The sequence below is a fragment of the Oryctolagus cuniculus genome, chromosome 3 (genome assembly GCF_964237555.1).
Source record: "Oryctolagus cuniculus chromosome 3, mOryCun1.1, whole genome shotgun sequence".
Classification (NCBI taxonomy): Eukaryota; Metazoa; Chordata; class Mammalia; order Lagomorpha; family Leporidae; genus Oryctolagus; species Oryctolagus cuniculus.
In genome coordinates, this window is record NC_091434.1 from 147,710,306 (window position 1) to 147,854,484 (window position 144,179).

The window sequence follows — 144,179 nt, forward strand, 5'->3', positions numbered from 1 at the left end:
ACACTCCTGGAGTGTTGTTGCTTTTACACACATTGGCAAGTGATTTCTAGCCTGTTACTGTGGATGTTTTAAAAGTATTCCTGTGGGCTGGCGCCGCGGCTCACTAGGCTAATCCTCCGCCTTGCAGCGCCAGCACACCGGGTTTTAGTCCCGGTCGGGGCACCAGATTCTGTCCCGGTTGCCCCTCTTCCAGGCCAGCTCTCTGCTGTGGCCTGGGAGTGCAGTGGAGGATGGCCCAAGTACTTGGGCCCTGCACCCCATGGGAGACCAGGATAAGTACCTGGCTCCTGCCATCGGATCAGCGCGGTGCGCCGGCTGCAGCGCACGGGCCGTGGCAGCCATTGGAGGGTGAAACAACGGCATAGGAAGACCTTTCTTTCTGTCTCTCTCTCTCTCTCACTGTCCACTCTGCCTGTCAAAAAAAAAAAAAAGGAAAAAAAAGAAAAAAAAAGTATTCCTGTGGAATGTGGTAGGTGAACCGACAAGTCTGTTTCATAGCCCTTTCATCAGATGCTCAAATCACAACACTTTTACAGCATAGTACTCCAAGGAGTTCACAATTACAAATGGTGCAGTGGAAATAGGATCTGCCTTAGAGATCATTATTCCAAGATTGTGTTCACTGACATCTAAGATGTGACTTCATCCAGGTCATCCTGCTTTGTTGAGTCTTTAAAATGAGGGTGAATGGCTACATTCTAATATCCTGAGATATTCTTTTTTCTAATTATTGATTCTAATCAATGCTGGAAGAATTTACAAAGTAAATGGATGGATTGTCTCCCTGTCTTAGTCTGTTTGGACTATCACACAGTATCACAACCTGGGTAGCTTATAAACAACAGAAATGTATGTCACAGTTCCAGAGGCTCAAGAGTCCAATACCAAGGCACCAGCAGGTTCCAGGTCTAGGGAGGGCCTGTTTCTCCTGTTTCAGAGATGGTGCCTTCTTGTTGTGCCCTTACATAGTGGAAGGGATGATCAGGCTCCCTTGGGCCTTTTTTATAAGAGCTCCAATCCCACTCATGAGTGCTCCATTCTTACAACCCTCCAAAGACCTTGCTTCTTAATATAATTACATTGGAGATTAAGTTTTGAAGGATCAAATCTGTGCAACACATTACTTTTTAGGCAGATAACACATTTTTAATTTTAGGCAGATATAAACATTCAGTTCATAGCTTTCCATAAAATGAGGAAGAAGTGGGAGGTGAGGTAGCAATTAAGCCACTACTTAGGATGCCTGGTTTCCAGTTCTGCCTCTGCTTGTAATACATTCTCTTTTTTTTTTAATATATATTTTTTTGACAGGCAGAGTGGATAGTGAGAGAGAGAGACAGAGAGAAAGGTCTTCCTTTGCCGTTGGTTCACCCTCCAATGGCCGCCACGGCCAGAGCACTGCAGCCGGCGCACCGCGCTGATCTGATGGCAGGAGCCAGGTGCTTATCCTGGTCTCCCATGGGGTGCAGGGCCCAAGTACTTGGGCCATCCTCCACTGCACTCCCTGGCCACAGCAGAGAGCTGGCCTGGAAGAGGGGCAACCGGGACAGAATCTGGCGCCCCAACTGGGACTAGAACCCAGTGTGCCGGCGCCGCAAGGCGGAGGATTAGCCTAGTGAGCTGTGGCGCCAGCCATACATTCTCTTGTAAATGTACATCTTGGAGGGCAGCAACTGATGGCTCAAATAGTTCATTCCTGCCACCCACATGGGAGATCAGGATTGAGTTCCAGGCTCCTGACTTTGATCTGGCCCAGCTTTGGCTGCTCTGATCATTTGGAGAATGAACTAGCAGAGGTAAGATTCGCCCCATCTCTCTCGCTTCCTCCCTCTCTCCTCCCTCCCTCCCCCAACTATGGCTGCCTTTCAAATAAAATGAAAATGAGTTTTTTTTAAAGATTTATTTTATTTATTTGAAAGACAGAGTTACAGAGAGAGGTAGAGATACAGAGAGAGGTCTTCCATCCACTGGTTCATTCCCCAGATGGCAGCAACAGCCAGAGCTGCGCCAGTCTGAAGCCAGGAGCCAGGAACTTCTTTGGGGGTCTCCCTCATGGGTTCAGGGGCCCAAGGACTTGGGCTATCTTTTACTGCTATCAAAAATGAGTTTTAAAAAGAGATTAGACTATTGTAAAGGTTTGTCCAAGCTTTATGTACCCCCCAAGAAGAAAAGATTGCTGCCTCAGCCCTCACTCCATAAGAGATATTGGGCTTATTTTTCATTCCCATATGAAATTGGCTCCTAGCTTGTGGTTGGAAAAATGAGGTGATTACCCTAAGGACTCTTGATTTGCTGCATGACTGGTATACATGGGTTATGTTCTGGAGTAGCTCCAATATAAAGCACAGATGGCTACTTCAGGGATGTGTACTGAGTTTGAATTAGTTTGTTTTTAAGGATTAAATTTTTTTTTGTTCATTTGAAGATCATGGGAAGACAGAGAGAAAGAGAGAAAGAAGGTGAGAGCAAGAGTGAGCTAGACAGAGAGATATCAATATTTCATCTGCTGGTTTAGTCCTCTAAATGCCCACAACAGTTGGGGCAGACTCAGGCTGCATCTGAGAGCTGGGAACTCAATCTAGGTCTCCCATATGGGTGACAGGGACCCAACTACTTGAGTCATTTCTGCCTCCCAGGGTTCATATTAGCAGGAAGCTGAATTCAAGAACGAGTTGGGACTCAAATTCAGGCACTCAGGTATGATATGCAGGGATACCAAGTGACATCCTAGCCACTACATCAAGGACCAGTCCTGATTAGAGTTTAGAAACAGCAGAGTGTTGCTGGTGCTGTGGTGTAGCGGGTAAAGCCACCTGCAGTGCCGGCATCTCATGTGGGCACCGTTTCATGTCCCGGCTGCTCCACTTCCAATCCAGCTCTCTGCTATGACCTGGGAAAGCAGTAGAAGATGGCCCAAGTCCTTGGGCCCCTGCACCCACATGGGAGACCCAGAAGAAGCTCATAGCTCCTGGCTTCGGATCAGCACAGCTCTGGCAGTTATGGCCAACTGGGGAGTGAACCAGTGGATGGAAGAACTCTCTCTCTCTCTCTCTCTCTCTCTCTCTCTGCCTCTCCTCCTCTCTCTGTGTAACTCTAACTTTTAAATAAATAAATAAATTTAAAAAAAAGAAACAGCAGTGTCTCTTCTGACATTGAAGACCAGTGATGATCGTGTTGGTGTCCTCATCAATCTTCAGATATGTGTGTGGGATGGTACCCGCCTAACTTAAAAGAGTGATGGGGTCCGGAGCACAGGGGCACATCTTCCATTGTAACAGGAAGAAATAAGGAGAAGCAAGGACTGACACAGGCAGGTTTCCTGTGTAGAGGTAAGAAGTTGAGGCATTTCTCATCTAACGAGATCTCTCTTCTCAGGAAGTACAACTCAAGCTCCTCAAGAGAATGTGGGAGGTTTACGGAGACGATGTTGAGGTATGAAGTAATTGTCTTAGAGATTGGGAATGTGAGTTTACTGGGGCAACAGAGCAGACATTCCCGGAATATTGTGTATTCATTTGAGATTTGTGTTCATGGTTTGAGATAATTTTCCCTAATATCATTCAAGACATAAAAAGAGGGTATTTAAAAGGGTTTTGTAATGATAGCACACTTGAAAGAGAACATCAAGGGAGTGATAGTGGGGGGGGCATAGGTCTAAGGTTGGGAGGGAGTTAGGTGAGGACAGCATACAAGGGTGTCAGCAATACGCAAATGGCCCCAATGGAAAGTTGTTGCAGTGGAGCTGGTTGTTAACTGAATAAGTGAACTCAAAGGAAGAAAGGTGATGGTAGGAACTTGGATGCTTGAAACTCAGATCATGGGCGTGATAAGGACGGTACCCATAACGTGGATATAGGAATGGATGACTGAGATGTAAGAGACAGTCTCTAGAATTGAGGTAGTTCAGAAATTGAGATACTGTAGCATGCAATGGGTCATCCATGTTGGACGCTGTTCTCACTAAAAATGAGGATTGGACTGGGGAGAATGAGGAGGACTTGGTTGTAGGAGCTGATACTGTTAAAGAAAGAAGGGGCGTAATGGGAGAATAAAAAGATAATAACATTGAGGAGATGGCAGTGGTATAGCTGCCACAAGCTTCAGTGCTATAAAAGGAAGGGGAAGTGGTTTGAAGTTGCAATGGAAAGGATGAAGATAACCTGCTTTCTAACACCAGCTTATGGAGGATGTGAGGGGGAAAAAAGGACTGCAGGGGAAGTGATGTCTGTGGGACTCAGTCTGTTTTCATGAGAAGCAAACACTCAGGGAAAACATCAGAGTGAGGAGTTTGAGAGAATTCAAGAGGAACTGTGGGAAGAGAAGGTGGGTTGCAGTGCATGGGTTGTACTGAGCAGAGGGGGAAATCTGGCAACCCTGGGAGAGCTCTGGACTTGTCATGTGGGAAGGACAGAACCGCAGGTAGGAGGCGTCTACTCAAGAGAGCCAACAGGGGCTCAAGATGCTTTTCCCAATCTAAAAGCATTTGGGGAGCCTCATTTAACTAAGCATTAGAATTGTGGAGACTTCCAGGTAAGAAGAGAGATAAAGCATCCTCTAGGGTGGGAACTTGTATTCCAGTTACAATCATGAACTTGTGATTCAGGTAAGACTTGGGTAATAAATCTACTGGTGGAAACATTTAGAGCTCCAAAATAGAAGGCTTTGGCAATTGGAGAGTATCTACTAACACACAACAGTGGGTTGACAAGTGAAAAAAAATCACTCTTTTATTCCTCCAGAAGTTTGTTACTTGGTAAGGGTTTTCTAGAGCAAGAATCAATAACTTTCATTAAATTCCAAAAGTGGCCTTTGACTCCCCAAAGAGTGCCAATCTATGGTTTCCATGATCAATTAAACATTGTTAGAAAGTAGGTTATCTTCTTTTCTGAGTTAATTGAAATGTAGACAATTTCCTGAGCTTTTTGTCATCATTTGGACACAAACCTTAATCTTTGGTTTACATAATAGAGTTTTCTGTGAGCTCTTGTTACAGTGTAATGAGAAACACTATACAGAAGAAACTTTGTAATTTTCCATAATTACTAAGAGAGCGTTTGCAACATTTTGCACTTCATAAGTCAGTGAGTACATAAACAGAGACATGGCAAACAGACAAGGGCATGCTGTCCCTGTGAATACTCTTGACTGCATAATAAAAAAGTTGTTATGAACTACAAGGGTTGTACATTAATGGCTTGGCTAGTACTCTGTGGGGCAAGCAAACATCTCATTAACAGGCTTCATTGGAATTGCCAACAATTCTGACTTGCAAGATGAGTTCACCTTTGCGTTAAGAAAAATGTGTTTGACCTGAATATTAGCCACATAAATAAGGGAAGTAGACAACTTATCTGAATGAAGTCCCTTAGCACAGTAAGCTATTTCTAAGTATCTGGAAACTGTATTTATAGTCTTTGAATAATACCCATGGCTTATGTTAATGACGGCGATTATTTACTTATTAAAGAATCCATGAACATTTTCCTTTATTTCTATTTGTTTACCCTTGAGCCACAGCCCCACCTCCCTCCCATGCCAGTCAGAGATATGACCATTCACCTGCATGTTCTCAGGCCCAAGCTTGCTTGCCCTTCCTCCAGTCAACCTAAATTGATCACATTTCATGCAATACTATATGTTTTTCCCTCTCAAATCTATAAATATCAAGAGATAGGAATTCTATCATAGGATGATTTTGACACAGCTACACAGGGTTGTGACTAGTAGTTTCTCTTTGCTTCTGATAATTTCTGATGACTTGAAAAATCTTTAAGAAGGGCTTTCCGAGTTGGCATTGTGGTGCAGTGAGTAATACTGTTGCTGTGATACTGGTATTCTTTATCAGAGTGCTGGTTTGACTCCTGGCTGTTCTGCTTCTGATCTGGCTTCCTACTAATGAGTCTGGGAAGGCAGCAGAATCAGCCCAATTGCTTGGGCCCCTGACACATGTAGTAGACCAGAATGGAGTTCCTGGCCCCTGGCTTAGACCTGGGCCATCCCTGGCTGTTGTGGCCATCTGGGGAGTGAACTAGCAGATGGAATGTTATTCTCTCTCTCTCTCCCTCTGTATCCCTCTTCCTCTCCCTCTCCCCACCATTGCTCTGCCTTCCAAATAAATCTTAAAGGAGATTATCTTTCATTTTCTATTCTCAGAGTAACAGAAAGTACATAAATGATATAGTATTATGAGTTAAAATAGCAAATTAATATTAAAATTTTAATACAAATATGAAACCACTTCTGTAACATAAGCTAGATTGTAAATTCCATGACAGTAGGAGCCATATCTGTCTTACATCTCCTGGTTCATCATGGACACTCAATAAATATTTTCTGCAATAGGTGAATAAAAAATAAGAAATAGGGGTCAGTGTTGTGGTACAGTGGGTTAAACTACAACTTGCAATGCTGGCATCCCATATTGGGGTGCCGATTTGAGTCCTGGCTGCTCTACTTCTGATCCAACTCCTTGCTAATGTATGTGGAAAGGCAGTAGAAGATGACTCAAGAACTTGGGCCTCTGCAATCTATGGGGGAGATCTGGGGGGAATTCCAGGCTCCATGCTTCAGCCTGGCACAGCCCCAGCTGTTGTGGCCATTTTGGGTGTGAATCAGTGGATGAGCCATCTCTCTCTCTTCTTCTCTCTCTCTCCCTCCCTCTCTCCCTCCCTCCCTCCCTCCCTCCCCTTCTCCTTTCCTTTCAGATAAATAAAATAAATCTAAAGAATGAATAACAGATAATTGACATTTTTGAGGAAATGAATAGATTGGCAGTTTGGAAAAATATAGTTATAAGTCATTTTCTTGTGGCTCAAATTACATAGTTCAAGATGCATTTTTAAAAGATTTATTTATTTGAAAGTCAGAGTTACACAGAGAGGGAAGGAGGGAGGAAGGGAGGGAGAGAGAGAAGTCTTGCATCCACTGGTTCACTCCCCAATTGGCTGCAATGGCTGGAGCTAGGCTGATCCGAAGCCAGGAGCCAGGAGCTTCTTCCTGGTCTCCCATGTGGGTGCAGGGGATCAAGGACTTGGACCATCTTCTATTGCTTTCCCAGGCCATAGCAGGGGGCTGGATCAGAAGCGGAGCAGCCGGGACTCGAACCAGTGCCCATATGGAATGCTGGCACTGCAGGCGGTGCCTTTAGCCGCTACACCACAGTGCTGGCCCCCTCAAGATGCATTTTTAAACTGACTCATTCTATGGAGTTAAAGGGCTTCCTGACTAGTGTTCATTTTCAGACCCAACTGTACGTGATCAGTCAATACCATAAGAGCTGTTTAATTTTTTTCAGGAACTTGTACTTAGTATCAAATTCTTATTCTACATCAAAAAGATGCCACAACTATGAAAATTGTGAACATTGCAATCTCAGTGCAAGCAGTCAGATGGAACCCTGGTCATCAAAAAAGTAATTCAAATTACCCCAAAAAGCAACTGAATTTTTTAAACATCTTTATATATCCAGCCAATGAATTAAAATGGTTAATAAGAAAAAATACAAATTCAGATGTTTGAAAAAGACAAGTGCTTAGGCATTTCTATTGATTTGATCATCAGTCTCTTGGCCACTCAGCTTCATGCCATTCATCATCTGGTAGGCTTACTCCACCACCTCTGGTGACTCAAGCTTAACCACACAGCTCCCCTTGGAGTCCCATTCTCTGTCTTGATGCAGGTACATAGCATGTGGCCACATTCATTGAACTGATCCTCTTCCATGTAAAATCAAATGGGAGATTTCTCACAATGATCTGCATGCTTTCTTGGCCACCCCAGGAATATGGCCTCTACCTCCACCAAAGGAACCTGCGGAGCTTCCTCCAAAGTTGCCACATTCTATCTCAATGGCATGGTCAAAACTGGCACCTCCACCACCACCCATTACCAGGACCATGTACTTGATGCCAGCACCCAGGGGTTGGCCCATGGCAGGGCCCATGCACTCCAGACTGTTGGTGCCCATGTGTTCCAGGCCCATGTGGCCAATGTTGTTGGTGCCCAGGTTATCCAGGCCAGTGACATGCAATTCATCAGGGAGCTCCTTTGCGCCAGGCTGGCCCCCATGCCTGCCGGCACCATACACTCCATGCTCAGATCCCTGCGCTCAATGGCACAGCCCATGTCTCCATGGCAGGGCCAGTATGTTCCATGCCAGAGCCCATACACTCAGTGGTCTGGCCCACACTGTGGATGAGTGTGGCCATGGGCTCCAGGTGGAAGCCCATGCTGGCAGCCATGCACTCCACACAGAGCCAATGTACTCCATGGTCATGGCCCAGAGCCCATGCACTCCACTGAGCCCAGGTGGTCCATGACCAGGTCCATACACTTGATCTCAGGGCCCACATGATTCAGGCCATGGCCCAGGCCTGAGACCATGTGCTGCATGCCAGCATCCCCAGTGTGGTCAATGCTGGGGCCCATCCTCTCAATCCCCAGAATCCTGTATCTGCCTCCACCGTTTATCCTGCCCATGTTCATCTCAGATCCAATTCACCTCGTGTTTTCCATAGCACCACCAAAGAGGCCCTCCGTAGCCCCCATTTTATTTATTTAAAATCCTATGCCTTCCTTTCCTGTTCTCGCAGGCCCTATGTTTCCCATGCCAATGCCTTTATTCGGGTGATTGGTATCAGTAGGCTGCCCTTCTGTTCCTAACCCCATGCCTCTAGCACCAAGTCCATGGAGCAGTTGTTGTGGATGCTCAGGAGAGAAAAACATCTCCCTTTGGTAAGGCCCTCTCACCCATTTTGATGTACACTGGTCTATCAAAGAGCGGTTGCCCATTAAACATAGATATAGCTTGCACAGCTTCAATGAACTGTTCACAATTCCTATTCCTCACAGTGCCTATTCCTCAACTTTTCCCATCTTTATCCCCCAGAATGTCTGCTCAGACCACCACACCAGCCATACTAAATATTTCCTTCACTTTCTTCCAGCCAACGTTATAATACAGATTTGCTACAAATACCGTGCTTCCAAGTCTTCCAGCCGGTAATGCATGGGTAATCTCACTTGGGATGTTAGGATTATCTAGGATACTGGGTAGGATATTAATCATTCCTGGGCCACCTGGTCCCATACCCATCCCACCAGCCATGGCCAACTCTTTTGTGTTGCTCTCATGGCCTATTCACCATCAGAATCTTCTTTTACTTTCAGTGGCCTTCTACTTGTTTAGAACTTCAGCAGATTTTTTTCATACTCTCTGCCATCTTGAATTTAACAATGGCACATCCCCTTGACTTTCCTTCAGGGTCCATTAAGAGTTCCACGTATGTTACCTCACCAACTATTTTTTACCCAGAGCTTTAAATGACTGACAGGTCACATCAAAATGTATATTTGTGATGAAGGCTCAGTATCTCTTTGTTGGATTGACGTATGGTTCAAAGCGACTGCCTCCTCTTTTTATGTTTTTCTCCTTCCTCTTCTCTTTCTGAGTAGGTCATTCTCCTTTGCTCTGGTCCAGAGCCCCACTGCCGCTTGGTACACTGCTCTCCTCCATTTTGGGCTCCTTCGCCGCCACCTCAGCCATTGCTTCAACCCCTGCCACTGTTTTCTCAACATCTGGGCTTTGTGTGAACTGTTTATTTACATGCAGATGCAGGAATATCCAATAGTGAAGGAAATCGTGGCATGTAAAATGGATTTGATAGTCAAAGATCTTGTGAAGAAATAATCTCATAAACTTATTTTAAAGACAAATGAAGAGGTGACATTAGATTTTGGTTATTAGGAATGGGGAGCACTCTGTGTTGATGGAACTCTCTATATAAAGGTTGATATAATGGTTATTTAGGCAGAATATGAATGACTTTGGCCCTGGAGACATAAGCTTAATGGCTTCTTTTTTTAGAGATTATTTATTTGCAAGGCCAAGTTAGAAAGAAAGGAGAGAGAGAGAGTTCTTCCATCTGTTGGTTCACTCTCCAAATGACTTCAATGGCCCAAACTGGGCCAGTCTGAAGCCAGGAGCCAGGAGCTTCTTCTAGGTCTCCCACATGGGTGCAGGGGCCCAAGTACTCTGTTGTTTTTCCAGGGGCATTAGGAGGGGGCTGGATTGGAAGTGGAGCAGCCAGTACTTAAAACCAGCACCCTTATGGGATGCCAGCAATACAGGCATGGCTTTACCTGCTATGCCACAGCACCAGTCTGAAGTCTAATGACTTCTAAAGAGTGTTGGGAAGTGTTCCAAAGTGGTGAAATTCTAGCCAGAATTTACGTGTTCCATGACAATAAATTTTCATTTGTCATTACATTGTAAACATTATCTTGGCTGGTACAAACAGGCTTTATGTAAACAGGGTGAATTTTTCACAGGTTGAAGAACATAATTATTAAAAACATCATCTCAGAAAAGAGTCTACTCAAAAGACAGTAATTGATTAATTTTAAGGAGGACATGGTTGGAAATTGATAAAAAATGTATTGATAAAACAAAGGATTGTCCAAGTTTTCTCCAGATGGCTAAGGCTAAACAGAACTTACTGTACATCCAGATCACATTGACCTGGTAGATAGGATTAATAGTTCTGTCTAGACACACCTCAGACAGGTTGCAGGTGTTTTTTCTTGAATTCTTTGCAGGCATTTTAGGGGAAGTTGTTCTTGTAAGAAGTGTTGCCCAATTCTAGAATCAAAAATAAAGGTAATTATACTGTAATAATTTTTGTCCCTTGACACTTTTCCACGTTACTAAAAACCACTCTTGGGCTTGCCTACTCACCTGAAGTTCTTGCCAGGTTGTTAAATATGGCATCCTGATAAAGTGCCCCCAAGTCAACTCTTGCTTAGCCACCCTTATAACCCCACCTCCTGATCAAGCACCAGCTGTGTTTGCTTTGGAAGCCATGCCTAGTGATAATGCACCACCTTGTACCTAATACTGGCTTTGTTCCTCACTTACCTTTCTCCTCTCACTCTTACTTTCTTGGCACCCAGGTCCTCCTTCACTGAGGATTTCGTAGTAAGCTTTGCCTTTGGCTGTGTTTTATGTGGAATCTGGGATTGGCTTGGGATCTTAATGATGTAGTGTGTTCTGCAACGAGGCTGAGTTTTCTTCCTGGTCCTTGGACAAGGCTTTTCCAATAGTAAGTCCCCCTAGTTGAGAGATGAAGAAGGAAAATCCAACATTTATGGAAAGATGTAAAGGATTTGAAAGGGTAATGCAAATGCTAAATAGATGGATATTTAATATGGTCCCAGGACAGATGTTTTGAACAGTGGTTAAGACGCTGTTTGAGAAGTCCTCATCCTATATTGGAGTGCCTATCTTTGAGTCCTGGTTCTGTTTCTGACTCCAGCTTCCTGCTAATGTTCACCAAGGAAGGTAGCAGGTGCTGAGTGAAGTAACTGGGTCCCTGGCACCTGTGATGGAGACCCAGACTGAATTCTGGGTTCCTGGTTTTGACCTAGGCAAGCCCCATTGAGAAAAACATGAGGATGGTGCTGAGCAGAGGCGTCCCCTGGCAGCAGAGAGGAGTGAGGGAGGCTTCCTTGGTTCACAATCTGTAGGTTACTCCTGCTTTGCTCATTGTCCTTAGTGCTGCAAACTGCCAGAAGTAGGAGTGAGAAGGGGAGAAGAACCCAGATTCAGGATTTTAAAGACTTCAGAGTTTAGAATGTCTGCATTGCAGGAAATGAGGAGAGGAATGCTCAAGTACAAACTGGTGGTCACCACATGAGGTGAAATCAAACTTGAAAATCACAAGCCTTCTTATACATACAACTTTTATCCGAGACCCTTTCTGGGAATAGTTTTGCAATCAGTAAGAGAAGAGGGGCCATGCAATGCTAGGATAGAGACAAAAGCTCACCATCAGGAAAGTTGCTGGAACGAAACTCATAAATGTACTTTTCTTATTTGGGTTAATTAGGTCTGTGACTTGGAGACACAGGCAATTGCTTAGAGATCAAATGTTCCTACAGAATTAATAGATACTGGAAAATTTTATAATTTGCCCTATTTCCCTGTATTGATGGAGTCCTTATTCCCATCACTTTATTTCCTTGTTTGTATGGATTTTGTTTAAAAAACGTATTTGGAAAATGCACACAATAGGCATTTGCTACATGTTAATTGTACAATGAAAACACGATAAAGAAAATGATTTTGTGACCCCTTTTGATACCTGAGTGTTCCAGTTCATTCATTAGCAATTATTGACTAAGCACATAATCCATGCTCGATACTGTCCTAGGACTGTGTTTACAGACAAATACAGTAGAGATCAAGTTCCTACGTTTGTGGTCCTCATATCCTGGAGTATCAGAGTAGCCCTTATTGGGAGTTTAACCGGCGCCAGGCATATCACACACATGAGCTTGTTTAAAGCTTCATAAGAGCTTTGTAAGGGAGGCACTCTTCTTATCCATCTTAATTTTACAGATGAGGGAGCTGAGACTCAGAGAGATGAAGGCACCTGCCCCTAGTCACACAGTTACCATGAACTGATGAAATTCAAAATCAGAGAATTACAGCTCCAGAGCAGTGTCTGTGATGTGTTGTTTGTGACTAGGAAAAAGTAAAACAGGGATAAGGTCTGGAATTCAAAAGAGGCAACTCTTTAACCAGTGGGTGAGTTTTGTATTTGTTTAGTGTCCATTGCCAACCAAAGATCTTTTCACATGTATTCCTTGGGTATGGAGTGGCTTGTGGGGAGCAACTCGGACTATACTGTTACTGGAATTAAGACTTATTCTATGCATCTGCTCTCCCACAATGTGGCGCTGGGAGAGGATCGTACAGCTTCTACCCAGCTGCCTCTCACCAACTTGACAAGCTGCAGGAGCCGCTCCTGATTGGAGGAGAGCGGCGCGCTCGGCGTGTGGGTAGCAGAGCACGGATTGGTGGAGAGGACTATATAGGAGGAGAGAGACGGCATGGTGGTGTGGGTTGGTTGGAGAGTGCGTTGGAGAGTTCGCGGGGAAGTTCGTTACTTCGTTCTTTCTCATTTCTCTCTACTCATTCTTGCTTTGGGAGTTTGCTGTTTACTTATTCTTACTTTACTATAGAAAGGACTTGTAAAAAAGGGAACAACAAGCGTCCGGTCCAGTGCGGCTCCTCCGTGTGCGGAGGAGGAGCAGTGGCTCTTGCTAAATTTTGGATAACAGTTTTTGCACTAGTAAATATGTTACTCAGAGAAGTTACTTTTTAGAGATTACTATGGCAATTCTCACTGTTGTGATTATATTGTTTTTAAAACAAAGAGTATTATAAGATAGTCTGTGTACAGCCTTCTCTTTCACATTCAGTGATAAGGATTTAAAAGAGAGAAGGCCCCAGAAAGAGGAAGCTGAAGGACATAAAGCCATGATAGAGATCCCTGAGCAACCATTGTGAGAAAAGCATCTTTCAGATATGTTTCCAAAGTAGTTACATTAAATTCATTTGTTGGAGCAGGTGTTTGATGCAACATTTAAGACACCACTTGAGAAGCCTGCATCCCATATGGAGTGCCTGGTTTGAGTCCTGACTCCTCTGTTTCTGATCCAACTTCCTGTTACTGTGTACCCTGAGAGGCAGCAGATGATGTCCCAAATAATTGAATCCATGCCACCAACGTGAGAGTCTCAAATTGGGTTCCAGATTCCTTCCTGGCTTCAGCCCAATTCAGCCATAGGTATTGTGGGCATTTGGATAGTGAACCAGCAGATGAAAGAAACCTTTTCTTTCTCCCTCTCCTTCTCTTTCTGCCTTTCAAATAAAAATGAAAATAAATTTGAAAAATTCATTTGTGTACTGTGATGCAAAGAAATCTGATTATTTGTTTATTTTTCACATTGACCTGAATCTGAGATTGCTTATTCATATAATCTATAAATATCTACTCTTTCAGAGATAAAATGAGGCACTAGAGTATGACTAGCGAAATGAGGAAGAATGGAGTTGGACTCCTTTGTTAATGTCTATGTAGCCAATCTGAGCAGGTTAGGAGAGAAGAGAGGATGGAGAATATTTTGAAAAAGTAGACAGAAGCCTTAAAGGACTTCAGTAAAGGTGTGTGAAAGAGAATAAGGTGCTGAAGAACTGAGGCTACCTTAGCAGGCTTTCACAGCTAACGTCACTGGAGTGAGAGGAAGGGACATATCCGTAGATAGGTTTTTTTCCAGTTCTAAACTTTCAGATCACTCCCTAGTGAACAAAACAGTACTGAAGCAAGAAGACGGATGCCATATTTATACCCTCACTCACCAGCAGAACTGAAACACTGTCCGACCTCTTTCCCATCCTAGAAACATTGGGACAGCTGGCAAATGGGTGGGAGGGCTTGCCTGAACCCGGTCCAAACTGTATTTTCCTGTGAGTGTCTGGGATAGGATTCAAAGCCCTTAAGATTGGACATTATTTAGCTTTCAATAGATTATCAGTTGGATGATCTTTAAAGTGTCAGCCCTTCCTCTTGCTTTTCCATGATTGGGCATATTTATGAGGACAACTGAAACTTTAAATCTCCCACTTTCATTGCCAGTAAAAGCAGCAGAAATGACAGCAATAAAAAGTCTTGGCTTCTCTTTCTGAATCAGTGACCAATCCTTTCATATCCAAGTAAGCTCATGTGACAATAAGCAATGGTCTGTAGCACCATTATCACTAAAGGCCAGCCAGCAATTTTGTTATAATATCTTCCAAGGCAGCTTGTAATTTGGCTGTTTTAATTAAACCTCACCAGCTCAGATTGCAGAAGGAAAGTTCTGGGAATTTTCCATTGAGCTGTCATTCTAAAACAATGTTCTATTATGAATTTGATGTCAGAAATCATAACAATATTTAAAACCAGATAATTAGCATAACAGTGGACTTGAGTGACAGTTTGAGCTTTTGGGAAGTTAAATTAAAATTGATATGCTTCTTTCTCTCTTGAACTGTCCAATCAACACATACACTTTTTTTTTCAGTATGGTCTTATCTAGGGGGCAGTTGGCTACAGTAGTTAATTCTGTACATAAGCAGGGGGATTAGGTTTGATTTCATTTCTTCCTTTTTAAAATTCTAGGTGTGAATAGTGAGAATAATGGTAGTGGTAAATTTACCAATACAGACTGAAGTCATAAAAAATCAAATGTCTAAAAGAATATTTGTGTTTGGGAAGCTCAGGATGCAGCTAGTAACGGGAAAGCTTGTAATTTACTGATTGTTTACTCTTTGCTGGTTACTGGGCTAAAACTCTACCATTTCCTCAGCTAAATCTTAAAGCCACACTACAGAGGAAGATAATAGTAGCATTGCATAGATGAGGAGATTTGCCAACGTCCCCCAGCCAGACTGCAGCTCAGGTCCCCTTGACTTTGGAGCCCACGCTTTAAACTATGATTATTGTCATGATGCTTTCTGCCACAAACTGCTCCCTTCTTCAACAACAAAAAGGGCTTTTCCCCAAGAGTCTACTGTTGTGCATGAATGAGTTCAAACAGAGGAGCACCACACGTTGATACAATTTGATGGTCCTTTATTGCCGGTGATGGAGAGTGGGCTCCTGTCCTAAGAACTCTCAACCCCGAAGTTTAGAGCAACAAGGTTTGTAAAAACAAAAGCCACAAAAACGGGAGGGAGAATACAAGGTTACTAGGGTCAAGCTGACCTAAGGCATGAAATTAATATCAATTACAATCTTGACAGTAGAGAAATTACAATCTTAACATTAATCCAGGTGCAGCTATCTGTCCTAAGCTTGAGTGTTCATGCTAGGGAGTTTCTATGCTCTGCCAAGTGGGGTGCAGTGCACTGTTATTGTCTGAGTTTTACATCATAGTTTCAGACCAGAATCTCATGGTGGGGAGGTTTTTTCTCAAGATGGAGTTTCTGGTGCTCTGAAGTGGAGTCACCACTGTCAAGGTGTTACTTCATTCTCCCCTTTATGGATTAACAATAATCAAATTCTTGATTTTGCCACATCATTACATTGATCAGAAAGGTTATTTAGAGTAACAGAAGCTATACTTTGTCTCATGAAATTTAGCAACCAGTTAAGAATGCAAGGGTGTACAGTCAGTCTGAGGAGAAGGCTATTGTGTAGGACAATCTCTGTGAGAGGCACAGGATGTCACAGTGGGGAGAGGTGGGAGCGGGTCTCAGAGCAAACCTTTCTGTCACAGCTTACAGCCTGTGTACACAAGACATTTTGCTAAAGCCTAAGGGGCTCGCAGACACTTAGCCCAACTGGATGGCCTCAGCAACCCTCTTCCTATTCCCCCTTTTAATCCACACCCTACTACTGTAGGGACCCAGGGTGTCGATTTCATCTTGGATGCTTCCTGTTGATGGGGGTCATTGTCCTGGGGCCCCCTTAGGGTGTGGAGTGAGAAACGGCAGTCAAAACAGGGTTCCGACAGGACATGGCTTCTAAAGGGGGGGGCAATATCAGCTTGCAGACACTGCTTCCATCCAAGGTTTCATGTGCATTGCCATCTAGAATTTCATTGCTTTAAGTCTGGAAAAAATGAATCTAACAAGCAGATTAAATACACAGGACAGAGTCATTATTAGAGGATATATGAAAGGTGGGAGGGAGTTTTTTCATTTAGAGGCAAACAGAAACTGACAGGAGGGGCTTGATAATAATTATTTGGTATGAAGGCCTACCCACATATATGAGGCCCAGCCCTATCTATCTCTTTACACGGGGGACTGGAAGAGACATCCTAAGGGGGGTGTGAACCTCCTTAGGGAAGGTGCCTTGTTGACTCCCATTTCCTAGCTGGCTTGGGAGCAGAGCTGGCCTGAACAGGAGGTCCGTATAGAATAGGCAGGCTCTCTAAAAGCAAATCTACAGCTGTGCCTGCAATGTTACTGACCCTAAGTAACCCCCTGATGGCCGTGGTTACTTTGGAAGCTGGGCAGAGTGAAGGGCTTTTCAGCTTAGAGCCAACAAGGTCTGCGGCTCTGACCTGGGAGTCCTTTGACTCCAGGGCAGTTCCATTGTCAGTGACCCAGCTCTGGACTGACAGAGCTGGTAGAGGGTGGCTTCTGTTATGACTGCTGTCTGTCTGAAGCCCTGGCTTTCCACATTGAAAACCAACGCCATTTGGGGTGGACTGGCCTTGTTGGGTCTTTTTGATGGCAGACCACTGTCTAAAGCTGTTATTAATTGTCCTGTCACCTATCCTCACATTACTCCTGTTGTCTAGCTCGCTCTTTTTTTTCTCAGTCTTTGTTAAAGTAGACCACAGAAGAGGTCTTTAGGTTATCATGCCAGGGGGTGCTCAATCTCATCCCTATTTTTTGGCAGCTTGAGCTAGAAGTCTGTAGTCACAGGCATATTTTGATACTATTCTTTCTGTGACGTAAGATGATGCCCATGAGGAAAGTTGTATCTCTCCAGGTAAGATCGAACATGAAGATCACCTTATCCAAAGTGCCTATAAATTTTGAAGTAATTAGACTTTGTATCTCTCCTTTGGTTTTTTTTGTTTGTTTGTTTGTTTGCTTTTTTTTTTTTTTTTTTTGACAGGCAGAGTGGACAGAGAGAGAGAGAGAGACAGAGAGAAAGGTCTTCCTTTGCCGTTGGTTCACCCTCCAATGGCCGCCGCGGCCGGCGCACCATGCTGATCCGATGGCAGGAGCCAGGTACTTATCCTGGTCTCCCATGGGGTGCAGGGCCCAAGCACTTGGGCCATCCTCCACTGCACTCCCTGGCCACAGCAGGTTTTTCCTGTTTACTGTGCCAATGGCGAAATAAATCTTGCTGTAAAATCATATCATGATGTCAGCTTTTATTTAGGCTATGTTATTTGTTTTTCTGTATGTGGCCAGGCTATTTGACCTTTTATATGTGTCCAGGCACTAGTAAAGAAAAATGTTAGCCGTCCCCTTTATAAGGTCTGAAGATCAAGCTGTAGATACTGATGGAGAGTTTAAAATAGAATCAGTTTTGGCTGTCGTCATGGCTCACTAGGCTAATCCTCTGCCTGCGGCGCCAGTACTCAGGGTTCTAGTCCTGGTTGGGGTGCCAGGTTCTGTCCCATTTGCTCCTCTTCCCATCCAGCTCTCTGCTGTGGCCTGGGAGTGCAGTGGAGGATGGCCCAAGTGCTTGGGCCCTGCACCTGCATGGGAGACCAGGAGGAAGCACCTGGCTCCTGGCTTTGGATTGGCACAGTGTGCCAGCTGTAGAGGCCATTTGGGGGGTGAACCAATGGAAAAGGAAGACCTTTCTCTCTCTGTCTCTCTCTCTCACTGTCTAGCTCTGCCTGTCCAAAAAAAAAAATAAAATAAAATAAAATAAAATAAAATCAGTTTGTCATCTTGAAGAGAATAGATGCTTCTCAGATTGCTTGCTATCAATAACTTAATATCAAATGAAAATTAGGCAAACAATTTTAACTGTCAAATAACAACTTTCGAAACTATCTACCAAAAGGTCTAATGTCTTTTTGGCTGCTATGGCCGGCACGCTGTGTTGATCCGAAGCCAGGAGCCAGGTGCTTCTCCTGGTCTCCCATGTGGGTGCAGGGCCCAAGAACTTGGGCCATCCTCCACTGCACTCCCGGGCCACAGCAGAGAGCTGGACTGGAAGAGGAGCAACCGGGACAGAATCTGGCAACCCGATCGGGACTAGAACCTGGGGTACCGGCACCGCAGGCAGAGGATTAGCCTATTGAACCGCGGTGCTGGCTTATTCATTTTTTTAACAACAAAGTGTAACTTGTTTAACCAGCAAACCCAAGCATAAAAGTATCAATGACTTAAAATAATTTTGATTTCTTTGTATCAACAATTCTAAAATATCTGATACGGAGATTTATTTAGGTCACGTGAACCAAAAATGTATTTAGTGTTAACTTAGCAGTTTAAATTTATGAGCAATCTTTTATCTATAAGCCAATTAAGACAGAGCTCTTAATAAATGTTTCAGTGTAGACACACAATATGTACACAAGTATAACACATAACGTACATTATAAGATAGAACAATAAAATAGTTTTAGTAATAGCTTTTTAAAATCTGTAACTGTTTTTTTTTAAGTTATCATGAATTAATTAGAATTACTTCCTGATCTTAGTAACCTTAATTAATCTAACTTTTTCTCATTTGGAACCTGTTAAACTTTGGCTTTATCTATTTGCAGAGCCATCCAAAAGTACTGAATACAATAAATGTCAGGAAAAAGAAGTCCTTTAGAACCTAAAAGAGGACACATTTAAACACAGAACCAACAATGCTCTAATTTTCATGAACAGTAAATCTGATTTTTATTGTTTAGAGGAAAATACAAAACTATGAATGACAAAAGACTTTCAATAGCCATGGTTAAAATTATAAAACTCATTAACCAACAAGAAGAGGCACTTCCTTACTCTACACAGTATTTTAGAAAGCACCTGTAAGATTTTATAAAACATTTATCATTTTTAGTTCTCTGGGCCTTTTCTCATTAAGATAACCATCATGAATGATAACACAACAAAATCGTTAGACTTTTTTAGCTTTTGGACATTTGCATCGGTAGCATTTTACATTATCATTACTTAAAATTTAGCACCACTTCACATCTTGACAGTATATTTTTATATAAATAGCCTAATTAGCTGGTGTTTGGAACTTAGAATTTTCGAATGCCTGTCAAAGATGTCAAGAAGGCTTAAAATATAATATGGACCAGATTTGATCATTGTTACAAAGTGATCAATCAAATGTTTTGTCTGAGTATATATTTAAACAAACCATAACTTTTAGTTAATAAAAATACAGCTGTTTTTAAACAATTGGAGCTTAAGAGTTTTTATAACCTGGAACAATTTTAAGAGTCAGAAATAGGGAAGAGAAGAGAGCTTACTGAAACAGGCTAAAAAACTGACAGAGCCACCAGTCACAAGAAACCCATTACACCTAGATGACTTGACATGCTGATATTATACCAACTGTTTATCTGAATTAAGGTCAAAATTACATTTATATGGAATTCTAGTCCTTTTTATAAAACTCTAGCTGGAAATCAGGGACATAACCCAGAGATTGCAAAATCCACCTTAGGGGGCTATAACAAGCACTGATTATGCATTGTTATTTTTTATCCAGAGCAGTAAAAAACTGAGTCACAAAACAAGTTTGGCAAGTTAAAGGCAATTTTTTTAAGGCAATGATCTTTCTAGACTCAAAATAGAGAAATTCTTGAGCATAACTGAAAAGGAGTCAGCTTAGACTGAGCAGAGCCCATGTTCAATGGAAGGGACAGAGAGACTCCAGAGACAAGGCAATTAAAGAGACACAGGGGCAGGACAAGGAGAAGAACATACCTCCCAGGATTAGGGATGCAGACAGTACATCAGGAAGTGGTCATGAAACAGGAACAGAAACCAGTTATACTGAAAATTAATCTTGAAGTGAATGGAAGGGGAGAGGGAGTGGGAGAGGGCAGTGTTGTGGGTGGGAGGGAAGTTATGGGGGGGGAAGCTATTGTAATCCATAAGCTGTACTTTGGAAATTTATGTTCATTAAATAAAATAAAATATAAATATAAAAAAAAGAAACCAGTTATATCCAGGAAAGGTTAATAAGGCTTTCTTTAACAGACCAGAGTCTCCTGTCCTAATGTTTCAAGCAGGAGACAGAGACAAGAATAACAAAACAACAGATGACAGAAACAAATTATATCCAGGAAAGGCTTTTCGTTAACCAGACCAGAGTCCCACCTCCTAACACCGTCGTGCTCAATCAGAGGGGACTTCCGTTGGTGTCTAGTCAGACATCCAAACACCCAGAAGGCGCCACTGGAAAATAAGAGTGGACTTACCAGAGGACCTAAGGCCAGTTGGTTGGTGAAGAGGTCAAGCTGAGCCCCTAGGTTGGTGAATCAGGACACAGGGCCCTGGAACATCATCAGGGGCCTCCCCTAAGGCCGGAGCACCAGTCTGGAAGGATCAGTATGAGCTTTTCCCCCAGGGATGGTCTCTGAATCTCACTGGGGCCTCCAAAATGTTGTACCTGCGTGAGCTCAGACAGAGGAGCAGCATACATCGATACAATTTGACTGTCCTCTATTGCCAGCCTGGAGAGCAGGCTCATGCCCTAGAGAACTCTCCACCCAAAGCTGAAAGCAACAGGGCTTCTAAAGGCAAAAACCACAGAAACGGGAGGGAGAATGCATGGTTGTTAGGGTAAGGCCTATTGGAAACTAATATCAATTACAATCTTGACCATAGGCGAATTACAATCTTAGCATTAATCCAGGTGCAACCTATCTGTCCTAAGCTTGAGCAATCATGCTAGGGAGTTTGTGCTCTGCGAGTGGGGTGCAGTGTACTGTTATTGTCTGAGTACTGTTGTCTGAGTTTTAGGTAATAGTTTCAGACCAGACTCTCATGGGGAGGGGTTCTTTCTCAGGATGGAATCTCCGGTGCTCTAAGGTAGAGTCCCTACTAACAAGATGTTACTTCACTACCTTGGAGCAGGTGTTTTGTTTTGTTTTGTTAATATTGTCTTTCACCCAAAGGAAGTTTATCTATTCTAGGGCAACATTAAACAAACAAACAAAGCTAGAGGGTCTGGCTTACGTAGTGAGTTAAGCTGCTGCTTCCAACACCAGAATCCCTTATGGGTACTGGTTCCAGTCTCAGTTGCTCCACTTCTGATCCAGCTCCCTGCTAATGGTCTGGGAAAGTAATGAAAGATGGCCTAAGTACCTGGGCCCTCACCACCCAGGTGGTGAATCAGGACACGGGGCCCTGGAACATCATCAGGGGGCCTCCCCTGTGGCTCTTAGCTTCAACCTGACCCAGCTCTGGCCATTGTGGGCATTTGGGTAGTTAATCAATGGATGGATGAGCAGTCTGTCTCTCCCTCTCTCTGTATGTCTGCCTTTTAAATAAATTAATACATCTTTTTTAAAAAGGTAAAGATAGGCCAGTGCCGTGGCTCACTAGGCTAATCCTCCACCTGTGGCACCAGCACCCTGGGTTCTAGTCCCTGTCGAGGTGCCGGATTCTGTCCCGGTTGCTCCTCTTTCAGTCCAGCTCTCTGCTGTGGCCCTGGAAGGCAGTGGAGGATGGCCCGAGTGCTTGGGCCCTGCACCCCATGGGAGACCAGGAGAGGTACCTGGCTCCTGGCTTCGGATCAGTGCGGTGCTCTGGCCGCAGCCACCATTGAGGGGTGAACCAACGGAAAAGGAAGACCTTTCTCTCTGTCTCTCTCTCTCTCACTGTCCACTCTGCCTGTCAAAAAAAAAAAAAAAAAAAAAGGTAAAGATAAATCTAAAGCATTCAAGTCCCGTGCTTTTAAAGAATAGTCATAAAACATCATATAATTCTATGAAAATTCATACCTATCACTTGTATTTCACTTTGCTGTTGCAAGGTGGGAGGGAGAGAAGTGAACGGCAGGAGAAAGGACAGGGAAGGAGAAATGGAAAGGAAGGGACTGTGAAGTTGAGGGGAAGGGAAGGCTGATGGGGGGAGGCACAGAGCCAATTCCCAGGGTCAGTGGGGAGAGGTCCTTGGGAGGCTCTTACACCATCTTTGACCACTGCTTCTGGAGCTTTCTCTCATGTCTCTCAATCCTAGTCTTTCTGGTTGTAGCATGATCAATCTCTTCCCTCCATTGGCTTTAATCTTCCCTTCTAACATCCACAGTTGCTCCCTCATGTTGAAAAAGCTTTCCCTTGGTCTTAAGTGCTCTCCGTGATTGGTGGAATTAGCATTTACCTAGACAGACAAGGTCTGACAGCCATTTGCCAGACAGTAGAAGCCTTCCTTAGGTATAACACACAGTGGGGTTCTTTCCTTTCCACAAGCAAACTCTTTGAATCCTTTACCATGATAACTGAGTCAAGTAAGACTAGCAGTCTGCCAAACAGTATTGAGTAAAGCAATTAGCATAGTCAGAGTTTTCTTTAAAAAAATAAGATTATTTATTTATTTTAAAGGAAGAGTTAGAGAAAGAGAAAGATAGTGAGAGAGAGAGAAAGGCAGGGACAGAGAGAGAGGGAGAGAGAGAGAGAGATCCCTGTCCGCTGGTTCACTTCCCAAATGGCCATCATGGACAGAGCTGAGCTCATCTAAAGCCAGGAGCCAGGAGCTTTTTCCAGGTCTCCCATGTGAGTGGCAGGGAGCCAAGGACTTGGGCCATTTTCTGCTGCTTTCACAGGCACCTTAGCAGGGAGCCAGATGGGAAGTGGAGCAGCTGGGACTTGAACCGGTGCCCATATGAGATGCCAGCATTGCATGCAGTGGCTTTAGCAGCTATGCCACAACACTGGCCCCATTTTCCCTCTATTCAGCTCTGTATTTTTTTCTTTTTGTGAACTATGATTACTATGTTCATTTCCACTCATTATGACAGTTTGCTACATACCTACCACCCTACTAAGCCTGTACCCTTGAATGTCACCAATTACTTCTGCATTGACAAATAAAATACTTCTTTGACTCTCACGTTTTCCTTTCTTTCTAGTACATATATTGGATAATGTCCCTCACTTCTTCCACCTCAAATTATTTATTTCTGGAACTATGGTTCAAATCTTGATTCTAGTTCAGAAATGCTTCATCTCCAACTGAAAGAGCTTGGTAAGAAAAGTGTCATCTTTCACTAGATGAGTTTGCTAAATTTGGGGCAATCCACTCAATGGGAAGTCGAGGTTCTATCTGATGCAGTTGTATCTGCAGATTATAGATTTTATTCTTTTACATCTACATTTATTGTGTGTGATTTTGAGGAGAGTAATAATTTTGTGTTTGATACACATAGTAGAAGAAGATATGGATTTGCTCATTTAGTTATTGAGTATCTCATTTTTTGATGTTGAATGATTCAGACCCTCTCTGAATACTCTCTGGATAGAAAGAGACAAAACCTACTTTGTCAAAAGTGAGCTAAGTTAAATTCTGATTTTTCATATGTACCTTCGCTTACCTTAAAGGAAAGACTACCAAACGCTCTAAATTTTACCACTGTAATTGTTCTTCTAGTCGCTTAATGGCAATATCCTTAAATGAAGGCACAAACTGCTCAGATGTTGGGTTTCTGTAACTGTGTAAATGCTTTCACATATCTCTTAACTCTATGTATACTCACCAGAGTTACTTACTTGGGAGAATTTAGTATCCTATAAAATTTATTATCAATTTTATTATACAAATACTTTCTCTTTGACCTTCTCTGTTTAGAATTACCAAGGTCTGAATTATACCAAGTCATCTTGCATATTTCCTTTCTGACAGAATGAAGAGATTTGGGTTGTGCTCATGTAAAGAAGTGATTGAAAAGAGGCAAACAGTTACTCTGTGGTGGATCTGTCTATAAGCCTCTAAACAAATGCTCTGGCAGATTTTTATCTTAATGGATTATAATTGTAGAATGTGCTCTAGATATCTACCTGCTAATGATTAATTTCTGACTCATAGCACTGACTTTCCTAACAGTTTGCTTTTTAGAAATTTACTAAAAGAAATGAAAGCTCTAAAAAATAAATATCGATTAGTTTGAAGAATTTAGAGCCCTTATGAAGCCAATTTATATAATGAGGCTCCAACTTATTCAGCTTTAAGACTATCCTAAATATGGATTCTTCAATTCTTAAGAATGTAACTTAAGGGACAGGCATTTGGCACTATGGTTAAGATGCTGCTTGGGGTGACTGAATTGAATCCCAACTCTGCTTCCAATTCTAGTTTCCTGCTAATCCACACCATGCTAATGCACATCTAGTAGATGATGGCTCAAGTACTTGGGCCCCTTCTACCCTGGTGTGAAGTCTAATGGAGTTCTCACCTCCCAGCTTCAGCGTGGTTCAGCACCAGCTGTTATGGGCATTTAGGGAGTGAACAGTGGTTGGCAGAACTCTCTCTTTGTCTCTCTTGCGTTTCAAATAAAATGAATAAATAAATAAACAATTTAAAATGTGAGGAAAAGGAGTATGATTTACACTTGAATTTGATAGTAAATATCTACATTAAAATAAATTATGTGTAATTATTTTTTCAGTAGAGCAGGTGAAATTTGAGGTTTTCTTATAAACTATAATATTTTTTCTTTTCAGTTTAAAGAGTCAACACTTTTTTAATATTTATTTATTTACCTGAAATGCAGAATTAGAGAGAGAGAGAGAGAGAGAGATCTTCCATACTCTGGTTCACTCCCCAAATGGCCACAATGGCTGAAGGTGGGCCAGTCTGAAGTCAGGAGCTTTTTCCGGGTCTCCCACATGGGTTTAGGGGCCCAAAGACTTGGGTCATCTGCTGCTTTCTCAGGCATATTAGCAGGGAGCTGGAATGGAAGTGGAGCAGCCAGGACTTGTGCCAGTGCCCATGTGGGATGCCAGCATTGCAGGCAGAAGCTTTACCTGCTACACCACAGTGCTAGCCCCTTATTTTAAATTTTTAATTAAAATATTTCAGACAATGATAATCATACAGAACTTTAGGGTACATAATGATGTTAACGATATATGCATAAAGTGTGGAATGATTAAAATATCTATCACCTTAAAGACTCTTAACTTATTCCTCCTAACCACATTTCTGTACCCTCTGATCAACATTTCTTTATTTCCTCACCCTCAGCTGATGATAACCAATATTCTACTTTCTGCTTCTATAAGTTTGTTCTGCGGGAATCTGAGTTTTAATAGTTATGGATAAAGTATGAGAAATGAGATAACATGGGAGCACATTTAGTGAATTATAATCTCCATGTAACTGTTAATGACAATGAGTATTGTTTTAGCTACCTCTCACAGTCAGGATAACTGCCTTTGCTAGTGTAAGAGGCATACAATCTACTGCAGTTGGTATTATTCAGGATTCAGACAAGCAAAAAATGGCTCACTTAGACTGAGAGAGTTCAATGAAAGGCCCATTCACAAGCTTGTAGACTGGATAGACAAGGTCGTAGAGAACCCCCAAGGAATGATACAGCACTACAGGGCTAGCAATGTGAGAAAACCATTACTCTCCTAGTTCTAAGCAGCCAGCAAAGGGAGTAGATGAAAAGGAGGGCGAGAGAACAAGAAAGAGCTGCGGGGTGTGTGGAAGTTGTGATTTGCCTCTTGTAGAACAGAGTCAAACTCTGGTCAAAGGAACAGATACCATAGTCTACCTTGCCTCGTCCTCACTTTGAGCTCCTGTTAATGGCTTAATCCAACTGTAAGGCAGACGACAACACAGCCCATGATGCAGTTCATACAAGTCAATCTCTGGGCCCAGAGCAGGGACTAAAAGGGTAGAGAGTGAGTTTTCTCTGGAGCAGCAAATGAAATAAATTCAGCACACAGGCTTAGTTGTCCCCCTTAATTCACTTGGGTTAACTAACTTACTGGTCCAGATATTGGCATCACTCCTTCTCTTGAATATCACTATTATTCTTTATTGATAAATCAGAGGTTTCACCTTCAAATATTCCTTTCTTTCTGTTGTATGAAGATACTTCAAACATTTAATGGAAAACAAAATTCATAGATTATTTTGTTGCAAAAAATTTGAAATTCACATATATGTTTCACAAGCTTCTTGGAGACCTTTAATATGTATTGGATGTCTCTTCTCCTTCTTCCTATTCTAAATGATTTAATTCTGGAACTATAGTTCAAATCATCAATTCCATCTGGAAAATGCTTGTCTTGAACCGGGTAAGCTGGGCTTGCTAAATGTGGGGCAAGTGACTTACTGGGAGATTGAGGTTCTACCTGATGTTACCTCCCAAAAGAAAATGAAAAACTGAAAATATATTTTGTTGCCCTGGTTGGTAATTGAACCATGACTTACTGTGAATAAATCTTGAATACTGTGAGTTGGAGGTGTGACAATGTTGGCAATACAACAAGGCACATAGATAATAATCTTTATGGATTATATCTATTGTGTGAATCTCTCCTGAAAACTGTTAGGTGAATGAGTTCTTTCATGTTACCTGAGAAAAAGAGAGTAAATCATCTATCTTTCTGAAAACACAGGAATTGCTGTATCAGGAAAGTCTCAGCTATGAGGAGATCTTGATAGCTTTAGAATAGACCTTGTAACACTATCCTGCCTTCTTTGTCTTTGGATAATAGCTCTGGGCAAATTTGCCAATACACTTGCTAAATTGAGGTTCCCTTTAAGGAGGCCTAATTTGACCCCTGCTTCCTTTTCTTTTCCCATCTTTCATTATTCTCCCCAACACCCACTTTGCACATGCTCACACCCAGACATAGACTTGCGGGTAGATACGCTCCTCTCCAACTTTCTTCCTTTATCTTTTTTTCTTCCTTCTTTTTTCTCTCTCTTTCCCTCCCCTCTCCCTCTTTTCCTCTCCCTGTCCCTCTCTTTTTCCCGTTACTTGACAGGCACAGGGACAGAGATCTTCCATCTGCTGATGCTGATCCACTCCCTAAATGCCTGCATCGTTTGAGACTTGGCCAGGTTGAAACCAGGAGCCTAGAATCTAATCCAGATCTCCTACATGGGTGCCGGGGATCCTAATACTTAAGCAATCACTTGCGGGCTCCCAGCATGTGCATTAGCAGGAAGCTTGACTCTGAAGTGCAGTCAGGATTCGAACCCCAGTGCTCTGACATGGGATGTTAAAATACCTAAGCAGTGTTCTAACTGCTGTTCCCAATGCCTGCCCCTGAGCTTCCTTCTTAACTCTAGTTTCTACTTAAACTGTTCTTCCTTCTTGGAAGACTCTTTTTCTTCTTGTATTTTTCCTACTCTGCCACTCTACCATATTGTATAATATTTGCTTATTAATAACACTACTCTACGGACACCCTGAGAGTAAGGGCTGTTTTTTGTCATCAAATCCCTAGGGCCTCGAATAGTGCCTGGCACATAATAGCTTCTTAATATGTGTTGAATTAATAAATGAGTGAAGGAATAGCAATGGCAAAAGTTATAATCACCAGTGTTTATCCTAAAATTAGTTCTGCTAGAATGATCTCATTTGTAACTGGATAAGAAAACTGGAAGATTTCTGAATAATTCAGAAATGTAAGTTCAGCTCCTGAATAAGCAGTGGCACGACAGATGATTTGTTGCATTGTGAGAGCACCTGGCTTGCTAGAGAATTGTGAGAAAGCTACTAATGCTTTTCAGATTAGATGCTCATTAGAATCCCTTCAGTTTACTTATCAACAATGATCAAAGCCAGACCTTCTGTCTCCAGTCTATTGAGTCAGCACCCCTGGAGTTGGGTTCTGAGCACTCCCATATTTTATTGCCTATCCCCTCCTTTCTCAGGGTGTGGCAAGAGAAGCTTGCTTGACTCCTGCAAGGTCTTGCAGCTCCCTAGGGACTTGTGATCTTGCCACGGGTCTGAGTCATCAGCATCCTTAAGTTGTAAATGATATTTGTAAATATGCACAGTTCTGTGTTTTAATTTTTTATGACTTGTAGGCTCTACCCTGGGGAGATGTTTAATTTTCTTTTGCTGTTTTGTATTGCAGGGTCTCACTCACTTGATTAATTTTTAATCAGGGATACATGCTGAGCTATTTCCAGACTGAATGGCAGCAGCTCTGTACTGTTTTCCCTACAGAATTCTCATTAATATACTCCTCTGTGGCCCCCAGTGGGCCACTAATTTCTTCATCCTCTAATTATATTTATTCTCCTCTCATTATACGTAGTCTGTTGAGGAGGCAGAGTGTTGGGGAAAGGCAAGCACAACTGAGCGATGTTGAGATGTGCTAGGTGGCAAGTGTTAATACTTACTTTGCCGGTAGATATGGATTCACTTGTGTGTTTCCATGGAGTCATCCAGTATAGTTCTGTTCCTCTATTTTCACAATCAGTTACTTTTATTGGATAATACTTACTTTGCCGGTAGATATGGATTCACTTGTGTGTTTCCATGGAGTCATCCAGTATAGTTCTGTTCCTCTATTTTCACAATCAGTTACTTTTATTGGATAATTGCTTGCTTGAAAGTTAATATGTGTTAAGCATATGACTTCATCTGAGAACTTTACTAAAACTTTCTACTGTGTAACCCAGTCTAGAAAATATTGCTAGTCATTTTTGTTAAATGGTTCTGATGATTCTCCTAATTAGGCTTTTTATTAAAACCAAGTAATCGTTTTTTATAAAACAGATTATTGTAATCCAAAAATATTGGAATAGTCAACAGACCTTTCCCGCTGGTGACTTGGTGGCCTTGCTGTTTTTGCATGTGGCTCAGATTTTGAATATTTATATAAAGGTCCAAGAAAATACATAAGAAGCGTGACACATAAGTTCCCAGAAGGATAGTATATTATTTTTCTATTGCTGTGTTACAAATGACCACACAGTGACTTAAACAACATTCATTTATTAATCCACAGTCTTGTAGGTCACAGGTCTGTTATGGCTTAGCTGTGTTCTCTGCTTATAGTCTCACAGCGTGGGAATCAAGGTATTGGCCTTGGGACTCCTGTGGCATCTTGTTCAGGTTGGGGGTAGAATTCAGTTCCTTGTGGCTGGGGCCTGTGGTCACCATTTCCTTGCTGGCTGTGGTTGGGAGTCTCTCTTACCTCCCAGAAGTTGCTCTTTGATTTTTTTTTTTTTCAGGAGATCCCCACCATGTTCAAAGCCAGAGATCATGCATCAAATTTTCTTTATGCTTCAAATCTTTCTGGCTTCAACCTCTCAAAATGCTGCTATTAAAGGGTTTATATTTTGAGGCCAGACCCACTCAGACATTCTCAGTATCTTAAGTTAACCTATTTGAGGCTTTAGATTGTCACCATACCTTTACAGTAGCACCAAGAAAATGTTTGAGCAATTGAGGGACAGAAGTCCTGGGAGTCCCTCTTAGATTTCTGCCTAAAACAGGGACATAATTTAAAATCATAACATTTATTTATGATTTGTAAATATATATGGTTTAATGTTAATTAGCTGATAATATGCTTATTATCATTGAGAAAAGTACTAGCTGTGACAACATATATTATCACTTTTGCATTATCTATGGGCCAGAAATTAGAGTTTGTATGTACTTTTACTGAACTAGAAGGCACATTTCCTCTTGAATTTTGAACAAAAGAGCTCCTTTATACAGGGGTCATCCAATCTTTCACCTCAATGCCAAAATCTACTAGGTCAGTTTTTGGTCATTACATAATAGGCCTGATTGCCCATTCTTTCCTAAATCTGTTGTCTAGTGTCAAGAATTCTTTACAGACCATAAAAATGATTTTAAAAACTCCTTTCCTGATTGGTTTATGTTATGTTTAAAACCATAGCATTAGGTGGAAAGTTCCTTTCCTGACCAATTCTAGCAAAGCATGTTGAATCCAAGTATGTAAACTTGCTGAACAAGTACATACATATATATGTGTGTATATATATATATATATTTTCTTCATAGAATTGATTGGTAAGTGAATGGGATCTGTTTTTTAGGATAACATAATAATATACATGAGAGAAAGTGGTGCTTTTTTTTGTTAACAATGAGTAAGATCATAAGAACTGGGTGAAACATCAGCTTTTCTAGTTAAACTTTGGAATTGCATAGTGACATTGGGACCAGGAATAAAAGTGCAAGCAAAGTGTGCAAAGATGGGAAAGAGACAAAGAAAGTGCCCAGGGGTAATGAGATAAGCTCTCCAACCTGGACAGAGAGACATGGTGCTCCTAAACCTGGATGTAGCGTGAAACCTGAATCCGAAGCAAGACGAAGGACTCAGACTAGAGAGAATGCAGGAACCAGGCAAGCACAGATCCCTGAGACCTGTGGTTCTGAAATTCTAATAAAGTCTCTTGTTTTCCTGCCTAAGAAACATGCACATACAAAGTTACACATAGAGTTTTGCATTTAATTCTGGACCATGGAGGGATTGGGACTCCAAGTAGCTATTTTAAATCACAGCTTCTCTACATGAAATTTGGGGGCAGACCCAGAATGAAGGGACCAGCTCTGAAACGGCTGTTGGAACTAGAAAGGGGCAGCCACCAGCAGCAGTGGCCAAGAGCCCTCATTCTGAAGTTCCCCTCTTTTTCCATCAAGCATTTCCTCATACTCTCTGGTCACTCAGAAGCGAGTCTTACAGGGTGAACTTGCACGGTCTAGAAACAATGAGTTTGCAGAGAGTGGACTTGGTACATCATGCAGCGAAGGAGAACTTCTAATATCTATATGTATTCAGGCAGCTTTTTAATGGATACTTAAAATGGAACTACCTTTCCTTTTTCAGTTACAGATCAAGTCTTCTTTAAACGTTTTTTGTTACTTTATTGTACAATTTTTAAACCTGCTCATATAAGAATTGTATTGAAAGGCTTACTTGTTAAGCTGCAAGTTCACAATTTAATATTCATATTTAAATAATTAAGAAGGGGTCATCAAGAGATTGTGAATTATATAGGTACCTAATAATTGATGAGGTACAAATGACTTTAATAGGAAAGATGAAGCCACATCAGCTTTGACCTGCAAGGCAAGATAGTCAAGAGCAAGTATTTTTAAAATATTGTATGGCTTTTCTGAGGAGTATTTGTTAAGAAGTTACTAACAATGGAGTTTGAAGCTATCACTTTCTGTTTTTTCCTTTATCACATCTGAAGGTTGAAAAACTATGCAGGTTGGGGCTGGCATTGTGACAAGTTAGGTAAAGCCGCTGCCTGTGATACCAGCATCCCATATGGGTGCTGGTTTCTGTCCTGGCTGCTCCTCTTCTGATCCTGTTCCCTGCTAATGTTCCTGGGAAAGCAACGGAAGATGGCTCAAGTGCTTGTGTTGTGCCCAGATCGTTAGGTCCCCGCAGAGACCCCCCCAGAGAGTCGATCACACTGAACTGCAATAGCAAGGTTTATTTGGGAGTACAAGCCACGACAGGTACCCCATCCAACCAACCCGTGCAGCGGAGGAAGGAGTGAGGCCTCAGTCTTTGGGAGAGTTTTTAAAGGAAAAAAAAGGGCTACATCAGCAGGAAAAAAGAGTTACATACAGCACGGGAGCTGTGGGCACAGGGAGTTACAGCGGGGGCTTACAGCACGGGAGCTGTGGGCACAGGGAGTTACTTTGCTTAGCAATCTCTGCTGTGCTGTCCTTGGTCTACCGAGCTAGCTGTCCCTGGTAAGCTTTCATATCTCCGGAATGCCTGAATGCCTGCTTTTACAAGGACCCGGGTCTGCTATGGGAAACGGAGGCTGCTTTTTTTATTGTTTTAAAATGGAGTCACTTTGGCTCTTCACTTGGGCCCCTGCCACCCATGTGGGGGATCCAGAAGAAGTTCCTGGCTTCTGACTTTGGCCTGGCCCAGCACTGGCCATTGCGGAAGATTCTCTCTCTCTCTCTCTCTCTCTCTCTGTATATGTGTTTGTCCCTCTCTATCTGTAACTTTGTCTTTCAAATAAATAAATTAATTAAAAAAAAAAAAGAAAAACTATGCAGGTTGAGAAATGTGTTGGTTTTACCTACACTGCCTGCAGAGAGGACTAAAGTTACCCAAACTGACTGCTCTGCCAGGCCTGAAAGTTACCCACGTGGGCAACTCCCCCAGAGAGAACTGAGAGTTACTTCCCAGAGTGCATCAGAGGACTGGCCTCTACCAACATCGACTGTTGCACCAGAGAGAAAGGACAGTTACCCACCTAGATTATTCCACTGCAGCAGACTGAGAGTTACCTCCCAGGGAGAACTGACAGTTATTGACCCAGACTGTTGTGTGCACTAGAAGTGACAGTATCCACCTAGACTGTTCTATCAGTGAGGATTGGCCGTTCCCACCTCACACTGCCCATCAGAGAGTCCTGACAGTTACTGACCTGGAGCGCTGCTCCAGAGAGACCCGACTCTCACTCCCCTACACTGCTGCATCAGAGAGAGCGGACAGTTCTCCACCCAGACTGTTCCCTGAGAGAGGACGGAGTCACCCAGCTGCGTCAGAGAGAGCGGACAGTTGTCCCATGAGACTGCCACATCAGAGAGCTGACAGCTACCCTCCTGGGGTGCTCCTTCCGAGAGGCCTGACAGTAACCCACATTGACGGTTCCACCAGAGAGAATTGACATCTATCCTGTGTCAACAGAGATGACTGAGGGATCCCCAACCAGACTGTCCCATCAGAGCAGATGGGCAGTTACCGACCTGGAAGGCTGCTTCAGACAGACCTGGCTCTTACCCTCCCATGCTGCTGCATCAGAGAGAACCGATTGTTATCCATCTAGACTGTTCCATGAGAGAGGCACGGCAGTTACCCACAGAGGGTGTTCCCTCAGTGAGAACTGTCACTCTCCTAGATGGCTGCTCCGTCACAGAGGCCTCTCAGTCACCCACCTTGAAGGTTCTGTCCAAGAGGCCTGACAGTTGCCTTCCTAGACTTTTCTATCAGACGGTGCTGGCATTTACCCTTCTAGATTGTTGCATCAGAAAGAACTATCCTAGCCTGTCTGCATGTTTTCCCTGCACTCAGGTTCTGAAGTATCAGTTATTTTCCTGGCTCATATCCCACCAGTAGTTGCTGAGAGGAATACTTTGGGGAGTTTGGGGCCACTCTATTTGTACATTTTGCATCAGTGTAATGAAATACCTGAAGCTGGATGACTTTATAATAGGAGAGATTTATATTGGCTCTTTGTTCTGGAGATCCAAGATCAAGGGTTGAATTCTCTGGAAGACCTTGTTGCTGGCAGAATCCCAAGGAGGTGGCAAGAGATGGCTATTCATGGGTGTATGTCTCCTCTGGTCTCTTTTTCTCTCTGTCTTAGTCTAGAACTACCTGGATTTAATGATGGCAGCTCTACCCTGATGCCTTATCTGATTCTAGTTGCCTTTTAGCAGCCACCTATGTTAGGAGGCATGGCACACCTGCCGGAGGGCTTTCCAACATGGAACATTTAGCAGTCATGCTGTTTGAGCCCCAATTGACCTAAGTGGACCAATACAAGCCAACGCAAAGTAATACCTGGCCCAGTGAATTGACTGTTTTTGGTATTATCTGTAAGACTAAGATTCCTATAGAGTATGTTTAGTCAGAAGCATTTTTTTCCATTCATTTGTTAACTCAGCAAATATTTATTAAGCACCATCCTAATCTTGGCCCTACCTTAGGTTCTATGCATTAAAGAATGTGACAAGACCCCTGGAATGGAGAGACAGATATTTACTTATTTAAATTTAAAGAAGACTTTTCATTATTGAATTGGTACCTTAATATTATATATGTTTATGGTGTACAACATGATGTTGTGAAATATGTACACATTGTAGAATGGCTAAATTAGGTGAATTAACAAATGCATTACTTCAGATGTTTTTTTATGGCAAGTTTATTTGTAAATATTCTGGTAGTAATCGTCAAGTATAGAATAGATAGGTATTAACTAAAGTCAATATGTTATATAATTGATCTCTCAATTTTTTTCCTTTTATCTAAATTTTGTATCTTTGATCAGCATCTCCCCAGTCCTCCTTTCTCTCCTCCCTTCAGCTCCTGCCAACCATACATTCTACTTTCTGCATCAATGAAATTAACTCTTTAGACTCTATATATGAGCAAAATCATGCAATACTTGTCTTTTTGTACCTGGCTTATTTCACTTAACATAATGCCCGCCAGCTTTGTTCATATTGTTATAGATGACAGGGTGTCCTTGAAAAAGGCTCAATAGTGTTCCAATGTGTGTGTTTATACAACATTTTCTTTATTTCATATCTTGGCTATTGTGACAAATAATTAATAAATAATAAAATTTCATGTATGATAGATGATTCAAGAAACATCAAAACAATAAGGCTGTGATTGAGTTCGGAGCAGCAGTGTATATATTTCAGCAAATTTTTCTCTGTGACCTACATGATACAATAGTACCTGCTGTGCCAGGATCTAAGGGAAGACCTTTCCAGGAATGGGCTCTCAGAAGGTAAGAAGCTGGACTTGTCGGGACCAGCAAAGCAACTCAAGGCCCAGTGAAAGTCAAGTGTCTGTATGAGCAGGCAGGTAGAACACAGAGGGTGACAAGGCGAGCTGGGGCCTTATACACTGTGGAATGAATTTAGAACTTATATGTTCTGAAGTTTCTGGAGGGTTCAAACAGGGTAATTATAAACTCTGGTTTTTAGTGATTCAAAATCTCATATAAAGAGTGGAATTCAGGGGGTAAAGGGAGAGGCAGGGGCCAGGGAGGAAGTTCCTGCTGGGCCTTGATAAGAGATGGTGGGGGTGGGGGGAGAGAGGAAGTCAGTGGAGGTGGTAGAAGCACTTGGCTTTGGCTTGTGTGCACTTGAGGTAGGACTTGGCTGATATGATTGATAGAATGTAGGAAGCGAAAGAAAAGAATCCAGGGTGATTTGTATGGTTTAGGTGATAGTTGTGTCATTTTCTGTTTCTAAACCTATTTTCTGTAAGTTTTCTTTTTATTTTATTTGAAAAGGAGAGAGAAGGGAAGGGAGGGAGGGGTGGAGGGAGAGAAGAAGAAGGAGAAGGAGAAGATGAGAGAGAGAGAGAGAGAGAGAGAGAGAGAGAGAATATCTTCCCAATCTTTCCCAATCTGCTGGTTCACTCCCCAAATGCTAGCAACAGCCAGGGTTAGACCAGGCTGGAACCAAGGGTCTAGCACTCAATCCACATTTCCCACATGGGTGACAGGAACCCAAGTACTTGAGCATCCCAAGTTACACCTTAGCAGGTACCTGGATCAGATGTGGGGTAGGGACTGGAACCCACGCATTCATATATGAGATGCAGGCATCCCAAACAGCATCTTAACTGCTATGCCAAATGTCCACCCTGGTAGTACTATTTTCTAAGGAACAGGATTTACCTGTACAGGAGTGGGAGTGGGGAATTAGCAGTTGTTGCCCAAGAGTATTTTTGCCACCAAGAAAGATGCTTGTAAAAGGAAAAGATGAGACAGGAGAGTGGCTAGAGCTAGGATGTGAGGAGACTGGGGCTTTCTTTGTTGTCTGCTGCTGTGATGTGTAGGTCTAGCAAAGTCTGTCTATAACTCTTTGTATCTTAAGCAGGGGTAAGATTAAACACCTCAGGACTGTGCTTGCACAATAACCCCCTGCAGAGTCTTGAGCTCCTGGGGTTTCAGGTCGTTCAAGTGTGAATGGCTCCCCAAAAGGTCAGGCAGGTCATCTCCTCCAGTGATTTATGTTAGCAGCATTGGTTGTTTATCTCTTCAGAACACTGCTACTAGGGAGAAAAGGAAATTCTTGAAACATTTTATTCTTCATAGGTAGCAGGGAAAGTGACTTAGAAAGCCCCTGTCCAAGTTATTAATTAGCCACTTAACTCGGATCTATAATAAAACATAAGGAATTGTCTCTCCTCAGCTCACTGAAATATTTCATGCGAGGGCAACAAAATGTCTAAAATAAACAATGTGGATCCTGTAGGCTTCTGAAAACAGCACTTCTCTCTTCCCACAGTTTAGTCTCCATAGAAATAATTCAAGACATTGAGCATTCATTAATATTTGATCATAATTTAACCAACAATTTTCAGTCACTGAGATAAAATAATCTGTCACCAGGAGTTGATAATTGGATGCCTGCCAAATGACTTTATGACTTCATCGGGGTATCTAGATGCTCCTTTGACCAGCACTGATAACAGGAGCCATGAGTGGAGTTAGGCAAGAATGCTCGTCTCCCACACCCCAATGTGAGTTCTTTGTTACTTTTCTCTTTACATGCTTACCACTCAGAGACTGCCAAGCATTTTTGAAGCACTGAGCTTGTGAGACTTTTGACAGCTGAGAATTTGAGGCATTGAAGGGGTAGGGGGCTTATCTAAAATGAAACCAGATTTAGACTCTGAAGAATCTGCAGTCTTACAGGATGAAGAAATTGGAATTTATTTCTGATGACTAATGTCTCTACCTTCCTTATCTTCATCATTCTCCATCCCAACACACAGTGAAAGTTGAGTTGAAAATACTTTTAAAAAAAGTGTTGAACAAGTACAGGCTTTTTTTGGTCATTATTTCCTAAGCAATATATTGTCAGTTAAAATTAGGTCTGTCTGCTTCAGCCAATTCACTGAAAAATAAAGCTGATACAAAGTAACAGGTGTGTTCAAGGGCAGTCTTGGGGAAAGGTGGACCTCTTTGGTCCCAAATATACTCTTCCCAACTTTTCAGCTTATCAGGGAAACTTTTAAAGGAGAAAAGAGAGATGGGGGAAGGGGCACTAGAGAAGATTGTTAGACTGGTTTATAGATTCTGTGCTCGTTCAACTTTGATATGAAATTTGGCAGAGGTGTCTTTGACGTGAAACTTGGCTCATTTTGGCTGGTGGTAGCTGCTCTTCCAGCCAAGTCCTTGTAATCAGCTCCTGGAATTCTTGGGTCTGCATCTGTTGAACAAACATTCTGAACAGCTGCAAGCTTAGCAATTAGCCTTTGTTAATTAGAATGTGAAAAGGAAAGGAAGATGACTTTACAGTGGCAAGTGTGTGGCCAGTCACATGGCTAGAATGTGGAAAAGGAATATGTATTGGGTATGGTTACAAATACAGTGTAACAACTATACAAATATAATATAACCACCACTTATATAGCATTTATGTGGTATTAGACATTTTAAGTAATCCAGAGATGATTTAAAGCATACAGGAGGATGTGCATAAGTTATATGGAAGTATTGTGCTTATTATCCATATTGTTTTTTGTTGAGTTTCTGACCAGCTGGTTTGTCTATTTCTAAAAGTGGAATGTTAAAGTTCCCTACTATCATTGTATTGAAGTATATCTTTCCCTTTAGGTCTTCTAATACTTAATCTATGCATTTCGGTACTCTAATATGGGGTGTATACATATTTATAATTGCTATTTCTGCTTACTGAATTGAAAACTTTATTATTGTATAATGACCTTCATTGTCTCTTTTTAATAGTTTTTACTGGCTGGTGCCACGGCTCACTAGGTTAATCCTCCGCCTTGCAGCGCCAAACACTGGGTTCTAGTCCTGGTCGGGGCGCCGGCTTCTGTCCTGGTTGCCCCCCTTCCAGGCCAGCTCTCTGCTGTGGCCAGGGATTGCAGTGGAGGATGGCCCAAGTGCTTGGGCCCTGCACCCCATGGGAGACCAGGATAAGTACCTGGCTTCTGCCATCGGATCAGCGCGGTGCGCTGGCCGCAGCGCTCCAGCCACGGCGGCCATTGGAGGGTGAACCAATGGCAAAAGGAAGACCTTTCTCTCTGTCTCTCTCTCTCACTGTCCACTCTGCCTGTCAAAAATAAATAAATAAAAAATAAAAAAATAGCTTTTACTTAAAATGTATTATATTTGATAGAAGTATGGCTACTCCTGAATTATTTTATTTGCGTAGAATATCTTATACCACCCTTTGACTTTTATTGTGTGTGTGACCTTAAAAGTGAAGTGATTTTCTTTTAAGCAGCATTTAGTTGTATTTGTATAACCATTCAGCAATTCTGTATTTTATTTTATTATTTTATTTTATTTAAATTTTTGACAGGCAGAGTGGACAGTGAGAGAGAGACAGAGAGAAAGGTCTTCCTTTGCCGTTGGTTCACCCTCCAACGGCCACCGCGGCCCACGCGCTGCGGAACAGCGCACCACACTGATCCGATGATGGCAGGAGCCAGGTGCTTCTCCTGGTCTCCCATGGGGTGCAGGGCCCAAGTACTTGGGCCATCCTCCACTGCACTCCCAGGCCACAGCAGAGAGCTGGCCTGGAAGAGGGGCAACCGGGACAGATTCCGGCGCCCCGACCAGGACTAGAACCCGGTGTGCCGGCGCTGCAAGGCGGAGGATTAGCCTAGTGAGCCGCAGCGCCGGCAATTCTGTATTTTATTTTTAAAGTTTTATTTAATAAATATAAATTTCCAAAGTGCAACTTTTGGATTATAGCAGCTCCTCCCCCCCCCCCGGATTATAGGGGCTTTTCCCCCCCATAACCTCCTTCCCACCCGCAACCATCCCATCTCCTGATCCCTCTCCCATCCCATTCACATCAAGATTCGTTTTCAATTATCTTTATATACAGAAGATAAATTTAATATATACTAATTAAAGAGTTCAACAGTTTGTACTCACACAGAAACACAAAGTATAAAGTACTGTTTGAGTACTAATTATACCATTAATTCACATAGTAGAAGTTCTGTATTTTAACAGAAAAATTTAATCCATTTATTATTCAGGAAACTATTGATATATTAGATCTTAACTGCTGGCATTTTGATAACTGTTTTTTAGTTTTATTATATGTCCTGTATTTCTTCCTCTCTCTCTTACAATATTCCTTCTGGTTAAATGACTTTTCCTATGAATGTGTTTTGATAACTTGCTTATCATTTTTGCTAAGTTTATTGTAGAATTTTTTGCTTTGTGGTAAACATTAGGCTTGCAGAAGACATCTTTTGGTTTTCATAAGCTATTTTGAAATGATAGAAAATAAACACTGATTATAAAGACAGGAAAGAAACCAAAAAGAGAAAGATAAGAATTTTTATAAAGAACTCTACACTCCCATTCCATTCTTCCCCATAGTTTGCATTTTTGATGTTCCATTTTATTTCTTTCTATGTTGTCCATCTCTTAAATGTAGTTATTGCTATTTTTCAAGATTCATTTATTTATTTGAGAAGCAAAACAGAACAAACAGGAACTCCATCCTGGTGTCCCACCTTTATAGAAGATGCCCAAGTACTTGTGCCATCTTCTGCTACCTTCCCTAGGCACATCAGCAAGACTGCTGGATTGGAAATGGAGTACCTAGGATTTAAACTGGCATTCACATAAAGGATGTTAGAGTCGCAAGCTGTAGCCAAACCTGCTGTGCCACAAAGCTAGCTCGTGTTATTGTTATTTTTAATTATTGTTTCTTAATCCTCACATTAAAGATATAAATGGTTTATTCACCATGCTTGCAATATTAGAGCATCCTGAATTAGTCTGTTCAGTTAATCTTTTTTTAGAATTTATTTTATTTATTTGAAAGACAGAGTTACAGAGAGAGGTAGAGACAGAGAGAGAGGTCTTCCATCCGCTGGTTCACTCCCCAGATGGCCGCAACAGCTGGAGTTGCGCTGATCCAAAGCCAGGAGCCAGGGGCAATTCCAGGTCTCCCACGTGGGTGCAGGAGCCCAAGGACTTGGGCCATCTTCCACTGCTATCCCAGGCTATAGCAGAGAGCTGGATCAGAAGAGGAGCAGCTGGGACTAGAACCAGCACCCATATGGGATGCTGGCACTTCAGACCAGTGCTTTAACCTGCTGCACCACAGTGCCGGCCCCTGTTCAGTTAATTTTATCAGTGAATTTCCTACCTTCTGATATTTTATTCTTAGTCATTATTGTCTTTCTTTCAGCTTAAGGATGTCCCTTTAGCATTTTATGCCAGACAGATCTGATGGAGGTAATGTATGCTTTCATTTTTTCTCTATAGCTAAGTGTCTATTTAGTTTTATATCTTCCCTAATATTATTTTGATATTTGATATGTTCCTAACAATTCTTTCCTCTAATGCTTAAAATTTATTCATCTAGAATTGGTTTCTAATTTAGAAATTATCTGCATATTTGACTATGTTTTAGTCTTTCTTTCATGCTCTTTCTCACTCACTCTCACTCTCTCTCACTCTTACTCTGTATCAGAATTGTCAAATGCTTCTGTATTTTAGTTGGCCTTTTAGGTATTTTATATTTAATATGTGTTTACCCTTTTACATTAAAATTATTTTATTTATTTGAAAGTCAGAGTTACAGAGAGAGAGAGAGAGAGAGAGAGAGAGAGAAAGAGAGAATCTTCCATTTGCTGGTTTTCTAAGTGGTTGCGATGTCAGGAGCTGGGCCAACCTGAAGCCAGGAACCTGTAATACTTGGAATACCCTCTGGGTTTCCCATGTGGGTGGCAGAGGCCCAAGTACTTGGGCCATCTTCCACTGCTAGCCCAGGTGCATTAGCAGAATGCTTGATTGGAAGTGGAACAGCTTGGACTCAACCAGCACTTACACACTATGCTGGTATTGCAGGCAGTGGTTTAACCAACTGCACCACAATGCCAACCTTTTTATATTTCTTCTTAATTTTTTGTTTTGTTCTGTTCTTGAATTTGTGAGCTCTTGCTGTTTATTTTATTATTTCTTATAGCTTTTCTTCTTTTTTAGAGTGAGAAAACTCTCCCCGTGGTTCATTCTCTAACTGCCTGCAACAACAAGCAGTGAAACAGAAACTCACTTCTTGTCTTCCACGTGGGAGCAGAGACACAAGTACTTAGGCTGTCATTTGCTGCCTCCCAAGGTAAGAAGCTGAAATAGGACCCGCAGGAGCCAGGGTTCCAAATGGTTTCTGAAGTCCTCTGCTAAATGTCTGCCCCATACTTTTTTAATTTGAGAGGTGCAGAGATACATAGATATTTCCCATCTGCTGATTCACTCCCCAGATGCCCACAACAGCCTAGGCTGGAAAAAGCCAGGACCCCAGAATTCAATCTGGATCTCCCACAAGGATGGCAGGTACCCAATTACTTGGCCATCCCTTGATGCCTTCCAGGGTGCACATTAGCAGGAAGGTGGAATTGGGAGCAGAGCTGAGACTCCAATCCAGGTACTCTGATATGGGCTATGGATGCCCCAAGCAGAGTCATAATCACTGTGCCAAATACCCACTTCTGTGCTCTTTAAGTGCACTTAGAACTGTACATTTCTTCTGAGTGTTGCTTGGAGTACATGCCATAAATGGGTAGTTCAGTATTCTGCATTTATTAGTAACTTTAGATGTGATTTCTCCTTTAACACAAGAATTAGTTTTAAAAATGATCTTAATGGTTTTATAAAGCTTTAATTTTTCCTCCTCACATGTGTTTTTCAATAGGTTAATTCAGTTGGATTCTTTATCACAAATGGGTCTTAAGTACCATTCAGTGTTTCATTGTTTCTGTAGCTGGGCAATTTCCAGATGTTCCTCATCTGAATTATTTCTCTATCACAGACTGATACCATCCAAATCTTTCTGATAATTATCATAGTTCATTGAATTGAGGCAGCTGAATTTAGTGCAAGTTCAAAGTTGTTTCTTTCAAGAATTAACTCCTCTTTCTGGGTTTGAGGCAAAGAGCAAGTAATGGCCTGGCCTTATCCAAACCTTGTAGATAATTTTCAACAAAGCCATTTTGAATCTCAGGAATCCCATTCCCCTAAGTAGCAGGATTGTTGGGTAAGGGGCATATCCAGAGCTCATCCTATAATGGAAAATCAATATTATAGTCTTGAGGATGCTTGTCCATGACTACAGAAAGTCAGAAAAAGTATGAACTACATGTAACAGGTTCTTTTCTACTTCCCCACTATTTGTAAACCCAGGGATTTCTTTTTCTTTCTTTCTCCCTTTCCTTATCCTTATTCCCTCCCTCTCTCCCTTTCTTTCTGATTCAACAGTTTTTAAAACTATTGACCATAATGACCATAATGATAGGATTAAGAGTCAAGACTAGTGTCTGCAAATAATAACTGATAGAATTAAAAAGGAAAGAATGATCCAACAGGGAAGCAGGATAGATAGCAGACTCATAGAATGGCAGATGTCCTAAACAGCACTCTGGCCTCAGAATCAGCCCTTAAGGCATTTGGATCTGGCTGAAGAGCCCATGAGAGTATTTTAGGCATGGAAAGCCAAGACACTCTGGAAAAAAAAAATGGAAAAACAAAAACAAAAGAAACCAAACAAACCTAAATGAAAGATCTCTGCAAGTGAGATCCCAGTGGAAAGAATGGGCCATCAAAGAAGGAGGTACCTTTTTCTGAAGGGAAGAGAGAACTTCCACTTTGAATATGACCTTGTCTAAAAAAAAAAGATCAGAGTCGGTGAACTCAAAAGGCGTCCAAAGCCTCAGCTACTCATGACAAGAGCCTAGGGTGATTACTGATGCCATAAACAAGAGTGTCAATTTGTTAAGTCAACAACAGGAGTCACTTTGCACTTACTCCTCATGTAGGATCTCTGTCCTTAATGTGTTGTACAATGTGAATTAATGCTATAACTAATACTCAAACAGTATTTTTCACTTTATGTTTCTGTGTGGGTGCAAACTGTTGAAATCTTTACTTAGTATATACTAAATCGGTCTGTATATAAAGAGAATTGAAAATGAATCTTGATGCGAATGGAATGGGAGAGGGAGCAGGAGATGGGAGGGTTGTGGGTGGGAGGGAAGTTATAGGGGGGAAAACACCATTGTAATCCATAAACTGTACTTTGGAAATTTATATTTATTAAATAAAAGTTAAAAGAAGAAAAAAGATTAATAACACATAGTAAAAAATGTTTTGCCATGTATATACATATATATACATGTTAATATAAATTAATATATATTACAATACATATATAACATATATAGATATACATATTATTTTTCTTGAAAGTAGGAATATTAATATATAAAGCAGGATTCATGGCAAAGATCACAAAGTGAAGAAAGAAGGATATATTACTACATAGAGGGTATAATTCAGTGAGGACCATTTTTAAAACTATCTGTGTACCAGATATTATGGCATCACATGTTTTTTCCTTTTCTCTATATATTAACTTTCACATATGAGAGAAAACATGTAAAATTTGTCTTTCTGTGTCTGGCTTATTTTACTTAGTGTAATGATATCCATTTCTATTCATTTTGTGCAAATGTCAGGATCTCATTCTTTTTTATGGATGATTAATATTTCAGCATGTAAGTATAACACTTTTTTATGCAAACAATCATCAGTTGATGTACATGTAAGTTGATTCCATATCTTTGGTAATGTGAATTGGGCTACAATAAACATGGGAATGCAGGGACCTCTTTCATAAGCTGGCTTTACTTGCTTTGGATATATTTCCAGAAATGAGATAGCTGGGTCATATGGTAGATTCATTGGTAGTTTTCAGGAATACTTATACTATTTTCCATGATGGTCTTACTGATTTGTATCTCCATTAACAGTGTATTAGGGGCCGACACCATGGCTCAATAGGCTAATCCTACACCTAGCGGAGCCAGCACACCGGGTTCTAGTCCCGGTTGGGGCGCCGGATTCTTTCCCGGTTGCCCCTCTTCCAGGCCAGCTCTCTGCTGTGGCCCAGGAGTGCAGTGGAGGATGGCCCAAGTGCTTGGGTCCTGCACCCCATGGGAGACCAGGAGAAACACCTGGCTCCTGGCTTTGGATCAATGCAGTGCGCAGGCCGCGGTGACCATTGGAGGGTGAGCCAACGGCAAAAGGAAGACCTTTCTCTCTGTCTCTCTCTCTCACTGTCCACTCTGCCTGTAAAAAAAAACAAAAAAAAAACAAAAACAAAACAAAACAAAACAAAAACAAACAAACAAACAAACAAAAAAACAAAAAAAAAAACCAAGCAAACAAAAAAACAGTATATTAGGGCTCGCTTTTTTCATATACTTGCCAGAATTGGATAAAAACCATTCTAACTGGAGTTGAGATGATACTTCATCATGGTTGTCATTTGTATTTCCTGATGGCCAGTGATCCTGAGCATTTTTCATGTCCTCTTGGCAATTTATATTTCTTCTTTGGAAAAATGCCTATTCACATTCTTTGCCCATTTTTTAATTGGATTGTTTTATTGTTATTGAATTTCTTGAGCTCCTTGTATATCCTGGATATTAATTCCTAATTGCAGGCATAGTTTACAAATGTTTTATCCCATTTTGTGAGTGGTCTTCACTCTGTTAATTGCCTCTTTCACTGTACAGAAACTTCTTTTTTTTTTTTTTTTTTTTTTTTGACAGGCAGAGTGGACAGTGAGAGAGAGACAGAGAAAGGTCTTCCTTTTGCCATTGGTTCACCCTCCAATGGCCACCGCAGCCAGCGCGCTGCAGCTGGTGCACCACACTGATCTGATGGCAGGGGCCAGGTGCTTCTCCTGGTCTCCCATGGGGTGCAGGGCCATCCTCCACTGCACTCCCGGGCCACAGCAGAGAATTGGCCTGGAAGAGGGGCAACTGGGACAGAATCTGGTGCCCCGACCGGGACTAGAACCCGGTGTGCCGGCGGCGCAAGTTGGAGGATTAGCCTAGTGAGCCATGGCACCGGCCAGAAACTTCTTAATTTGATGTCATCCAATTTGTCTATTTTTATTGTCTGTGCTTCTGGGGTATCCTCCCTAGAGCTCATTGCCTATGCCAATGTCTTCAAGTGTTTCCCCTAAGTTTTCCCTAGTAGTTTGATAGCTTTAAGTCTAACATTTAGATCCTTGTTCCATTTTGAGTTGAAATTTTTTTAGCACATAAGGTAGAAGTCTTGTTTCATTTTTTAAAGATTTATTTATTTAATTGAAAGGCAGAGTTACACAGAGAGCAGAGAGAGAGAGAGACAGAGAGAGAGAGGTCATCCATCTGATGGTTCACTCCCCAATTGGCCACAATGCCTGGAGCTGCACTGATCTGAAGCCAGCAGCTTCCTCCGGGTCTCCCATGTGAGTTCAGGGGCCCAAGGACTTGGGCTGTCCTCTATTGCTTTTCCAGGCCATAGCAGAGAGCTGGATTGGAAGTGGAGCAGGCGGGTCTCAAACTGGCGCCCACGTGGGATGCTGGTGTTTCAGGCCAGGGCATTACCCCACTGCACCACAGCACCAGCCCCAGAAGTCTTATTTTAAACTTCTGCATGTAGATAACCAATTTTCCCAGGAAAATTTATTGAAGAGATTGTCTTTTCTCCAAGAAATGCTTTTAGTCCATTTGTCAAAGATAAGTAGGTTGTAGATGCATGGATTTATTGCTGGGGTTTCTTTTTTCTAATTGGTGTTTTTTTAAAATAATTAATTTCATTTAAGGAATACAACTTCATGCATTTAATCTATACAGATTTGGAAACATAATGCTTATATCCCCTCTACATCCCTCCCCCCCATATTCTCACCCTTCTTCCTCCTCACTCTTCCCTTCTCACTCTTATTTTTACAGAGATAAATTTTCAGTTAATTTTTATACTCATAAGATTAGTCCTACATCAAATAGAGAGCTAACTGATTACTATGAAGAAAAAAAATTAGTAAAGAACATAAGCAAGCAAACAAACAAGGAAAACATTGTTCCCCTACAGTCAAGGCTAGGGCTGCTCAAAATCATCACATCTCAAAGTGACAGTTTCATTCCTATAGGTTACATTTTGAGTACTCATTAGTTACCACAGATCAGAGAGACCTATGTTATTTGTCCCTTTGTGACTGGCTTATTTCACTAAGTACAATGGTTTCCAATTGCATCCATTTTTTGCAAATGACAAGATTTCATTTTTTACTGCTATATAGTATTCCATAGTGTATGTATACCACAATTTCTTTATCCAGTCTTCAGTTGATGGACATCTGGGTTAATTCCATAACTTATCAATTATAAATTGAGCTGAAATGAACAGGGGGATACAGATTACTCTTTCATATGCTGATTTCATTTCTTTTGGATAAATTCCCAGGACTGGGTTGGCTTGGTCATACAGTAGCTCTATATTCAGCTCTCTGAAGTATCTCCGTACTATCTTTCACATGGTTGTACCAGTTTACATTCCTACCAACCATGGATTAAGGTACTCTTCTCCCCACATCCTTGCCAGCATTTGTTGATTTCTGAATTCCAGTAGTCTCTTAATGGAGTTTTTTGGGTTCCTTATTTATAGAATCATACAATCTGCAAATAGGGATACTTTGAGTTCATCTTTACTGATTTGAATCCCTTTAATTTCTTTTTCTTGCATGATGGCTTTGGCTAGAACTCCCAGGATTATATTGAATAGTAATTGTGAGAGCGGTCATCCTTGTCTGGTTCCAGATCTCAGTGGGAATGACTCCAACTTTTACCCATTCAATATGATGCTTGCTGTGGGTTTGTCATAATTTGCCTTGATTGTGTTGAGCAGTGTTTCTTCTAAACCCAATTTGCTTAGAGTTTTCATCATGAAAGTGTATTGTATTTTGTCAAATGCTTTCTTTGCATATAGCTCTTTGTAGTAATTTCTGATGTTTTTTAATTTCTTTGGTGTCTGTTGTTACATTTCCCTTTTCATCTCTAATTAATTGATTTGGGTTTTCTTTCTCCATTTTTGGTTCTTGGGCCAATAGTGTGTCAATTTTGTTTATTTTTTCAAAAAAACAGGTCTTCATTTTGCGATCCGTTGTGCTTTTTTTTTTCTTTTAATTTTGTTGATTTCTTCCTTAGTTTTAATTATTTATTTTCTTCTCCTGGTTTAGGTTTGGCTTGCTGTTGTTTTTCTAGATCCTTGTTGTACATAGATAGTCCATTTATTTCATGCATTTCCATTTTCTTGATGTAGGCACCAATTGCTATAAACTTTCTTCTTAATGCAGCTTTGCTGTATCCCATAAATTTTAGTATGTTGTATTGTCATTTTCATTTGTTTCCAGAAATTTTTTGATTTATCTTTTGATTTCTTCTATGACCCACTGTTCATGCAGGAACATGTTGTTTGTTCTTGATGTGTTTGCATATGATGTAGATATTCTTGAGTTGTTTTCCAACTTCATTGCATTGTGGTCCAAGAAGATGCATGATATGATTTAGATTTTTTGAATTTGCTGAGATTTGCTTCATTGCCTAGCATGTTGTCAATTTAGAGAAAGTTCCACATATTGAAGAGAAAAATGTGTTCTCTTTGGCTATAGGGTGGAAGGCTCCGTAGGTATATGCTAGGTCCATTTGGTCTATGTTGTCAATTAACTCTGCTGTTTCCTTGTTTATTTTCTGTCTCATTGACCTGTCCATTGCTGAAAGTGGGGTATTGAAGTCCCCCATTACTATTTATTGGGGTCTATATCTCCCTTTAAATACCTTAACATTTCTTTTCAATATCCAGGTGCCCAGTAATTAGGTGCATATACATCTATAATAGTCACACCTTCCTGTTGAATTGATCATTTAATCATTATATAATGTCCCTGTTTGTCTCTTTTAATACTTTTTGAGTTAAAGTCTATTTTGTCTGATATTAGGATGGCCACACAGCTCTTTTTTGGTTTCTGTTATGATGGATTATGTTTTTCAATCCTTTCACTTTCAGTCTACTTGCATCTTTGTTGGTAAGATGTGTTTCTTGCAGGCAGCAAATAGATGGATTTTCTTTTTTTAATCCATTCAGCCAGTCTACATCTTTTAACTGCGGAGTTGAGTGCATTTACATTCAGTGTGACTATTGTTAAGTTTGACTTTGTCCTGCCATGTTTCTGTCAATAGTTTTGCTTATGTATTTTGGATTTCATTTGTACTTTTGCTGCCTAATTTTCTGCATTTATCTACTTTTGTAGTGATGTTCTTGTTTCTGTGTTTTTGTGTTAAGCTCATCCTTAATCATCTTTTGTAGGGCTGGACAAGTAGTTAAAAATCTTTCAATTTCTGTTTGTTGTCAAAGATCTTTATTTCTCTTTCATTCATAAATGAGAGATTTTCAGGGTGTAGAGTATTCTGGGTTGACAGTTTTTTTCCTCTTAGGACTTGGGAGTAGTTTCGCCATTCTCTTCTTGCCTGTAGAATTTGTGATGAGAAGTCTGGAGTGAGTCTAAGTGGGTTTCCTCTGAATGTAATTTGTCATTTCTATTTTGTACATTTTTAGATCTTTTCTTTATGTTTTACTGAGGAGAGCTTTGTTACAATGTGTCGAAGTGAAATTCTTTTCTGGTCCTGTCTATTGGGAGTTGTGTGTACTTCCTGTATTTGGATGTCTCTTTCTTTCTCCAGATTGGAGAAGTTCTCTTATTATTTCATTAAGAAGGTCTTTGGCCAGCGCTGCAGCTCACTTGGCTAATCCTCCACCTGTGGCACTGGCACCCAGGTTCTAGTCCCGGTTGGGGTGTCAGATTCTGTCCTGGTTGTTCCTCTTCCAGTCCAGCTCTCTGCTGTGGCCCGGGAGTGCAGTGGAGTATAGCCCAAGTGCTTGGGCCCTGCACCCTATGGGAGACCAGGAGGAAGCACCTGGCTCCTGGCTTCTGATCAGCACAGTGCGCCGGCTGTAGCAGCCATTTAGGGGGGTGAACCAACAGAAAAGGAAGACCTTTCTCTCTCTCTCTCTCTCTCACTGTCTAGCTCTGCCTGTCAAAAAAAAAAAAAAAAATAGAAGGTCTTCTAATCCTTTCTTTCCACGCCTTCCATAATTCCTAGGATATGGATGTTTGGTCATTTGATAGAATTTTATGTATCTCCAACTACGTTTTTAAATTTTCTAATATCTTTTTTTTTTTTTTGACAGGCAGAGTGGACAGTGAGAGAGACAGAGAGAAAGGTCTTCTTTTGCCGTTGGTTCACCCTCCAATGGCTGCTGCGGCCGGCGTGCTGCGGCCGGCGCACCACGCTGATCCGATGGCAGGAGCCAGGTGCCTATCCTGGTCTCCCATGGGGTGCAGGGCCTAAGGACTTGGGCCATCCTCCACTGCAGCGCCGCTAGGCAGAGGATTAGCCTGTTGAGCCATGGCGCTGGCCCTAATATCTTCTTTTATTTGGTCTGATTGTATTATTTCCAGAAATTTGTCTTCTAGTTCTGATACTCTTTCTTCTGTCTCACTTATTCTATTGTTACAGCTTCCCACTGCATTTTTTATTTTATCTATTGAATTCTTCATTTCTAGTATTTCATTCTGACTTCTCTTTAATATCTCAATTCCTTGGGAGCACTTTTCATTTAGGTTGTGAATTTTTTTCTGATTGCTTCTAAGGAATCTGACAATTTTTTTAATTCCCTTTCTGGCATACCCTCGATCTCTTCTTCAGCTTCTATTATTGAAGAGTTTTAGTGTGTCTTTGGGGGACTCATAGTGTCTTCCTTATTCTTATTAAGGTTTTTTCCTTTGTTTTTCGGCATTTCTGCTTGCTTTTCTCTTTAATATGTTTCTTGGTACTTGTGGTGAGATATCCCTCTGCAATGAGCTGCTATGTGTCTGTGCATTTTAAGTGGAAGCACGCAGTCCCACTTCCGGGAGTCCTGCTTACTTCTCGATCATGATGGGGGCAGGTATGAGAGCTCTGGTGCACTGAGCCCTCCCTGCTGGGGCCAGGGTTACTTATCACTAGTGCATGAAACGAGCTTAAGATTTTGATACTTAGAACTTTTCCTTGTTGTACAGCTTGCGTGGTTGGGGGGAAATTACTCTGAATTGTTGTGATCCTTGTTCCTGGGTGGGGTGTGTTGTGAAGTGGCCCCTGCAATTGATGGGTGTTTGCATGGGAGGCAAATGTGATGGCCCTCTGCTAACATTCAAAGATATAAACAGACAATATGGCTTATCCCAGCCGGCTGCAGGTCCACTTGTGCATGGAAGGAGACATAGATGGACAGAGGCATGCCCGACCTCTCTGTTTGTTCCCCTATTCTTCCCACTTGGAACTTCAAATGCAGTTCACCAGTCTTCCCCACCTGCTGCTATCTGCAGCTCCATGGACTCATGACCTTGCATCTCACCTGGTCCCCTGGGAAGGGGGGGTGGCATCAGTCTCCCCATTCAGCTTCTCCACCATGCCTCCGCCACACCTCCACCACTTCCCTTTCTCTTTTGATACCTCAGCATGGACCTGCCCAGTCTCTGTTGGACTCCTGGGCTTCTCTGTACAAAATTCTCATGGCTCTGTCACTGACTTGTATCCCCTTTCCTTATTAACTATCTATTTTTCCCCATGTGACTCAGGACATCCTATTGTTATACTACCATCTTGGTCATCTCCCACATTCTTTCGTTCTTTTTTTTTAACTTTTATTTAATGAATATAAATTTCCAAAGTACAGCTTATGGATTACAATGGCTTCCCTCCCATAACGTCCCTCCCACTCGCAATCCTCCCCTTTCCCACTCACTCTCCCCTTCCATTCACATCAAGATTCATTTTCAATTCTCTTTATATACAGAAGATCAGTTTAGCATACATTAAGTAAAGATTTCAACAGTTTGCTCCCACACAGAAACATAAAGTGAAAAATACTGTTTGAGTACTAGTTATAGCATTAAATCTCAATGTACAGCACACTAAGGACAGAGATCCTACATGAGGAGTAAGTGCACAGTGACTCCTGTTGTTGACTTAACCAATTGACACTCTTGTTTATGGCATCAGTAATCACCCTAGGCTCTTGTCATGAGCTGCCAAGGCTATGGAAGCCCCCTGAGTTCACCGACTCTGATCATATTTAGACAAGGCCATGGTCAAAGTGGAAGTTCTCTCCTCCCTTCAGAGAAAGGTACCTCCTTCTTTGATTACCCATTCTTTCCACTGGGGTCTCACTCGTGGAGATCTTTCATTTAGGTTTTTTTTTTTTCCCCCAGAGTGTCTTGGCTTTCCATGCCTGAAATACTCTCATGGGCTTTTCAGCCAGATCCGCATGCCTTAAGGGCTGATTCTGAGGCCAGAGTGCTGTTTAGGACATCTGCCATTCTATGGGTCTGCTATGTATCTCACTTCCCATGTTGGATCGTTCTCTCCCTTTTTTATTCTATCAGCTAGTATTTGCAGACACTATTCTTGTTTACGTGATCCCTTTGGTTCTTAGTCCTATCATTGTGATCAATTGTGAACAGAAATTGATCACTGGGACTAGTGAGATGGCATTGGTACATGCCACCTTGATGGGATTGAATTGGAATCCCCTGGTACCACATTCTTTCTTGATGGTGGGTGTTTTCTGTGTTTCTATGTGTAACACATCCTTAAGCATCTATTGTAAGCCTGGGCGTGAGGTGATATATTCTTTCAGTTTCTGTTTGTTATGGAAGGTATTTATTTCACCTTTATTCATAAATAAAAGCTTTGCAAGGTATAGTATTCTGGGTTGTTTATTGGAAAGAGAAAGAGAGAGAGAGAGAGAGAGAAGGAGAGGGAGGGAGGGAGAGAGGGATGGGGAGAGAGAGAGAGAGAGAGAGAGAGAGAGAGAGAGAGAAATCATCTACCCACTGGCTCACTCCCCAAATGGCTGCAATGGCTTAGGCTGGTCCAGGCTGAAGCCGTGTGTCTGAAACTCCATCTGGGTCTAATGTGTGGGTAGCAGTGGCCTAGTACTTGGACCATCTTCTGCTACTTTCCAAGGTGTATTAGTATGGACCTGGATTGGATGTGGTGCAGCTGAGACTCAAACCAGCACTCTAATATGTAATGCCACTGTCGCAGGCAGAATTTTAACCTGCTACACCACAATACCTTCCCTACCTTTCCATTTGTTTTGATATAGGAACTTATTGCTATAAACTTTCCTCTTAACAGTGCTTTTGTAGCATCTCATACAATTTGATATGATGTATTTCCATCTTAATTTGCTTTAAGGAATTTTAAAATTTCCCTTTTGATTATTTTCAATGAACCCATTGTTCATTCCTAGAGTTTCTTTTGTTGTTAATTTGCAGCTTTACTTCCTTGCGGTCAGAAAAGTTACATTATATAGTTTTATTTCTTAAAATTTATTTAAAATGTGTTTTATGGTCTAGTATATGGTCTATCCTAGAGAATGTTCCATTTACCAATAAAAATATGTGTTTTGTAGTTGGGAGATGAAATGTTCTATAAATGTCTATCAGGTCCCTTTTGTCTATACTATATATTAACTCAGTTGTTTCTTTGTTGATTTTTTTGACTTGTTGATCTATCAGATCTATCCATTGATGCAAATGGCGTATTGAAGTCTACAGTACTGTATTAGCGCTTATGCCTCCCTTTATTAACATTTGTTTTATAAAACAGAGTGTTATGGTATTAGGTATGTATTGTTAGTGAAACTAGCACCATCTTATCTGAGGTGCCATCTTAAGTCTCTGGAGCCATCTTAGGCTCTGGCCCAGTTGTCATTTTGTACAGTAAGTTTCAGTTTCCTAAGTCCAGCCTGGTTTACCAGAAATCAGGTGATCAAATTGCCCAACCATATTCATTGCTTTTGCCCCACCCAGTGGAATTTGCTGTTCTTACTTCCTCATCTCTGCTAAGCTGTTTTCCCAGTGCAGGCTACTGTTTCTCTTGTGCATGGAGAGGCAGTTTTGTCAGCCAACAAAATTTTTTCCCTCACTGCGGTGTTTGGTGTGTTTTGTGTGGCCTTGCATATGTTACACTTATAAAAGTCACATCTTCTTGGCCGGTGCTGTGGCTCAATAGGCTAATCCTCCGCCTGCGGCGCTGGCACACCGGGTTCTAGTCCCGGTCGGGGCACTGGATTCTGTCTCAGTTGCTCCTCTTCCTGTCCAGCTCTCTGCTGTGGCCCGGGAGTGCAGTGGAGGATGGCCCAAGTGCTTGGGCCCTGCACCCCATGGGAGAACCAGGAGAAGCACCTGGCTCCTGCCTTCGGATCAGCGTGGTGTGCTGGCCACAGCGGCCATTGGGGGGTGAACCAATGGAAAAAAGGAAGACCTTTCTCTCTGTCTCCCTCTCTCTCACTGTCCACTCTGCCTGTCAAAAAAAAAAAAGTCATATCTTCTTGTTAAATTGATTCCTTGATTATTATTTAGTGACTTTCTTTGTCCTTTTAACAGTTTTCTCTTAAAGTGATAAAAGTATAGCCACTTCTGCTTACTTTTGATATCCTTTTGCATGGTATAACTTTTTCCATCCTTTCACTTTCAATCTCTGTGTGTATATTTCCTGCAGTTAGCATACTGTTGGATACTGTCTTTTTATACTTTCATCCAGTCTTTTAATTAGGGAAATTAGTCTATTTACATTCAAGATAATTATTGATAAGTAATAATAATGTTTTTCCTTTAAAATTTTTCTTGTGTGTTTTGAACATCCTTTGTTCTTTTGCTAGTATGTTTCCTACTTCCACACTTTCATAATGCAGGTTGCCTTTCTCTGTTTCTGTACGTAGTGCATGCTTAATTATTTGCAAGGCTGGTCAGGTGTTAATGAATTATTTCAATTTTCTCTTGTCTTAGAAGGTCTTTATTTCACCTTCATTTATGAAAGAGAGTTCCTCTGGGTTAAGTATTCTGGGTTGGCCATTTTTCCTTTCTGAACTTGAACTATATTTTTCCATTCTTTCCTGGCCTATAATGATTGTGTTGAAAGGTCTACTGTCAATTTAGTAGGAATTCCTTTAAAAATGACCCAATGCCTTTCTCTTGCAAATTTTAGAATACTCTCTTTGAGTTTTACTTTTGAAAATTAAACTATAATTTTTAATGTCATATATAAATATGTAATATATATTACTATATTATGTATATATACAGTATAATATACACATATAATATAATTATAAGTATTATATTTATAATTATATAAATTATATTATATAATTATAATACATTATATAATATATTTATATAAATATATTTATATTTATATATAAATATTATATATTTATAAATATATATAAATATATAATGTTACATATAAATATATAATGTTTGAACCTTTAACTATAATTGTTAATGTTATATATAAATGTATATCTATACATTATATATAAATATAAATATATATTTACATTATAAATATATTTATTATATATCATATAAATGTATAATGCAAATATAAATATATTATATATAGTATATAGATATATTTATATATACATTTTATAATATATACATTTATAATATAAATGATATATAAATGCATATATACATTTATATATAAATATATATAATGTTATATATAAGTGTATCATGTTATTGTAAGTTCTTTTCTGATCATGTCTATCTGGGGTCCTAAGAGCTTCTGTATTTGTTTGGCCATATCTTTCTACAAACACTTGGGGCCATCTTCCATTGCTTTCCCAAGTGCCTTAGCATGGTGTTGGATCAGAATTGGAGCAGCTGGGACTCTTAACTGGTGCCCATATAGGATGTTGGCATGGCAGGCAGTGGCTGAACTCACCACATCACAATGCCAGCCCCTAATTTTTCATTTCTAATATTTTTATGTGATACCTTTTCAATATCTATCTCTGCTGAGTTTCTCATTTATATTATGTGCTGATTTCCTAATTTTTTTTTTTTAAGTAAAGTAGGATTAATTCAAGTTGGAAACCTCCTGCCAGAGTGGCAAAGAGGCAGGTTCCAAGAAAGGAAGTCTCAAATTCTGGTGGTAATGAGGCTTGTTCAATCTTAGGGATGAAACTGTTAATCAATAAGGTGGGGATGAACCCAATAAAAGACCTGAATTACAATTCTTTATCCTGTCTGGCTTGCTGATGTTAAAACAAAACAAAAGAAAACATCCAGAAGGGTGGAGTAGGTAACTTGTTTTCACAATAAGCTGTGAGCTCAGGAGGAATCACCACTCACTTGCTATTCTCATGGTAAAGTTGGAGAGTCCTAAGGAAGGAAGGCAGACATTTTGATCTTGGTTAAGATAAGCTTTTGGGGGTAGGGGGAGCAAGCACTTCCAATTCCAAACTTCTACCAGGAGACTACACTAACTCTTTAACTCCTCACATCTCCCCTGCCCAGAAGAATGGGATCCTAACTTCTGTTAGGGGGAACTGCCAATGACCACTCTGGCTGCTTCATGCTGAAAAGGGGCATCATTGGGGAAACAGAAGTACAGTATTCTTCTGGAGGTCACCAGTAGAATGTAGGTTTTTTCAGAGGCATCATCTGAAGTACTGCTTGGAGTTGATGGCTTCTAATTGTTAAGCCTGGATAACACAAAGCATGCAGGACAGTTTAATATACATGGTCCTAGCAAGAGTGCAAGAGAGATGATACATATTGGCCCTAGGAAGGGCAATAACCAATTTAGCCATTTCCAGTTTTCAAAGAAATTTTTTGTTTATATGTATTTTAGTTACTTCCTCATGCAGCCTGTCAATCTCCCTTTGAACTAGGTTTGCATTATCACTTAGATTAAAACAGCATATTCCTGGCAATTGCTTACATCCAATTTGTTTTTTTTAGTAATAAGTAGTCAATGGCTGCATGACTTCATAAAATACCTTCTTGATTCTGGCTCAGTTCATAACTGAGATATGTTAAGGCAGTAGCAGTGGCATGAGCTGTCTTTGCTAATATACAAGCCAACTCATTGATCTCCTTATGTGCCCGTGCAGCTAGTCCAGGAGTTAGTAAGATGAAAACAGCTGCTATCAGTGCCTCAGTTAAAGCATACAGCATTAGGAAGTCATCACAGTCTGAGGGGAACAATCATCTGGCATGTGTAGAATGTGCAGAGGCTGTCATGGGAGAGATGAGAAGAGGTACTACTCAACCCACAAAGCATAGGCCAGAAGACCAGAATATGACTTAGGAACTGTGAAAAGAGAAATGCATCACAAAGAAGACCCAAGCCCATTGGCATAGTCACATCATTTGAATAGTCTACATGAGTTATAGAAGAGCATTTATGCTTTCGAGTTAGATCACAGGAGACACAAACACAGTCATTATATATAAAATAGTAACGGCATGTAGTTCAGAGGCGAGTCCTTAGCTATGGGCCAAGAAGATATGTTTTGCTTAGTTGTCTAAGGAAAGCATTTGAGGGAGGTGCCTAGACCTAACAAATTCTGTTGTAATATATCCATAGGTGAGGCTCCTTCATGCATACCAAAGGATGTTTGGTTTAACACGTTAGAAGCTAGATGAGCCCATAAGTTTCTAGTAGGTGTGAAAGAACCTGTTTTGGTAAGGACAGTTGCAGGCTTGCCTGTAGTTAACTCACTGCTTGTGAAACCTGGGGCATTTTTGGTGACTTTTCTGTTGTCCTTAACACTCAGGGTTGAGTGTGGGTCCTATCATGACTGTGTCAGAGCTGGTTAGCAGGATAGTCAAGAAAAGGAGTGACTGTAGAAGAACTTCACGAGTGGCATAGTGGAGACAGATTATGGAACAGGAGTGGTAAGCAGGAGCTGAGTTGGATCATAGTAACTAAGAGGTTACTCATCTGAAGGTGGGGTTTTCTTAAACAGCAGCTTGAGTCCTTGAGTGGCTTCACAGGAGTAATTGACTTCTTTGTCAGTTTTTGACCCGACGTCGGTTTCTGGTATCAAGTCTTGCTATCACAAATCCCAGAAAGGACTGTCTAGTTCACTGTTTTAGATTTAAAGGATGCCTTCTTTTGCATTCTCCTTCATTCTGATTCTCAATTTCTGTTTGCCTTTGAGGACCTTGACTTTGTCCTCACAACTGAACTGGAACGTGTTACCTCAAGGGTTCTGTAACAGCCCATACCTTTTGGGACAGGTTTTTTTCTAAAGACCTATTAGAATTTTCTTACCCCCGAGTAACTGTTCTACAACATGTAGATACCATCCTCCTATGTGCTCAAACTGAGGAGGATTCCCAAGAGGACACTAAGGGCCTTCTGAACTTTCTAGCTGAAAGAGGTTACAAAATCTCAAAGTCAACAGCTTAGTTTTGTCTACCCTCTGTAAAATATCAGAGTTTGACTATATCTGAAGGGAAAGGAGTATTGGGAGAAGATAGAATTCAGTCTATAGCCAGCCTCTCTCTCCCTAAGACTCTCAAGCATCTTAGAGGATTCCTGGACCCGACAGGGTTTTGTCTGCTCTGGATCCCTGTGACTGGGGAGATAGCTCGCCCCTTGTACCAATTAATAAGGGACACTCAGGCAGCTGGCACTCATATCTCGCTGTAGAATCCTGAAGCCCAGCAAGCTTTTACTCAGCCTATACAGGCCCTTCATAAGACCCCTGACATAAGCCTCCTCATGGGTAGATTTTTAATCTCTATGTCACTGAAAGGAAAGGGATGGCTTTAGGACTAACAGACTAGAGGACCAGCTCAACAACCTGCAGGGTATCTTAGCAAGGAGCTCGATTCAGTGGTCAAGAGCTGGCCAGCCTGCCTCTGGACAGTGATGACAATCGCTCTTCTGATACCTGAAGCCACCAAGTTTATCTTGGGGCAAGATTTAATAGTGTATGACTGGACTGCTGGCCTCAAAAGGAAGCTTTGATTAACAGATATCCATCTTTTAAAATATCAGACGTTGTTTCTAGAGGGCCTTGCAATCCAGATCAAAACATGCTCATCTCTTAATCCTGCCACTTTCTTCCCAGAGGTCATGAGAGGTCCCAAGCATGATTGAACATGTAGTGTTACAGATTTATGCAGTTAGAGAAGATCTTAAGGAGACGCCCCTGGAGAATCCAGACTGGGTTCCTTTATGGAGCACGGAATATGCCGATCTGGGTATGTGATTGTTACATTGACAGAAACTATTGAGAGCTCCTTTTTGCCCACTGGTGTAAATGCCCAGCTGGCTGAACTGATAGCTTTAACCAGGTCTCTTGAACTGAAAGATAAGAGGTTTGTATATACTGATTCTAGGTATGGCTACTTAGTACTTCATATTATTGCAGCTTTTTGGAAAGAGGCATCTCCTCACTGCCAATGGGACTCCTATTAAATGCCACCAGGAAATATATCATTTATTGTCGTCAGTGTTCCTTCCCCATGAAGTGGCAGTTACACACTGAAGGGACACCAGAAAGGGACGGATGAGACAGTGGAGGGAAATCAACTAGCAGACTTAACTGCCTGGTCAGCAGCAAGAGAAACCCCGCCCCTTGAAAGCTTAGAGACTAGTCTGGGAGGGGCTGCTGCCAGAGATTAAATCCAATTCACCTGAGGAGAACTAGGGGCACATACCAGAGGATATAGCCTTCAGCCCAACAGATGGCTCCAATCAGAGGAGGAAAAATTCATCTCCCTGCCTCATGCCAGTGGAAGGTTTTCACAACCCTCCATCAAGCTTCCATCTAAGGTAAGATAAAACCTTACAGATGGCCCAACAGCTATTCACTAGAAAGGGTTTCAAAAGACAGTCAAGCAGGTTGTAGGAGCTATGAACTATGTCTCAAAAACAACCCCAGGAATTATAAACTCCTGCTTCCAGGAATACAGAGGAAGGGAAGCTATCCAGGAGAGGATTAGCAATTGACTTCACTCATACACCTAAGGCCAGGAATGCCCAATACCTCCTAGTCTGGATAGATACCTTTACTGGTTGGCTGGAGGCATTTCCATGCAGAACTGAGAAGTCCACAGAGGAAATTATAATTCTTTCAGAAATTATCCTGAGATTTGGAGTACCAAAGTGTCAATGGCCCTCATTTAAGCCAACAGTCACACAAGGAGTTTCCAAGTCTCTAGGCATCCAACATCACCTCCAATGTCCATGGCGAACCCAATCCTCAGGAAAGATGGAAAAGACTAATAATGATAATCTTAAATGACACCTAAGGAACTTATCTCAGGAGACTCATCTCCTTTGGGTAAACCTGTTATCTATAGCTTTAATGCAAATTAGAAACACTACTTCAGATTTAGGCTTAAGCCCTTTTGAGAAATTATATGGGAGACCCTTTCTTACTAATGACCTAGTGACAAACCAAGAAACTATTAACCTTACTAAATCAGTAACTGGCTAATTTCCAACAAGCTCTTCAGCAATTACGTGAAAAACTGCCCAGGACTATAGCAAACCCTAAATTCAATCCTGGAGACTCAGAGTTAATAAACTCCCTCCCCACTCATTCCCCCTCATTCTCTGGGTCCTGGGAGGGTCCTTTTACTGTTATTTTGTCCACTCCCTCTGCAGTAAAGGTCTCAGGACATGAGGCTTGGATCCATCACACTAGAGTAAAGGTCTGGACTTCTAAAGCCCAACAATTTTCTAATTTCACTTTTTATCTGTATTCTTTTATATCTCTTTGAGTAACTTTACCATCATTTTTTTGAATGCTTAGGCATTTCATCAACCTCCCATTCTTCATGGCCTGATATGAATACACTATTGTATTCCTTTTACAGCATCATATTACAGTGCTTATTCACATTTCTTGTGTTTCTACATTGATTTTTGCACATCTGGGTGATCAGTTATTTCTCACGTTTGAAGGACAATTTTTGTTGATAGAAGGCTTTTTCCTGAAAATATGCCTTTGGGTGTTGGTTTGGTAGACTACTTTGGCTTTAGTTCCACTTGTACTCTATAGTAAAGCATCCCTTTAGCTTTATTTGCTTTAGTTGATCACAGTGGTAGTGAGGCCTTGGGGTACTCCTGTCACTCAGTGTGGTTGCTGAGATACCCGAGGAGGGACTAGAATCTGGAGCCTCCTAGATATTTGGAACAGGCCCTGCTGGTACTGTGGGTGAACCTGGACAACCAACTCCCAACCAATACCCAAGTCAGGAACTGGATTTTCAGGATCAGCACTGACTTTAGGACCAGGATGACCCCATGGGTTTCAAACCGCTACCCCATTCCAGAGCTCTAAGAGTTGTGCTAATGCTGTATGTAGGAGGTGGATGCCATAGATGCTATCTGAAAGAGTTACTGGATCCAGGAGAGTGGCTTTGGCTATAGGAGAGGAGAAGAGTCTTAGACCACTCCCTGTGGGCTACTTGGTGGTCTGAGTATGGTACATAAAATGAAGCCAGAGCCAGAAGTGAGCAGCACTACCCCAAACCTGGCATCTTCTGTGGGAGATGAGCTCCATGTTGTGCCTTGGAAGAGTACAGAAACTCTGGGACAGAGACACCAGCAAGTTGGGACAATGTACTACATTATGAGATATAGAGAGCTCAGTTTATAGCCTCAATAAGTGAGTTGCTACTGGGCTAAGTGGGGGCACAGAAAGCCCAAGCCTTTGGGAAGCATGCTTGGTGAGTGCAGAAAGCCTAGACAGCTATTTGTAGGAGGGGCAGCAGTTCAAACTGTTATCCAGGATGGCAATGGTGCAGCCCACGTGGATACTACCAGTGGGAGGGGGTGAAGACAGTGGGAGGGGGTGTGGAACTTTGCCGGTATTGGGAGCAGGCTGTTTCACTGTTCAAAGTGACTGCATGTTCCTGAGTATCTTCATTCTCTCAGAAATACACCATCTAGAGAGCTGATACACTCTCTATGGTGTGCTCAGACCACAGCGCAAGAACTGTCCCTAGTGTGCAGGGAGCTCTGTGCCTTGGTATGCACACTGGGTGGGTGCATGGGAACCCTGAATCCCAGTGTGCACAGGTTCAAGCCACAATCAGTGATGTTTCAAGTGGTTGGGGGAGGGAAAGTATTGAGGATCTAGGCTGTACTGCTTTGGCTTTATTCCTTTATCCTTGCTGCTATGCCTGGTCTCTCTGCACTGCTGTGTTACCACTGTTCTATTATAGTGTTCTGGCACTCTTCCTTGGGCACTCACTTTGAGATGTAGCTGCTTTGAGTCTTCCACATGGAAAAGGGCTTCTCTCTATGGCCATCTTGAATCTCCCCTTTATTTCCAATTTTTTCCCCAAAAGCATTGAGTTCTATGCTAATGCAATTTAAATCCCTTTGCAGCCCCTTGTAATATATATTTCTCTACACTATGCACCTGGAGTATAAAAATGAAATTAATGCAGTAATTAAATATAACAAAGTGCTAGCAAAGGGTTTGTTCTCCCATCTTTTAGGATAAGGAAGATTAAGGCCCATGCCTGGCTCTCCTGCAGCTCTGTGGAGGGCTAAACAAGCAGCAGCTCACCGAGGCTCTCCATGGCCCACAATTGCCTGAAGACCTCAGCTCCTGGTTTGCTCTTCCGCCTGGACTTCATCTTCTTGGGTTCATGTCTGTTCTGGATTGCCAGAGCTTCCTCTTGCTCACACACTATAAGCCCAGGAGCCATTTGGCTGGGAGTGGTTGGCAGTTGGGTTGGAAGCGGGGCCCAGTGAACATGAGCACACAGAGACCTGTTCAAACCACCATCTGCCTCTCTCAGACATTTGCACAGTTGCCAGTCTTGTGAGTGCAAAATGGTCTTTCATTGTGCTAATCTGACTCTTTCTAATCACTAGTAAAGTTGGACATTTTTATATATGAACATTCAAACTTTCTCTTTTGAAATTACCTAATTCATATCACTTCCCATTTTTCCATTGCATGGTTTTTCTTAATACTTTGCAATTGTTTTGTGTATGAATATGCATATTCTGGATACCAACCCTCTATTGTCACATGGGTTACAGCTCTCAGTTGCTAACTTATCTGTATTTTGTAGTGACTTTTGTTGTACAAAAGACTTTACTGTTTATCTAAGTAGTTCATATCTTTTTTCATGTTAAAGAAGGAAATAAAATTGACTGAGGATGCCCTATCTTCATGGCCTCCAATTCCAAAGAAAAATGTTGAAAGGAGAAATTGATGACTCACTTCTTTGACCATGATAACAAATAATGGGTGATATTAATAGGAAAAAACCCAGGCTGTCTTAACATTTTTATACCAGAGCTCTAAAAAGCTGCTTAAATGTCAATTTTTGTTAAATGACAGGTTTTTAAAAAGGCCTGCAAAATTAACTGTCAAGGTTATAAATCCTAAGAAAAAGACCCAAACCTTAGGTCACAGGAATATCTGCCAGGACTAGGTAATTTTCACTTTAACCACTTTTTTAGTTGACAGGAGTAATCTGTAAATGTCGAAACCTCATTATTTACAGGACGGGGTGGCTGAGTCATCTTGATATTCAATGGCAAACGTTTAAGTGCATTGTGGATCATCTTTATGCTGCACTGTCAGTGAGGAAGAACGGGAGGAAAAGAGTTGAAAATAGTGGTCAAAAACATGACTACACCACTGCATCCACTTAGACAGGGAGTCCCTGGCCACTGTGGCAACTGTTTTCCCATGTACACTCATTAGTCACATCAGGATACAGGTAGGTGAAAAATACCAAAGATGCCAAATTTGACATTTCAAAACAAAAGAGAATCTACTCACAAAATATATATTTTCATGATTATACACCTCATGGCCCCTCATCCTCACCCTAAGCTGCATATTTAACTTCCGTTGGGAACAGGCATGTGTTTCTGGCTAATTCATTATGAAAACCTGCTGATGACATTTTAAATAATTTAACTTAGTAGCTTTTGGCAATTTTTAGCATTCATTATTTTTATATCAGTGCGTGACATGGGAATGAAAACTCATAAGCAACTTCCCGATGAATAATTTAAGCAACTCATTTTTGTGATATTTTAAAAGCAATCCTCTGCAAATAATTTCCCTCCTTCCTCCCTACCTTCCAGGGCAAGCTGAGGCCTATGTCATGAGACTGACCTACCTCCCCGGGCCTGTCTTTTATGGATCCCGTACATGGGGAGATAGCAGAGTGGATACACCTTGGGTTGGTCAGCTGCCTCCTGTGTTACTTCTGGCTGTTCATCTGGAATTTGAACCTGTTTGAGTTGGATCACAGTTTCATCTAATATTTAGGTGCACCCCAGGCTTTCTTTGGCTCCATGAGATCCTTGACTTGTGACTCAGACCCTGGGCAGTACCGTGGGCTGGGGAGAGGGTGAATGGTGTCTCAGTTCTTCTCCGGGTTGTTCCTGTTTCCTCAATGTGGTCATAACCCCAACCAGTTCTTAAACCTGTTTTAGATAGTGATTGACAGGAACCTTAAATCATTACAAAAATGTTCTTCCCTGGTAATGGCTCTCTTTTAATTAAAAATAAGCCAACATATTGATGGGAATGACAGTGGCCCACAGATGTCTGCCATTTCAGTGTTGCTGTTTCCCTCAGGTAGCTGTTTTCCCCAGACAGACTAACTCTAGGGGTCTCAGCCCTCAAATCCAAGGCTCCTCATTCTCCCCCAGAGAGAAGGAAGGCCCGTGTTCTCCAACATCAAGCCTAAGCTACTCCCTTTGAAGAGAAAAGAAAAATATCAACATCTGAGAAGGGGCAGGACTACAAGGAATGAGAGTGGGGTGCCCTTAGCAGGGTCTCTCAACAGCACAGAATATAGTGAGGCTGTTGTCATTTTTATTACTGCTGGTAGGTTTTTCTGTTTGCCAGCAAAAAAAAAAAATGTACTTTTCCCTTCAGAATTTCCAGTATGCAGAGTTTTCCAGTATCACAACAGTCAATATGTGTTAGGTTTCCAAGGGCTTGAAGGGCAATGCCTCTACTCATCTTCACAACCACTCCATGACACAGGGATCACTGTCATCACCACCTTCATTTTACAGATAAAGATACTGAAGTCCATGGAGGCTGAGGCCTGGCCAAGACTGCCAAGAGATGGTTCCAGTGCAGTTGAGGGTCCTCTCTCAGTAGAGTCCAGAGGCCACGCTCTTACCCATAGGACCCTGTCTTCCAGCTGCATCCCACCATGTGCTTCATCCATTACCCGCCTTCCTCCCAGGCAAGTCTGGCTCTGTGCCAGATTCCTCCTTCTCCAATGGGGGATTCTTCCTTAGGGCTCGCTTGGATTCTCTTGGTCCCCTTGCTGTTTGTCCCTGTCCATCAGATGAGTCTATATATCTAAATTTGTTCCTCAAAAAAAATTTTTTTACAAGAGGCTTCTTAGCTCCCATGTAAACCAGAATATGAATAAGAATGTATTTTCCAAGCAATTCCAACTTCTGTCTAGGATCTAATCAGACCTATGCTAGTTCCCCATGTAGGAATTATGATCCAGAAGTGAAATTGCTTCTCCTCCCTTCCTCCCTTTCTTCCTGGAAGCTATGCATTTCTTCTTACTCATTAGGTCTACAATGAAGGAAAGTTACCAGCAGGTGAACAGTGAGCAGCTCATGGACTGCATTTTTACAGTATGACTATAAACTTGTTTTACTGAAAATGAACAGTCACCTTTGTGCTTGTGTCTGTGTCTGTCTCTTTTCCTTGCAGAGTCGGCATTTAGGAGCCATGCACTTTATGATCACAGTGGTTGTTGGCAGCTATCTCTGTTCTGACTTGTTGCTACTACATTGACTATGGAATAATGTTTTTAAAGTTTTTAATTAATAATTGTACAGTTAATGAATTACATTGTGACTTTATACACACACACACACACACACACACAATGTGTACTGATTAAAACAGTATTCAACATTGCCCTTTCTCTAACATGATTGGAGGCTTTTGGAGCTTTTTCCCCCAGTTTTTCATACAGTATATACTAGATTACTGTGAATGGTAGGCTTGCCATTACACTGTGTAACACTAGGAATTTATTCCTTTGAGTAAATTCTGATGTGGTGCCCATTATGCAAATCCCTTCTATCCTCTTCTATCCCTCCCAGTCTCTAGTTACTACTATCCTGGGTTTAGCTTTAGTAATTTTTTTAGCTCCCACATATGAAGGAAAACATGCAGTATTTATCTTGTTGTGTCTGGCTTATTCTCTTAACATGAAGTTCTTTAGTTCTACTCATTAGGTACATTATGGCCGAATAATATTTCATTTTATATATGTTCTACCATTCATCTGATGACAAAAATCTTATTTGATTCCATATAGTGGCTATTGTGAAGAGTGCCTCAGTAGTTATCTCTTTTTTAAAAGATTTATTTATCTGGGGCCGGTGCTGTGGCTCACTTGGTTAATCCTCTGCCTGCAGTGCCAGCATCCCATATGGATGCCAGGTTCTAGTCCCGGTTGCTCCTCTTCCAGTCTAGTTCTCTGCTATGGCCCGGGAGTGCAGTGGAGGATGGCCCAAGTGCTTGGGCCCTGCACCCGCATGGGAGACCAGGAAGAAGCACCTGGCTCCTTGCTTCGGATCTGCTCAGCGCCATCTGTAGCAGCCATTTGGGGAGTGAACCAATGGAAGAAAGACCTTTCTCTCTGACCCTCTCTCTCTCTCACTGTCTGTAACTCTGTCAAATAAATAAATAAAATATTTTTTTAAAAAGATTTATTTATCTTATTTGAAAATCAGAGTTACACAGAAAGGCAGAGAGAGAAAGAGGTCTTCCATCTGCTGGTTCACTCCCCAGATGGCCTCAATGGCCGGAGTTGAGCCAATCGGGAGCCAGGAGCCAGGAGCTTTTTCTGGGTCTCCCACGTGGGTGCAGGGGCCCAAGGACTTGGGCCATCTTCTACTGCTTTCCCATGCCATAGCAGAGAGCTGGATTGGAAGTGGAGCAGCCAGGTCTTTTTTTTTTTAACTTTTATTTAATGAATATAAATTTCCAAAGTACAGCTTATGGATTACAATGGCTTCCCCCCCCATAACGTCCCTCCCACCCACAATCCTCCCCTTTCCCACTCCCTCTCCCCTTCCATTCACATCAAGACTCATTTTCGATTCTCTTTATATACAGAAGATCAGTTTAGCATACATTAAGTAAAGATTTCAACAGTTTGCTCCCACACAGAAACATAAAGTGAAAAATACTGTTTGAGTACTAGTTATAGCATTAAATCTCAATGTACCATACAGCACACTAAGGACAAAGATCCTACATGAGGAATAAGTGCACAGTGACTCCTGTTGTTGACTTAACAAATTGACACTCTTGTTTATGGTGTCATAAATCTCCCTAGGCTCTTGTCATGAGTTTCCAAGGCTATGGAAGCCCCCTGAGTTCACCGACTCTGATCATATGGTCAAAGTGGAAGTTCTCTCCTCACTTCAGAGAAAGGTACCTCCTTCTTTGACTGCCCGTTCTTTCCACTGGGATCTCACTCGTGGAGATCTTTCATTTAGTTTTTTTTTTTTTTTTTTCCCCCAGAGTGTCTTGGCTTTCCATGCCTGAAATACTCTCATGGGCATTTCAGCCGGATCCACATGCCTTAAGGGCTGATTCTGAGGCCAGAGTGCTGTTTAGGACATCTGCCATTCTGTGGGTCTGCTGTGTATCTCACTTCCCATGTTGGATCGTTCTCTCCCTTTTTTTTTTTCCCCTATGGCCATACCACCCTGAACACGCCCTATCTCATCTGATCTCGGAAGCAGCCAGGTCTTGAACCGGTGCTCATATGGGATGCCGGCGCTTCAGGCCAGGGTGTTAACCCGCTGTACCACAGCGCCGGCCCCAGTAGTTATCTCTTTGATATAATTATTTCATATCTTTTGGATATATCCCATCAGTGGAATTTCTGGATCACATGGCATGTCTATTTCAAGTTCCATAGTGGTTCTGCTAACTTACATACCCACCAGCAGTATCTGAGATTTCTCCTTCCTCCACATCCTTACCAGCATTTGTTACCTTCTCTTTCTGATAATATCTACTCTCACAGGGATGAGGTATTGCCTCATTATGGTTTTGCTTTATATAGTGATACTGAGCATTTTTTCATTCAGTTGGACATTTTTATTTCTTCTTTTGACAACAGTCTGTCCGGGTCCTTTGCCCATTTCAGTTTTTGAGTTCTTGATATATTCTGGATATTTATCCTTTGTTTGATATGTAGCTTATAAATATTTTCTCCCATTCTGTCAGATGCCTTTTTTTTTTATTTTTGACAGGCAGAGTGGACAGTGAGAGAGAGAGACAGAGAGAGAAAGGTCTTCCTTTGCCGTTGGTTCACCCTCCAATGGCTGCCGCTGCAGCCGGCGCACCGCGCTGATCCGGTGGCAGGAGCCAGGATCCAGGTGCTTTTCCTGGTCTCCCATGGGGTGCAGGGCCCAAGCACCTGGGCCATCCTCCACTGCACTCCCTGACTATAGCAGAGAGCTGGCCTGGAAGAGGGGCAACCGGGACAGAATCCGGCGCCCCGACCGGGACTAGAACCCGGTGTGCCGGCGCCGCAAGGTGGAGGATTAGCCTAGTGAGCCGCGGCGCTGGCCCAGATGCCTTTTTACCCTATTGTTTGTTTCCTGTGCTGCACAGAGCTTCTGAGTTTGATATAATGTTATTTGTCTAGTTTTGCTTTGGTTGTATATACTTCTGGGGTCTTATAAAAAATCATTGCCTACACTAAATGTCTTGAAGTGTTTCCCCTATGTTTTAGCAATTTCATAGTTTCAGGTCTTATATTTAGGTCTTTGATATATCTTGAGTTGATTTTTATATGTAGTGAGACAGTAATCTAATTCACTTTCTGTATACCCATTTTTGCCAGCACCATTTATTGAAAAGGCTTTCCTCTCTCCAACGTATGTTCTTTGCAACTTTGTCAAAAATAATTGGTCTGTATGTTAATGCATTAATTTCTGGGTTCTCTATTCTGTTCCATTCATCTATGTGTCAGTTTTTATGCCACTGCCATGCTGTTTTAAATACAGCTGTGTAGCAGTATACTTTGAAACCGTGTATTGTGAGGGCTCTAGCTTGCCTGCTTATATGTATGTATGTATGTATTTTTGCTCAGCATTGCTTTGGGTATTCTGAGTCTTTGTGGCTATATGTGAATTTTAGGATTCTTTTTTTCGCATTCAGTAAAGAATGCCATTAGTATATTGATAGAGGTTGTGTTGAATATGTAGATTACTTTATGTAGTATTGACATGTTAACAATATTAATACTCCTAATATATGAAGATTAACTATCTTTCTACTGTTTTGTGTCCTTGGTGATTTCTTTCATCAGTGTTTTATAATTTACATTGTAGAGATTTTTTACTTCTTTAAATTTATCCTTAAATGTTTTATTTTTTGATACTGCTATGAATGAGGTTTCTTTCATGATTTTCCTTTAAGCAAGATCTCCATTGGTGTATAAAAATGCTGCTTTTTGTATATTGGTTTTGTATCCTGACACTTTACTAAATTGATTTATCAGTTCTAGCAGCTTTTTTCCATATAAAAATCATATCATCTGCAAATATGGATATATTTTTACTTCTTCCTTTCCAATTTTGATTTTCTTTATTTCTTTTTCTTTCCTAATTGTTACTGCTAATAATTTCAATACCATATTGAATAAAAGTGGTTAAAGTGGATATCCTTGTCTTGTTCTAGATCTTAGAGGAAGTGCTTTTAGCTTTTCTCCATTCTATAAGATATTGGCTGTAAATATGTCATTTATAGCCTTTATAATTTTGAGATATGTTCTTTCTTTCCTAATTTGTTGAGGGTTTTTATGCTGAATCTTATCAAATAAATCTTATCAAATGCTGTTTTTACAACTGTTGTGATGACCATATTATTTTTTTCTTCATTATGTTGATGTGATTTATTGTCTTTATTGGTTTAAAATATTGAATCATGCTTGCGTCCTTGGGCTAAATTCCACCTGATCATGAAGTATGATCTTTTTCATATAGTGTTGGAATCAGTATTTGTTAGCATTATGTTGAGAAATTTTCCTCCTATGTTTATCAAGAATATTGGTTTGGAGTTTTCTTTTTGTGTTTAATTTTGGTATCAGAGTAATGTTGGCCTCATAAAAATAGTTTGGCAGAGTCCACCCTTTTTAATATGTTGGAATAATTTAAGAAAAATTGGAGTTCTTTAAATGTTTGGTATAACTCACTTGTAAGGTCATCAAGGTCTGGACCTTTCTTTGATGGAGACTTTTACTTACTGCTTCAATCTCCACGCTTGATCTTAGCCAAAAGGCAGAGATGTGATTCAATCTCATTACTTGGTATTGGTCTGTTTAGATTTTATGCAGCCTATTGATTTAATCTTGATAGGTTGTATGTATTCAGGAATTTATCCATTTGTTTCAGATTTTCCAATTTGTTGGCATATAGTTGTTCGTAGTAGTTCCTTATGATTATTTTTGTATGTCCAAGGCATTGGTTGCAGTCCTTTTTTATCTCCAATTTTATTTATTTTAATTTTCCTATTTTTTTTCCTTTGTCAGTCTAACTGAAGTTTTGTCTATTTTGTTTATCTTTCCAAAAACCCAGCTTTCATTCTGTTGATGTTTTAGCTTTTGTTTTAATTTCAATTTAACTTATTTCTGTTCTGATTCATCTTATTTCTACCTTTGGATTTTTCTTGATTTTCTCAGTTCTTTAGTGGCAATATTAGTTTTTTTTTTCAAAAAGGTTGTATTTCAAATCTTTGTGCTTTTTTAGTTGTGTACTTATCACTGTAAATGTCCCTCTTAATAACAATTTTGCTATATCCCACAGATTTGGATATGTTGTATTTTTATTTTCATTTGTTTCAAGATTTTTTAATTTCTTATTAAATTTCTTCAATGATTCATTGGTTATTCAGGAGTGTGCTATTCAATTTGCATATATTTGTAAATTTTTATTGATACTATTGTTGATTTGTGGTTTCCTTCCTTTGTAGTCCCAGAAGATACATAGTATGATTTCAGTTTCTTTTAAGTTACAAGGCTGATTTGTGCTGGAATATATGGTATATCCTTGAAAATGTTCCATGTGCTGGTGAGAAGAATGCGTATTCTATAGATATTGTGTGAAGTGTTCTGTAAATGTCTGTTAGGTCCATTTACTCCATAGTATAGTTCAACTCTGATGTATCTTTACATCAGATATAAAGCCTGTTTTACCTAATATTAGTATAGCAACTCCTGCTGCTATTTGGTTTTTATTTGCATGGTATAGCCATTTCATACTCATCACTTTCCATCTATGTGTCTCTTTGTGAAGTGAGTTTCTTGTAGGCAGTACATAGTGGGGCTTGTTTTTTTTTTTTTTATCCATTAGGCCAGACTATATATATATATATATATATATATATATATATATATATAATTTTTTTGACAGACAGAGTGGACAGAGAGACAGAGAGAAAGATCTTCCTTTTACCATTGGTTCACCCTCCAATGGTCGCCACAGCCGGCGCACCGCGCTGATCCGATGGCAGGAGCCAGGTACTTATCCTGGTCTCCCATGGGGTGCAGGGCCCAAGGACCTGGGCCATCCTCCACTACACTCCCGGGCCACAGCAGAGAGCTGGCCTGGAAGAGGGGCAACCGGGACAGAATTCAGTGCCCCAACTGGGACTAAAACCCGGTGTGCCGGTGCCACAGGTGGATGATTAGCCTATTGAGCCGCGGTGCCGGCCAGACTATATATTTTGATTGGAGAATTTAATCCATTTGCATTCAGAGTTAATGTTGGTAGATAAGAACTAACTCATCCTTTTGTTGATGGCTTACTGATTTTTTATATATTCTATGCTTCTTTCTGCCTTTCTTATTATTTATTGTTATCTTTGTGCTTTAGTAGCTTTCCTTCATGATAAAATTAGATTCTCTTTCTCTTTTGCATATCTGGTGTTAGTTGATTTTGTGCTGCCCTCTGTTTTCACGATAGTTTTATGATCCTTTTACTTTTAATATGGCACTTGCTTCAAGACTCCTTGTAGGACTCAGCTCGTTGAAGTAGATGTGGGCTTCAAAGGCATGTGTGTTCAGGACTCACAGAGTAGGATGTCAATCACAATGGGATCTGTGATAGCAGTAGCCACATTCCTGGCGCTGTGGGAGAGAGGGTGCTGTACCTTTCCTACCAGGTAAGCCTGAGTGATGCTGGGGATCATGGCACAAATAGCTTATGACCCCTGGAACCCATGTGATGTGGATGGGACCTTCCTGACCCCTGCTGTGTTGTCATGGGTGATTTTGGGGCTAATAGTATCAAAAGTCTCAGTCCCAACACTGAGGGATGTGAATGGTTGCTTTCTCAGGTTCCACAGGGTGAAGATAGGTTATGCCTGGAATTATGTGCTGGCAGTCTTGGGCCTGGAGCAGTGGAATGCAGTTACAGTTTCACATGGTCCCACCGGATGGGCCCAGGAGACTCTATAGCGTCTAGTACTAGTAGTCATAGTCCTGGAGCTTCAGGGCAGGAAGGCTATATCTGGCCGGTCCTAGGGGAAATGTGTAAGTAACACTTGGGATTGTACACTGGTAGCCCTGGGCCTGCAGCAGTGGAACAGAAATACAACTTTTCCCAGATCCCTCAGTGCACATGCAGATGTTCCTGGGAATTATTATTTTTCTTTAAAGGTTTATTTTATTTATTTGAAAGCCAGTGTTAGATGCACACACACACACACAGAATGAGAGAGAGAGAGAGAGAGAGAGAGAGAGAGATCCTTCAATTGCCAGCTCACTCCCCAAATAGCTGCAACAGCTAGGGCTAAACCAGGCCAAAGCCAGGAACTCAGAGTCTCCTCTGGGTCTCCCACGTGGGTGCAGGACCCAAGCACCTGAGCCATCCTCCACTGCTGTCCCAAGCACATCAGCAGGGAACTGGTTCAGAAATGGAGTAGCCCGGACACAAACCAATGTCCAAATGGGATGTTGGCATCACAGGCAGCAGTTCCACCTGCTTGCCACGACACCAGCCCTAGAAATTCCTGAGAATTATAGAGATGACAGTTTGAGTACCAGGGCTGCAGATTGCAGTAGAGACCTTATCAATATCTCCTATTTCTTTTTTTTTTTTTTTTTTTTTTTTTTTTTTTTTTTTTTTTTTTACAGGCAGAGTGGACAGTGAGAGAGAGAGACAGAGAGAGAAAGGTCTTCCTTTTGCCGCTGGTTCACCCTCCAATGGCCGCCGCTGCAGCCGGCGCACCGCGCTGATCCTGGCAGGAGCCAGGAGCCAGGTGCTTTTTCCTGGTCTCCCATGGGGTGCAGGGCCCAAGCACCTGGGCCATCCTCCACTGCACTCCCTGGCCATAGCAGAGAGCTGGCCTGGAAGAGGGGCAACCGGGACAGAATCCGGCGCCCCAACCGGGACTAGAACCCGGTGTGCCGGCGCCGCAAGGTGGAGGATTAGCCTATTGAGCCACGGCGCCGGCTAATATCTCCTATTTCACAAACAGGTAATTTTGGGGATTGTGTCCTGGAAGGCATGAGTCTGGACCAGTAGAATGCAGATAGGGTCAATGAAGATACAGTGGGATAACTCAGGTTACTCTGTGGGATAAAACTCCAACAGTCATACTCTCATAACTGTAGGTCTTGGGGGCATATCTTATTTGCATGATATATGATGATTGCTGATTTTACTTGGGATTTTGCACTAGCCCACGCAGGCCTGGAATAGACTAATGCAGATAGGGCCTTCCCTAATCCCCCAAGGGAGCACAAGTGTTGCTGGGCCTTACAGAATCAATAGTTACAGTCCCAGACCTGCAAGATGCAGTAGGGTCCTTACCTACATCTCACAGGATAAGTGCTGATTGTGCTAGGGATTGTGGGCTGGCAGCCATCAGCCTTAAGCAGAGGAGTGCAGTTAGGGCCCATCATGCCCCACTGGTGAGTGCTAGCTGCACCAATAGACAGTTCTGGAGCTGTAGGGCACATAAGGGACTACCCCTCATTCCAACCTGGCATGCAAAGGTGATGCTGGGGCTTGTGCTAAGAGATGAGGAAGGAAACTTCCTCTGTTATGGGTCTCCTAGATTGTGTAGAAAGAGCACGCTTGGCTCTGGGGCTGTGCCCAGCAATGCCACAGCTGCCAGAAGCAGAGGGGCCCTCTCTCTGTCCTGTGAAGAGCTCTGGCTCTGGTTCTAGGGTTTCAGGTAGTGATGGGATTACTTATTCTCCCTTAAGACAGAGTTGAATTAGCAGTGAGTGTGTTGTGAGAGCTCAGGCCTGAGACTTTGAGTGGGAGGCAATGTGGGTTTCTTTTTTGGAGTAAAGCAGTTGCCTGGATCATGGTCAGCTTTCTAGACAGGATGTACAGCCATTGAGGAGTATGGGATTCTCCTGTAGTTACAGCTGCCTGTCTATAGTGGTAGTGGTGGCCACAGAGCTTTCTGCTTTCATTTTTCCCAGGAGATGGCCACCCCGTCCCCAGCTGGGGAGCCAGGTGTGCTTTGTCCCTCTCTCTATGGTGGCTTTTGTGAACCTCAGTGCTGAACCTTCTCTACTGTAGATTTTCATTAGCCAATTTCCTGGAAACACAATCTTTCCTTTGTTACTCTAGTTCTCTGCAGTGGAGGCAAGTATAGGGCCTCTCTATTCATCATGGCTCTTCCTGCTGTGAAATATTTTGAATATTACTTCTATATATACAAGGGTCCTTCAAAATTTAATGGAAAAGATGTTTCTTTTGTTGCAAAAAAGTTTAAATATATGCATAGTCTGTTTTCATAATACTCATTTCCATGAACTTTAAAATAGTATTTATTGTTTATTTGAGAGACATCCAGAGAGAGACAGAGTTCCATCTGTTGGTTCACTCCCACTGTGGTGGTTGGAGCTGGGCCAAGGCAAGAAGCCAAGAGCACAGTCCAGGTCTCCCTGTGGGTGGCAGGGACACAGTCATGTGAACCATCACCACTGCCTCTCAGGATCTGCATTAGCAGGAAGCTGAAGTCAGAAGCCAGAGCCAGGTATTGAACACAGGCACTCCAAAAAGGAGATGGACACCTCAGTCACTAGTCTCAAATCTCTAGGTCAAATACCCACTCCTTCAATTGAGTTTCCAAAGACCCCCTCATGCACATGAATATCAAATTTTTTTGCATCAGAATGAACTTTTTTAAGGTTTTATTTATTTATTTGAGAGACAGGGTTATAGACAGAGAGAGGGAGAGACAGAGAGAAAGGTCTTCCATCCACTGGTTCACTCCCCAAATGTCCACAATGGCCAGAGCTGGGCTGATCCAAAGCCAAGAGCCAGGAGCTTCTTCAGGGTCTCCCACATGGGTGGCAGGGGCCCAAGGACTTAGGTCATCTTCTGATGCTTTCCCAGGCCATTAGCAGGGAACTGAATCTAAAAGGAGCAGCCGGGATACAAGCCAGCACCCATATGAGATGCTGGTCTGCAGGCAAAGACTTAGCCTACTATACCACAGTGCTGGCCCCTCAAAATAAACTTCTAAAATCTGTCTTTCCATGACCCATTGAAATACTTTCACATGCATCTACAGAAGCACATATCTGTAGATATGTTTCTATATATCTTCATTAAAATAATATATCTGAGAACAGAGTCATGATTTTAGGTTTCATATTTGTATTCCCTGAAGCATACAAAGAGAAATAAATTATCAGTGACAACACTTGGAGCTCGAGTGCTTCTGGGGCTTGCCGTGGGATACAGAGCCCCTCCTGGACAGAACCAAGCCTGGAACACGGATCTGCCAAGCCGTCAGCTCAGTGTTCTTTCAGGACACACTGCTGTCTCTTGACCTCTTCGATTGGAGGCCAATGATACCATTGGGTACCTTTAGGTCAGTTGACTTCTACTTTTTAACACAACTTAATTATTTTTATTCTAAGATTTGGTTCTCTTTACTGACCCTAGAAATTTCACTATTGCTAAAAAACTGAATCTAAAGCAGTGCAAGAGTTTCTCCATCTTTAAAAAAAATTATTTGTGTGTATTTATTTGAAAGGAGAGACAGAGAGAGAGAGAGAGCTCTTCCATCCACTGGTTCATTCCCTAATGCCCATACCAGCTGGGGCTGGGCCAGGATAGGCTTCCCATGTGGACAGCAGGGAGTCAAGTACTGGAGCTCTTAGATGCTGCATCCCAGGGAACATGGTAGAAAGAAGCTAGAGTTGGAAACGGAGCCAGGACTCAATCCCAGGTTCTGAGATATGGAATGCAGTCGTCCCAAGTAGCATTGCCTACCACCCTGGTTTTACACCTCTTGATAACAGTTTCCTCATATTCCAGCCCCTTCTTTGGCTTTCTCCTATTTACCATTCCTAGAATTCACTTTTTTGTGGTAGTTATCTTTCAAGCTAAATGTTCTCCAAGACATGCTTGGGTAGTTTTTCTCTACTTGAATTTTGGCCTAATTTTTCCCCAAACAGAAGACACTAGTATTTTCTAATGTTTACACTCATTCCCATCATATTTGTTCCTTCCCATTATACCTTTACTTCAAATTAGTATATAATGGTTAAATTTGCTTAGAAGGGATCTTCAGAAAGTTCATGGAAAATGTTGAGTGTGAAAAAAACTTGCATGGACATAAAAATTTCTCATTAAAATAAACTTGTCTTTTAATTCTATTTTCTTTTTTTTTTTTTTTTTTAATTTTTTATTTATTTTTTATTTTTTTTTTAACTTTTATATAATGAATATAAATTTCCAAAGTACGATTTATGGATTACAATGGCTTCCCCCCCATACCGTCCCTCCCACCCACAACCCTCCCCTTTCCCACTCCCTCTCCCCTTCCATTCACATCAAGATTCATTTTCGATTATCTTAATATACAGAAGATCAGCTTAGTATACATTAAGTAAGGCTTTCAACAGTTTGCTCCCACACAGAAACATAAAGTGAAAAATAATAGATGATTTTTTTTAATGATGATGAAATCAGATCAGACCTATTGTCATGTTTAATCCCAGTGAGAGTCAAGTTGGGAGTTGATAGTTTCTTTTCTTTTCTTCTTTTTTTTTTTTTTTTTTTTTTTTTTTTTTTTTTTTTTTTTTTTTAACAGAGGATCAGTTTAGTATGCATTAAGTAAAGATTTCAACAGTTTGCACCCCCATAGAAACACAAAGTGAAATATATTATTTGAGTACTCATTATAGCATTAAATCTCAATGCACAGCACATTAAGGACAGAGATCCTACATGAGGAGTAAGTGCACAGTGACTCCTGTTGTTGACTTTACCAATTGACACTCCTGTCTATGGCATCAGTAATCTCCCTATGCTCCAGTCATGAGTTTCCAAGGCTATGGAAGCCCCTTGAGTTCTCCGACTCTTATCTTGTTTAGACAAGGTCATAGTCAAAGTGGAGGTTCTCTCCTCCTGGAACCAACCTAAATGCCCATCAACGGTAGACTGGATAAAGAAATTATGGGATATGTACTCTTTAGAATACTATACTGCAGTAAGAAACAACGAAATCCAGTCATTTGCAACAAAATGGAGGAATCTGGAACACATCATGCTGAGTGAAATAAGCCAGTCCCAAAGGGACAAATACCATATGTTCTCCCTGATCGGTGACAACTGACTGAACACCAAAAAGGAAACTCGTTGAAGTGAAAGGGACACTATGGGAAACGGTGACTTGATCAGCATAGCCCTGACTGTTAATGAACAACTTAATACATTATCCCTCTTAGTAGTTTTTTTGTCTGTTCTACTTAATATGACTGATTTAATTCTGTAATTAATACACAGTTATTCTTAAGTGTTGAAATTTAACTGAATTGTGATCCCTGTTAAACATAAGAGTAGGAATAAGAGAGGGAAGAGATATATAATTTGGGACATGCTCAAGCTGACTTGCCCCAAATGGTAGAGTTAGAAACATACCAGGGGATTCCAATTTAATCCCATCAAGGTGGCATGTACCAATGCCATCTCACTAGTCCAAGTGATCAATTTCAGTTCGCAATTGATCATAATGAAAGGACTAAGAGTCAAAGGGAGCACATAAGCAAGTCTAGTACCTGCTAACACTAACCGATAGAATAAATAAAGGGGAGAGTGATCCAACATGGGAAGTGAGATACTCAGCAGACTCATAGAATGGCAGATGCCCTAAATAGCACTCTGGCCTCAGAATCAGCCCTAAAGGCACTCGGATCTGGCTGAAAAGCCCATGAGAGTATTTCAGGCATGGAAAGCCAAGACACTCTGGCAAAAGATCTCTGTGAGTGAGATCTCAGTGGAAAGAACAGGTCTAATTCTATTTTCTGTGAAGTTTTAGAGGGGCACTTCTATTTAATATCTCCTTTGCCAATATCACTTCTTAAATTTTTGCATATCTTTTACCATAGATTGGTTTTAAAAGACATTTGGGATACAAAATTGCAGTTTATCCCAATATAACTTTAAAAGATACATTTCAGAAATATAATGAGATTTTGATACGAAGTATTTCTGCACATATACTCCCTTATCTGATGGCTGAACTGATTTTCCACCTACAACAGATTTCAGAGCCCCCTGAAACTATTTATTTCTGAATTGAAGATTTTCATCTTAACAAACCTTACGATTTAACTCCATTTTGGCCCATCTCCCATCCATCTTTTGTATCACTCTACAATGTCTAAGTCACTACCAGAATGTACAAAGAAAGACATTTCTCTCCTTTTCATTTTAGGAGATGGAAAATGAGCAATGGCAAGTGTGTAGCTGCATGGGGAAAGGGCTGGCTCCAGAGAAACTTGTGAGCACTGTAAAAATCTCACTAAATTCTGTATGTGAGCCAGAGGGATTGTGGTGATGAAAAGGATAAAGGCCCCACATCTCAAGGAAGGCAATGTTCTCTCAGACACTGTGCTTCCAAACATAAGCTTAATAACAAATTTAATAACTCTGTGCACACTTTTGGAAGCACAAAGCCATGATTGTAATACGTGTTTCCTCATGTACCTGGCACTGAAATTCTTAGTTGTAAGACATCTTTATAAATTCTGGACCACACAAGATTAATAGAGAATGACACATCTTTGCACCTCAGGATATTGTTTCTAGCTTGGCAGAGATCTACCTCGAGCTTATTTAAAGTTCTTAAATAAAAATATAAATACACACAAAATCATCATATCAGCACTCTTTGCTAAGTGCCTGCCAAGGGCAACATGATATAATGTAAATGTGGATCTTCATTGTCATCTTCTGCTGCTTTAATAACAACAGCAAATGTTTGTTTATTGAGTGCCAAGGTCTCTTCAGATACCACTTCTTTTTTATTTATATTTTTTTTGATATAAAGAGATTTCATATAATTCAAAGATACAATTCTAAGAATATAATGATACTCCCTCTCTCCTCCTTCCTTTTGAAATTTTTGCAATAACATTTTAAGCTTACTTTATAGTCAAAGACTTAATGCTTCACTAAGTAAAGAGCTCAATAATAGAAAGCAGAAAGACGACTGTTCAGCAGGAATTAGACAAGGACTATAAACAATAATCAAGTCCCAAAGTATAGTTATACTCACATACACTAGCTACCACAAACCAGAGAAAAGATGTGATATTAGTCTTTTTTGGATTTGGCTTAGTTCACTAAGCATTATGGTCTCCAGTTACATCAGATCCTATTTAAAAAAAAAACTTAAAAAATTGTTAAAGATTTATCTTTATTTATTTGAAAAAGTTACAGAGAGAGAGAGACAGAGAGAGAGACAGAGACAGACAGAGAGAGATCTTCCACTCTCTGATTCATTTCCCAAATGGCCACAATGGCTGGGTTTGGTCCAGGCCAAAGCCTGGAGCCTGGAACCTCTGTTGGATCTCCCACGTGGGTGCAGGGGCCCAGGCATTTGAGCCATCTTCCACTGCCTTCCCAGAAGCATTAGCAATGAGCAGCTGGGACATGAACCAACGCCTGAATAGGATGCTGGCGTTGCAGGAATAGGTTTAACTTACCTGCCACAATGCTGGACCCTAGGTGCCATTTTTTATGTGTGAAGTTGTGGCCCTTCAAAAAAAGATAAATTGTAGTTTTAAGTCCCAGTAGCCCAGAAGGTGACTTCCTTTGAAAATAGGGTAGTTGTAGATGCAGTGGGTTGAGATCAGGCCATACTGGAGCAGGGTGGGACCTTACTCTTATATGACTAATGTCCTGAAAAAAAGGAGTCACACAAAGAGAGGAGCTGGTTCTGTACTGACAGAGTACTCCTCACTGGAGTGATGCATCTGCGAACTAAGGAGCACCCAGGATTGTTGGCAACCCCCAGAGAATACGAGAGGCAAAGCAGGAGTCAGCCAGGCAGGGCTCTGTCAATACCTAACTTAGTTCGACCATCAAAAACTGTAAGACAAGACATTTCTGGTGTTTTTAGCCATCCTGTCTATGTACTTAGTTTTGACAGCCTAGGAAGCTAATACACTATTTCATTTCAACCTCTAAATGATTTTATGAGTTACATAATGTCCTTTCCCCCATGTTAGAGATTAGGAAGTAAAGTAACTTGTTGAAAAGGACACAGCCAGTAAAGAAACAGGAGCAGGGCCAGGATTTGAAGCAAGACTGACAGCTGTCATCTGTAACTGATGCCTTCAGTGTCTCCCACGGAGCTGGCATTCTTTCCCAATGCCAGGCTATGGGTTTTATCTTTTCTGCGGGTGTTTGCTAAAAATAGTACATACCTGTTTATCAGGAGCTACTCTTTTTATTCATCACATACCTAATAACATAACTGACTATAAAAGTAAAAAAAAAAAAACTTTTTGTTTCCAAAGTTGTTGTTTGGCCATATCTTTTTCCCTGATCCCGAACTCTTTCTATGAAGCTGGAGTGAACCTGTGAGGATGCACATACCAGAGGCAGAGCACTGCCTGCAGAGCCAGGTCCAAGCTGCTTAGTGTAGTTTGTGGGTTCTTCTTACCCCACCTGTTTTGTCTCCTACCATTTCTGTTGGCCTTGCACTGTGATTATACCCTCAACACTGCTATTGTTGCCAGAACACTTCATGTCTGCACAAGCCTGTGAGCTGTTCCATTTGCTTAAAATGTCATTCTCCTTCCTATACACCTAGAAAAATGTCCACTTTTAAAACCAAAGATTGTGTAGTCACCTCCAGAATGTCTTCTCTAACGCCCTTCTTTCCCTCTTACTCCCACCTCCAGGGGACCTCTAACTTACTATTTTTGAGAGCCTATATTCTAATTCTCATTGGTAGGTGTGAACAGGACCATTCTTTCTTTCTTTTCCTCCCAATGTTTGAGTCACGATCAGAAGGGGAACTCTTTTGAGAAGTACGATGAGAATGGAATCAAATATCATTTTGTTTTGTGACTCAGCTTAATGTTTTGCTGAAAATCACTGCAGGGAAATTTTGAGGTTTGATTTTACCTGTAAGTACTTCAGATGTGGGTCTAAATCACTCGAGCCCAGTGGTCAAGTGACAGGGAAGCAATATGCTAAGATGTGGGAGAGGTTGCAGAAAAGCAATGACTGGCTGAGTTGAGCTCTTTTCTGGAAATGCCTGGATGGCTTTGTTGGTTTACTCCTGATAGAAAATATGACTCTATGTTGGTGCTATGATCTGGGTATTTGTGTCACACCCAGCACCTCCAAATTCATATATTGAAAATCTGATCACCCATGTGATGCTATTGGGAAATGGAGCATTTGGGAGGCAGTACGTCTGATTAGGATTAGAAACCTTATAAAAGAAACCTTTGAGGGCTGGAGCTGCCTTGGAAAGCAGTGGAAGATGGCCTAAGTGCTTGGGCCTATGCACCTGTGTGAGAAACCAGATTAAGATCCTGGCTCCTGGCCTTAGATTGGCCCAGCTCTGGTCATTGTAGCCACATGGGGAGTGAACCAGCAGATGGAAGACCTTCTTCTCTGTCTCTCCCTCTGTATCAGTACCTCTACTTCTAAAATAAATAAATAAAACAAAACAAAATAAAGGGACCTTGATCTTGGACCTCTCAGCCTTTAGGACTGTGATAAATAAATTCCTATGGTTTATAAGCCACCAGTCTCTGGTATTGCAGCAGCCCAAAGGGACTGAGCGGGCAGACAGCATAAGGACCAAGGATGCCTTCACCTTGTGCTCTTCAGTACTGGAACTCTCCCAGCACAGTTCCAACTATGTGGTGTGTTTCAGGACATTCAGTTCTTTCCCAGGTATTTTAAGACTTTCTCCCTAAGATGTTGAGCCATTTCAGAAATGTCTCTTTAAAAACCCAGAAGCGGGATTTCTCTAATGTGCTTAAGAAGGACAATGGTTTGGTGTGATTTGTTAGTGAAAATTCTCCCAGAAAGATTAGTGACGTATTCTATATCGTACCTTAAAAGATGGTCTTCACTGATCATCGGGAAAAACTAAGCAACATTCACTCGTTTTGTTTAGTAGTTAAAAATGTGCCAGCCAGATTGAAAGACTTACATCTTTAATGCCGGATTTTTAGCTGAGATGCATATCCTTGTAGCAAACTGTTCTAGAAATGATTGCTGCATTCATTTGGGGTGTTTCTGAATGGGCAATGTAAAATATTCTTTTTTTTTTTTAGTTAGTACAGGAGTGCCCCCAGGTAGAACATGGACTTTTCTATTTTTTAAAAAAAAATTATTAATATAAAGAGAACAGATTTCATAGGTAAGATGGCAACCATGCTTCTCTCCCTATCTTTATCCCTCTCCCTCCCTCAATCCCTCTTTTTCCTTCCTTTTCTTTGTTCTTTATTTTTTGCAAAGGCATACCTTCAATTCCCACTATAATCAGACTTAATTCACCACTAACCATAATACTCAACAAATAAAAAGTAGGAAGACCACAGTTCTGCAGGAGTTCAAACAAAGGCAAAGAATAGCAATCATATAACAAGAGATATGATTCTATATTTTTTTGTATTCTGTATTAACTGCAACATATCAAAGAAAACACATGATATTTGTCTTTTGGGGATTGGCTTATTTTACTAAGCATAATGGACTCCAGTTGTATCCATTTTGTTAGGTAGGATTTTATTCTTTTTAATAGCTGAGTAGCATTCCATGGTTTATATATACCACATTTTCTTTATCCAGTCATTAGTTGATTGGCATCTGGGTTGGTTCCATGTCGCTCCCCCTCTTCATGGAGGAACGACACTAAACCCTGCGCTGTTCTTTTGTCTGCTCTGTCGCTCCCCCTCTTCGTGGAGGAACGACACAGGACCCTGCCTAGGCTTCATATCCGAGTCACGGCACCATTATGTCGCTCCCCCTCTTCGTGGAGGAACGACACAGGACCCTGCGCTGTTCTTTCGTCTGCTCGGCCCTCCCCGGGTTTGCTGCTGGTTCTTCCCGGGTTGGCTACTATCCCTTCCACCTCCGTGGAAGGGCAGTTCCCCCTGGCCGCATTCCCCACTTCCGCAGGGGAGCGGCACACCGCCGGCCGGCTCTTCTCGGGGGCTGCACAGGTATTCCCCTTAGATGTTCCCCATAGATGTTCCCGGTGCATGCCGTCTCTCTCCTCCTTTATAGTCCTCCTCCGCCAATCCTAACTCGGCTGCCCACACGCCGAGTACGCTGCTCTCCTCCAATCAATAGCAAGTCCTACAGTTTATTAGTTGAACTGGAGGCAGCTGTGCGGAAGCTGTTTACTTCTCTCCCAGCGCCATATTGTGGGAGAGCAGATGCATAGAATAAGTCTTAATTCCAGTAACTCAGTCTAGTCCGGATTGCTCCCCACATGCTCGGCCCTTCCAGGGTTGGCTGCTGGTCCTTCCCGGGTTGGCTGCCGACCCTCCACCTCCGTGGAGGGACGGCTCCCCCTGCCACTTTCCCCACTTCCGCGGGGGAGTGGCACACCACCGGCCGGCTCTCTCGGGGGCTGCTCAGATGTTATCCGGATGTTCCTGGTGCATGTTGTCTCTCTCCTCCTTTATAGTCCTCTTCCACCAATCCCAACTCTGCTACCCACACGCCGAGCACACTGCTCTCCTCCAATCAGGAGCAGCTCCTGCAGTTTATTGGTCGAACTGGAGGCAGCTACGTAGAAGCTGTTTACTCCTCTCCCAGCGCCATATTGTGGGAGAGCAGATGCATAGAATAAGTCTTAATTCGAGTAACAGTCTAGTCCGAGTTGCTCCCCACAGTTCCATATCTTAGCTATTGTGAATTGAGCTGCAATGAACATGGGGGTACAAATAACTCTTTCATATGTGGATTTCATTTCATTTGGGTAAATTCCCAGGAGTGGGATAACTGGATCATATGGTAAACTCTTTTCAGATTCTGAGGAGTCTCCATACTGTCTTCCATAATGGTTATACTAGTTTACATTCCTACTAACAGTGTATACGTGTGCCTTTATCCAACATCCTCACCAACATTTATTGTTTTTAGATTTTTGGATGATAGCCAATCTAATTGGGGTGAGATGAAACCTCACTGTGGTTTTTATTTACATTTCTCTGATCACTAGTGATCCTGAGCATTTTTTAATACGTCTGTTGGCCATTTGTATTTCATCCTTTTAAAGCTGCCTGTTCATGTCCTTTACTCATTTCTTACTGGATTGTTAAACATGGAGCTTTCAAAGTGAACCCAGATATCCATCAACTGATGACTAAAGAAAATGTGATACACACACACACACACACACATAATGTAATACTACTCAATCATAAAAAGAATAACATCTTATCTTTTGCAATAAAATACATATAATTGGAGACCATTATCCTTAGTAAAATAAGCCAATACCAAAAAGACAAATGTCATATTTTTGTGGCAGCTAATATATATAGTACAAAAAATTACATGAATGAAATTGACATCTTGGGATTTGATTATTTCTTATATCCCTTGTCTATACTCCTGAGGAATAGTGGTCATTTTACTTGTTGCATTCTTTGGTAATGGAAGATTAAGCTTATGGTTATAAAGTAAATTGAAAATGTACTATCCCCAAAATTAAAAGAAAATGAAGAAAGAAAGGAGGAAATAGGATGGGAGGGAAGGAGTGAGTTTGGAAAGTATAGTTATTTACTTAAAATTGTATATATTAAATATGTAAAATCTATTCTATATAAATATGTATATATTTAAGATCTATTTCTTTACTTGAAAGTCAGAGTTATACAGAGAGAGAAGAAGAAGCAGAGAGAGAGGTCTTCCATCCACTGGTTCACTCCCCAGTTGGCTGCAATGGCCAGAGCTGTGCTGATCTGAAGCCAGGAACCAGGGGCTTCTTCTGGGTCTCCCACATGAGTGCAGGGACTCAAAGACTTGGGCCATCTTCTACTGCTTTCCCAGGCCATAGCAGAGAGTTGGACTGGAAGTGGAGTTTACCAACTCCACTTATCTTATTTAGACAAGGTCATAGTCAAAGTGGAAGTTCTCTCCTCCCTTCAGAGAAAGGTACCTCCTTCTTTGATGTCCTGTTCTGTCCACTGGGATCTCACTCGCAGAGATCTTTCATACAGGTTTATTTTTTCTGCCAGAGTGTCTTGGCTTTCCATGCCTAAAATACTCTCATGGGCTCTTCAGCCAGATCCGAATGCCTTAAGGGCTGATTCTGAGGTCAGAGTGCTATTTAGGACATCTGCCATTCTATGAGTCTGCTGTGTATCCTGCTTCCCATGTTGGATCGTTCTCTCCTTTTTAATTCTATCAGTTAGTATTAGCAGACACTAGTCTTGGTTATGTGATCCCTTTGACTCTTAATCCTATCATTCTGATCAATTATGAACTGAAACTGATCACTTTGACTAGTGAGATGGCATTGGTACATGCCACCCTGATGGGATTGAATTGGAATCTCCTGTCACGTTTCTAACTCTACCATTTGGGGAAGGTCAGCTTGAGCATGTCCCAAACTGTACATCTCCTCCCTCTCTTATTCCCACTCTTATATTTAACAGAGATCACTTTTTGGTTGAATTTAAATGCCCAAGAATAATTTGTGTGTTAATTACAGAGTTCAACCAATAGTATTAAATAGAACAAAAAAATACTAAAAGGGATAAAGTGTTAAGTTGTTTATTCATTTTTTAACAAATTCTTTTTTGCATACACAATGAATTTTGTATTTAATGAGGAGAATTGTTTTAATTTTTCACCACTCTAAGGCAATTGTTATATCTTTTTTAGAGAAGCTAGTCATTTTCACACAGGTATTACATATGAACTTTGCATACCACATTTCCTTATGTGTATGCAAAGTAGTTTCTGTACTCTCTAGACTGTTCCTTGATCTGTTTTGTTGATCTCATGGTCAATTCAACTCTTTTATTATTGAGATTTTTTGATACTTTTAAAATATTTTAAAAATGTAATACCTAAAATACTTTAAAAGTACTTTAAAATTTTGTAGTGTTATTCTGTTTATTTGAAAGGCAGAGTGATATATAGAGAGGGATAGAGAAAGAGACCTTCCATTCACTGATTCACTCCCTAAATGACTGCAATGACTTGGACAGGGCCAAGCTGGGGCCAGGAGCCAGGAACTCCATCTGTGTCTTTCATAAGGGTGGCAGGGGCCCAAGTACTTGGGCCATCTTCCACTGCTTTCCAGGCACATTAGCCTGGAGGTTGATTGGAAGTGGAGTAGCCAGAAATCTGATGTTCAGATATGGGATGCCAGCATCACAAATGGTGGCTTAACCTGCTGAACACCATTGCTGGCCCCTCTATTACTACTTTTTGAAAAAAAATTAGTTTTTTAAACATATTCAATGTGATTTGCAGATATAATTCTAAGAACATAATGATATTCTCTTCCTTCCTCCCTCCCTCCTTCCCTCCTCCTCTCTCTCCCAGACTCCTTTATTCTCCCTTTCTTTTTTTAGTTTTTGAGTTGACATGTTAAATTTACATTACAGTAAAAATGCTTAATAAGAAGTTTAATAAGTAAAAAGCAAAAGATCTTAGTTTAGTGGGAATATGTAATGGCTGTAAGAAATAATTAAATAGAAAAATGACCATTTCACCCATATATAGTAATTTTAAAGTAACCACAGATCATTAAAACCATAGAAGTATAACATTCTTAATCATTAGTTTGACAAAGGTATAAAATAAAGTTTTACAAAACTGTATTTTCAGCAATACTGATGCACACAGATATTTCCTTTTTCTTTTTTCTTTGTCCTTTAATATAAGGGAGAACATGCAATATTTGTTTTTCTGTGTCTGGCTTATTTCTCTCAATATGTTGTCTTCCAGTTGCATCCATTTTGAAGCAAATGTTAGAATTTCATTCTTTTTATAGCTGAATAATATTCCATTATATGTAAATACCACATTTTCCTTTTTTTATACCATATTTTCTTTATCCATTCATCTGATGATAGACACGGTGGTTGGTTCCAAATTTTGACTATTGTGAACAGTATTTCTATAAACATGGTGGTGCAGGTATCTCTTTGATACATCATATTCAAGTCTTGCAGGTATATAACTAGTAATGGGATTGCTGGATCATATGGCAAATCTATTTCTAGTTTTTGAAGAAATTTCCACACTTTTTCACAGTGACTGCACTAATTTACATTCTCACCAACAGTGTATAAGTGTTCCACTTTCTCTACATCCTCACCAGTGTCTTGGATTTTTGCTATTCTGAAAAGAGTGAGGTTATATCACATTGTGGTTTTATTTAAGTTTCCCTGATGGCTAGTGACACTGAGCATTATTTCATATATTTGTTGGACATTTGTATTTTTTCTTTTGAGAACTGTCTATTGAAGTCCTTTGCCCATTTGTCAACTGGATTGGTTGGTTTTTGTTGTTGTTGCTGAGTTTTTAAAATAGCTGATATATTTAGGACATTAATCCTTTGCCAGATAGGTGGTTTGAAAATATTTTTTACCATGCTGTTGGATATCTCTTCACGCTGTTGATCATTTTCTTTGCTATGTAAAAGCTTCCATTTTGTTGCCTGTGCTTTGAGAGTATTGTCCCAGAAGTCATATCCTACACCAATGTCTTAGAGTGTTTCCCTTATGTTTTCTTTTTTTTTTTATTTTTTAAAATTTTTTTGACAGGCAGAGTGGACAGTGAGAGAGAGAGAGACAGAGAGAAAGGTCTTCCTTTGCCATTGGTTCACCCTCCAATTGCCGCCGCGGCTGGCATACTGCGGCCGGCACACCGCACTGATCCGATGGCAGGAGCCAGGCAGGTACTTCTCCTGGTCTCCCATGGGGTGCAGGGCCCAAGCACTTGGGCCATCCTCCACTGCACTCCCTGGCCACAGCAGAGAGCTGGCCTGGAAGTGGGGCAACCGGGACAGAATCTGGTGCCTTGACCGGGACTAGAACCTGGTGTGCTGGCGCCGCAAGGCGGAGGATTAGCCTAGTGAGCCACGGCACCAGCCCCCTTATGTTTTCTTCCAGCAGCTTTATAGTCACAGATATTAAATTTAGGTATTTGATCCATCTTGAATTGATTTTTCTATATGATGAGAAGTATGGATCTAATTCCATTCTTCTACATGTATACATCAGTTTTGCTAGCACCATTTGTTGAAGAAATTATCCTTATTCCACAGTATGGTCTGAGCACATTTGTCAAAAATCAGTTAGCTGTATGTACATGATCTAATTTCTGGGCTCTATTCTCTTCCACTGATCTAAGTATCAGTTTTTATGCTACTATCACGCTGTTTCAATTACTATAGCTTTGTGGTATGCTTAGAAATTAGGTGTTGAGATGCCTCCATCTTGGTTTTTCTTGTTCAGGAATGCTTTGGCTATTTGGGGTCTTTTGTGATTCCATATGTATTTTAGGGTTTTTTCTAACTCTGTAAAGAATGCCATTGGTATTTTTATAGGGGTTTTGTTGAATCTGTAGATTGCTTTAGGTAGTATTAAGTAGATATTTTAATGATATAGATTCTTCCAACCTATGAGCATAGGATATCTTTCTATTTTTTGTGTCCTTGATGATTTCGTTCATCATTGTTTGATAATTTTCATTGTACAGATCTTTTACTTCTTTGGTTCAATTTAATCCTAAATAGTTGATTTTTTGTGGTTATTGTGAATGGGATTTCTTTTTTGATTTTTCTTTCTGTGAATACATCATTAGTATACAAAAAGCTACTCTTTCATGTATGTTTCTTTTGTAACCTACAAGTTTACTGAATTGGTTTGTCAATTGTAAGAGATTTTTACTGGAGTGTTTAGTTTTAACATGTACAGCATGATGCCATCTGCAAAGATGGATAATTTGACTTCCTCTTTTCCAATTTTGATGCCATTTATTACTTTCTCCTCTATAACTGCTCTTGCTTAAACTTTCAGTGCTCTATTGAATTAGAGTGGTGAAAGTAAATATCTTTGTCTTGTTCTAGATCTGAAGGGAAATGCTTTCAGTTTTTCCCCACTCAGTATGATTTTGGCTGTTGGTTAATGATATACAGTCTATATAATTTTGAGGAATGTTCCTTCTATAACTAATTTCTGGAGGGTTTTTATCATGAAGGGGTGTTGAGTCTTATCCAGTGTTTTCTTTGCATCTATTGAGAAGACCATATGGTTCTGGTCATTCTATTGATGTGCTTAATGACATTTATTGATTTGTAAATGTTGAACCACCCTTGCATTTCTGGGATAAATCCCACTTGATCATGATGTATGTTCTTTGGATGTGGTTTTGGATTTGATTTGCTAGTATTTTGTTGAGAATCTTTGCATCTGTGCTCATTAAGGATATAGGTCTGTAGTTTTTGTGTTGTGGCTTTGGTTTTGGTGTCAAAGTAATGCTGACCTCAAAGAAAGAGTTTGTCAGAATTCCATCCTGTACAAAATTTGGAGTAGTTTATAAACTATTAGAGTTATTTCCTCTCTGAATGTTTTGTAAATTCAGTAGTAAAGCCATCAAGTCCCAGAATTGATGGAAGACTTCTGATTACTGCTTCAATTTAATTGCTGATTACGGGTCTGTTTTGATTGTCTTCTTTATTTGCTCTGGGTAGGTTATGTGAATCCATTTCTTTGAGGTTTTCCAGTTTATTAGCATACAGTTCTTCCTAGTAGTTTCTTAAGGTCTTTTATATTTCAGTGGTGTCAGCTATAATGTCTTATTTTACATATCTATTTTTTTGAGTTTTTTTTTCCTTTTTTTCTTTGTTATTCTGGCTAGGGCTTTATCTATTTTGCTTATCTTCTCAAAAACCAACTTTTGGTTTTGTTGCTCTTTGTATTTTTTTTTAGTTTCAATTTTGTTTATTTCTGCTGTAATCATTATTTCTTGCCTCCTGCTGATTTGGGTTTATTTTGCTTTTGTTTTTCTAAGTCTTCAGAATGTATATTTAATTTGACACATTTTCCTTTTTTAATGTAAGCACTTAATGCTATAAACTTTACTCTTAATGCTGTTTTTGACATAGCCCACAGATTTTGATATGTTGTGTTTTCATTTTCATTTATTTCACAAAATCTTTTGGTTTCCTCTTTAAATTCTTCCATGACCCATTGATCATTCACTAGTGTGTTAATTTCCAAGTATTTGAGTGTTCTGTTGTTCTTGTTATTGGTTTTCTAGTTTAATTCATAGGGTATGATAAGATACATAGTGTAATTTCTATCCTTTTGAATTTATGGCCTAATATGTGGTCTATCCTAGAAAATGTTCCTTGTGTTAAATGAGAAGAACATGTATCCTGTAAATATGTGTTGAGTCCATTTGCTTGATAGTATTCTTCAACTCTCATGTATCCTTATTGAATGTTTTGTCTAGTTGAGCTACCCATTGATGAGAATGCAGTGTTGAAGTTACCCACTATTATTGTATTGCAGGCTATCTCTACCATTAGGTCTAATAGTATTTTCTGTATACCTCTAGTGTTATTGTGTTGGATACTTATATATTTATGATTTCTATGTCTTCTTGTTGAATATTTTTTCAAAGTATCATGTCCTTCTTTATTTCTTTTACAGTTTTTGATTTAAAGTTGTGTTTTATCTGATATTAGGATGGCTGTACCTGCTCACCTTTGGTTTCCTTTCGCCTGGCATAATTTTTTCCAACCCCTCACTTTGAGTCTGTGTGTTTCTTTGTTTTTGAAGTGAGTTTATTGCAGATAACATATGGTGGGCTTGCAGGTTTTTGTTTTTATTGATTCAGCCAACCTAAGTCCTTTGGTTGGTGAATTTAATTCATTTACATTCAAAGGCAGTTTTAATATGTAAGAACTAAGATCTGTCATTTTGTTGATTGGATAATGATTCTACCTGCACTGTTAGTGGATTTGGTGGTGATACATGTTTTCATGACATTTACTTCCAATGCAGGACACTCTTCAGAATTTCTTGAAAGGCTGATCTGGTGGTAATGAATTCTTTCAGTTTTTGCTTATCTGAAAAATACTTTATTTCTCCTTCTCTTTTTAAAGGTAGCTTCACTGGATATAGTATTCTTGGTTGGTAGGAATTTTTTTTTTTCTTTTTAAGAACTTGACAATATCATCCTACTCTCTTCTGTCCTGTAGGGTTTCCACTGAGAAGTCTGATGTTAATCTGATTGATTTATATGTTACTCAATGCCTTTCTGTCACTGTATTTAGGATTCTTTCCTTGTCCTGGACTTTTAATAATTTCACCACAATATGCCCTGGAGAAGACCTTCTATGTTTCAGTCTGTCTGAGATTCTTTGAGCTTCTTGTATCTTGATGTTCATGTCTCTTTCAAGACTTGGGAAATTTTCAAGCATTATTTCATTTAGCAGGTTCTCAATACCTTTTTCCTTTTCTTCTTCAGGAACACATAGGATATGAATATTTGGTCATTTAATGATATTTCATATTTCATGTAGACTTTATTTATTCTTTTTAGTTGTTTTTTTTTTCTTTATTTTTGTCTGATTTCAAATTTCTTGTCCCTGAGATCACCAATTCTTTCCTCAACTTAGTCTACTCTATTGTTAAAGCTCTCAATCATATTTTTATTTCACTGATTGAAGACTTCATCTCCAAAATTTCTATTTGTTTCTTTTTAATGAGTTCTATCTCCTTAGTAATATTTTCATTCATGCCACACATTAATTTCCTAATTTCTTTAATTTGTCTGTGTTCTTTTGCATCTTTTGAGTATCCTTGCAAGCATTATTTTGAATTCTATATCTTCATTTTATAGATTTCCTTCAGTTCAGGATCTAATTCTGGAGGAGTACTGTGTTCTTTTTTTTAAGATTTATTTTATTTATTTGAAAGACAGAGTTACAGACAGAGGTAGAGACAGAGAGAGAGGTCTTCCAGCCGTTGGTTCACTCCCTAGATGGACACAATGGCTATAGAAGCCAGGAGCCAGGAGCTAGGAGCTAGGAGCTTCTTTCTGGTCTCCCACGTGGGTGCAGGGGCCCAAGGACTCGGGCCATCTTCTACTGCTTTCCCAGGTCATAACAGAGATCAGAAGAGGAGAGGCTGGGCCTAGAACCAGGGGCAGTACAACATTTAAATATTAGAATGTGAAGGTCCCAGACAGGGATGCCCACTCTCACCACTGCTATTCAATATAGTTCTGGAAGTTTTAGCCAGAGCCATTAGGCAAGAAAAAGAAATTAAATTGGACACAAATTGGGAAGGAAGAACTCAAACTATCCTTCTTTGCAGATGATATGATTCTTTATTTAGGGAATCCAAAGAACTCTACTAAGAGACTATTGGAACTCATAGAAGAGTTTGGCAAAGTAGCAGGATAAAAATCAGTGCACAAAAATCAACAGCCTTTGTATACACAGGCAATGCCATGGCTGAGAAAGAACTTCTAAGATCAATCCCATTCAAAAAAGCCACAAAACAATCAAATACCTTGGAATAAACTTAACCAAGGATGTTAAAGATCTCTATGATGAGAATTACAAAATCTTAAAGAAAGAAATAGAAGAGGATACCAAAAAATGGAAAACTGTTCCATGCTTATGGATTGGAAGAATCAATATCATCAAAATGTCCATTCTCCCAAAAGCAATTTATAGATTCAATGCAATACCAATCAAAATACCAAAGATCTTCTTCTCAGATCTGGAAAAAGAGATGCTGAAATTCATATGGAGACACAGGAGACCTTGAATAGCTAAAGCAATATTGCACAACAAAAACAAAGCCGGAGGCATCACAATACCAGATTTCAGGACATACTACAGGGCAGTTGTTATCAAAACAGCATGGTACTGGTACAGAAACAGATGGATAGACCAATGGAACAGAATTGAAACACCAGAAATCAATCTATAGCCAACTTATATTTGATCAAGGATCCAAAACCAATTCCTGGAGTAAGGACAGTCTATTCAATAAATGGTGCTGGGAAAACTTGATTTCCATGTGCAGAAGCATGAAGCAGGACCCCTACCTTTCACCTTACACAAAAATCCACTCAACATGGATTAAAGATGTAAATCTACGACCCGACACCATCAAATTATTAGAGAACATTGGGGAAACCCTTCAAGATATTGGCACAGGCAAACACTTTTTGGAAAAGACCCCAGAGGCACAGATAGTCAAAGCCAAAATTAACATTTGGGATTGCATCAAATTGAGAAGCTTCTTTACTGCAAAAGAAGCAGTCAGGAAAGTGAAGAGGCAACCGACAGAATGGGAAAAAATATTTACAAACTATGCAACAGATAAAGGGTTAATAACCAGAATCTACAAAGAAATCAAGAAACTCCACAACATCAAAACAAACAACTCACTTAAGAGATGGGCCAAGGACTTCAATAGACATTTTTTAAAAGAGGAAATCCAAATGGCCAACAGACACATGAAAAAAATGTTCCAGGTCATTAGCAATCAGGGAAATGCAAATCAAAACCACAATGAGGTTTCACCTCACCCCGGTTAGAATGGCTCACATACACAAATCTACCAACAATAGATGCTGGCGAGGATGTGGGGAAAAAGGGACACTAACCCACTGTTGGTGGGAATGCAAACTGGTAAAGCCACCATGGAAGTCAGTCTGGAGATTCCTCAGAAACCTGAATATAACCCTACCATACAACCCAGCCATCCCACTCCTTGGAATTTACCCAAAGGAAATTAAATTGGCAAATAAAAGAGCTGTCTGCACCTTAATGTTTATTGCAGCTCAATTCACAATAGCTAAGACCTGGAAGCAACTTAAATGCCCATCAACAGTAGACTGGATAAAGAAATTATGCAATATGTACTCTATATAATACTTCACAGCAATAAAAAGCAATGAAATCCAGTCATTTGCAAAAAAATGGAGGAACCTGGAAAACATCATGCTGAGTGAAGTAAGCCAGTCCCAAAGGGACACATATCATATGTTCTCCCTGATCAGTGACAACTAACCAACCACAAAAAAGGAAACCTGTTGAAGTGAAATGGACACTATGAGAAACAGTAATTTGATCAGCCCTTGTCCTGACTGTTGATGAACAACTTAATGCTTTATCCGTTTTAGTATTTTTTTTTGTTCTACTTAGTACTCTTGGTTGAATTCTGTAATTAGCACACAATTATTCTTAGGTGTTTAAATTTAACTGAAAAGTGATCCCTGTTAGGTATAAGAGTGCGAATAAGAGAATGAGGAGATATACAGTTTGGGACATGCTCAATCAGACTTGCCCAAAATGGTAGAGTTAGAAACGTGCCAGGAGATTCCAATTCAATCCCATCAAGGTGGCATGTACCAATGATCACCGAAGTGATCAGTTTCAGTTCATAATTGATCAGAATGATAGGATTAAGAGTCAAAGGGATCACATAACCAAGACTAGTGTCTGCTAATACTAACTGATAGAATTCAAAAGGAGAGAACAACCAACATGGGAAGCAGGATACACAGCAGACTCATAGAATGGCAGATGTCCTAAATAGCACTCTGGCCTCAGAATCCGCCCTTAAGGCATTCGGATCTGGCTGAAGAGCCCATGAGAGTATTTCAGGCATGGAAAGCAAAGGCACTCTGGCAAAAAAAAAAAAAAAAAAAAAAAAATCACAAAACCAAATAAAAGATCTCTGTGTGTGTGAGTGAAATCCCAGCGGAAAGAACGGGCAATCAAAGAAGGAGGTACCTTTCTCTGAAGGGAGGAGAGAGCTTCCACTTTGACTATGGCCTTGTCTAAATAAGATAAGAGTTGGCAAACTCAACAGGCTTCCATAGCCTTGGCAACTCATGACCTATGGTGATTACTGACACCATAACCAAGAATGTCAATTGTTAAATTAACAACAGGAGTCACTGTGCACTTACTCCTCATGTAGGATCTCTATCCTTAATGTGTTGTACAATGTGAATTAATGCTATAACTAGTACTCTAACAGTACTCTATACTTTGTGTTTCTGTGTGTTTGCAAACTGTTGAAATGTTTAATTTATACATATTCAATGATCTTCTGTATATAAAGAGAATTGAAAATGAATCTTGATGTGAATGGAATGAGAGAGGGAGCGGGAGATGGGAGGGTTGCAGGTGGGAGGGAAGTTATGGGGGGGGGGATCCACTGTAATCCAAAAGCTATTCTTTGGAAATTTATATTTATTAAATAAAAGTTAAAAAAATGAATGTGAAGGTGAAGAGATTAAGGAAATTCTGGAAATGGAATTCAAAGAATGAATCATTGGACTGCTCAAAAGCAATCAGAAGGAAATCCATGAGCTCAAAAAACTATGTATGATATGAATGACAAGTTTTCTCATGAAGTTGAGAACTTAAAGAGAAATCAAAATGAAATACTATAAATTAAGAATTCAATGGATCAAAGAAAAAATGCAGTGGAATGCCTTAAAAAGAGTTGGTGAGGCAGAATAAAGAATATATGAGCTAGAATACAGATCTCTGTAAATTTTACAGTGAGACCAAAAAGAAGAAGAAAAAAACAGAAAACTAAAATATAGTGTTGGAGATATATGGGTTACTATCAAACGACCAAGCATATGGGTTATAGGAGTGCCTGAAGGAGTGGAAAGAGTGAGGGGACTAGAAGGCCTACTTAGTGAAATAATTACAGAAAACTTCCCTAACTTGGAGAAAGAAAGGAATATCCAAGTACAGGAAGCACATAGTTGCCTATACCATGCATCTTATCTTATCCCAATGGATTGAAGCTTAAAACCAACAACTAAAGAATCTCAAGAACATGTGTAAACACATGGAGACTGAACAATATGCTCCTAAATGAACAGTTGGTCATAATTTCTGGAAATGAATGAAGATGAGAATAACTCATATCAAAACTTATGGGATACAGCAAAAGAAGTGTGAAGAGGGAAGTTTATAGCAATTAGTGCCTACATCAAGAAACTGGAAAGTCACCAGTTGAGTTGTCACCAAATGAGTTGTCAGTGCATCTCAAGGACCTAGATCAACAACAATCCAAACCCCAAATTAGTAGGAAGAAAGAAATAATTAAAATTAAGGAAGAAATAAACAAAATTCAAACCAAGAAAAGCAATAGAAAAGATCAATGAAATGAAGACCTGGTGTTTTGAAAAAATGAACAAAATAGACACACCATTGGCTCAACTAACCAAAAAAACAAAAAACAAAAAACAGAACACCCAAATTAACAAAATTGGAAATGAAAAAGGAAATGTAACAACAGATACCACAGAAATAAAAAGAATCATCAGAAATTACTACAGAGTGGCATCCCAACAAATCAGGAAGCCTAGAAGAAATGGAGAGATTTTCAGACACATACAATCTACTGAAAAATTTATCTCTGTAAAAAATAAGAATGGGAAAGGAAGAGGGAGGAGGAAAAAAGATGGGAGTATAGATTGGTGGGTGGGAGGGAGGGTAAGGGGAAAAGAATCATCATGTTCCCAAATCTGTATATATTAAATGCATGAAGTTGTATTCCTTAAAATTAAAAAAAAAGTCATTGTAAAAAAGCTAGACTTTTCATAGTGTTTTATTTTTGAGCTGTCTTATTTACATTGATATAAGCTTATGCTGTTCTTATAGAATGATATGAGAAGATATTCATGCTGTGTATGCTCTGAAAGAGTTTGTATAACAGGAAGTAGGCAGTGGGTGAAGTTGCCACTTGGGGTTCCCACATCCCATTTGGAGTGCTGGTTCAATTCCCAGCCACTCTGCTCCCAATCCAGCTTCCTACCAAGTATCCTGGGAGGCAATAGATGATGGCTCAGACACCTGGGCCTGGGCCACTTTCACCCATGTGGGAGATCCAGGAGTAGTCCCAGGCTCCTGGGTTTGGCCTGTCTCAGTCCTGTTTAGGGTATTTGAAAAGTGATGCAATGGATGAAAGAGCTCTCTCTCTCTCTCATTTTTTCTATCTCCTGTTTTCTCTCTCTCTCATTCTGTCTCTCTCTCCATCTCTGCTGAGGTGTCTTTCAAGTAGATGGAGATAGAAAAATAAGCATTTAATAGAAACCCTGGGGACTAGAGCCCATTTTCAGGGTAGAGTGATGAAAGGGAGGGGGTATGGGTCTTCTAACAGTTCTGCTTTCCTGATGACAGCAAAGAGATAGTTGGAGGTGGAGCATGATGGGAATTCACCTTGGCCCATGAGGATCTGTGTGTTGAGTGTGATGGAGCAATGACGGAGGCAGCCTGATGATCAGGGAGCCAGCACAGCCCTGAGTAGTTGATCTTTATGAGAGAACAGTTTTTCATGGTTAACTAATCTCACCTGATACAGACACAATGGAAATTACTTTCTACTCCAGTTCTGGGAGGAGTACTTACCACATATCTGCCTCCATCTCCCTCCCCAACAATTGCCATTAGACCATCTGATTAAATTTCACTGGGCTTCCTGCCACAGTCCACCTAGCTGCCTCCAGGGCCTCAGAATGACCTAGCCCTGGAACTGGTTCGTGCCTTACACGACGTACAAGGCCATTTTGTAAGGCACAGAGAGATTCAGTCATTATCAAGGAGGATTTGTCACTGGTCCCCTGTGACTGTTGTAAAGTCATTTTGAGGAGGTGGAGGTCTGAAGACAGTACTTTGTCTCTTCAGGCTCTAGGGTGTATTTCTATTGTGATGATAATTTGTCTGAACTGCCGTTCTGAGGGCAAAATGGTGGCCGTGCCTTATTCTTCATGAAGTCGTATTGCTCTGGTGCTGTCTGGCTGCTTGGTCTGGTCCTGACTCCAGCTTTTCCCAGTCTTCTGATCCCCAAGACTTATTATTTTCTCCTTGCTGGTTCCCCCTGCAGCACAGATACTCAGCTGTGGTCCATGTATCCTAAGGCATTGTCTTGGGGAGGGGGAGGCTGTGGAATGTGGACTTTTATGGATATCTGCATGCATTCATTTCTTTTTTTTTTCAGGTAAACAACCTCATATTTCATTAAATTCTCAAAGGGATTTTATAACCATGAAAAGTTAAAATTTTTCAGTATGTTAACTCTTCATGGGACTGGTATTGTGGCACAGTGGATTAAGCTGTTGCCTGTGACACGGGCATACATATTAGTGACAGTTTGAGTGCTTCCTGCACCACTTCCAGTCCAGCTCCCTGCTGATATGCCTGGGATAAGAGCAGAAGATGACCCAAGTACTTGGGCCCCTGTACCCATGTGGGAGACCCTGATTAAGTTCCTGGCTCCTGGCTTCTGCCTAGCCTAGCACCAGCCATTGTAGCCATTTGGGAAGTGAGCTGGCAAATGGAAGATACAACTCTCTCTCTGCCTTTACCTCTCTCCTTTCAAATAAACAAATAAATCTTTTAAAAAAATTCATTAGGCCAAACACCTAGAGAGCTGTAAACATGGACCATATTATTTGACATCATATAGCCTGCTTTAATCAAATTGCTTTTGGATAATATACCATCTGTTTATACTGAAGAATGTTACAATGAATAGCTATATGAAACATGCTATTGTATTTATTATAAGCAAATTCATTGTTCCCACATCACACATTGACCTTCCCAAGAGGACCCATGGGAGAAATCTTGTGTAGATCTCAATACCAAGAAGACTAACAGCCCTATTTGTCCTTGGTAATGGATATACTCTTTTTATGCCCCTATGACTTTGGCAATTTTAAATCTCTCATTTTAATGGAAGAAATTCAACCAAGATTTGTGGCTCATCTCTGTTGCCTATGATTTTATCTTATTTTTTTCCAATTTATAATCTCATTTTAATCTTTTTTGTCTCTACTGAAAAACTGTCTTCAATTCTGTTTTAGAAGGATTTATGATAAAAATACCTAATCACAATTTGTTTGAATGACTCATAATTACCATGTATAAGACAGATTATTGTGTAAACTCTTGCCTGTACCCAAACATGAAAAATATCTTTCTCATCCATTTGCAGGAATGTTTGGAGTCATGGTGATCCAGGATGATGTCATACTGTAAGTATCTGGGGTCTGCCTACTCGGGGTCCAAAGTGGGAATTTAATCCAGTGGATCTGGAAAAGATGATGAGATATAAGCAGATGGAACTAAGGGACCAAAGCCTAGGGAGAGTGATTTGGTCTGGAGATGCATGGTGAAGATGGTAGAGTTTACACAAAAGGTGGCAGTGCTAGCAGGCAGCATGAGGTTCCTAGGGAGTGCCTAGGGATACAGGTAAGCAAAAGACCCTGGGATTGACCCCATAAGCCTGGAAAACCTCCCTGAGAAGAGAAAAGAGGCTGAAAAGAATGTGAAGATAAGGCATGTGAGAAAACCAGGGTAGAAACCAGGCTTCTAGAGGCGAATGTTCATAGTATCAGAAAAACAAAAAAGCATATATTTATCAATGGCTATAAAAGGAATCTTGAATGTAAGTCTGACAATAAGAGGGAGCAGCCTCTAGATGACAAGGTGTGGGGAGGGAACAGGTAATGTCTGATCTAGTCAATGCCAGTGTAAAATGGGGTTGAAATTAGACTGAACACAGAGGGGGAAGCAGAGTCAGAGGAAGATTCTCTCTCTCTCTCCCTCTCCTTTCACCAATGGCAGGGAGAAATACTGATTAAACAAATAAGCTTTACTGGAGAAACAAGATTCTGAAGTTTGGAATGAGAGTGAAAAGGTAGAAAATGGCCAGAGAGTCCAGGAAGATGAGATATTTTTTCCAACAATTTATTTATTTGAAAGGAAGAGGCAGAGAGAGAAAGAGGGAGAGAGAGAGAGAGATCAATCTTCTATCTTTTGATTTTCTCCCTAAATATCCACAATGGTGAGATCTGTACTAAGCCAAAACCAGGAACCTGGAATTCCATACAGGTCTCTCACATGGGTAAAAGGGGCCCAAATGTTAGGGTACCATCCTCTGCTGCTTTCCCAGGCACATTAGCAGGGAGCTGGATAGGAAGTGAGGCAGCCAGGATTCTAACTCGCACTCTGGTATGGGATTCCAGTGTTGAAGGCAGCAGCTTAACTCTCTGTGCCACATACCAGTCCCAGAAGATCAGTTCTTGAAGAGGAGGTGTTGTACCCTCTGCACTAATACCTGAGGGGGCCAGCACTGTGGTGTAGTGGGCTAAGCCTCTGCCTGTGGTGCTGTCATCCTACATGGTCACCAGTTCGAGTACTGGCAGCTCCCTCTTCCAATCCAGCTATCCACTATGGCCTGGGAAAGCAATGGAAAATTTCTCAAGTGCTTGAGCCTCTGCACCTGTTTGAGAGACGTGGAAGAAGCTCCTGACTCCTGGCTTCAGATCAGCTCAGATCAGCTCCCGCCATTGCAGCCATTTGGGGAATGAACCAATGGATGAAAGACCTCTCTCTGTGTCTCTCCCTTTCTTTGTCTGCAACTCTACCTCTCAAATAAATAAATAAAATCTTTAATAAAATAATACATGAGAAGGGATAGAGGGAGAGAGAGAAATAATCTAGTATGGATAGCATGGAATGTACAAGTGGTAGCCTAATATGTTCAGGAAAGAAGTAATGGAAAGATTTTACATAATCTGCATAAAAAATGGAGGGGCGGGGGTTAGTTTTGATATGACCAGTCAGTAGGGAGTGAGAGGAATCAATATAGGAGTAACCAAGAACAAAAACAGCACAAACCAACACACATACACACAAAGTGGGGAAAAGAGAAGTCAGTTCAATAGTTCCAGAAGCTTCCAGGACCACTGACTATGTTTAGACCATTTCTTGGCACAGAATCAGAGAATTTTGTTCCCTCTTCCTTGGGGAACTCCCACTTAATGAGAGAACAGCTGCATGGACTAACTGAAAGGAAATGAAAGTAAAATATTAGCATAATAACATGATGATTTTCAACAATGTTTATTGTAGGATAAGGGCAACTTGAATTGGGGGCTGTGAAGATTCAAGTTTCTAATGACCACATGGAATTGCTTAGGTGGAAAATCATCGAAAAAGACAAAATGTACTGAGGCATCCCCAAAGCTTTGAGCCAAAAGGAAGTGGGAGACCTGACCCTGCTCACATGATATCAGAAAGTTTTGATCTTTGCAGATGTATATATCTTCCCCAGCATGTGCTAAGGCACCAGACTCTACATCCTGGCATGTATGTGTTGAGATCTACAGTTTTCATTAAAGTGGAATATTCCCACCCCATGCATAATCGTCAGCCTCTTCCTCTCCCAGGAATTGTTCTGTTCTTGTCCCTTTCCTCCCTCTCTTACTGACAAGTGGTACTTGATGGGTCATCCTTAGTTATCCAATCCCTTACAAGACAGTTTGCTTCCCTGACTGCACCAACAGAAATTCTTGGCAAGCAACTGATAGAATCTCCATTTATAGTCTTTGCCATTAAGACCTATTTGAAATCTGCAAGATTTCAAGCACATGTTTTCAAGCACATTTGGATTGGGGTTTTCTGGGATGCAGCTCTAAACAAGCCTGATAAATTCTCTTGTTTCTTAATTTCTCTCTCAGTTTCTCTTAAGTGTCTACACAAGGGTAGCATTGCTCTTGGTGGAACATGATAACCAGTCAAGGAAGAGAGGTACAGGATTAAGGGCAAGCACTGCTCCTATATGTAGAAAGTGTCCAACGGAGAAGTCACACCTCCAAGGGACCATCAAGATAGAGATCTTTTAAGTGTTAGGAGGCACTGAGGGTAAGCCCTGCTGGTGGCTGGCTGAGGTACTGTGAGAGGAAATGTATGAGCTAGAAGAGTTGTGAAGATGTAATAAAGGCTTGCACGTGTCATAATGTGAACTCAACAAATGGGAGGTATATCAGCTTGGAGAGGGGTTGGCTCCCCACAAATCTGAGAGAGACTAGGGCATGGAAGGTGCCATTCACCCATGAATGTCTCTAGATGCGGTAGTTCTGATTCTAATACCGGCATTGACATCAGTTCATCTTCTTGAGATACACTATTGTTTCAGAGCTACCTTGCCATGAAGATTCATTATCTTGTCTTAGCTCTTCTGTTCTTTGGCTTGCTGTCTATTGCAGGTAAGGATTTTTTTTACTAACAGGGAGGGATTGAAGCAAATGAGAAGATTTAGATTATAGGAGCCACACAGAAAACTGTGGACAAGGTTTCTTAGTAGATGCTCAATGAACATTTGTTGGGTGAGTTTGTTGAGTAAATGAATTTGCTTTACAAATGACTTGTTGAGAATATAATCGAATATGGAGAATTTCAGGATTCTCTTTTTATTCTACACAAAATTTCTCATCTCAGCTATAGGGTAGAATCTCAGATTTTTCCAAGAAAGGGAACTTGAAGATGATCTTCTCTGTTCCCTCATTTTACAAGTAATGATTTTGAGAGCTTGAGTCCAGATCTTCTAAACTTCAGTGTATCATGCAAATATTATTTCTACTCTCAAGTTTCTCTGTCTAGCATAAGTAAGGTGCAAATAGTATCTACTTCATTGAATTTTATGGAGAACCTTAAATGTTTTAATTCATGTAAAGGGTTTTTTTTTTAAAGTACCTAACAAACTAAGTGCTCAAGAAATATTAACTCTTATAATTAACATTATTACTAATTTACTTTCTTAGTTTATTCCCTGGAGTGATTGCGCTTTTCGGTTCGGAATATCCTCAAGCAGAATGGGCCTGGGGAAACAAAACCCAACACGCTATGAAGTTCCAGGACTTTATCATTAAAACGTCAGATGACTGTCAAATAACAATGAAACTAAATAAGCTTAATAAAAGAAAAAAACCTAAAACTTCAGGTGCCCATGAAGTGACAGGGCCTGATAAGATTAACAACAGATAAGAAGGGATGAGGGAGAGCGATGATGCCGGGAAAATGATAACCTTGCTGTTATTGAAGGGAGGAGAGGGAGGAGTCAATGGTGGCACGGGAGGGGTTAGGCTGAGTGATTTAGAAAGTTGTGGTGCTGTGAATAGAAAAGTGAAGCCAAAGAAAAGAAGCAGATTTGAAAGGGAAGCCACTGAGAGCTTTAGAAGGGTGCTTCAAAGGGGCAGACATCCAAGTGGAAATAATCTGGTGGAGATTTGAGAGTAGGAGAAAGCTGTGGCTGGAGACCCACTGAAGGACCTTCTAATGAAGTGTGACAATTGAAGCTTTGTGAGCAGACTACAAATCTGGCCACTGTCCCTCTCTCCTTCCTCTTCGTCTTTGGTATGTTACATTCTGGGCACTGTGTGCTGGTATAGCACCATTATCTTTTCTCCCTCTCTATTCCTTCTTCCCTTTATCTTCTTACTCTTTCTCTATTTTGTTTCTTATTCTTGGACATATAAGGAAGCTTATACATTGCACATAAGGCTTTTATTTTTTTTTTAAAAAAAGCTAACAGTAAAGGAATTCAGGGCTAGGAAAAAATCAGTTTAGAGAACAGTAATCTGGAATCTACCACAATGGCTCCTGGGTGAGGTGGCTGAGAGTGGGGCGGAGGAGGTACTTGACATGGAGCGGTGCGAGTGACTGCCTGAGAAACTGCACTTGAACTTTGTGTACCTGTGGCCCTTATCTGCCTGCAATGGCAGGACATCCTGCATTGACCTTTCTCCTAGAATTGTCCACAATGCTAGACTTACTCAGTCCAAAGGGAGGTCAATTAGTCTTCTACACCAAGTCAGGTGTACTTGCAGTCTCTTCTAAATGTAATTTAAAGCCTGATCAAATGGGACCTTCCCACCAATATTTCGCCACCAAGCTTTATGTTTGAAATTCTGACTAGGACCTTGTGAATATACTCACAAATAAATGTATTTTTTTGTTTACATGTCTTTATTTTTAGGAACTGTAGATGCTCATGAAGTCACTAGTGTCCCGGAGTGCAAAAACCAAACATTGTGTATTTATCGAAATGAAACCGGACACTGTTCTGACTCGAAGGAGGTCGAAGTTTGTGTCTTGCATCTTAGAAAAAAAACAAACCAACAAACCTTAAAGAAATAGAAAATTAGGAAGACAGGATGACCAACTCCTTTGTCTTATTAATAAAATAAAATCTTCCTTCTCCTCTCTCTACTTCTCTAGTGGTACATTTATTCATTAACCAACAGTTCAGGCTTTTGATGCTCAGAATCAATCGCCATGAGAATGAACACACCTTCCTTAGGGCAGAGAACTGCAGATTTGAGAAACCTAAAGAAGACTCACTCTGCATGGGGAGTAGGGGTGAATTTTGGGGAGTGTGATGTAGGGGAGAGGAGGATCTGGGGGAAACTGTATCCTATAGGGATGGAAACAAAAGCAGATGGAAACAGAGGTGATTTCTCTGTAAACCACCAGCAGTCTTGCCTCTTACTTTGTACTTTTGGTTTAAATCCTTGGTTACAATATGTTCATGTTTGCCTCACAATTTGTGATTCTTTTCCCTGACTTCACAATAAATACCCTCCTACTCCCCAGACCAGACCTGGTAAAGAAGGAGTGGGATTCTTGGGGCCTGGACTCCTGTCCATTGTCCAGTGCCTGTGATGGGCATAACACTGGCAGCCTAGTGCTTTCTCCTCCAAGGCTTCCCAGGCATCTACCCCAGTTCCCTCTGAAACTGCTCACCTGGAATTTTAGTACAATTTGTGATTGAACAACTCTAATTTAAGTAGAAAAGACTGTGAATATGTGCAGAAGTACCCGCATTTTTAAATTGGAAGTTTTATTGCTAGCAGGTGAATTTCAGACTATGTGTGACTACAGGGTACAAGGTCAGGCAAATAATGGGTCCATCAGTCAGGATTCTGGAGGGTAACCATGAGACACTGGAGGAAGTCCACCAGGTTGGTCAGGGTGGCAGGGCTGTGGCAAAAATCTCGGACTGGGGAAGCACCCAGATAAGAGCAAGGCAGGGAACGCTAGTAGGTTGGCTGTAACAAATGCCTCCACCTGAAAGCAGGCACATGGGCTGGGAGAGGCCCTGGCACCCCTGTGAGGGAGACACACAGAAGGCCAAAAGTCCTGGTTTGTCTTTTGAAGGAAGGTGCAGCAGTGAGGCTTAGCAACGTTGGCACAGATGTGCTCAGAGAGTTCACTGATATTAAGAATTCAGTGTGGCAGCTGAGGCCTTGCCTTTGGCTTGCCGCCCCTTCCCTAGGTCCTGCCCTGTGCAGGTGGGCTGCACCTGGCTCCTCTATGATGCTGACGAAGGCGAGGAAGCAGCAGGAAGAGGATGAGGCAGTGCTGCTCCCACTCCTACTGTGACTGTCTCACCCCAGCCAAAAGACTTTCCTCATTCCAAGGCCCAAACCCAAGGAAGCAGAGGTTCTGGTCAAGCAGGTCACGGGCTGTAGGCTGTGGACACAGTGAAGGTGGGCCCGGTGCAGCCAAACTGCCATGCAGCGTCTCCAAGTCTTCTGGATGAAGGTGAGCTGCACAGGGACACCCAGTGCCCCGCTGGCTGGAAAGGCCGTTCTGGGGTCCCCAAAGCCCTCCCTTACTTGGACTATAGCACAGCCCAGTCCCTGTTCCCAATGTCCCATGTGCTTTGAGTTTATTCAAACATGTAAAACATACCATTCCAGCTTCTCGAGGCTGTCGTTGTGTCATTTCCTATTTCTATACCTGATGCCCCTTCGTACAGCCCTCAGGACTGCTTAGACCCAGTTTCCAATCCAAAATCTCCCATCAGACAAATGAGAGTGATTCTTTGGCTTGTCTATTTGTGGAAGGGGCGAGGGGAGAGGCCTGTGTTTGAGATGCAGTCTCACATGTTTACTGGGGTGTGTTTCCAAACAGAAAATTCAGTAAGAACCAGAGCCATGCTACAACAATCAGGCCAGGTACGGATCCCAATATTTTCAGTGCCTAACCAATTGCGCATGTAAGGTAGCTACTACTAGGATCACCTGAGTACAGGTGAAGAAACTGAGGCACCTGAGAGGTTAAATAACTTTCTTGGGATCATGCAAAAGGGTGAGGTTGGGATTTATAACCCAAACAATCCATCTCTAGAGTCCAGGCCCTTACCTACTCTTCCAAGAATAACAACTTGAAACAAATGTTTATAAATTGAAGCAAATTAATTTTGTTGAATATTTCCTTTGCAGTGCAGAAATTAAATAGTTTGATGTAATCCCATTTGTCAATCTTGGGTTTTATTGTCTGTGCTTCTGGGATCTTTTTCTTTTTTTTTATGGTCTGTAATTTATTTTTTTTAAACTTTTATTTAGTAAATATAAATTTCCAAAGTACAGTTTATGGATTACAATGGCTTTTCTCCCCCATAACTTCCCTCCCACTCACAACCCTCCCATCTCCCGCTGTGCCAGTATCGGGCTTTTTTTTTATTATAACTGCTTGTAGTATGTCTTAAAATCTGGCATTGTGATGCCTCTGGCTTTGTTTTTGCTATTTAAGATTGCTTTAGCTATTCTGGGTCTCTTGTGTTTTCATATGAATCTTAGAATAATTTTTTCTAGATCTGAGAAGAATATCCTTGGTATTTTGATGTGATCACATTGGATCTGTAAATTGTTTTTGGTAGTATGGACTTTTTGATGATATTGATTTTTTTTCCAATCTATGAACATGGAAGATTTTTCTAATTTTTTTGTGTCTCCTTCTATTTGTTTGCTAATGTTTTGTAATTTTCATTGTAAACATCTTTCATACCCTTGGTTAAATTTATTCCAAGGTATTTAAAATTTTTTGTAGCTATTATGAATGGGAATAATTTTACAAGCTCTTTCTCAGTCATGCCATTATTTGCATATAGAAAGGTTATTGATTTTTTTTCAACTTTTATTTAATAAATATACATTTCCAAACTAAAACTTTCAAATTATAGCAGCTTTCCCCCCATAACCTCCCTCCCACCTGCAACCATCCCATCTCCCACTCCCGCTCCCATCCCATTCTTCATCATTATTCATTTTCAATTATATACAGAAGATCAACTTAGTATATACTAAGTAAAGATTTCAACAGACTGCACCCACAAAGACACACAAAGCATAGAGTACTGTTTAGGTAGTAGTTTTACCGTTAATTTGCATAGTACAACACATTAAGGACAGAGGTCCTACATGGGGAGCAGGTGCACAGTGACTCCTGTTGTTGATTTAACAATTGACACTCTTGTACTGCCTTCTTTGATGGCTCGTTCTTTCTGCTGTGATCTCACAGAGATCTTTCATTTAGGTCATTTTTTTTTTGCCAGAGTGTCTTGGCTTTCCATGCCTGAGAAACTCTCATGGGCTTTTTAGCCAGATCCAAATGCCTTAAGGGATGGTTCTGAGGTCAGAGTGCTGTTTAGGGCATTTGCCATTCTATGAGTCTGCTGTGTATCCTACTTCCCATATAGGATCATTCTCTCCTTTTTAATTCTGGTTATTGATTTTTTTGTGTTGATTATATATCCTGCCACTTTGTCAAACTCTTAAGAGATTCAATAGTGTCTTAGTGGAGTCTTTTGTTTCCCCTATATATAGGCCCCTTTCATCTGTAAACAAGGATAATTTCACTTTCTCCTTTTCAATTTGTATTCCTTTGATTTCTTTTTCTTGCCTAATGGTTCTAACTATACTTTCCAGAACTATAGTAAATAGCAGTGGTGAAAGAGGACATACTTATCTGGTTCCAGATCTTAGTGGAAATGTTTCCAACATTTCCCCCTTAAGTACTGTGCTGTCTGTGGGTTTCTCATATATTATCTTGATTGTGTTGAGGAATGTTCCTTCTGTACCCAATTTGCTTAAGGTCTTTAACAGGAAATGATAGATATTTATCCTGCATATTTTGAGATAATCATATTGTTTTTGTTCTTTAATTTATTAATATTATGTATCACATTTATTGATTTGTATATGTTGAATCATCCCTGTATATCAAGGACTATTCCCACGTGGTCCAAGTGAATGATCTTTCTAATGTGTTGTTGGATGTGTTAGTATTTTGCTAAGAAGTTTTACATCTATGTTATCAGGGATATTTGACTATATTTCTCTTTCTTTGTTGTATCTTTTTCTGGTTTTGGAATTAATGTGATTCTGGCTCATAGAAGGAGTTTGGGAGGATTCCAAACCTTTTTGTTTTGAATATTTTAAGCAGAATTGGAATTGGTTCTTGTTTAAAAGTTTGGTAGAATTCAGCTGTGAAGCCATCTGGCCATGAGCTTTTCTTTGTTAGGAGGGTCTTCGTTACTAATTTAATCTCTATCTTGGTTATTGGTTTATTTAGGTTTTGTATGTCTTCTTGACTCAATTTTGGTAGATTGTATATGTCCAGAAATCTAGAATGGGAAAAAATATTTGCAAACTATGCAAGTGATAAAGGATTAATATCCAAGATCTATAAAGAGCTCAAGAATTCAACAACAGTGAAACAAACTACTCACTTAAGAAATGGGCAAAGTACCTGAACAGGCATTTTTCAAAGGATGAAATACAAATGGCTAACAGGCACATGAAAAAATGCTCAGGATCACTAGCCATCAGGGAACTGCAAATAAAAACCACAGTGAGGTTTCATCTTACCCCAGTTGCAATGGCTATCATCCAGAATTAAAAAAAAATAATAAATGATGGTGAGGATATAGGGAGAAGGTACCCTAATCCACTGTTGGTATGAATATACACTAGTACAACCATTGTAGAAGGCAGTATGAAAATTCCTCAGAAATCTGAAAATAGATCTACCATATGACCCAGCCATCCCACTTATAGGGATTTACCCAAGTGAAATGAAACCAACATAAGAAAGAGTTTTTTGTACCCTCAGGTTTATAACAGCTCAATTTACAGTAGGTAAGATATGGAAATCAACTCAGGTCTGTCAACTGGTAACTGAATAAGAAAAATGTGTTATATATCTACCATGGAATACTACTCAGACATAAAAAAGAATGGAATCCTGTCTTTATATACAGAAGTTCGATTTAGTATATATTAAGTAAAGATTTCAACAGTTTGCACCCACACAGAACATAAAGTATAAAATACTGTTTGAGTACTAGTTATAGCATTAATTCACATTGAACAACACATTAAGGACAGAGATCCCACATGAGGAGTAAGTGCACAGTGACTCCTGTTGTTGACTTAACAATTTGACACTCTTGTTTATGGCATCAGTAATCTCCCCATGCTCCAGTCATGAGTTTCCAAGGCTATGGAAGCCTGTTGAGTTCGCTGACTTCAATCTTATTTCGACAAGGTCATAGTCAAAGTGGAGGTTCACTCCTCCCTTCAGAGAAAGATACCTCCTTCTTTGATAGCCCATTCTTTCTATTGGGATTTCACTCACAGAGATCTTTCATTTAGGTTTGTGTGTGTGTGTGTGTGTGTGTGTGTTTGCCAGAGTGTCTTGGCTTTCCATGCCTAAAATACTCTCATGGGCTCTTCAGCCAGATCCAAATGCCTTAAGGGCTGATTCTGAGGCCAGAGTGCTGTTTAGGACATCTGCCATTCTATGAGTCTGCTGTGTATCCCACTTCCCATGTTGGATTGTTCTCTCCCTTTTTTATTCTATCAGTTAGTATTTGCAGACACTAGTCTTGGTTATGTGATCCCTTTGACTCTTAGACCTATCAGTATGATCAATTGTGAACCGAAACTGATCACTTGGACTAGTGAGATGGCATTGGTACATGCCATCTTGATGGGATTGAATTAGAATCCTCTGGCATATTTCTAACTCTACCATTTGGGGCAAGTCAGCTTGAGCATGTCCCAAATTGTACATCTCTTCCCTCTCTTATTCCCACTCTTATTATTTAACAGAGATCACTTTTCAGTTAAATTTAAACACCTAAGAATAATTGTGTGTTAATTACAGAGATCAACCAATAGTATTAAGTAGAACAAACAAAATACTAAAAGTGATAAAGTGTTAAGTTGTACATCAACAGTCAGGACAAGGGCTGATCAAGTCACTGTTTCTCATAGTGTCCATTTCATTTCAACAGGTTTCCTTTTTGGTGCTCAGTTAGTTGTCACTGATCAGGGAGAACATATGATATTTGTCCCTCTGGGACTGGCTTATTTCACTCAGCATGATGTTTTCCAGGTTCCTCCATTTTGTTGCAAATGACCGGATTTCATTGTTTTTTATTGCTGTGTAGTATTCTATAGAGTACATATCCCATAATTTCTTTATCCAATCTACTGTTGATGGGCATTTAAGTTGCTTCCAGGTCTTGGCTATTGTGAATTGAGCTGCAATAAACATTAATGTGCAGACAGCTTTTTTGTTTGCCAATTTAATTTCCTTTGGGTAAATTCCAAGGAGTGGGATGGCTGGGTTGTATGGTAGGGTTATATTCAGGTTTCTGAGGAATCTCCAGACTGATGAAATTATCTAGCCTAGATTTTTCTTTGCAAATAGAAAGACAGGAAGCAAATGATGAGTTTAATTTTGGGTATGTTTAAATGGCATTATGTTGGGTATATAAATATCTGTCTTATAGACTGACATATGTGTTTAGAGTTGAAATTTGCACTGTAGATATGGAGTGGAAAATCGTAGCATAAAAACAGATAGTTTAATGGATGAAAAGTATAATATCTCCCAGTAAATGCATATACAGAACAGCAGAGGACATAAGACTGAACTTTATGGTGAATATACACAGTTAAAATAGGAGGAAGAAGAGACATGGATTAAGTCAGAGAGAAACATTCATAAAGGTGGAAGGAGAGGGAAGGAATTTTGGACCACATCTAGGAAAGATTGCCCAGGAAATGAGCTCAAATGAGAAGAGTTCAGTTCTTCAGAGAAATGGAGGAGGGTAATGAGAGAGAATGATTAGATTTGGGGAGAAATGGTTACTGGAGCCCTTCACCAAACTGTTGCAAATATTAGGTAGGAATAGTACGAGATGGTACTACATGCTATTTTGTCTTATTTGTTCTCATGTTTTGCTTTATTTCTATTGTTTAACAGTCTGCTTAACCTTAATAGCCCAAAGGACTAAACTATGATACTCCTGCAAACATTTCTGTCCCAACCCTGTAAATCTTGTTAGAAATCCTGCACTTAACACAGTTGGAGAACCACAGAAATGAAAAGGACCTCAGGAGTTCACTCTGGTTCACTTCATTTTATTCATGGGGAAGACGGAGGCTCAAAAGGGTTCAGTGACTCCCACCATAAAAGTCACCTGAGAGAAAAGTCCCTGCGCTTTCTGATGTGTCTCAGTGTGGCTTTGAAACAACAGGTAGAGTTAGATAAAACGCTTACACTGTCTTCTGATTTCCACATACTGTATCTAGACTTGAGGATCTGATATCACATCATGGAGGGAGATGCTAAACCAAGGATCTAAAATCTATAAAATCCTCTAAAATCCTCTATTGTTGAATCAGAACATTAAGCTGGGTCTGGTTCATTTGATTCAATGCTTTAGAAGCTTTAGCAGTTTTGATGGCTCTTTTAAACACAGTGAGGCTTATTCAGGATCACTAGTATCTGCATAAAATACAGACTTTTTCCAGAAATGTGGATCTCTTTAAAGACTTCATTTTTTATTTTTTAGAAAGCTTTTATTTAATAAATATAAATTTCATAGGTGCAACTTTTGAAATACAGCAGTTCTTCCTCCCATATCCACCCTCCCACCCCCAAACCGTCCACGTCCTACTGCCTCTCCCATCCCATTCTTCATTAAGATTCATTTTTAATTATCTTTATATGCATAAGATCAGCTATATACTAAGTAAAGATTTCAATAATTTGCACCTACACAGACACACAAAGTATAAAGTACTGTTTGAAGACAAGTTTTACCATTAATTCTCCTAGTACAACTTATTAAGAGATCCTACATGTGGAGCAAGTGCACTGTGACTCCTATTGTTGATTTAACAATTGACACTCTTATTTATGAAGTCAGTTGTGACATAAACTTGTCACATTGGAAAATATTGAAAATAATAGTGGTGAGGATTTTATTTTAGACTGAATTCCTATAGGCTTTTGTGCAGTTTAGCACAGCACCAAAGGACAGGTGCTGGAGTCAGAGCCGTGATTCTTACACTTGCCTGTCTGCTTGTATATTAACGCATGTTTTATCCAGGAGCTAGGAGCTTTGCTCTTATGTGGTTAGGATTATAAGCTGATCGACAAACCAGAGACTCACAAGGTTGTCTGTGTCATTGTTTCTGGGGAAGATGGTGAGTTGGTTTATAACATAAAAATATATCTAACAATTTCAGACTGCTAAACTCCTACACTAGTGAGAGCTGCAGGCTTTCCACTTTACAAACATACATAGAGTGTTAGCATAGAATTTTGCACTCATTGATTGTAGAGGCCATATATTGTCGCTCCCCCTCTTCACAGAGGAACGACACAGGACCCTGCGCTGTTCTTTTGTCTGCTTGGCCCTCCCCGGGTTTGCTGCTGGTCCTTCCCGGGTTGGCTGCCGATCCCTTCAACTCCGTGGAGGGGCGGGCCCCCCTGCCACTTTCCCCACTTCCGCAGGGGAGCGGCACACCGCCGGCCGGCTCTCTCGGGGGCTGCTCAGATGTTCCTCAGGTGTTCCCTTTAGATGTTCCCGGTGCATGTTGTCTCTCTCCTCCTTTATAGTCCTCTTCCACCAATCCCAACTCTGCTACCCACACGCCGAGTACGTGCTCTCCTCCAATCAGGAGCAGGAGCAGCTCCTGCAGGTTATTGGTCGAACTGGAGGCAGCTGTGTAAAAGTTGTTTACTCCTCTCCCAGTGCCATATTGTGGGAGAGCAGATGCATAGAATAAGTCTTAATTTCAGTAACTTAGTCTAGTCCGAGTTGCTCCCCACAATATATGATCTGGTGTATTTTCAACGGCATCAACAAAGTTGAGACAACTTATGTGACTTCATCTATGACATTATTAAACTAAAAGAAAGAACTTATATCCAAAATTTACTACTTAAACAAAAATACAAAAATAATATTTTAATACTCTGACTCTATTTTTTATCTTTCAGCTCTAAACAGTAATTTCTAGTTAGCATTAGCTCTCCAAAACTTTAATCTCCATAAGAAGGCAATAAGCAATTAAGGAATGTTGCAAATGTTGTACCAGAGGCAAACTTTGGGAGCTATTGTTTTGAATTTTGAAAAATTTGCAAGTTGTAGAATGGTTTTGGCAGGAGTACATGGCATATATATACTTATCTGTCATACATATACAGTGTATATATACATATACACTTCATGACCGAGAAATGCATCAATAGGCAATTTAATTGTTCTTTAATGTCATTTTGCTTACACTGATTATTACTAATATACAATTTCTCTCTGAATATGTAACCTATATCAGGCAGAGTGCTAAGCACCACATGTAAATTATCTCATTTAGTCCTTATAAGACTTACAAGTCCTTATAAGACCCACAGGAGTCTGATACAATCCCCAGTACTTTGTTACAGATGAATTAGTGGAACCATGGAATGCTTACACAGCTACTCAGTTATCTAGCTGGTGATATGGGAACCAGAATCCAAATTCAGCACTCTGAAATCATAATACTAGCTTAGCTGTCAGAGACATGGACGGAAGGAGATTGTGATGGGTGCTTCTCAGGCTAATTTCATTCATTCCTCACAACCTCACAAGGTGAAAAACATTACTGCTGACAGATGTGGAAACTGAGACTTAAAGGAAATACTTCGCTGAGACACAGCAGGTGAACGGTGGAGCTAGGAAAAAGACTCGGCTCGCTTCTAAAAGTGTCATTTTAACTTGAAGATAATTTTTACATCTTTTTTCCTTAAATGAAATCAAAATGTGATGCCCAATTTTTTGTAAATGTTTACAGAATAATCCACAAACTAGATTAGCAAGCTTTTAGTACTACAGATTTATTCTGACCTTGAATTTAAATCTTTATTAGCTTATTCATTATATCCCATTTTATCTGGTGATTCACTCCCAAAGGCCTGCAGAGGTAAAGCCTAGAGCCAGAAACTCAATCTGGGTTTCCCACATGGGTGTCAGAGATTCAACTACTTGAACCATAACCTACTAATCTCATGTTTTGCAGGAAGCAGGAAGCTAGAATAAGTAACACAGAGGAAACTTAAACCCAGGCACTCTGATATATGGGATGTGAGTGTCCCAAGCAGTGTCTTAACCACTGGCCTAAACACCTGCCCCTGATGCAGACTTTAATGTTTCAGTTTAGAGTTCCACCAGAGTTTCAGCATAATGTCTAAAGATTGCATTGCATGCATAATCTAATGAATCTAATGTCTGTACATATGATATTTAAGCTCAATTCCAAATAAATTGGACAGAATTTGACACTTTAGCTCAAAGGGATGATATTTTTAAATGTGTAGGAGAAATTCAGGAATATTGAAGTTTTCCAAGTCCAAAACATTCCTTAATTTACCAATGAAATACGAAATTCAAAAAGAACAGATTAGTCATATCACTCAGCATACATTTTTTCCATAAAACAATTTTTAAAGAAAATACAAATAACAGAGGAAACTGATATGAAAAATCTAGTTAATATTTATATCCTAGTTTATTCATTCAACAAAATATCTACTGAGAATATGTTTATGGGTGTCAGAGATATGAAGGAACTTCAAAATGTTCATAGAAAAATGGAATTAAAAGTTTTCAGCGGGCATTGTGGGTCAGCAGATTAAGCCAGTGCTTGGGACGTCAGCATCACGTATCTGAGTGCCGGTTTGAGACCTGGCTCCTCTGCTTCCAATCCAGCTCCCTGCTAATGCATATGGGAAGGAAGCAGATGATGGTCCAAGTACTTGGGTCCCTGCCGCCCACATGAGAGGTTTAGACAGAATTCCTGGCTCTTGACTTTGTCTCTTTTTTTAAGATTTATTTATTTATTTGAAAGTCAGAGTTACACAGAGAGAGGAGAAGCAGAGACACAGAGAGAGAGGTCTTCCATCTGAGGTTCACTCCCCAAATGGCCGCTCTGGCCGGAGCTGCGCCGATCCGAAGCCAGGAGCCAGGTGCTTCTTCCAGGTCTCCCATGTGGGTGCAGGGGCCCAAGGACTTGGACCTTCTTCTGTTGCTTTCCCAGGCCACAGCAGAGAGCTGGATTGGAAGAGAAGCAGCCGGGACTATAACCGGCGCCCATATGGGATGCCGACGCTTCAGGCCAGGGCATTAACCCGCTGCACCACAGCGCCAGCCCCATGGCTCTTGACTTTGGCCTGGCCCAACCTTGCTGTGGTGGGTATTTGGGAAGGGAAATGAACCAGCAGATGGAAAGTTCCTCCTCCCTCCTCTGTCATGCACACACACACACACATTCTTTCAAATAAATGTGGGTTTTTTTATAAGTTTATTTCAGAATTTGGAATTCATACTTATAAGTAGTCTGAAAAGCTCACGGAAAGTGAATATTATGAAAAAATTGTGCACGGATTTCAAATTTTTTGTACCAAAAAATTACCTTTTAATTGCATTTTCTGTAATTTTTTGAAGTCCCCCTACACAGCAGGGAAATAAAGAAAAATCCCTGCTGTCAAGATTACTCTCTAGAAAAGGTACAGAGGGTGAACCTGTGAGCAAGCTGTAAAGAATGCATAGAGAGGTGGGGTGTGAGCAATGGAGGACAGGGGGAGGAAGGGAAGTGTGGTGTGAGGGCAGGAGTGATTGGTTCCAAAGGCCAGTCAGAGGAGACCTCCCTATAACACAGAAGCTATAATTCCTGCCTGGTTGTGATGATATAAGAATGTGGGACAGGGGCAAGCATTGTGGCTCAGCAGGTTAAGCCATTGCCTGTGACACCAGCATCCCATATGGCCACTTGTCCAAGTATCAGCTTCTCCACTTCTTATCCAGCTCCCTGATAATGCACCTGGGAAAGCAGTGGAAAATGGCCCAAATGCTTGGGTCCCCGAACCCATGTGGAAGACCCAGATGGAGTTCCAGGCTCCTGGTTTCTGCCTGGCCCAGGCTTGGCTATTGTGGTCATTTGGGGACTGAACAAATGGATGGAAGATTTCTCCTTTTCTGTCTTTCCTTCACTCTCTGTAACTCTGTCTTTCAAATAAATAAATAGGGCTGGCGCCGCGGCTCACTAGGCTAATCCTCCGCCTTGCAGCGCCAGCACACCGGGTTCTAGTCCCGGTTGGGGTGCCGAATTCTGTCCCAGTTGCCCCTCTTCCAGGCCAGCTCTCTGCTATGGCCAGGGAGTGCAGTGGAGGATGGCCCAAGTCCTTGGGCCCTGCACCCCATGGGAGACCAGGAGAAGCACCTGGCTCCTGCCTTCGGATCAGCGCAGTGCGCCGGCCTCAGCGCGCCGGCTGCGGCGGCCATTGGAGGGTGAACCAATGGCAAAAGGAAGACCTTTCTCTCTCTCTCTCACTGTCCACTCTTCCTGTCAAAAAAAAAAAAAAAAAAAAGGAGGTTGTCAAATAAATAAATAAATCTTTAAAAGAAAAATGTGGGGCAAAGTAAGCAAAGCCCACTGTGCTGAGTGCAGATAAAACTATTATTATTGTATTTTCTCCATGAGACCACAAATGTGACTTACCCAGGTTAAGGTCACCCTGTTACAGCTACTTGGCAAAGCCTGGATTTGAACTCAAGTTTTCCAAGATCTTCCCATTTCTTCTTTTTTCTCTTATGGGTATGGATCATACTCACACAATGGACAGACACTGCCAATCCCATTGCTTGTAGGTGAACCTAAAATAAAGGCTTGCTTTCCGTTTCCAGACATTCTCCTGCAATACATTTGTGCTTTAAAAGTATATTTACTATACTTTTTGTTAAATGTATCTTAAGAATGCTTAAAGATATGAGTTTATTTAAAGTATTATGTAGCAGTAGTGCTATAGCTCCTTTCATAGCCTATTGGATTTTCACGTTGTTTTCAAAACCTGAGTGCAATTGCAGAAAACACATTTGGATGATGGCATAAGTCAGCTCTGAAGGAATAACAGAAGTCCTGGGGGTATTTTTGTAGAATCTTGTCAAGACAAATAAGGGTGGTGATTTAAAATAAAGAACCAATTGTGCAAATGCCATTCTGATAGAAAAACGCCGTTATGAGAAATTTATAAGGGCAACTCCCTTATAAGGGAAAAGACAAATTGATGCAACTCTTTGGAAAGAAATGTGACTAAAAATAAAGAGTCAGGAAGAGTCATAGTATTTTAATGAATTTATTTGAAAGGCAGAGTGGCAGAGAGAAAGTGAGAGAAGAGTCAGAGACAGAGGCATATGTCACTGGCAGGTTCACTCTCCAAATGCCCACATGAACCACCAACACCGTCTTGGTCTCCCACATGGTTGGCAAGGAACCAAGTATTTGGGACATCATCTGTTGCCTTCACAGATACATCAGCAGGGAGTTGGATTGGAAGCGGAGCAGCAGGGACTAGAGCTGGCACTGCATTGCAAGCAATGGGTTAACCTGCTGCAACACAATGTGCCCTGAGATTCATATTAGTTTGACTGGTAAGTCAATTTATAGAAATTTTGTCCTAGAAAACTAAATTAAAATAGGGGGAAAACATTGTTGAGGAAGATGTCCATTGTAGTAAAATGGCAAAAATATTGGAACAAAAAACACCTAACAATAAAATTGTACTAGGTAGAGTAGATGTGTATCCTTAGTAGCAACTAGTAGAAATGATAACAAGAAACATTGCAAAGCAACATAGAAACACCTTAGTTAGGGTTTCACATGAAAAAATAATATATAAAATAGAGTACTGATTATTTTAGCTATGTAAAATTACAGAGGAGATTGAAAGGGAATATGTAAAATGGTTTCTAAGTTATTTAGTGAGATTGAGGCTTGCAGATTTTCCCTTCTACCTTCCAAATATTCTGCAATGCTGTTAGAATGCTTTAAGAATTAAAATATATTAATGCAGAGTATGTTAAAGATATTCTGTCCTTATTTTCCGAATGGTTGTAAAGTTGGCTGTAAGTATGAAACTTTCCCACACCAATATTTTAAGGGTTACTGTGTTTTCATGCAGCATGATGGTCAGATGTACCATTTCTTTCTGAATCAGGTCAGAGTTATATTGGTCTTCAAGCCAACTAACCTGTTTCCTCCATGATGGCATAAGTTTCTTCTAAGAATTTATTCTTACTCTACATAATCAGTGGTTAATAAACTATGCTTCTGATACTCGGGTATTTTATACATTCATAAGCAATCAGCTAGTTTAAAGCACTGGGCTCTTAAAAATGCAATGAGACAGCATCTTCATGTGCCTGGGAGCTGCTTGGACACATCAGCTCAGATACAGAATGACTGTTTACATTTTTTCTACAACTTACACACATACACACACAAATACACTGTGTGTTCCAAGAGAGATGTACTTAAGTCCAGGGTTTTTATACCTTGGAAGGTGAACAAACATTATTACTTCCTGCCCTTCACCTCCTAGATTTTCTAAATTCTAGCCTGGAGAGACATCCACTTTGTGAGTTAAGCAGGAAAAAAAAAGATGCAAATAGTTGAGTGCAAAGATTAATGCTACAAACAACTTTATTTTTAAGAGTTATTTATATGAAAGGCAGAGTTATGGAGAGACAGAGAGAGAGATAAAGAGAGAGAGAGAGAGACAGGGAGAGAGATTCTCCATCTGTTGGTTTACTCCTCAAATGGTCACAACAGCTGGACCTAGGAAGGCCAAAGCAGGAGCCAATAGCTTCCTCCAGGCCTCCCAAATGGGTACAAAGTCCCAAGCACTTGGATCATCCTCCACTGCTTTTCTCAGGCACATTAGCAGGGAGCTAGATCAGAAGTGGAGCAGCCAGGGTTTAAACTGGTGCCCATTTGGAAAGCAGGTGTCGCCGGTGGAGGCTTAACCTGCTATGCCACAATGCCAGCCCCACAATATCCAATTTCATACAAGAGGCCACAATCCTGAGTCTTTCTGCTCAACTATTCCTCTGTTCCCCAACTTGATTCCTGTGTCGTATGCTAGGCATTTGCCTTAGAGAAATACCTCAGGGATATCCCAGACTCTTGTCTCACCTGTGTTCCGAGACTGTGGAATGCTGTCAACTGTCTCTAGGATGCTTCTTGAGTTGAGTCCCTTTCCATCACCCCCACCTAGGATATTGGATTAGCATTTTGGTAAGCCTCTACTAGAGCTGCCTTCCTCAAGCAATTTTACTTTCACTTTAAAAAATCATGGGTATGGGGCCGGCGCTGTGGCATGGCAGGTAAAGCCACCGCCTGCAGTGCCAACATCCCATATGGGCACCGGTTCGGGTTCCATCTGCTCCACTTCTGATCCAGCTCTCTGCTATGGCCTGGGAAAGCAGTGGAAGATAGCCCAAGTCCTTGGGCCCCTGCACCCTCATGGGATTCCCAGAAGGAGCTCCTGGCTTCAGATCAGCATAGCTCCAGCCATTGTAATCACCTGGAGAGTGAACCAGTGGATGGAGGGTCGGTCTGTCTGTCTGTCTGTCTCTGTCTCTCTCTCTCTTCGCCTCTGCCTCACTGTAACTGTGCCTTTCAAATAAATAAATAAATCTTTTAAAAATATCGTGGGTGGCTCTTTACTTCTTTCATTACTGCTGGGTAAAGCGTGAATTTTGTTTAATTTGAAAATTAAAACCTGGTAACTGGCACCCACCGATGACTCTTGTAGCCCTGTTTTTCATCTCTTCCTTATGCATGCCACAGCCAATTCAAATTGCAATCTGGCTTCTGGCTTCAGTTCTTCAAGTCCGGGAAGGGAAGCCTTTGCATAATTCCAAACCTTTTCTGCAATATCTTTTCTGTCCTACATTACAAACACCCGGGCATTATCTGCTCACATCTGTCTCCCTTAGATTGTTAGTCACTCGCCACTCATCTTAGTCACACCCACACTGCTGAGGCACAGAAACTGTGAGATAATAAATCTGTGTTGTTTTCAGCCACTAAGATGCTGGTGACTTGGTGTAAACATATGCAGATTTTGGTGTCTGGAAGTGTGGTGCTGCCATAACAATTACCCATGAAGAATGAATTTGAAACCAGGCAAGCAGGGCAGCAAGAGAAATTTTAAGGCTCATGACAGACTAGCCTTCAACTGCTTCAAACGCACTGTTAGTAGATCCGGGGCTTTAAGGATCCCATCAGAGTGTTGTAAAGAAGTAAGGAGCATGATGTGGGACTCTAGAGGGAAGGGAGATTCTTGTTATAGAAGCGGACAAGTCAGAGAAGTTGTTTTCAGCAATTATGTGAAAAGCGGGGATGTAACTAAAGATGTTTCCAAGCAACATGAGGGCAATATAGATAGAGGCAACCATGACTTGGTGGTTTAAGAAATTTTCAGCCTCTCTAGATGATGAAATATGCTCGAATGAAGACACTGGGGTGAAGAGAAAAAGCCAAGATATGACTGTACAACCTTTTGTTTAAACTCTGGAAAGATCAAAAGGTCCCAATAAGGGCTTTTTTTTTTTTTTATTTTTTATTTTTTGACAGGTAGAGTGGACAGTGAGAGAGAGAGACAGAGAGAAAGGTCTTCCTTTGCCGTTGGTTCACCCTCCAATGGCCGCCGCGGCCGGTGCGCTGTGGCCGGCGCACCGCGCTGATCCGATGGCAGGAGCCAGGAGCCAGGTGCTTTTCCTGGTCTCCCATGGGGTGCAGGGCCCAAGCACCTGGGCCATCCTCCACTGCACTCCCTGGCCACAGCAGAGAGCTGGCCTGGAAGAGGGGCAACCGGGACAGAATCCGGCGCCCCGACCGGGACTAGAACCCGGTATGCCGGCGCCGCTAGGCGGAGGATTAGCCTAGTGAGCCGCGGCGCCGGCCCACCAATAAGGGCTTTTCCAAAAGGTTAACGTTCCCTCACAGAGCCTCTTAATGAAACCACAGGGAGTCTGGAAGCTTATGGTTTGTTCTGCATCCATCTCTATAGGGGCTGTGAGTAGAAGCAGAAATAGTAAAGACCTGTGGGTGTGGCTTTGTCCCATTGAAACCCATGGGACACCCACAAAGTCGGCAGAAGCACTTCCTTCTTGGATGGAAAGGTGCAGAACAAGTGCAAAACTGGAACAAGCTGTTGGATTCCCAACACTCTTCAGGCAGGAAGCAGGCGGACAAAGCTATATGGGTGCAAACCTTTAATACAATTTTTGAGTCATTTTTGGTGACTCAAAAACAGAACTGACAGCCCAGAAAGTGGGGCTGAGAGCCAGGGAGGATTATTTTCAACCTTTGTGTCATAATAAAGAAACTCCCAGGTTTTGTTCTAGCTGAAATGACTTCTGAACTGCTATGGACCAATAACTCATTTTTTTGAACCTTGGATTTTTCCTCTTTATGCACTGGAAGGTCTCCAGCTGTTGGCCTACACCTCTCCCACCACGGCACGTTGGATTTGTTGGGACAGATAACTGTCTCTTTAGTGTCACACTTCCACATCTGGAGGGGGAAACATTTCCAGGGATCTATAGCTAACAGACTGAACCCAGGAGGCTCATCTGCACCTGGCCCTGATTTAGATGATGAGATATTTGTGCTTTGAGCTGATGCTGTAATGGAATGAGACTCCTGGGACTCTTAAGAGTAGAAAATGTATTTTGTATGTGGAAAAGGCATAACTCATTGGTGGCAAGAGGCTGAAGACTCTAAGGTGGTCCCAGTGCTCCTTGTTTCCTGGTGTAATTCCCTTCCCTGAATGCAAGCAAAGGGAAAGCAGAGGTTAATTTTTATTCCAAGTTCTTGGCATGGATAAAGAGAGGAATTCTTTATGCTGGCATATATAAAGTAAATTTTTATTCAGAAGGTAAGAAAGCAAAGGTGGGGAATGGACCAGAAGAAAAAAAGGGGTGGCAGAGGGGAAGTAGAGAGAGGGCACTTCAGCATCTCCTCCCATCCTGGTTGACAGAAAGAGAGAGCTTTTCCCACGTGCCAGCCTCTTGTATGAGGTCAGAAGGCAATGGCTACTTGGACAGCTCCTCCCATTCAGGTCCAAGAGAAGGAGATACATCCTAGGAAGGGAGCAGTTTGATTGACAAGAAGGCAGGTACATGGGGTGTGATGGGGGCCTGGCTTCCAGCTCAGCAGATCTAGCTAGTTACCTGCCTTATCACATGTCACAGGTGGAACCTGAGACTTAACTCCAGCCCCTAGACTTTGACAAAGGAGCTGGGATAACAGTCCCATGATCATGCCACTTCATGTCAGAGTCTGGCCAGCATCTCTTCCTCCACTCCTTGCTGTTTTTGAATAAACAGGCCTCTGTGAGTCTTACAGCCTCAGGAGAGTGTCAATGAATGCTTCCAACGACATGAACAGGGACATGGAGCCTTCCTTAATTGAGCTTCCAGATGAGAAGCCAGCCCTGGCCGGGGAAGCAAGATCTCCTGATAATTTCTACTTTTATCCTAAATTGAAACAGTTGAAACCACACAAAAGGTAAGATAATGAGTTTTGAGGGAAATCAAGATTTCTCAAAGTCTTATTTAATTATTAGTTTTCTGTTACTTCAAAGACATAAAGAATTATTAAAGCCAGTTTTCCACTTAGAATAAACTTCTATTCTTTTTCCCTTTGGCTCTTTAAAATTTGTGTTTGTTTACTTTCATTTTATTTGAAAGCCAGGATGATGAAGAGAGTTAAAGAGAAAAAGAAAGATATACACGCTCACACATGCACAAACAGAGGGAGAGAGAGAGAGAGAGAGAGAGCGAGAGCACTCGAGTGCACTTCCATCTACTGGGAGGCAACAAGTTGATGGCTCAAGCAGTTGAGTCCCTGCCCCCCTTGTGGGAGGCCCAGACTGAGTTACGACTGGTTCTTGGATTTGGCCAGGCCCAGCCCTAACTGTTGCAGATATTTGAGAGTGAAACTGTGGACAGAAGCTTTCTCCAACAAGTCTCTCACATGGGTGGTAGGAACCCAAGCACTTGAGCCATTACATACTGGCTACTAACATGCACATTAGCAGGAAGCTGGATCAGAAGTGGAGATAGCACTCGAATCTAGAAACTCTGATACGGAATGTTGGATATCCCAAGCAGTGGCCTAACCTGCTGTCAATGATGCCCACTCTTCTTTGACTAATTTTAAAGTCAGTGAAAATGGGGCTCTTGGATATAAAAATGAAATTCAGGGAAATTTAAATGTGTTACAAAGTTATTGAAGCCAATAACCTTATGCAGATCATCTCTGTAAAATATGCCTTAAAAGTAACTTCGGTTTTGGGGACAGTGTTGTGTGAAATCCCATATTAGCACTGCTTAAAGTCTCAGATGTTCCACCTCCAATCCAGCTCCCTGCTAATGTGCCTGGGAAAGCAGTGAAAGATGGCCTAAGTCCCTGGGCCCCTGTCACCCATGTGGGAAACCTAAAAGAAGCTCCTGACTTCAGCCTATCAGCAGATAGAAGATTTGTCTTTTTTTTTCCCAGTGTCTCTCCTTCTCTTTCTAACACTGACTTTCAAATAAATAAATAAATAGATAAATAAATAAATTTTTTAAAAAATAACTGCTTTCAGTGAAATAGATTGATAAAATGTGGCATTGATATTATTAATAATTTGTCACTAAATGGTGTATGCAGGTTTCTGAGAAGATGAGCAGATTAATGAATATAATGAATGGAATTGCATAGGCAGACACATAGTTTTGATTCTTTCATTGTTCAGATGAGGAAACTTAGATCCAGGGACTGGATAAAGGTAAGTCTCAGTTTAGGTTGTATGAGTGCTGTTCTGGGTTGCCAGTACATAACCTCCATGGCTGTACGGTGTGTATAATCTTGTTGGTGAAATTCATGGGACAAAGACCCAGAGCTCTCTATTTCTGGGTTGGGGGCCTTTCTGCTATGCTACACCAACTAGCCTTAAGTCTTTTTTTCTTACTTTTATAAACAAAATTAAATGGAGTGGGCATTTGGTTCAATCATTAAGATGTCACTTGGAACACCTGCATCCCACATGGGATTGCCTGGGTTTGAGTCCTGCCCATGCACACCTTGGCTCAAGCACGTGAGTCCTGCCACCCACCAGACAGACACACAGTCCCTAGTTCCCAGCTTCTGCCTGGCCCAGCCTCAGTGGTTGTGGGAACTTGGAGGATAAACCAGCAGATGGAAGTGCTCCCTCTCTCTCTGACTTTCAATAAACAAGTAGGTAGATAGATACACAAATAAATGAAACCTTAAATATTAGCTACGATTTTTTGATGACCTTCATGTTTTCTAGGATGTGTACTGTCTTGGAGCACTTGGGTGGAATTCATGAAACAAAAAACCTAAAAGAACTGTTTATGATTTGAACTACATCTTCAGACTAAACCCTTCTCACACTTAGATCTTAATATTAAGATGGGCCATCATCAAGTCTATTACAGTTGAAAATGAGCAATTTGGCTGGTACTGCGGCTCACTTAGCTAATCCTCCACCTGCGGCGCCGGCACTCCAGGTTCTAGTCCCAGTTGGAGCGCCGGTTCTGTCCCAGCTGCTCCTCTTCCAGTCCAGCTCTCTGCTGTGGCCTGGGAAGGCAGTGCAGGATGGCCCAAGTGCTTGGTCCCTGCACCTACATGGGAAACGAGGAGGAAGCACCTGGCTCCTGGCTTCTGATCGGTGCAGCGTGCCGGCCATAGTGGCCATTTGGGGGGTGAACCAACGGAAAAGGAAGACCTTTCTCTCTGTCTCTCTGTCTCTCACTGCCTAACTCTGCCTGTCAAAAAAAAAAATGAGCAATTTGAAGAGAATGAAGATCATGAGAAGGTAAATGCAATTCTCAAAAAGCATTAACATAATGAATTTAAACTAATATGTATTCTTTCTATTATATAATGTTTTAAATATAATAAAAATGTTATGTGAAAAGCACTAAATTAGTCATCATAAATTTTGGGAAAGAAACTTAGAAATCATTGTATCATGATAATGTTAATCTAGCCAAACATACACAAAATATGAATAAACCATACACAAAGTAAGAATACCTTGTGTAAGTGCACTCCATAAACCTCAAAGTTAATACACTGTCATATACTCTTTGAATCTTCAATATTATTTGGAAGAAGATATTTGAGTCATTCCATAGTGTATATATACACCGTTTTCATTATTCAGTCATTGAATAATGGGCATTTGGATTGATTCCCATATCTTAGCTATTGTGAATTTAACTGCAGTAAACATGGGGGTACAGATAACTATTTCATATGCTGAGCTCATTTTGTTTGGGTAAATTCCCAGGAGTGGAATGTCTGGGTCATATGGTAGATTTATTTTCAGATTTCTGAGGTATCTCCCTACTGTCTTCCACAATTGCTGTACGTTTGTATTTCCCACCAACAATGGATTAAGGTACCATTTCCCCCACACCCTTACCAGCTTTTATTGTTTTTTTGATGTCTGTACAAGAGCTATTATAATTGGGTGGGGTGAAACCTCATTGTGATTTTGATTTGCATTTCCCTGATGGCTAGTGATCCAGAGCACTTTTTCATGTAGGGTTTTTTTTTTTTTTTTTTTTTTGCCATTTCAAGTTCCTCTTTTGAAAAATTGCTGTTCAAGTCCTTTGCCCATTTCTTAACTGGATTGTTTGTTTTGTTGAGTTTCTTGAGCTCTTTATAGATTCTAGATATTAATCCTTTATTAGCTGTATAGTTTGCAAATGTATTCTCTATTCCTTCAGTTGCATTTTTACTTGATTGAGCGTTTCCTTGGCAGTGCCTCTTAGCTTGATGGAAACCCATTTGTCTATTTCAGCTTTGATTAATTTATTTGGCTTTGATTGTGCTTTTTGGGGTCTTTTCCAAGAAGTACTTACCTATGCCAGTGTCTTGCAGAATTTCCCCAATATTATCCTCTATTGAGTTGATAGTATCAGCTTGTAGATTTAGATCCTTGATCCTTTGTGAGTTGATTTTTGTGTAAGATATAAGATAGGGTTCCTGTTTCATACTTCTGCATACAGAGATCCAGTATTCCCAGCACCATTTGTAAAAGAGACTGTCATTGCTCCAGGGATTGATTTTAGCTCCTTTGTCAAAGATTAGCTGGTTGTAGATGCTTGGATTGATTTCTGGGGTTTCGAATTTATTTCATTGGTTTACATGTTTATTTTTGTGCCAGTGCCAGGCTGTTATGATTATAACTGCCCTGTGGTATGTCTTGAATTCTGGTATTGTGATGCATCTGGCTTTGTTTTTGTTGTTTAAGATTGCTTTAGCCACTTGGCTTCTCTTATGTTTCCATATGAGTTTTAGCAGTATATTTTCTAAATCTTGGAAGAACGTCCTTGATATTTTGATTTGGATCACATTGAATCTGTAAATTGCTTTGGTAGTATGGAAATTTTCATGATATTAATTCTTCTTATCCACGAACATGAAGGTTTTTCCTATTTTTTGTATCTCCTTCTATTTCTTTAAAGCTTTATAACTTTAATGCTAGAGATCTTTCACCTCTTTGGTTAAATTTATACCAAGTATTTAAATTTTTTGTGAATGGAACTGATGTTACAAGTTCTTTCTTAGCCAATGCATTGTCTATGTATATAAAGGCTATTGATTTTTTTTTTTTTTTGGACAGGCAGAGTGGACAGTGAGAGACAGAGAGAAAGGTCTTCCTTCTCCATTGGTTCACCCTCCAAATGGCCACGACAGCCGGCGCACTGCACCAATCCGAAGCCAGGAGCCAGGTGCTTCTCCTGGTCTCCCACGGGGTGCAGGGCCCAAGGACCTGGGCCATCCTCCACTGCCCTCCCGGGCCACAGCAGAGAGCTGGACTGGAAGAGGAGCAACCGGGATAGAACCGGTGCCCCAACTGGGACTAGAACCCGGAGTACCGGCACCACAGGCAGAAGATTAGCCTATTGATCTGTGGTGCCGGCCGAAGGCTATTGATTTTTATGTGTTAATTTATATCCTGCAACTTTACCAAACTCTCTTATAGGTTCCATGGTTCTCCAAGTGGAACTTTTGGTTCCTCTGTATACAGACTCATGTCATGTAGAAACAGGGATAATTTGGCTTCCTCATTTCCAATCTGTTTTTTTTTTTTTTTTTTTTTTTTTGACAGGAGAGTTAGACAGTGAGAGAGAGACAGAGAGAAAGGTCCTCCTTTGCTGTTGGTTCACCCCCCAAATGGCCGCTACGGCCGGCGTGCTGTGCCAATCTGAAGCTAGGAGCCAGGTACCTTCTCCTGGTCTCCCATGCGGGTGCAGGGCCCAAGCACTTGGGCCATCCTCCACTGCCCTCCCGGGCCACAGCAGAGAGCTGGCCTGGAAGAGGGACAACTGGGACAGAACTGGTGCCCCGACCGGGACCAGAACCCGGAGTGCCGGCGCCGCAGGCAGAGGATCAGACTAGTGAGCCTTGGTGCCAGCCTCCAGTCTGTATTACTTTCATTTCTTTTTCTTGCCTAATGGCTCTGGCTAAAACTTCCAGAAATATATCAAATAACAGTAGTGAAAGTGGGAACCCTTGTCTGGTTCTACATCTTAGTGGAAATGCTTCCAATGCTTATCCATTCAATATGATGCTGGTTGTGGGGTTTATTGTATACAGCCATGATTGTTTTAAGGAATGTTCCTTCTGTACTCAGTTTGCTTAAGGTTTTTATCAAGAACAGATTTATATTTTATCAAGCACTTTCTCTGCAACTATTGAGATAATTTTATAGCTTTTATTCTTTAATATGTTAATGTGATGTATCACATTTATTGATTTGAGTATGTAGAATCATCCTTGGAGACCTTGGAGATCAAGAATTATTCCCAGTTTGGGTGAATGATCTTTCTAATGTGTTGTCAAATTCTAACATGTTGTCAGGTTAGTTAGTATTTTCTTGAATATTTTTCCATCTATGTTCATGAGGAATATTGGTCTGTAGTTCTCCTTCATTGTTATATCTTTTTCTGATTTTGGAATGAAGGTGATGCTGGTCTCATAGAAGGAGTTTGGGAGGATGACTTCCCTCTCAAATGTTTTGAGTAGTTTTAAAAGAATTGGAATTAGTGTTCTTCTTTAAAAGACTGGTAGAGGGGCCAACACTGTGTGGTATAGCAGGTAAAGCCACTGCCTGCAGTGCCAGCATCCATATGGGTGCTGGTTTAAGACCCGGCTGCTCCACTTCCAATCCAGCTTTCTGCTATGGCCTGGGAAAGCAGTAGAAGATGGCCCAAGTCCTTGGGTCCTTGCACCCACATGAGGGACCTGGAGGAAGCTCCTGGCTCCTGGCTTTGGATCAGCACGGCTCTGGCTGTTGTAGCCAGTTGGGGAGTGAACCAGCGGATGGAAGACCACCCCCCACCGGCTCTCATTCTCTCTCTCTGTGTAATTCTGACTTTCAAATAAATAAATAAATCTTTAAAAAATGCATTTAAAAAAATAAAAGACTGGTAGAATACAGCAGTGAAGCCATCCAATCCTGCACTTTTCATTATTTGAAGGATCCTTATTAATAATTTTATCTCCATCTTGGTTATTGGTCTGTCTAGGTTTTCTGTGTATTCATGCCTCAATTTTGGTATGTTGTGTGTGTCCAAGTATCTATTAATTTCTTCTAGACTTTCCAGTATGGAGCTTTTTGTACTTATTTCTGATGATTCTTTTAATTTCTGTGGTATCCATTATTAATCTCCTTTTTCATCTCTGACTTGACTAATTTGGATCTTCTCACTCTTGTTTTTGGTTAGTTGTATCAAAGGAGCATCAGGTTTTTTTTTTTTTTTTTTTTTTTTTTTTTCAAAAACCAATTTTGGGGCTGGTGCTGTGCTGCAGCAGATTAAAGCCCTGGCCTGCAGCACAGGCATCCCATATGGATGCCAGTTTGAGTACCAGATGCTCCACTTATGATCCAGTTCTTGGCAGACCTTTTGTATTGTTTTTTTAAAAGATTTTATTTATTTTATTTGAGAGTCAGATTTACGGACAGTGAGAGAGAGAGAGAGACAGAGAAAAAGGTCTTCCTTCCGTTGGTTCACTCCCCAAATGGCTGCAATGGCCGGAGCTATGCTGATCCGAAGCCAAGAGTCAGGAGCTTCTTCCTGGTCTCTCAACGTGGGTGCAGGGGCCCAAGGACTTGAGCCATCTTCTATTGCTTTCCTAGGCCATAGCAGAGAGTTGGACTGGAAGAGGGGCAGCAGGGACTAGAATTGGTGCCCATATAGGATGTGGGCACCGCAGGTAGAGAGAGGATTAACCTAGTGCACATGGTGCCAGCCCCTTGTATTGTTTTTTTTTTCAACTTTATTATCTAATTTAATTATTTCTTTTGTCCTACTAGTTTTGGATTTGGCTTGTTGTTGCTTTTCTAGGTCCTTGAGATGCAATGTTAGCTCATCTATTGATGCCTTTACAATTTTTGATGTGGGCAATAATTGCTATAGTTTTTTCTTAACACTGCTTTTGCTATATCCCATAAGTTTTGATATGTTGAATTGTCATCTTCCTTCATTTCCAGGAATTTTAGATTTCACTTTGTATTTCTTCTGTGACCCATTGTTCATTCAGGAGCATGTTGTTTAGCCTTCATGTTTCTGCGTGTGCTTGAGATATTTCTGAGTTGTTGATTTCCAGCTTCATTCCAATGTGGTCAGAGAAAATGCATGGTATGATTTCAATTTTTTAACATATGCTGAGACTTGCTTTATGGCCTAGTATGTGGACAATATGAGAGAGCATTCCATGCAATGGTGAGAAGAATGTGTATTCTGCATCTGTAGGATGAAAAGTTCTGTAGGTATCTGTTAGGTTCATTTGGTCTATACTGTTGATTAACTCTGTTATTTCCTTATTGATTTTCTGTCTGGTTGATTAGTCCACTGCTGAAAGTGGGGTATTAAAGTCCCCCATTACTATTGTATTGGAGTCTATGTCTCCCTTTAGAACCATTAACATTTCTTTTTAATAGCTATGTGCCCTGTGATTAGGTGCATATACATTTACAATAGTCACAGTTTCTTGTTGAATTTATCCCTTAATCATTACATAGCACCCTTCTTTGTCTCTTTTAACAGTTTTTGCATTAAAACCCATTTTGTCTGATATTAGGATGGCTATACCAGCTCTTTTTTGGTTTATGTAAGCATAGGATATGTTTTTCCATCCTTTCACTTTCAGTCTGCATGTACCTACATTGCTGAGATGTGTTTCTTGTAGGCAGCAAATAGATGGGTTTTGTTTTTTTAATCTATTAAGCCAGTCTGTGTCTTTTAACTGAAGAGTTGAGGCCATTTAAATTCAAGATGACTACTGATAAGTAGCAACTTGACCCTGCCATTTTTCCATAAATATTCCTATTGTTTACTTTGGATTTCATTTGTACTTCTACTGGGAGATTTTCTGCCTTCACCTTCTTTTGTAGTGATGCCCATGTTTCTGTGTTTCTGTGTGTAGCACGTCCTTAATCATCTTTTATAAGGCTGGACAAGTGATGAAAAATTCTTTCAATTGCTGTTTGCTATGGAAGATCTTTTATTTCACCTTCATTCACAAAAGAGAGCTTTGCATGGTACAGTATTATGGGTTGACAGTTTTTTTTTTTTTCTTACAGGTTGGAATATATCTTGCCATTCTCTTCTAGCCTGTAGGGTTTCTGATGAGAAGTCAGCTGTGAGACTAATTGGAGATCCTCTGAAAGTTATCTGGTGTTATAATATTTGCTTTATATTTTACTATAGAGTTTGACTACAATGTGTCATGGTGAAGATCTGTTCTGGTCATGTCTATTAGGGGTTCTGTTGGAGATCTCTTAGATGTCCCTTTCTCCAAATTAGGGAAATTTTTCTGTTATTATTTAACTGAATAGGCCTTCTAATGCATTCTGTCTTTCCATACCTTCAGAAACTCCTAAGACTTCTATGTTGGGTCCTTTTATAGTATCCCATAAATAACCAACCCTGGTTTTAAATTTTAGAATTTTTCCCTTTTTTGTTTGATTTTCAAATATTTGTCTTCTAAGTCAGATATTCTTTCTTCTGCCTCACTAAGTCTGTTGTTTAGGCTTCCACTGTATTTTTATTTGACATATTGAATTTTTCATTTCTAATATTTCATTTTTATTTATCTTCAAAATCTCTCTATCATTTGAAAATTTTTCATCCATGTCATTTATATATTTTATTAACCTATGAATTTGTTTCTCATTGCTTTTGAGTATTCCTGTGATCATGATTTTGAATTCCTTTTCAGGTATTTCATAAATCTCATCTTCATATCCTAATATTGAAGTGTTGTTGTGTTTCTTTTGGAGAGTTGTGATTTCTTCATTGTTCTTGTTTCTTGTGTTTCTGCACTTATTTTTAGGCATTTATTGAAGCACTTGTTGGTTTTTCCCACTGATGGATTTTATCTTTGAACTGTTGCTTAGTGGAGTGTGTACTGCTTCAGTGAGTACCCAGAGGCATGTGCTGTGTGGGGCTAGGTATTCTGTTCAATGTTCAAGGGTGGGGTGAGAATTCAGGGTGATTCTCAAGTAGGGAATGGTGGCTCCCTTCCTTTTACAGCAGGGGGGATTGTGTGATCATGCCTGTTGGTATAATAACAACCTTAGTTTCTGTCTTCCAAGGTAATCAATACCAGAGGTTAGCAACAGTGGACACAACCCTCACCCAAGCTTGCTACTGCATGAACCATACATAGTATCTGTGCAGGAACCCTCTGCAATGATTCACCCCAGGCAGTCAGGGAGCTCAGAGCCTCTAACACCAGACACAGTGATTGCAGGGAGACCTGGCTACATCCCAGAGTCTATAGTGCAGTCCCAGAATCCCCAGAGTAACAAAACACAAGATTCCCATAGCTACAGGGTGCCAGGGACCCCCCTCTCAGCCCTGCATGCCTGCTCTGTCCAAAGTGAGAGCAGAGACATTCCTAGACATTCCAATCTAGATGTTGGACAATTTTTTAAATATTTTTTAGCCAATTGTATTTCTTCTTTGGAGAATTGTCAAAGTCCTTTGCTTACTTCTCTACTGCAGTTTTTTGTTGGGTGCTCCACCATGGCAGTTTGAGTCCCAGAGCCTCTGATAGATTGAGAAGATGAGAGCGTCTCACAATTCTAAGGTGGTGTCCAGCCCCATGTCAACCCTCCCAGCCAGACTCAAGTCAGTGGGAAATGTGAATTTTTCTCTCTGATAAAAATCCTCTGGTCATGTGCACAAGAGCTGCCCCAGCCTCTACTGTGCCAAGATGGTGCCTTCTCCCTGTTGGTTCTCCGATGTCCTTTGAGGGGATGGGGGAAAATAAATATGTTTTTTTTCTAGATTAAGTGGGTACCCTGCCCCATACTAGGGATCCAGGCCAAACTCAAAGTCACCATGTTCCACAGGATTCTCCTATATGCAATTTCTCACTCACAGAAGCTGGCGTCTTCTTCAGCCCCTGGCTTCAGGAGTCATGTGTGGTGTCTCATGATGCTGCACATCTTCTCTTTCCACACTACTCCATGGCATCCCTCTTCATTCTGTACAATTTCAACACCAAACATTTCTCCCGCTCTCCCCTAGGAATACACTTCATTTGCTTTTCTTTTTCTGTCTTGCCCTGGTCATTATGGTTTTGATTTGCATTTCCCTGATGACTAGTGATGTTGGACAATTTTTAAAATATTTTTTAGCCAATTGTATTTCTTCTTTGGAGAATTGTCAAAGTCCTTTGCTTACTTCTCTACTGCAGTTTTTTGTTGTTTTGTTGTTGCTGAGTTTTTTAAATGGCTAATATATTCAGTATATTAATCCTTTGTCACATAGGTGGTTTGACAATATTTTTTCCCATACTGTTTGATATGTTTTCACTCTATTGATTGATCATTTCTTTTGCTGTGCAAAAGCTTCTGAATTTGATATAATCACATTTATTTAGTTTTGCTTTTGTTACCTATGCTTTGTGGGTCTTCTCCAAGAAGTCATATCTTACACCAGTGTCTTGGTGTATTTTCTCTAAATTTTCTTCCAGTGACTTCATAGTCCCAGGTGTGAAATTTAGGTCTTTGATTTATCCTGAGTTGATTCTTGTATGTGGTGAGAGATATGAATCTAATTTCATTTTTGTGCATATATAAATCCAGTTTTTCCAGAGCTATTTGTTGAGACTATCCTTATCCTACTGTGTAGTCTGAGTCCTTTTGTCATAAATCAATTGGCTATATATATATATATATGTTAATTTCTCTTTTGTTCATTGATCTTTGTATCCGTTTTTATGCCAGTACCATGATGTTTTAATTATTTTTAACCTTGTAGTATGCCTCGATATCAGGTATTGTGATGCATCTAACTTGATTATTCTTGCTCAGGATTGCTTTGGCTATACTGGATCTTTTGTAATTCCATACGAATTTTAGTATTGATAAATTAGAATGTCATTAGTATTTTGATTGGGATTGCATTGAATCTGTAGATTGCTTTAGGTAGTATTATGTAGACATTTTAATGATATTGATTCTTTCTTTCTCTGAGCATGGAATATCTTTCCATTTTTTTGTATGTGTGACTCTGATGCTTTCTTTCATTATTGTTTGATAATTTTCATTGTAGAGATCTTTCCACTTCTTGGGTTATATTAACTCCTAAATATTTGATTTTTTGGTGGCTATTGTGAATGGGTTTTCTTTCTTGATTTCTCTTTCTGTGAGTTCATCATTAGCATACAAAAAGCTACTTTTTAATTTTTTTTTAACTTTTATTTAGTAAATATAAATTTCCAAAATACAGCTTCTGGATCACAGTGGCTTTTTCCCATAACTTCCCTCCCACCCGCAACCCTCCCATCTCCCGCTCCCTCTCCCATTCCATTCACATCAAGATTCATTTTCAATTCTCTTTATATACAGAAGATCAGTTTAGCATATATTAAGTAAAGATTTCATCGGTTTGCACCAACACAGAACATAAAGTGTAAAATACTGTTTAAGTACTAGTTATAGCATTAACTCACATTGAACAACACATTAAGGACAGAGATCTTATATGAGGAGTAAGTGCACAGTGACTCCTGTTGTTGACTTAACAATTTAACACTCTTGTTTATGGCGTCAGTAATCACCCCAGGCTCTTATCATGAGTTACCAAGGCTATGGAGGCCTTTTGAGTTCGCTGACTCCAATCTTATTTAGACAAGGTCATAGTCAAAGTGGAAGTTCTCTCCTCCCTTCAGAGAAAGGTACCTCCTTCTTTGATGGCCCGTTCTTTCTACTGATATCTCACTCGCAGAACTCTTTCATTTAGTTGTTTTTTTTTTTTTTCTTGCCAGAGTGTGTTGGCTTTCCATGCCTAAAATACTCTCATGGGCTCTTCAGCCAGATCCAAATGCTTTAAGGGCTGATTCTGAGGCCAGACTGCTGTTCAGGACATCTACCATGCTATGAGTCTGCTGTGTATCCCGCTTCCCATGTTGGATTGTTCTCTCCCTTTTTTATTCTATCAATCAGTATTAGCAGACACTAGTCTTGTTTGTGTGATCCCTTTGACTCTTAGAGCTATCAGTATGATCAATTGTGAACTGAAACTTATCACTTTGACTAGTGAGATGGTATTGGTACATGCAATCTTGATGGGATTGAATTGGAATCCCCTGGCACATTTCTAACTCTACCATTTGGGGCAAGTCAGCTTGAGCATGTCCCAAATTGTACATCTCCTCCCTCTCTTATCCACACTCTTATATTTAACAGAGATCACTTTTCTGTGAATTGATCATTAGCATACAAAAAGCTACTGTTTTGTATGTGTATTTTGTAACCTGAAAATTTACTGAGTTTGGTTTATAAATTCTAAGATCTTTCTGGTAGAGTGTTTAGTTTTTCCCATGTACAACATCATGTCATCTGCAAACATGAGTAGTTTACTTCCTCTTTTCCAACTTTGATTTCTTTTATTTCTTTGTTCTCCCTAGTTGCTCTTGCTAAGATTTCCAACACTATACTGAACAAGAGTTGTGAAAATGAACATCCTTAACTTGTTCCAGATATGAGGGAAAATGCTTTTAGTTTTTCCCATTCAGTATGATATTGGCTGTTGGTTTGTGATATATACCTTTATAATTTTGAGAAATATTCTTGTATAACTAATTTGTGGAGGGTTTTTTTTCATTATGAAAAGGTGGTTAATTTTATCAAATGCTTTCTCTGCAACTATTCAGATGACCATATGGTTTTTGCTCTTCATTCTGTTGATATCATTTATGACATTTATTGATTATAAGTGTTGAACTACCATTGCATTTCTGAAATCATGATGTATGTTCTTTTTTGATGCAGATTTGAATTCAATTTACTAATATTATGTTGAGAATTTTTGCATCTATGTTCATTAAGGATATAGGTGTGGGGACAGTGCTGTGGCATAGCAGGTAAAGCTACTGCCTGTAGTGCTGGCATCCCATATGGGTGACACAGTTCAAGTCCCAGGTGCTCCTCTTCCAATCTATCTCTCTCTGCTATGGCCTGGGAAAGCAGTAGAAGATGGCCCAAGTCCTTGGGCCCCTAAACCCATGTGGGAGACCCTGAAGAAGCTCCTGGCTTCAGATAGGCACGGTCTGACCATTGAGGCCAATTGAGGAGTGAACCAGTGGACAGAAGACTCACTCTGCCTCTCCTTCTCTCTCTATGTAACTCTGATTTTTAAATAAAAAATAAAAAATAAAAATAATTCTTAAAAAAGGATATAAGTGTGTAGTTTTCTTTTCATATGGTATCTTTGGTTTTGGTATCAAAGTAATGCTGGCCTCATTGAGAGAGTTTGGCAGAGTTCCTTCCTGCTCAATAGTTTGAAATTATTTGAAAATAATTGGAATTAATTCCTCTCTGAATGTTTTGTAGAATTCAGTAGTAAAGCTATCAGGTCCAAGATTTTTTCTTGATAGAAGGCTTTTTATTACTGCTTCAATCTCATTATTTGTTATGGGTCTGTTTAGGTTGTCTATATTCTTGAGTTCATATTGGTAGGTTATATGAATCCAGGAATTTATCCATTTCTTTGAGGTTTTATAGTTTATTAGCATATAGTTCTTCATAGTAGTTTCTCATCATCTTTTGTATTTCAGTATTATTGGTTTTAATATTTCCTTTTTCATCTCTAATTTTATTTATTTGATTTTTTTTCTCTTTTGTGATTAGTCTAGCTGGAGGCTTATTTTGTATATCTTCTCAGAAAATCAACTTCTTTTGTTAATCTTTTGTTTTGGTTTCAAGTTTCAATTTCATTTATTTCTTCTGTGATCCTTATTATTTCTTGCCTCCTGCTGATTTTGGGTTTGGTTTGTTCTTGTTATTCTAAGTCTTCAAGATGCATCATTAGATCTTCAATTTGAGACATTTCTCTTTTTTTAATGTAAGCACTCAATTCTATAAACTTCCATCTTAAACTGCTTTGTTGTATCCTACAGGTTTTCATATGTGGTGTTTTCATGTTCATTTGTACCAAGAAAATTGTTGCTTTCCTTTTTAATTTCTTCTATGGCCTATTTATCATTCAGTAGCATGTTTTTTTAATTTATGAGTGTTCTATTGTTTTTCCTGTTGGTTTCTAATTTTATTCCATTTAGGTCTAAGAAGATACATGGTATGATTTCAATATTTTCAAATTTGCTGAGTCTGGATCTGTGGCTTCATATGTGGTCTATCCTTGAAAATGTTCCATGTGCTGCTGAAAATAATGTGTAATCTGTAACTGTTGGATGAAAAGTCTTATAAATATCCTGTAAATGTTAGGTCCATTATTTTTTGTCTGGATGACCTATTCATTGATGAGAGTGGGATGTTGAAGTCACCCACTATTCTTATATTGTTTTTTTTTAAACTTTTATTTAATGAATATAAATTTCCAAAGTACAGAATATGGATTACAATGGCTTCCCCCCCATAACGTCCCTCCAACCCGCAAACTTCCCCTCATCCACTCCCTCTCCCCTTCCATTCACATCAAGATTCATTTTCAATTCTCTTCATATACAGAAGATCAGTTTAGCATACATTAAGTAAAGATTTCAACAGTTTGCTCCCACACAGAAACATAAAGTGAAAAATACTGTTTGAGTACTAGTTATAGCATTAAATCTCAATGTACAGCACACTAAGGACAAAGATCCTACATGAGGAGTAAGTGCACAGTGACTCCTGTTGTTGACTTAACAAATTGACACTCTTGTTTATGGCATCAGTAATCACCCTAGGCTCTTGTCATGAGCTGTCAAGGCTATGGAAGCCCCCTGAGTTCACTGACTCTGATAATTTTTGGACAAGGCCATGGTCAAAGTGGAAGTTCTCTCCTCCCTTCAGAGAAAGGTGCCTCCTTTTTTGATGACCCATTCTTTCCACTGGGATCTCACTCGTGGAGATCTTTCATTTAGGTTTTTTTTTTCCCCCAGAGTGTCTTGGCTTTCCATGCCTGAAATACTCTCATGGGCATTTCAGCCGGATCCGCATGCCTCAAGGGCTGATTATGAGGCCAGAGTGCTGTTAGGACATTTGCCATTCTATGGGTCTGCTGTGTATCTCACTTCCCATGTTGGATCATTCTCTCCCTTTTTGATTCTATCAGCTAGTATTTGCAGACACTATTCTTGTTTATGTGATCCCTTTGGTTCTTAGTCCTATCATTATGATCAATTGTGAACAGAAATTGATCACTGGGACTAGTGAGATGGCATTGGTACATGCCACCTCGATGGGATTGAATTCGAATCCCCTAGTCTGTGTCTAAGTCTACCGTTTGAGGTAAGTGCTTGAGCCTGTCCCGAATTGCACATCTCTTCCCTCTCTTATTCCCACTCTTATATTTAACAGCGATCACTTTTCAGTTAAGTTTCAGCACTTAAGAAGAATTGTGTATTGATTACAGTATTCAACCAAAAGTATTAAGTAGAACAAACAAAAAAAATACTAAGAGGGATAATATATTAAGCTGCTCATCAACAGTCAGGGTGAGGGCTGATCAAGTCACCGTTTCTCATAGTGTTCATTTCACTTTAACAGGTTTCCTTTTTGGTGCTCAGTTAGTTGAGTGAAATAAGCCAATCCCAAAGGTACAAACACCACTTGTTCTCCTTGATAGGTGACACTGTTCTTATATTGGAGTCTATCTCTCCCTTTAAGTCTAATAGTATTTCCTGTATATATCTGGATGATATTGTGTTGGGTGTGTGTGTGTGTATTCAAGATTGTTATATCTTCTTGCTGAATTGATACTTGTATCCAAATATAATATCCTTCTTTATATTTACTGCTGTTGATTTAAAGTCTGTTTTATTTGACATCAGGATAACTGTGCTTGCTTGCTATTGGCTTCCATTTACCTAGTTTATCTTTTTCTAGCCCTTCACTTTCAGTCTGTATGTTTCTTTGATTGTGAAGTGAGTTTCTTGTAGGCAGCATACAGTGGGGTTGTGGTTTGGTTGGTGAATTTAATCCACTTATATTCAAGTTCAGTATTGATAGATAAGAACTAAGATCTGTCATTTTGTTGATTGGATAATAATTCTACCTGCTCTGTTAGTGAATTTGGTGGTGTCCTGTGTTTTCACAACATTTACTCCTAATACAGGACACCCTTCAGAATTTCTTGTAAGGTTGGTCAAGTGGTGATGAATTCTCTGATTTTGCTTATATGGAAAATATAGTATTGCTCCTTCACCTTTTTTTTTTTTGACAGGCAGATTTAGACAGTGATAGAGAGAGAGACAGAGAGAAAGGTCTCCCTATCCATTGGTTCACCCAACCAAATGCCTGCTATGGCTGGTGCGCTGTGGCTGGCGCACTGCACCGATCTGAAGCCAGGAGCCAGGTGCTTCCTCCTGGTCTCCCATGTGGGTGCAGGGCCCAAGCACTTGGGCCATCCTCCACTGCCTTTCTGAGCCACAGCAGAGAGCTGGACTGAAAGAGGAGCAACTGGGACAGAATCTGGCACCCTAACCGGGACTAGAACCTGGGGTGCCAGTGCCACAGGAGGAGGATTAGCCAAGTGAGCTGTGGTGCCAGCCTCTCCTTCATATTTAAAGGCTGTCTTCACTGGATATAATATTCTTGGTTGGAAGGTTTTTTTTTTTTTTCTTTTAAGACTTTGAATATATTATGCTGCTCTCTTCTGGCCTGTAGGGTTTCTGCTGAGAGTCTGATGTTAATCCAATTGGTTTTCCTTTATATGTAATTTGACACTCTTCTCTTACTGTCTTTAGGATTCTCTCCTTGTCTTTAACTTTTGATAATATGCCTTGGGGAATGACCTCTGTGTTTTAATCTGCATGGGGTTATTTCAGTTTTTTTGTACCTGAATGTCCATGTCTCTTTCAAGACCTGGGAAATTTTCAATTACTATTTAGCATTTTCTTAATGCATTTTTCCTTTTTTTCTCCCTCAGGAATACCTATTATATGAATATTTTCTCTTTTAATGATATCCCATATTTCATGAAGACTTTCTTCATCCCTTTTAATTCTTGTCTCTTTATTTTTGTCCAATTGGATTATTTCAGAATTCTTGTCCTCAAGGTCAGAAATTTTTCCACTTCGTCTATTCTGCTATTTACACTGCTAGTTGCATTTTTTATTTCATTGATTAAATAATTCATCCCCCAAATTGCTATTTGGTTCTTTTTTATTTTTTAAAAGGATATATTCAGAAGTTTATTTTATTTTTAATTTTTTACAGGGTGCTTACACTTTATTTTTCCCCAGAAAACTTTTATTTAAGGAAACAAGCTTCATACATTTCATAATTCTAACTTTAGGAACATGGTGATTCTTCTTTCCATACTCTCCCTCCCACTCACACTCCCATCCTTCTTTCTCATCCCTCTCCTATTTCCATCCTTATTTTTACTAAGATATATTTTCAATTAACTTTATACACATATGATTAACTCTATGTTAAGTGAAGACTCAAGAAATAGTATAAAAAAACCTTGTTCTTCAATAGTTGAGACAAGGGTTGTTCACAGTCATTGCTCTCAGTGTGTCAATTTTACTTCTAAAGATCACTTTTGGGATAGTTTATTAGTTATCACATGTCAGGGACATATGGTATTTGTCATTTTGGAACTGGCTTATTTCGTTAAGTATAATGTTTTCCAGATTCATCCATTTTGTTACAAATAACCAGATTTCATTTTTATAACCACTGTGTAGTATTCCATGGTGTACATATTCTTAATTTCTTTACCCAGTCTTCAGCTGATAGGCATTTGGGTTGATTCTTAGTATTGTGAATTGAGCAGCAATAAACATAGGGGTACAGATGACTCTTTCATATTCTGATTTCATTACCCTTGGGTAAATTCCCAGAAATGGGATGGCTGGGTCATATGGTAGGTCTCTATTCAGATTACTGAGGTATCTTCATACTGTATTCCAAAGTGGCTGTATCAGTTTACATTCCCACCAACAGAGGATTAAGGAACCTTTTCCAACACATCCTGGCCAGCATTTGTTGTTTGTTCATTTCTGTATAAAAGCCATTTTAATGGGGGGTGAAGTGAAACATTGTGGTTTTGATTTACATTTCCCTAGTGATCCTGAGAATTTTATCCTGTGACTGTTGGCTATATGGGTTTCCTCTTTTGAAAAACGTCTGTATAAGTCCTTTGCCAATTTCTTAACTAAGCTGTTTGTTTTCCTGCTGTTGAGTTTCTCGACTTCTTTATATATTAATCCTTTATCTTGCATAGTTTGCAAATAATTTCTCCCATTCTGTCAGTTGCCTCTTCACTTTCCTGAGTGTTTTCTTGCAGTACAGAAGCTTCTCAGTTTGATATAATCCCAGTTGTCAATTTTGACTTTGATTGCCTGTGTTTCAGTTGTCTTTTCCAAGAACTCTTTGCCTATGCCAATGTCTTGCAGGGTTTCCATAATGTTCTCTAATAATTTGATGGTATTGAGTTGTAGGCTTATGTCTTTAATCCATTTTGAGTGGATTTTTGTGCAGAGTGTAAGGTAGGGGTCTTACTTCATACATCTGCATGTGGAGATCCAGTTTTCTTAGCACAATTTCTTGAAGAGACTGTCCTTGCTCCAGGGATTGATTTTAGCCCCTTTGTCAATGATAAATTGGTTGTAGATGCATGAGTTTATTTCTGGCATTTATGTTCTATTCCATCGGTCTATCCATCTGCTTTTGTATGAGTACCAGGCCTTTTTTATTCTAACTGCTCCATAGTATTCTTCGGGTATGGCATTTTGATGCTTCCAGCTTTGATTTTATTGTTTAAGATTGCTTTAGCTATTCTAGGTCTCCTATGTTTCCACATGAATTTCAGCATCATTTTTGCTATATCTGAGAAGAATGTCCTTTTTATTTTGATTGATATTGCATTGAATCTGTAAATTGCTTTCAGTAGTATGGATATTTTGATGATATTAATTCTTCCAATCCATGAACATGGAAGATTTTGCATTGTTTTTTGGTATCTTCTATTTTTTCTTTAATGTTTTGTAATTCTCATCTTAGAGATCTTTGATATCTTGATTAAATTTATTCCAAAGTATTTGAGTTTTTTGTAGCTTGTGAATGGTCTTTCTCAGTTTTGCCATTGTCTGTAAATACAGAGGCTATTGGGTTTTTTGTGTGTTTGTTATAAACTTCCCTTTTAACACTGTTTTTGCCATATCTCATAAGTTTTGATGTATTGTACTGTTATATTCATTTATTTCCAGAAATTTTTGGATTTTACTTTGGATTTCTTCTGTGACACACTTTTCATTCATCAGCATGTTGTTTAGTCTCCATATGTTTACTTACATTATGGAGATTCTTGTGTTGTTGATTTCCAGTTTCATTCCATTATGGACAGAGAAGATGCATGGTATGATTTTGATTTTTTGAATTTGCTGAGACTTGCTTTATGGCTTAGCCTGAGGTCAATCCTAGAGAATGTTCCATGCACTGGTAAGAAGAATGTATATTCTACAGCTGTAAAATAAAAGGTACTGTAGATATCTGTTAGGTTCATTTATTCTATAACGTACATTAAATTTGTTGTTTCCTTACTGATTTTCTGTGTGTGATTGATCCATTCACTGCTGAAAGTGGGGTACTGAAGTCTCCCATTACTATTTTTTTTGACAGACAGAATTAGACAGTGAGATACAGAGACAGAGAGAAAGGTCTTCCTTTTCTGTTAGTTCACCCCCCAAATGGCTGCTAAGGCTGGCGCACTGCGGCTGGCACACCACGCTGATCCGAAGCCAGGAGCCAGGCACTTCCTCCCAGTCTCCCATGCGGGTGCAGGGCCCAAGCACTTGGGCCATCCTCCACTGCCTTCCTGGGCCACAGCAGAGAGCTGGACTGGAAGAGGAACAACCAGGACAGAATCTGGCACCCCAACCAGGACTAGAACCTGGGGTGCCAGTGCCACAGGAGGAGGATTAGCCAAGTGAGCTGCGGCACCTGCTCCCATTACTATTGTATAAAATTCCTTATCTCCCTTTAGGTCCACTAACATTTCTTTTTAATAGCCAGGTGCTCTGTAATTAGGTGCATATACATTTACAATAGTCACATCTTCCTGTTGAATTGATCCCTTAATCATGATATAGTGCCCTTCTTTGTCAATTTTTATCAGTTTTTGTTGACAAATTCTATGTTGTCTGATATTAAGATGACTATGCCAGCTCTTATTTGGTTTATGTTAGCGTGGGATATGTTTTTCCATCCTTTCACTTTCAGTCTGCATGTACCTACATTGCTGAGATGTGTTTCTTGTAGGCAGCAAATAGATGGGTTTTGTTTTTTAATCTATTAAGCCAGTCTGTGTCTTTTAACTGAAGAGTTGAGGCCATTTAAATTCAAGATGACTACTGATAAGTAACAACTTGACCCTGCCATTTTTCCATAAATATTCCTATTGTTTACTTTGGATTTCATTTGTACTTCTACTGGGAGATTTTCTGCCTTCATCTTCTTTTGTAGTGATGACCATGTATCTGTGTTTCTGTGTGTAGCACATCCTTAAGCAACTTTTGTAAAGCTGGATGGGTGGTGAAAAATTCCTTCAATTTGTTTGTTATGGAAGGTCTTTCATTTCACATTACAGAGTTTTGCATAGTACAGTATTATGGGTTGACATTTTTTTTTTCTTACAGCTTGGAATATATCTCACCATTTTCTCCTAGCCTGTAGGGTTTCTGGTGAGAAGTCAGCTGAGAGACTAATTGGGGATCTCTGAAAGTAATATGGTGTTTCTCTCCTGCATATTTCCTAATCTTTTCTTTATGATTTTCTATGAAGAGTTTGACTACAATGTGTTTTGAAGACCTTTATGGTCATGTCTATTAGTTCTATATGCTTCCTGCACTTGGACATCATTTTCTTCCTCCAAATTAGGGAAGTTTTCTGTAATTATTTCACTAAAAGGCCATCTAATCCATTCTTTCTTTCCATGCCTTCAGGAACTCCAATGATTCTTATGTTGGGTTGTTTTATAGTATCCCATAGATCTCCAACATTGTTCTTTAGTTTTCTAATTTCCTTTTTTTTTGGGGGGGGGGCGGGTCTAACTTTTAAATTTCCAGTGATTTGTCTTCTAACTCAAATATTCTTTCTTCTGCTTCACTGAATCCTTTTTTAATGCTTTTCTTCAATTTTTTATTTGTTATATTCTTCATTTCTAATATTTCATTTTGATTCCTTTTTAAAATCTCAATTTCATGGGAGAAATTTTCTTTCATGTCATGTATGAATTTCATTAATTCAAGGATTTTCTCCTGATTACTTTTAAGTAATTCTATGATCAATTTTTTAAATTCCATTTCTGGCATTTCTTCAATCTCTTCATCTTCACATTCTAGTATTGAAGTGTTGTGTTCTTTTGGGGGCATCATATTGTCTTCATTATTCTTGTTTCTTGAATTGCTGCATTTATTATTCAGCATTTGTAGAGATACTTGTTGATTTCTTTTTGTTTTGTTTTGTTTTTCCCTATGATGGCTTTTATCTTTGGACTATGCCACTGTGGCTTAGTGGAATGTGCACTTTTTCAGTGAATATTAAGAGGGGTATGCTGAGTGTGGCTAGGGAGCTCTGTTCAATGCTTCAGTGTGAAGGTGTGAAGGGAATGTCCAAGGTGACAGCCATGTTGGGCATGGTAAAGTGCCTCTTTTTTTTTTTAATCAGAGGGGAAGTTTGTTCTGTTCTGTTGGTGTAGTGTCATGCTACCTCCTCTCCTCAAAGATCAGTGCCTCGGTACTAGTCCCAATCAGTACAATATATCTGGGCTGTCACAAGGACCACACAATAGATCCATGCTGTACTCTGTGTAAATATGGATCTAGCAACAGTGACCCTCATCAGGGAATCAGGGAGCCCTGAATGTGTGGAGCTGCCCACAGTGACTGCCCAAAGTCCCAGTTGCACCCTATACTCTCCCATGCAGCCACAGTGTTTTCACTGTGCGGGAACACAAGCCTCCCACAATCATGAGCACCCAGTTCCCCGTCAACCTCCCTGTGTGTTTGCTCAGCTGGTTGTTGGGCGTGCAGTCATGAGCTGGTGCAGCTGTTACATATGCCCAACTGGTGCCTGCCCTCTCTCCACTTGTTACTGGACACTAGTGCAGGGTGGTTGGGGAGAGAGAAATGTCACTCCTTTTTTCTCCTCTAGGTTGGCAAATACACTGTCCTTCAGCACTCTAAGCCAGACTTGCACAAGGCTCTTCCCATGGCTTTATTGCCAGTGGCTTGGGCTGCTGCTGTCTTATCTCATCTCATTCTCCAAATCTGGTGCCGAGCTCTTAGCTGCTGGGGTGCTGAATTGTGTGTGTCCACACCCTCCACATGGGTCTGCATTGTCCCTGTATTGGTGTCAAGGTTCCTCTGCCATTTTCTCCCTAACTTTTCCTGAGACTTCACCCTCTCCACGTTTTTAAAGCCATCTTCCCCTGGACTAGAGCGGTAAGATCCCTCTCTATTCCGCTATCTTTGATCCACTTCCAGAAGTTTAGTTTATTTGGTTTTTCTCAAGAAGTTTTATCTCCTTAGTAATATTTTAATTCATGTCACTCATTGATTTCCTCATTTCTTTAATCTGTCTATCTGCGTTCTCCTTGAGTTTGTTTACAATCATTGTTTTGAATTCCATATCTGTCATTTCAAAGATTTCCTTCAGTTAAGGTTCTACTTTTGGAGAAGTGCTGTATTCCTTTGGAGGAAAAATGCCACCTTGCTTCTTCATGTCTCCTGTTTTCCTACATTGACATCTGCCCATCTGATATACTTGTCTCTTCTTCTCTGCAGAGTAAGTTTTATTGGAAAAGAGTATATGGTTTAGTTGGAATGCAGGGTATCACTTGGTTTGTTGC

General features: G+C 40.5%; 1 long non-coding RNA gene and 1 pseudogene across 2 annotated transcripts; one reads left to right on the plus strand and one right to left on the minus strand.

The window, feature by feature from the left end:
• Positions 1-7,531: 7,531 nt before the first annotated feature.
• On the minus strand, positions 7,532-9,096 carry LOC100347312 (heterogeneous nuclear ribonucleoprotein M pseudogene; annotated as a pseudogene).
• Positions 9,097-40,152: 31,056 nt separating this feature from the next.
• Positions 40,153-103,072, plus strand: LOC103348678 (uncharacterized). Of its 2 annotated transcripts, XR_516982.4 has the most exons (4): positions 40,153-40,237; positions 40,988-41,120; positions 98,013-101,070; positions 102,840-103,072. It is a non-coding gene; the product is annotated as an uncharacterized lncRNA (long non-coding RNA). The 2 variants fall into 2 exon arrangements; XR_011387415.1 differs by lacking the exons at positions 40,153-40,237; positions 40,988-41,120 and adding an exon at positions 58,033-58,521.
• Positions 103,073-144,179: the final 41,107 nt, after the last annotated feature.